Genomic DNA, 132566 nt, shown 5'->3' with positions numbered 1-132566 from the left:
AACTGGTGCGGGAATTTCAAGATGGCGCCTGCACCTGTCTATCGTTATATATATATTTTTTCTGGCTCACCAAGCTTCCACTCACCGTAAGAAGGATCTGTTTGGTATATTAAAAGTGTATTATAAAATCGTAACTTAGACATCTAGGTTAAATTAAAATTGCTCTTTCGTGCCGCTGAAGCCAGCATATGCGGCTGACAAAGAGGTCGCCTGCTTATGTTACGCTCAGTGCTCGAATGCAAACATCTGGACTCCTGAAACACATCAACTGAGCAAATAAATAATTTTAGCACTCATGTTTGACGCAGCTTGTGACATTCATTGGACTAGCTGAAGTTTTACTTAAAACAATCTACCTCTCGATATACGCAGATGACATCTGCCTTTGGACGTCTGCGGTGACTCGCCTTCAGGTTCACGCGCGATTGCAGCGGGCAGCAACTTTGACATCGGCATACCTTTAAACACAAGGCTTGACAGTATCGACCGAGAAATGTGCATTGATTGCATTCACACGTGAACCTGCGACACCATACCTATGAACACACTATCACCTATGGAAGGACCCATCGATTCTTGGGTGTAATAATCGATCGAAACCTTTCCTGGAGCCCTCATTGCACATACCTGAAGAAAAAACTGTTGTCGATTGCTCAGGTACTGAGATTCATGTGCGGAAAAACGTGGGGCACATCTGTAGGCTTCATGCTTCAGTTGTACAGAGCTCAATTCTTTGGCTATTTACGGTGCAGCCTTCCAGTGTTGTCCAGTACGTGCGAGTCAAATATTCGCTTATTGGAGAGCTTACAGGGCCAAGCATTGCGCACGTGTTTAGGACTTCCTCGCTGTGCGTCAACAGCTGCAACAATTGTGCTCGCCAAAGATCATTCCATCCAAACATGCGTTGCTGTGGATTGTCTCGGGACACATATCCGTCATCTTTACCACGTTCCTGGTCATTCCTTGGCGTTCTGGTCATCGCAGAGACCACGTGCAATGTTTTCTGAAGTTATAGTCACCCATACAGATTGGGTTCTGTTAGGATGCACACCAGCAGCAAGGCCTTCATTACTCTTGTGGTGTCTCCAACAGCCTTAGGTGCGCCTAAGCATTCCGGGTGTAAAGAAGAAGGCCAATAACCCAACAACAGCTCTGAAACAGATGACGCTGCTATTAATCAATGAGACATACGGGGACCGAATATACTGATGGTTCGGTCTCACCTACCAGCTCTTCATGTGCCGTTGTCATTCCTGCTACGAAAACCACAATCAAATTCAAACTGCCCCACGTGACATCAATGGCGGCAGAGCTTGCTGCCCTGCGTGCTGCTGTCAAATATCTCCTGCAAGAGACACCTTAGAAATGGGTCATTTTTCGCGATTCTAAGGCAGCACATCAGAGTCAGCCTTTTGTCGTATATCACAGGATTCATGAGCAGCTGACATATGAAATAAGAGAAGATAACCATCAAGCGATCATTAGAGGGCATGAAATTATATTCCAATGGCTACCTGGACCCACCGGCATTGCTGGTAATGACGTCGTCGACGAAGCCGCCCGGTCTGCCCATTTGGACGCCCGACCAGTTCCAATCCCCATATCAAGAACCGACGCTGCAAGAAAGCTTCATATTGTGGCTAAAGCTATGACACACAAATACTGGTCTTCTCCCAACCTCCCTCAGTGTCATCTTCGTAGGCTGGGTCCATCCTTTAAGCTACAAGTGCCATAAAAAAATTCCCGCTCTGAGGCGACAGTATTGTGCCGCCTCTGGCTCGGGGTGGCATTTACGAAGGCCTACTCATTCCGGATTGGGATGGGGGATACGCCCATGTGCGACTATTGCGAAACCACAGAAACAGTTGAACACATCCCATGTATCTGTCCTCAATACGACGTCGAGCGCGAAGTTCTCCGGACAGCACTGAACCAGCTGGACTCTAGACCATTTTCCGTAATGAAGATCCTTGGACCATGGCCGTACGCTTCGATGGCACAGAAAGCCACGAAAGCGTTCTTGAAATATCTCAAGTCGACAGGTCTTGGGAACCATGTGTAGACTCGGTGCGAACCTTCAACTGTGCGCGAAACTATGTTCTCTCTCTCTCTCCGCTCTCTCCCCCATCATCACCATACCCCTTTCCCCCAGTGCAGGGTAGCAAACCGGACGTTCGTCTGGTCAACCTCCCTGCCTTTCCTGTCCCTTCTATTTCTCTCTCTCTCTCTTCTCTCTATAAATTTAACTGATGTATAAGGTGGGGAGTTTGAAAGCACGTGCTTCTTGCTACCTAATTTCATAGTAAAAACATAAAGAAAATAAAATTATAGCTGAAACGTATACACATTCAAATTTTTTGTTCTGGTTCTAGGAAAAGAATAAAGGGACTCTGCAGCATATAGCACGTAAGCATGTAAATATCCTGTGTTCATTGGAAGGCACGTTGAAGTTTACACATTGAAGGAGACGGGGACTATATACGTATACAGCTTGTTACCAATCGCACAGCAAGAACACACATATACCGGTAGTTTTCTTTCTTTTCTTTCTTTTTAATCAGAAAAGAACTCGCTTGGAGCAGCCCGGTTTTAACTATTCATATGGATCACCTGAAGATGCGGACGTTAGTTGTGCGATCAATCGCAATGCCAAGTGAATAATTAAAAAGATTTACTATTAACTTCTTAATTCTGTTTAGGACACACGTTCTTATTGCAAAATTGAAGCCGAGCATTAGTGGCGTCTGCTTAGCAGAAATAATAACACTAGTTTCACTTACAAAATGTCCACACCCAGAGTCTGCTAAAAAATGCATAGGCGTTTCAGTCAAAATCGTCCTGAATTGCTTGACGCAGGCTTTTTCGGGAAACTAAGGTGGATCGTCAATTCATTTCTTAGCACATTTTAAGTATGGATATTTCGGTAGGGGTGCTAGTCTTCCTATCTCTGCTAAGGGAACACTACTGAGCTTCAACTTTGCGATTGGAGCATGAGCTCTAACGTTAATAAATAAATACTCATCCAGATAATCATTTTATTGTTACCTGACCATTGCGATTTCTCGTACAGGTAATTTCAGACTCTTCCATAAATTGACCGAGAGACCCGACGTGGTGGCAAAGTCACTGTAGGTTGCGCTCCTAAGCGAAAATACAGCCACCGTTGCGTAAGGGCGCGGCCACCAATCTAATTCTGGCCATGGCGGTTGCATTTCGATGGGGGATAAATGCGAAAACACCCGTGCATTGGGAGTACGTTAAAGAAACCCTCGTGGTCAGAATTAATCCGGAGTTCCCCACCATGGCGTGCCTCATAAGCATATCGTGGTTTTGGCTCGTAAAAAAAAAGATATTTTTATTAAGTCACCGAGAAAGTCGGACGGGAACAGCTTCTCACAGGTGACTTAAAATCAATATCAGTTCGGAAAGCGAAACAACCTAACAACAGGTGGCATACAGCGGTGAATAGAGGAACAGCGCTAGACTCATGCTACCGCGTCAAATGTGAACCTGACCCTAGGCGCCAACTACGGAGGGGCTCCGGGGCCCGAGCCCTCCTCCCCTCCCCCCCTCCCCGGTGAAGGCGAAGCCTACCCTTACCCCCCTCCCCCCCCCCCCCCCCGAAATGACATTACCAGGATTCTGCTGCCCACATCATTTGAGGGTTCTTTTGAAATGCCTCCAGCTTTTCACTTACATTTTTATTGTGGCTGCAAGCCTGCTGCATAATTAACGTTGCGGACGTGGACGGCTCTTAATTCATACTTTCGCTTTATTTCTGCAAACCCTGACAATAAGATGGCAAGCGCATTAGAAGCACCAACGGCGGCTGGCTTAGCCATATTTTTTAACTTCAAGAATTAAAAAACATTCCACTGTGGGCTCTACGCACAAACGCAATATACTTCAATATATACACAGGACAAACTCTATTATCTTGATTCAAGAAGAGAGCTAGCCAACTTAAAGTTATTGCTAATGTTATGGACAGTCTATGCCTCGAGAAGGAATATATTCATGTATGTATGTGCGCTTCAATTTGTTTTGCGTGCTTTTTTATCTTGAAAGAAGACTGCAGACTTCTGTGACCACTTCGGCAGAGTATTTTATCAACGGCGTGTGAAATGCACGCGAATGACATACGTCTCAATGTTGTTTTTCTTTCCAGTCGGCAATACTAAGGACTTATGAAAAAAAAAAGAGAAATACTCTGCTAATAATTTACAACATTTATTAGGGATGTAACATCGCCACTTGCATACAGAGGTCATAAATACCCATATAATTCACTCAGTAACTGAGATGAGGCCAAGCCGGATTCACTCGAAATTGTATTCAATGCCGGTCATACGCAGCAGCGCTTATACTTACCCAGCCCTCACACAGAAAAAAAGAAGAGGCTGCAGTTTCGCCGGATAGGCGAAGCAGCGACAGTAATAGCACAGTATAAAACTACTACAAGAAGGAAAATTCTTACCGCGTAAATGCGTGGAAGGGCTGCACCCACTGTAAGGGCCGCACCCTCAACTTGACAGCCCATATCTAAAAAGTATCCAACCGATAGGAAATCGCGTTCGGTGCGCTGATTCCGATCACGCTCGACAGCGAATTTTCTCGCGCAGCGTACTTGCGCACGTCGCTACTAGATGCCGACAGGAGGCGGTCGTGGTGGTTTACGTCGGATTTCATACCCGTAGTTGAAAAAAATAGCTAAATTCAATTCATTTTATTTATTATGAAGACATAGTTTCCAAAACTGGAGGCGCACGGACAGCCGAGTGTAGTCACTACAAACTACAGGATAAAACGCGCGCTTAACTGACTGATTCGAAAAATTCTTCGCGCTCGCTCTAATAAGAAGAGTGCGCCTTCATAAATGTTGCTTGGTGATCAGTCTTGATAAAATAAAGAAGTTGGGAGCTATCACATAGCTCAGACCCGTTCTGTACCAGGGCGCTAGTTTGTATTACAGAGAGTGCTCCTTCTACTGCAAGACACACATGAGGTATTCAGTTGGCAAAAGTTATCAGGTGCTAATACGAGGCGAGGAGGCAGTGAGAAAGCTTCAGGGAAGTGAGATAAGCTTCAAGCAAACCGTCTCGCTTAAAAAACAACGCATCAAGTTATACAAAGGAAAGAAAATGGGGGGAGGAGGAGAAAAGAGAAAAGAAGAAGGCAGGGAGGTTAGCCAGAATAACGTCCGGTTGGCTACCCTACACCGGGGGAATGGGAAAGGGGAAAGCAAAGATCACAGGGAGAGAGAGGAGGGAAGGAAAGAAGGAAATTGCGGCGAGTTCGCTGACGCGTGTGGTCTTACAGAAATTGCATTAAAAGTCACAGATGGTCGCACAAACCCGTCGTCCTTAAGACACACAAAAGCGCCTTCACCGCTTTATGGGCCGACGGGCGATGGGGGCGGTGTTCCAGCAGCACCTGCACAGAAAGCGGCCGAAAGAATATGGGTTACATAACAGTACAAGTAGGGTGAGGCCTTTTTGGCGCGCAAAGATGCTTGGTTCCGCTGTTTGTAAACTCCCTCTTCTATGCTGTGCATTTCCCTTATTAACTTTTGTTCGTCATATGCTTTATCAGGTGCTCAATAACATAATTGTTGGGTGACCCCCAACCAAAATGTTGGAAATAATATCATTTGACCGGGGTTGTTGGAGAAGTACGGGAGAGGCCTTTGCCCTGCAGTGGGCGTAACCAGGCTGATGATGATGATGATGAATATCATTTGACTGATTGATTGATAATACACGCTGTTCCTACTTGCTCTCGTGTCCTTTCGCGCTTTTGAGACATCGCTGTCTCTTAATAAATATTTATTTATTTGTTATTATAATTGTTAATTTGTGCACCTGATAATTCATTACCCTATATAATCATTTATTTTGCCGCCAGGAAATGAATGAAACCAATGGCATAAGGCGTGTTTTGACATGTAATTAAACTATTGCATTGTGGAGTCACATTTGCTTTGTGCTACTAATTATAGTCATAAGTCATGTTCAGAAATTGTTATATGTTGTGCGATTTCTTTACACGCTACGTCCTATATTCTCAAATGACCTTTCGTTAGGAAAATATTCCTTTATTGTATCTATGTGTATTAAAGCTTTCGGAAAGCGCTACGTGATTTTTTCATTGATGCGTATTTGCGCTACCCAATACGCACAAAACACATATACTTTCCTAACAGTGGCGTAGCCAGAAATTTCGTTCGTGGGGGGCTCACTTTGCAGCTGGGCCTCCCCTTATAATGTAGTCGATCGATAAAAAAAGATATATATATATATATATATATATATATATATATATATATATATATATATATATATATATATATATATATATATATATATATATATATATATATATATATATATATCCGTCATTCAACAACCTTGTTTACATTTTCGTACATATGCAACGACCAGGAGAAAATCTCAATGACGCTTTCCTTTGTTAGAATGTATTGAGCAGGAGCAGCTGTCACCGGTTGTGTATTGCGAGTAATAGTCGCAACAGAGAGCACATATAAAAAGCAGGAGTTCTGCAAAATATACGAGGGCGAGTCAAATGAAATGAATACATGACAAACGGGGTACTTTATTACTTTAAAAGTATAGTCACAATGAGTATTTAGACACTTGTCCTACTAACCAGTCGCGTGATTCCCGTCTCATAAAACTCCTTGAGTTGCTGCCTCAAAAATCTGTAAATGACTACACGTCATCTTCCGACACGTGTGTGGTTCCCTTGAGCAGTTTTTTTCAAATTTTACCAAATGTGGAAGACGCAAGGCAACAGGTCTGGGCTGCATGAGGGATGTTGCAGCGTTTCCCACTTGAACTTTGCCAGTTTTGTATTAACCACATCAGCGACGTGGGAACGGGCAATGTCGTGAAGCAAGATATTCCCAATACTCAATTTTCCACGTCGTTTGTTCTTGATAGCGACACGCAGCCGATACGACCTTTCAGAATATCTGAAACGATTTAGAGTTTCTCCAGGTTTAGAAAATTCGATGAATAATGGCTCCTAACGATCTAAAAAGAAGTCAACACTTTTCCGGCAGAAATGACGGCCTTTGTTTTCCTTGGGAATGGTGAATTCAAATGTTTCCACTGTAAGCTTTGCCGTAGTGTTTCAGGCTAGTAGTAGCGACACCACGAGTCATACCCGGTCACAATCGCAGACAAAAAGTCGTCACCCTCATCTGGGGTTCTTTTACGTGCACTTAAATCTAAGTACACCGGTGTTTTCGCATTTGGCCTCCATCGAAATGCAGCCGCCGTGACCGGGATTCGATCCCGCGAACTCGTGCTCAGCAGCCCAACACAATAGCCACTGAGCAACCACGGCCTTTTCAATTGTGTTGGGGGTGATTGCACGGTGGCTTTGGTCCTGCCATGGATCTTCTTTGTAACTTTCATGTCCTTCTTTGAACAGTTGGCTATAACGCCTCGCAGTGGCCAATGAAACGCAATGTTTAACGTATACGGCAGCCATACGGCGAATAATTTCTTTTTGGGAAACATCTTCATTTGTCAAAAACCTCACGACACCAAGCTGTTAAACTTTTGGAGTATCCATTATGCCACGCAACCATGTTCAACCCAGTGTATGAGAGCATTAAAGAATATTTAACCTCACCTCTGTATGTAACTTGTAAATGAGATGCGTATGTGCTACGCGCATGCCTCGAAAATAATGAACCGAACCATTATTGCGCGGGGTGAAGATACAGCTTGATACAGGGCAAAAAATTGTCACTGGAAACAAAGTTCACTGCGCATATACACAAAACCCCGCAACAAGATATTTAAATATACGTATAAGTCTCCAATAAATCTACGTACCTAAGAAAAAGTAACTATATATAATGCGTCAAACAAGGCAAATAAACAGGTTGCGCAACCACAGATTCACAGATCACACCTCCCCCCTCCCTTCACTCCCAAAATGTATCGCGTTCGACGGATGGCGGCGCGCTGCCTCCCGCTTTTCTCCCTTGCGCACACAAGACTCATCGTCGGCTCCCCCCCCCCCCCCCCACGCTTTCATTCGCACATAGAGCATGCGGCGCGTGGTCACGATGTTATCGCCCTTGGCCTTTATTTATACGGAACATGCGGGCAACAGCAGGAATGCGCCTGGAGTCATCATATAGCTGCTATCGCAATAATATAATAGTATCCGGCAACTGAATCATCCCGTGGCCAATTACTTTCCGCAAAAGAAGTAACAAAATCGAGCTTTCACCATGCGACAATTCGCTGCGCCGCAACAATGTCTTCCTTTCTTTTTTTATGGGGTGGGGCGCGGCGAAATATAATAACGCAAAGGAACGCATGTTGGCTACAATCGAATGCCTACTTTGGGTACCTAGTGCGGCTACCGAAGGAATATCGAAGAAAACGTGTGACGCTTGGTCCGCAGAAAACCATACGCACACTGCTCGGTATCCTACACAGGCGAGACAAAATTTTCTGGCGAGGTAGCGCTCAAGCGAACGCGTTGCAATCCGTCGAGTCCCCGCAGTGCTGGCGGGGAGCGACTATGCATTGTTTCTTTTTCTCGTCTGCTAGCCAGGAAGCGTCCAGATAGATAGATAGAATAAACTTTAATGTCCAACGGAAAAGGTGATCTACCCACCCCCCGACACGCAGGGCAGGGGGCGAGTGCCGCCGCCTCAGATGCAGGCTGGGAGGTCTTGGGTCCCAGCAGCCTCTTCAGCCAGTTGGACGAGGCGGAGCTGGAGATAAGAGTCTGAGCTGCGCAGCAGGGTCTCCCAGGTGTGTCTACTATTTATTTTGTGCGTTCCCCCGGGAGAGTACGGGCATTCCCATATTATGTGGTCGAGGGTCCCTCTCGCCCCACAAAGATTACATTTATCGCTCCTGGCCTCGGGGAACATGTGGGTCGCCATAACCGGGTGCGGATATGTATAAGTTTGTAGTCGTCTCCACGCGACTGCTTGTTTGTTGTTTTATTTTGGGTCTGGCGGGGATACCAGTCTACGAGCCAATCTATAATGCTGCGTGATCTCCCCATATTTTAGCATGCGCTCTCCGCTCCCTCGGTCATCGAGGGGCCCCGTAGCGGCTCGGCGGTAGAGGTCTCGAGCCAGCTCGTGGGCCGCCTCGTTGCCGGGGACGGCTTCGTGCGCCGGAGTCCAAATTATTTGAATTTTTCTATCTAGCTTTCTCTGGCCTAGGATTCTGGCCGCTAAGGGCGAGATCCTTCCCTTGCTAAAATTTTGTATGGCAGTTTTGCAGTCACTGATCACAAATTTCGCGTCCGTTCCAGCGCAAGCTAATGCGATCGCAATTTCCTCGGCAACTTCTATATTGCGTCCGCGCAGAGTGACAGTGGTCACGGGAATACCCCGGCCGTTGACGGCCGTTGCCACCGTAAAACTGCCGCTACCTCCCGCTGCGTCTACGTAGGCCACCTCATGTTCCGAAATATTACCGAATCTAATTTTTAATGCTTCGGCTCGTTTATGCCTCCTGTCTTTGCTATGTTCCGGGTGCATGTTTTTTGGCAGGGGGGGAATAGTCAGATTTTTTCTAACTTCCCTATCTACTTCCACCTTTTGGGTGGGGCCTCTGTCCGGATTTATTCCAACTTTGGCCAATATGGCTCTTCCTGTCCTCGTGGTGCTAAGTCTCTCAATTTGAGAGGTTCGCACCGCTTCCGCCAGTTCCGCCCATGTGTTGTGCACTCCTAAAGCCATCAATCTCTCTGTTGATGTACACATGGGCAGTCCCAGCGCTCGTTTTACGCATTTTCTCATTAGAGAATCAATCTTTTCTTTTTCCACCACTTTCAAATCGAGATATGGCGTTGCATAGCTCACCCGGCTGAATATGTACGCCTGTATTAGTTTAATTAAATTTTTCTCCTTTAGCCCTCGGCCTTTGCTGGCCACCCGCCTAATTAGACTCATGGTCTGCATTGCGTGATTCTGCAGCCTCTTCACGGTCTCGCCATTGCGGCCGTGTGACTGGAGAATCAGGCCCAAGATTCTAATTTGCTCTACTATTGGTACCTCTTTACCCGCCACTTTAATTTTAATCTCCGACGGTGCCTTGCACCTTAAGTGTTTCGGATTGTATATAAACAATTCTGATTTCTGCGGTGAGCATGCTAGGCCTCTCTCGGCCGCGTAATCGACTATGATGTCGGTGGCGGCCTGGAGCAGGCTTTCGATGGCTGAATCACTTCCCCGGTTGACCCAGAGGGTGATATCATCCGCATATATACTAAATTTTAATCCCTCGAGCTTTGCCAATTGGTCGGGGAGTTCTCTCATAGCCACGTTGAAGAGTAGGGGAGACAGCACTGATCCTTGGGGCGTACCCTTACTCCCTAGCTCAATTGTGGGGGATTCCAGCGTTTGGAACCTCATGCAAGCAGTTCTTCCCGTCAGGAAGTCTCTGAGGTATCGATATGTCCTGGTACCTACATTAATCTTGCTCAGCCCTTCCAGGACTGCCTCATGCTTTACGTTGTCAAAAGCCTTCGTGAGGTCCAGTCCCAGAATTGCTTTTGCATCTTTAGACCTTGAGTCTATTATATCATGTTTGATTTGTTTGTTTGTCATGTTTGTTTGAGGAAGCGTCCAAAACTCTGCCAGGCGAAAATGCAGTCGGCCAGAGAAAAAGGAACGCGCATCCAAGTGCGTAGCGCGGTTGTCGATGCAGCACGAGAAAAACGCATGCGCTATGGCTTAATCGGCAGCCCGCCGGTTACGAGAACAAAAGAAAAAAAAGAAGACGAAGAGGGCTCCGTGTATCCTCGCAAATAAAAGTCTAGGTAGAAAAATAAATAAGAACTTAGTTACAATGGTGGATTTAGTGTCTTGACATGGATGCTTTGGCGCAGGTGGAAAAAAAAATCTTCATATTCTTTTCTGTGACCTGACGGCACAAATGAACCACCACAACGCTTTGTCTCATCGAACCTCGCTGCGTGCTTTGTCAACTTGTCTGTTAGTATGTTGATTTGGCTTGTCTCGTTGTATAGCCCGATGTACGACTTTAGAAAAGTCGATGCACCTTTGGCGTCAAGTGTTTACAACAGCATTAAACCCACAAAGTTCCGTAATTGAAAATCTAAAGCACGACTTCGGAAATGTCAATACATATTTCGCATCAAAATGTTATGAGAACTTTATACGCACAAATTTTCAGAATTTAAATCCAAGCGCTCCGTAGATTCCGCGGCCTCCTCGAGATGCCGAGACGAGCCCGCTCGCCATCAAAACGCCCTTGAAATTGTGTGATCGGTGGGGCTCCTTGCGTTACGATATGTGACTCCCGATGCATGGGCGTTGCCGCGAAATACAGCCTGATTTCGCAATGTTCGCGCTTAAATGTCTTTTCGAGCGTGAATTAAAGACATTCTAGACAAAATTGAGCATGATTTCCGGCGCCGGGAGTTGTTTTGGTCGGCGGCACATGAGAGCACGAAAAAATTTCGGGGGGGATTCATCTCTCCGCCTATGAATCTCACTCATACATCTCGACACCCATACATGCACGCCAGCATGTATGGGTGTCGGTGCGCAGTTTGGTGGCACGTCACACAGCGTTATCGTGGACTCCGCACTATAGGTGTCATTTCTCCCTCGCTATCAATACAGAAAACGCACAGGAAGCATCCTTATACAGGCCGGAGTGCAGAAGTGTCATGAGACATTAGGAGATGTTTATGCCAGCTCGTATATTTTCCATTTCTCATGCGATTAAGGAGCAACCAAGCGGTCCTGTCGCGCGCTACGAGACTGAATATTGCGAGATGCAAGTGCCCTTGAGACCGTGTGTCACATTCTGGGAAACACGTATAGCGGGAACGCAGGCTCCGCATGCAGCAGGGACGCACAGGGAGGTCAGGTATAGGGTCTTCTATCAGCACGAAAAGACCAGCTAGGACGTTTTCTGGTAAATAAAGGAAGGTTTAGAGACACATAATCCTGGCTGTCACGAAGAGTGCAATAGCGGAGTGGGGGGTCTGTATTTTCCTCTTGTACATTACGTAAACTGGACATCCGTGCCACAAGCAATCAACCACATTCTGTTGGTTATGCGCCAAGTCATGCAATCCTGCGTTCCGAACAAGAGTCATTACGATTATAGTTTTGCGTGCGCAGGCCTCTGCTGTGCGCCAAAATGTTACGAGGTGCTCAGGGACTGTAATGCAATAATTTAGTGGGCATATTGTGTACCAAAGATACACCTTGGCTTTCAGGGAGAGTATGGAGACCTTTGGGTTAATGTCGACGAGCTAGGGTCCTTTATTTTTAATTTCACAATATTATAGGCCCGATTAGCACAATCCGTAGTGGAATATCAGAAAAAAAGAGAAAAAAAAAATGAAGGTAACAGGCTTTGAGAAATACTAAATAAAACTTAATTAATATAATTATTAACACTAAGAAATGAACAGGGTTGTATTCTCGCACCTGTAAAATAAAACGCAGACTAATGTAACAACATATGTTCAAGTGCCTTGCAACAATCAATGACATCAAAAACAATTTTAGGAATGGTGTTAGAGTCCGTGGAAGAAAAAATAAACTCTGCTTAAATGCGCTTGTTTTTCCAAAAATCAGTTTCAGCGTGCGATCATATGTGCGTCGAGTCCTTCGGGTACTTAAGGGTTGGACATGTGAAGGTATGGACTTGTCTAGATTACCTTTTAAAAGAGTGTGCAAATATACTATGTGAGCATATCTTCAACGCATTCGTAATGCTGGAATGTCATTATTACGCGTAAGCTTTGCAAGAGATCCATCCTTTTTATATTTCCCATAAATAAATCTGCCAGCTTTCCGTTGTGACATATCTAGCTTTTGTATATCCTGTCTTATCTGGGAATCCCAAATCACAGAAGCATATTCTGTTTTAGACCTCAAGTATGTATTGTATAGCAATAATCTGAGCATTATTGGAGTTTTTCCGATGTTACTTCTAAGAAAAAAAAAACAGAGCTTCCTAAAGGACGACGCACGAATGTCAGAAAAAAATGTGCCGACCAGGACAACCTTGAAGTTAGTGGGACGGGTAAATATTTCAAGCTATGCCATGCAAACGTCGCTTTGGCGCTGGCTTTGACACTCGCGGGGTCATAGGGATTTGAATTGAATTCAAGGGTTTTACGTACAAAACCAATATTTGATTATGAGGAACGCTGTAGCAGGGAGGGGGGGGGGGGGGCTCCGACTTAATTTTAACCACCAGGGGGTTTTATTGCACCCCCTGTGCATGGAACACAGGCGTTCTTTGCATTTCCCCCCCAGCGAAATGCGGCCGATGCGGCAAGGATTTGCTCCTGCAAGCTCGTGCTTAGCAGCTCAACACCACAGCCGCTAAGCCATCGTGGCGGGTGGTAATTGCGCGCGCAACTTTGTGTATGCTGTCACTGATAGGGTACTGGACCATTTCGATAAATGCTTCGCTGACGACAGACATCTGGAAGCTGCCGGTGGCGAAGAACCGCAGCTTGCAAGGGACCTTTCTCTGTGGGATGGTGACGGAGACTCCTTCATTGGTCGCGTAGCCAGCGGACGCATTACTTGTAAAGCGGATAGTGACAATTCAATTAATCTTTCACCATCTCTTCGAACGCATCTCGGAGCTCGAGCTGTTATCGACAACTGGACCACGGTCATGTGACGATGCCTACCGCTCGATTCTATGCAAACTTTATTATCCACCGTTCAGTGCCGGCAGATCCCATTGATAACATCGGCAGAGCGTCGCTCTGACCACTGACGAAACGCGAAAAGGAATAGCATAAAAAAACACCGTTACAGAATCGCGGCCCTGCACGGCCACCCTAAGCAGACAAAGCACAGCCTTGTCTTCAAACCAAATTCCAATATGATCAACCTGCGCGGCCATAGTCGCAACCGCGATCGCGATCGCGAAGCAACAGCGATCGAACACAAAGCGAACCACGCCTCCATCTGTACCGCTTCTAGCCACCGACGAGTTCAGTTTGAAAATGATTGACAGAATTACTACCTTTAATATATACCTCTTATTAAGTTTGATTACGACTACAGCTACCCTCTCATTAATGCTGTCGAATTCTTTAATGTTGCCCGCTATGTCCTTATGGATTAGGAATCCTACCCCGTATTGCTTCTTATCTAGGAGACCTCTATAGCAGAGGACATGTTCGTTATTCAGCAATGTATAAGGCTCACCAGTTCTAATCTCACTAAGGCCGATGATGTCCCAAACAATGTCTGATAGTTCCTCAAAGAGTCCTGCTCAGCTATAGCCTCACTCGAGAGGGATGGCTGTTAAACGTTGCAAGGGTCAGTTTCCATTAGCGGCCTGTCCGGACTCAGAGATTCGTAGCACCCTCTACTGCGTTACAGGTCTGACTGTCGCCTTGGTCATGTGCTCCGCAGCTGCTTGGGACTGAGGGCCATTGGGTAATTGAGTGAGCCAGTTGGGGAGGGGGTGGTCGAATACTGCACCAGGGAGGCCAATTCTTGTTCTGGTCAGGGAGTGTCTCGTTGAAGCTTAGTGGGCCTTCCTAATTTGGTTGTACCTGGATTAGTATAGCCCCACTGGTCACCACTGGCCCCACTGGTCACCATACATTCTCGGCATCGTTTACCAGCGACAGGCGTCACTGCAAGCCTGCAGATGTTGTGCACCGGAGGAGGTGAATTTCAAGCTCACCATTCTAAAAAAAACTCTTACAGCGGGATTCGATTTCCGACTATGGCAAACGGGCATTCGACATGGCTCAGTCAGATAATCTCATAGGCGGTGAGGCTACCTTATCGCCGACAAGTACAGCCTCGAGGGCCCTACATACCTAAAAACTTCTTTGATTTATCCGGGATAGAAGTGTTTTCCATATGGGTAACTCAATATAGAATGATTCCTAAACGGTTCTGGCCTCGTAGGTCGGGAATCGGACGTGCGCAGACGGCCGTGAACTCGGCTAGGTAAACCTTACAGGCGTACCTGCACATACGCAGGCGGTCGTGAATTCGGCTAGGCAAAAACTATACAGCCGACTCCGACTCCCGTTAAAAATAATAATATCGTGCACGATGCGCTCACTTCGAGTCAGTCAAAGTCAATTTCGTATATCTCAAATGCTCGAAAACATGCTTGAAAATTTCCGCGCAATAGGGGCTTTGCTGATCGCAGCAGGTGACACGGCATAGTATTCCTCAATGCTTCTAACATCGTGGTTTTGGAGTCACCCGTACGCAAGCGGCCATGAATGCGGCTAGATATACGATACATTTTCGGCGAATTTGAACGATACTGAAATTTAGTGTGAAAAAAAAAGAAAATGAAAAAAAAATTCAGCGCTTACCGGGAATTTAATAGTAGCTTGTTGACGGCGGTACACCAAACAAATCACGGTCTCGGCTGCCTGTCTCACGCATCGGAGAAGTCATTCCTAACGAGGGGGAACTGATGGAGAGTCTGGAATTACACGGATGATCTTCTTTTGCAATAAAATAGGAATGTTGTTGGTATAGCTGGGGATGTTGACCCATACGAGATGCGAATTGTTAACATGAGATAAAAAAAGAGAAGTATAAAGTAGGAGCATCGGTCTTAACGTTAACAGGGAGCCTATAGTCTTATTAGTATCCAAACAACTAGAGCAAGCTTGTTAGCAATTATGCTAACATGGCCATTCCACACAATGTTCTCTTGGGAAATTACACTTAAGCTTTTAACTGATGGTACTTTCTCTACCATAAAAAAATCCTATTTTTCAATGTCCATAGATGCTCTGCTTCTTGTTTCTTGACTGAAAAAACACACCTTTTGTTTTGTTAGAATTATCGGTTAATGAGTTTAATGAGCCCTACTTGTTTATTTGTTATGGTGTAGCATCAAAACTATTTAGCAGGTGTTTTGCGTCTTTAAAAGTTACAAAAGAATTAGTTGAACAGTGTTTACCTACAACCATGGTCTCATGTCTAGAGTGTAGATAATTTATAACTAGGAATACAAATGTGTGCCTGAAACCATAAATGTCAAGTTTTGTCTGTGGGGTATTGTGATTAATCGCGTCGAAAATCTTTGGACGATAGATCAAGGCACGAAGTGTAACTGAATTTTCGTCAAAGCCTCGCGAAATTATCTTTTTGCATCAGCAACGCTATATACTTCTGTGGAGTTCTGTGGAGCGACCTTTTCTAAACCCAAACTGGTATAATCTGTATTCACATTGCGTTTGTTACAAAATGAGGCTATTCTTGTATTGACCAACCTGTCAAGACGATTAGAAAATATAGACAAGATTGATATTGGCCTATAATTAGAGAGCTCGTTTCTGTCGCCAGATAGGAAAAGTGTCGTTACTTTCGCGATTTGCTTGCGCCGCGGAAGAATATTCCGTTCGCTAACAAAAGATTGCACGCGTGCTTCAAGACAGGACAGATCAGGTCTAACACATTCTTTGGCATTGCGAAGTCTATAAGACGTGCTGTAGATTTCATGACTGTTAGTGGAGCTTAGGACACACACACACACACACACACACACACACACACACACACACACACAAAAAAAAAAAAAAGTTGATGTATGCGTTGTCACAGTCTTTGCAGCTATACGAGTACTCATCTTGCGAGTTTGTTTGTAATACTTAAGTGCGAAAATACTCAAATGTGAATGGATTAATATGTTGAAATATGAAGCATTCATCTTTATAAAAGACACGAGGGCAGCACTGAAGAATTAACGAGTAAAAAAATACGCATGTTATCGCTGGCGGCAGCAGTGATTTACGCCTGACTGTTTGTGCGTCGCAATTCGGAATAAAAACACCGAGTAAAGACTCGCAGTCTGAGTAGGGCTAGTAATTGCAATATTACATGCATTTGATTGAAGTACCCGCACTGTGTCCCTGCGAAGTTGCCTGTCATGCAAAATCTTAATGTTTATATCGCCATCGAAAACTAAACTGTAGTCGTTATTGTTAGCCCCGGATAACATATTAGAGATATATTTAACGAAACCTACTCATACTCTCCCGGTGGGTGATATAAGACAGAAAAAATGCTATGATCATGAAGAATAGCCAGAATTCAGCATAGTTTGAGCAATCTTTGAACAATTCGCACTGCAAGCCATTCCTAATCAACTATAGAACACCACCGCCCTTCCTATCGCATGGATTCAGATAATGAGAGACACAGCCTGGTATTTGCAATATTTCCTCTTTTTTTCGGTACCGTATTTCGCACAGCCCATGAAGATGTCTAATAAAAAAAAAAGGAAGACAGAAACGCGTTCAGGTCATTGTCCTTATTGTGTTCAGATTGTTTGTTTGAATGTAAGATGGATGTGCGCTCTGTCTTAGAAAATATATTACCATGGTGTGAACAATTTCCCCTACATATTTAACTGTTGCAACAATTAAGGATGACGCCCGATGCACATGTGGGAGCGCTTATTCCATTTTATCAATATCTTGAATGGCAAACATGCGCAGTGCCCGCGAAGCGTCATTTTTCCGCACGAGAATTTATTCATTCCAAGTCCACGAGTACTACTTTTATTTATTTCGCTCAACGACACGGCCGAGTAGGGTTCTTAGTATTGGGCACAGATGCTCGTTTACCAAAACGAAGGTGTGACCAGAGTGGCAGATATGCGCTTTTTTTGTGCCTTTTCAATGAGCCCATCATGCTTCGTGTACGAAGGAAACTGAACGGCAATATTCGGGTACCCGCCGTCCTTCGGCGGTACACGGTTACAAACGTCGACGTCAGCGTCACATATAGGCACATTATTATGACCGGCCAGCTTTGTTATGACTGCAGAAAGACTTACATTTTCGGTAAATGGCATACCTTTAATCTCAACGTGCCTGTTTCTTGAGTGCTGTTCCTGGGTTGTCACAATTTCCGGAAGGCGAGACATATTTTTTGTGGAAGTTCCCGACACTTGGCTGTCAAAGCAGTGTTTTGTTTTCTTTTTCAATTGCAGAACATCGTGTCACCAGGGCATCAAGATGAGTGCTGAATAAATCAAGAGAGTGCTTGATATCTTTGAATTTCTTCCTAAGTTCCGTTTCGATCGGGCTTCACATGCTGCGCATTTCTTGCCGAAAATATTTTAGGAACATTGAGGCTTCAGGCAGTATCTTAGTACGGGACAATTTACACTTATCGTTCTGCGGCAGCGACGGAGCAGGTACGAGAACGGAACTTACAAGATTCTGCACGAACCTGTGGGTAAGGCGGTCAGAGCAAATAAATATGTGGGCGCCACCACTCGCTGCTGCCGAAATGCCGGTCTGGTAGAAGAGGCACCTCCTTTAAAGCCAGGGGCACGAGCTTCAAGCCACCAAAAATTGATGGATTGAAGGTGCCGCTCCTTCTATGGCACTTCACTACATACGATATTTTATGGCATCCTAGTTTAAACTAGCACGCATATCATAGCACGATTGCATGACAACGACTGTTTGACGATGACCCAATGTCAACGATGACATGACAACGCCGGCATAATTGCGATTGGACGACGACGGCGTGATTAGAATAAAATGACGAGCAAGAAATGACGTCGGTGGAACGACGAAGGCGTTATGACGATGACTGTTGACGATGATGTCGTGACGACGATGTCGTGACAACAACAGTTTGACGATGATGATGAGACGACAACGGCGCATACCCAAGAGTATTATACTCACGGATACTGTAGACTGCACTCTATCTCTGGGATCGGACCACCACTGCGGACGGCGTCACCGGCGCAAAACTGAGCAACGCGCCGAGTAAAGCTACCGCTTTAAACATACCACCAAAGTTTCCTTTCTTTTTCATGACTGTCGCTTCATTTTGTTGGGGGGTGGTGAGCCATGACCTCGAAATTCGGCGCTTTGTCGTTTTTTTCGAGGTTCATACAACTTTCATCTTTGCAGGTGAATCATGGGGATCATCTGTGTTTCGCCATGTCGCAGCCATACAAAGCACTTTTTCTAGAATTTCTGCGTTAGACTCTTCCAGCCTTATCCAACACGTGCAAGACGAACAACCACACACTACAGAGCATACAAGCCCAAGCACTTCGAACATGTCTTGGCCTCCCGCGATGTGCTTCGACAGCTGCTACGATTGCCCCAGCGCGGAAGCACCCGGTCACCACATGCATAGCCATTGAGACCCTCAGAGCGCACATGCGACACCCTTCACGTACGGCTACCTTCAACCCGCTTAGCTTGTCTGCGCGCGTGGAGGTCACATGCTGCATTCTACGGTGTTGTGGCTAGACACCGAGACTCGCTGCCAGCTGGCTTCAAGCCTGCGAACACCCGACATCTGCGTTGTGGTGTCTTCGGCAACCTCACGTGTGCCTCTCAGTTCCTGGAATCACCAAAAAGGCTGACATGTCGCCACTAGCCTTGAAGCGGTCATCTCTTTTTCTGAAAAATGAGTCCTATTTATACCACGTGCTTATCTACCACACATGGTTATACCAGTTCCAACAGTTTTACCGGACCTGTGATTGTCCCATCAAACTCCGTCTCTATACAGCTAAAGTTTTCAAATGTTATGACATCGAAAGCAGCGGAACTTGATGCGCTCCAAGCTGCCGTAGGTTCTGTGATTCAACAGCCGCCTATTCCACGCGCAGTATTTTTTGATTCAAAACCGCCCTATACAAGCGCTGTAGTTTGCCTTGCATCATGGCACTCATGAACAGATGACATATGAAATTAGGCGTACGCACCAGCAAGATTTCGAGAACGGCCATGATATTATATTTGAGTGGCTGCCGAGCAATTTCGAAATTGCAGGCAAAGACAGGGCCGATGAAGCAGCCCGCTCGACTCACCGGCGAGTTCAATGCGTACCAATGTAAACACTGTCGGGAACCGATGCAGCACGGCAACTTAACTCACTTGCACGTAGCATTACACTTTGACAATGGAATTAGCCGGATTTTAAGAACGCTCGATTGTATTCACATGACACTGACATGCTACTTCACCTGCCACCCGGATGCTCCCGTCGTGGCACAACTGTGCCGCTTCCTCATTCCTCATCAGAGTGACCAACAGTGCCGTAAGCAATTCTTGTGCATGGTATGAGACCAAAAGAACACGTTCTGTGGCATTATCCAACCTAAAACCAAATCACTAGTGCGCTTGGTGGCCGGACTAGATGAGCGTTTGTGAGCGAATATTCGTCATGAGTGAACATCTACGTAAGTGAACATTCATCTGCAGTACGAGTGCACGCGCACAATAACTCTACCTAGTCTCCTTTCCTTTTGTCCCTCTTATCTTTCTTTCCCCTACCCCACGGGTAGGGTAACCAACCGGGCGAAACATTGGCTAACTTCCCTGCTGTTCCTTCTTGTCTCCCCCATACCTCTCTCTCTCTCTTATCTTCGCAATGACGCTTGACACGAATGTGAGATCACTCGTGGCCCTTTCGAAAATTTAACAGCAATTTTTCGTTTTCTTTCTGTTTGTCTGTCAATACCTGAGGGAGCATTTTTCTATTTAGTTGCTATTTCCATAAATCGTTGCGTAAGATCTGAGGCGATGAGGGGATGTAACGATTCTATTCCAACGCTATTCCTTTTCGTGCTTCATCAGCAGTGCCGCGCTCCGCCCACAGTATCACCGGCATCGGCCGGCCGTGAATGGTGGCAAAAAAAAAAAAAAGAATCGGGCTATGTGAAACCAACTCTAGTGACACTTAATCGTGTTCAAATTCAGATTTTCTGATATTACTCTTACAATTACATGGCGATATTCATGCACTTACTGCCTCGTACTTTTCATATTTGCAGCTCTATGTGACGTTTACGCGTGGACGACTCTGGAATCGTCTTGCACCGATTTCCTACTCCCCGCTCACCTCCCTTTTAAAACCGTTGGTACAGTTTGCTCCATAATGTTTCGATCATCAACATACGTACTTTAAAAGAAATTATGGGATTTTGCGTGCCGAAACTATGATTTTATTATGAGGTACGCCATAGCGGATCTCCGCAATAATTTGGACCACCTGGGGTTCGTTAACGTGCATAGAAATCTAAGCACGAGGGTATTTTCGCCCCCATTGAAATGCGACCACCTTGGCCTGGATTCGATCCCGCGACCTCGCACTTAGCAGCCAAACATCATAGCCACTAAGCAACCACGGCGCCTACCATTCATAGCTGATGTCATCATCATCATCATATCAGTCTGGCTACGCCCACTGCAGGGCAAAGCCCTCTCCCATACTTCTCCACCTACCCCAATCATGCGCTATTTGTGGCCCATGTTGTCCCTGCAACCTTCTTAATCTCATCCGCCCACCTAACTTTCTGCCGCCCTCTGCTACGCTTCCTTTCTCTTGGAATCCAGTCCGTAACCCTTGATGACCATCGGTTATCTTCCCTCCTCATTACATGCCCTGCCCATGCCCATTTCTTTTTCTTGATTTCAACTAAAATGTCATTAAATCGCGTTTGGTCCCTCACCCAATCTGCTCTCTTCTTATCCCCCCTCCCCCCCTTACCGTTACAACCATCATTCTTTCCATAGCTCCTTGCGTCGTCCTCACTTTAAGTAGAACCCTTTTCGTAAGCCTTCACGTTTCTGCCCCGTAGGTGAGTACTAGTAAGAAACAGCTGTTGTACACTTTTCTCTTGAGGGATAATGGCAACCTGCTGTTCATGATCTGAGAAAGCCTGCCAAACGCACCCCAGCCCATTCTTATTTTTCTGATTATTTCAGTCTCATTATCCGGATCCGCGGTCACTACCTGCCCTAAGTAGATGTATTCCCTTATCACTTCCAGTGTCTCGCTACCTATCGTAAACTGCTGTTCTCTTCCGAGACAGTTAAAAATTTCTTTAGTTTTCTGCAGATTAATGTTTAGACCCACCCTTCTGCTTTTACTCTCCAGGTCAGTGAGCATGCATTGCAATTGGTCTCCTGAGTTACTAAGCAAGGCAATATTATCAGCGATTCGCGAGTTACTAAGGTATTCTCTGTTAACTCTAATCCCCAATTCTTCCCAATCCAGGTCTCTAAATACCTACTGTAAAGACGCTGTGAATCGCATTGGAGAGATCCTATCTCCCTGCCTGACGCCATTTTTTATTGGGATTTAGTTGCTTTCTTTATGGAGGACTGCGATGACTGTGGAGCCACTATAGATATCTTTCAGTATTTTTCCATGCGGCTCGTCTACACCCTGATTCCGTAATGCCTGCATGACTGCTGAGGTTTCGATTGAATCAAACGCGTTATCGTAATCAATGAAAGCTATATATAACCAACCCTTATGGTATGGTATACCTTACCATACCATACCATACCGTACCATACCACACCATACCATACCATACCATACCATACCATACCATACCATACCATACCATACCATACCATACCATACCATACCATACCATACCATAAGGGTTGGTTATATTCCGCACATTTCTCTATCACCTGATTGATAGTGTGAATATAGTCTATTGTTGAGTAGACTACGAAATCCTGCCTGGTGCTTTGGTTGACAGAAGTCTAAGGTGGTCCTGATTCTATATGCGATTACGTCAGTAAATATTTTGCAGGGAACGGACAGTAAGCTGATCGGTCTATAATTTATCAAGTCTTTGGCGTCCCCTTTCTTATGGATTAAGGTTATGTTGGCGTACTTCCAAGATTACGGTACGCTCGAGGTCATGAGGCATTGCGTATACAGGGTGGCCAGTTTTTCTAGAACAATCTGCCCACCACCCTTCAACAAATTTGCTTACACAAGTAATACACAGGGAATCTAGAAACTGGGGTCGAATTTCAATGCCTTGTGCGAAGAAGCACAGTTCGTTATTGACCGGCAATTTCCGCTAATACTTTCTTCGTCATCACTATTGGCCGGCGCCTCTTCGTACAAATCGCGCTCGCGTACGAGCTGCTATGTGAACACGTGCCCTGCTCCTGTTGCACTGCTGCGCTGCCACAAAGAGTTCATACCGCAAGGGTACTTGGCCTCTACATAAAGGCAAATTAGGAGTTGAAAAACTTGCTATGCAACCGTAGCCATCGTTGCTGAAATGAACGCTGCGACGAACAGAGGTCGGACACGTGCAGTGTGGCAGTCGGAGATAACTACTAAATAACAAAATAAAGAAAAAAAGCACCTATACATAAACAACAGTGCGTATGCTGAGGCCTTCTGGATTCACCTAGCGAGAAAAAGAGAGCGATGGTGTGAACAAAGGAAGAGAAGAAAATGCACAGATTAGACTCTTTTGCGCGAGAAAGTCATCGCCACTCAAGCTGCGTTGAAAGATGAAAATAAAATAATGTTCTTTTTTTTACTACGAATAACATCAGAAGCCTTACTGCATCGTCAGTGTTCAGGAACTGATAAAGCAGGACGAATGATGCACAAATAATTGCACGCGCATTATGCAGTGTTCGTGTGAATAACGATAAAAATATAAAGGCGTGCAGACCGAAAACACAACCCCACCGAGGACCGGTTCTTGAGACAGTTCGCCGTCCGATAGAGGACAAAAAATCCTATCGAGCCGATGGCACCTCTGCATAAGGCTTTGTCTCATCGCCACCGTGTCTCATCCCGTAATCAGGAAAAATGCTCAGCACCTTGCGAGAGGCCTTCCTCTTGGTTTAAGCCGACAGCAGTGTAGGCTGTGTGTGCTGGCTGTTCCTTTCGTTTCTTTATGTTTTTCTTTCCCGTCCCAGTGGGGCAGGGAGATTCTTTCCGACGGCGACGAATGATTTTTGGTGCTGCCTGCTCCGGCCTGGTCCTTTCTTCAGCAAACCGCCGCCATTATGTTCGTCGCGTACCACGCTCTAATTTTCTTGCTACTTGTGGTCCCCGCCATGAGTTCTCAAATTGAACCGGTATCCATAACAGGAGCAGGTAACAAGAACTTCATGGACGACGTGGAGCGGCTGTTGAACTCGCTGGTGCGAAGCGCGATGCCGTCGATCTCCGATCTGATGGGCAATAGCAACGTGAGCACCGCCTGCACCGCGAGCATCTTCAAAGGATTCCTGGCACTTAGGAACCACGAGTCCTGGGTCCTCAGAAGTGAGTGGTGCATGTCGGGAGACGCTGCGGCGGGCAAAGGCTAGGTGTTGTAGGACTTTCACGAGGCCAACACTAATGTCTTAAAAGAACTCAAACATTTCATTTGTTTGACTGCCGTTTTAGCGCTAAATGAAAGCGGCAAGTACGAGATGCGTTTTGCTTTTTCTGCATGTGATCTAATTTCGCCTGCCTTTTGCACAGGGTGCCATGGGCTTTACTGTCATGGTGTTGCTTACTGCTACAAGAGACAGTGCGTCCAAGTCGCTATCCTTATCACGAAACACTGTGGAGGTCACGAATCTGAAGAGCGATATCTTGGCCACCGCTATGATTTGCCGCCATCAAATTAAAATTATGTTAACCACAAGCAGAACTCTTCGTTCGGGCGTTCATTGATGCTGCTATGAGAAGTGGCTCGCCCGTACGCTCCAACAGTGTTATCACAGAAATGAATGCCAGTATGTCGAGGTTATATCCTGGGGAAGCATTTTCTTTCTATAAATTATCACCCCATGGATGCCTCGATTGATAGCTAGCAAAATATATTAAAGAGTAAATGCACTGTTCATTTGTAGGAGCTGCCCAATGAACATATACATTTTTTTTCAGCTCCGTCCAATCACCTCGTCCGAGCGAGGTCATTTGGAGCTTGCGGTCTTCTCTGCAACCTTACATCCCACCACTTTTCCGTGATGAAAAAAAAAGCAAAAATATATATATAATTCCGCGAGAATTAACTTATATTAGCAGCAGACCTCCAATTTTACAAACCATGTTAACGTAACAGGGACACGGACTAATTTGTTTTTGGCAGCAGACCAAGCAAACTAAAGGGTGTGCCGATGCCTATATAGCTTTCTTGCTCACTTTTGCAACCTTAGTGTGCTTTACGCTTTTAGTTAGTAACAACAACACGAAGAAACCGACAATAAAGCCAGTGAAATTTCACAATAGAGGTTCATTGTTATGTTCAATTTCAATGTAGAACTAACCAGGTAAAGGAAAATGAAAGTGGCCTTAAAAAGGGCGGGAGCTTGCCTCCGTCGGGAGCCAAATCCAACCCTTCCGTGTAACACGTGGGGTATACCAAATTAGACAGCCGCGGCGGCCATTTCCCCTTCAGCCAGAGCCACGCATGGTCAAAGCTTCCGTTGTCTTTTCGTGGAGTTTAATTTCCGTTTACCTTTTGATTTCCATATTTAAGTTAAACGTGACAGTAGACGGCACATATGCTTTCTCTGGCGTCATTCTCTGTTAATTCGTGGGGCTGTGACTAACAAAAAATCGACCCCAGCTCGGACACCTTTATGTTTTTGCCCAGACCGCAACTAAATATGATTAGCCTCCCTGCCTTTCTATGCATCCCATTCTCTCTCTCTTTCTTGATCATTGTGCTTTTACGGTCATTGCGCTTCTGGAGTCTCAGTGTCTGGTAACGACAAGAACTTAGTAGCGTGCCCTCCTTTTGAAACGTGAAGAGGAAACGTGGAAAAGCTTGCTACGTCGAAGCCATTTTACCACCCGCGCGCAAACGTAGGCGTCATGATAGCTTTCTTCCGCAGTCCCTAGATGGCGCCGCTATGCTGTATTGATCCAGTAGTAAATAGAAATGGGGTCAGTCTTTCAGGTACGTAGCCCTGGGGTTTAAAGACTGTATTGAAGGGATAAACATTGGCGCAATAAACGTAAGTAAACGACGATTGGAGGATTCGTGGCGCATCAGTAGAGGAAAGAATGGGGAATAAAAACATGTATGTAACCGCAGAATAGGACAATTATATGCAGAAAAAGGTAGAAAGTAAAAACATTTGACATTAAAATGACATAAGCACTTAAACAGTACGCGAGAGTGTGGTGGCACAAGCCATCATCCCGTTTCAAAGGAGATTGCACTCATAACCATCATCACCATGCTGGGTGACACACATGGAGGAATTTCTAACAACGTAGAGGGGGAGTAGGGTTAGCCTGATACCCAAGGAGAAATGAGCAGAGGGAATGAGAGCATCAGTCTTCGATGGTTACGTCATTGTTTTATGAGGCAATACTGAAAGCGGTGAAGTTCAAGCTGCAGGGGCGTAGGCAAGGTTCGTTTTTTCGGGGAAATGCACAATAGCTTCATACAAGATCAATGAGGGGAGAACCTAACGCAGTGCATTGACCTTCTTTTGACCTTCTGCTTATTAGGACCAGTCAAGTTGCTTTTGTGGCAACTTTTTTCCTAATGCCTTGGCACTTTGTACCACTTGTTCTTATGAGTAAAGGTATATTATTATTATTATTATTATTATTATTATTATTATTATTATTATTATTATTATTATTATTATTATTATTATTATTATTATTAAAGGTATATAAACTGCTGAAAAAGAGACGCGACATGTGTGGGTAGCATTCCTGAATATTCGAGGCGCATACGATAACATGAACCATTCACAAATTATGGTTTATATTGGAACGTGAAGATATGAGAAGCAAGCAGATCTGGGTAGTAGAAACATACATGCGTCGGAGGCCTCGTACCCCGCAGCTTAAATGCTGAGTTCTGCTGCTGAGCCATGGGTTGGCTGCCGCATTCCGATGGGGGCGGAATGCTAAAAGGGCGGCGCAACGAATTTCGGTTGCGTATTCAAGAGCCGGGTGGTGCAAATTGATCCGGAGTCCCACACTACGGCATCTCACGTAGTCCCAGTGTTTCTTTGTGACAGGAAACCCAATTAGTCAATCGCTGTGTCAGTATTGTAAAGGCCAACAATACTAATTGCTAGTAATACTTATACTGCTATGAGGCGACGACAGAATGTGTATACGCTCGTGAACACCACGTAGTGCTACAGAAAACGGAAAGAAAATTATGATTGAGCTCGTCATAGGACACGAAGTAGACGGAGCTGTGGAGGTGAATTCCAAACTGCAAAGAAAGGGTGCTGACGAATGAAGTACAGCTCCATCATGTCGGTGTAAGGTAGCGAACCAACAAGCGAAGCTAGTCTAGTGCGTCTGTTATGGAGGGTGGCTGTTGGAATAGAGCTGGCACTATAACACCCAGGTCTGGCTGCCTTGCCACTACTATTGTCATTAAGTAGTGACGGTCCTCGTTCACCGTTGATGGGGTGGTGCCAGCGACATAGAACTTGTAACCGGGCTAGTTGGTAATTTATCTTAGTAAGTTGCTTCAGAGCGATAAAGAACACCACTAACACACACAAACATCCCCCCTTAAGAAAAAAAAAAGAAAACAGGTGCCCCTCCCCCTCCCCTCTCAACCCACCCTCCCACTAAATTTTTCACAGAAGCGTTTTGTGTGTAAAAGCGAGTCTGTGTGTGTCTCTGTGTGTGTGAGGGGCGGGGGTCTTGTATTGGGTTGTTTGTTTGTGTGAGTGCGCGTTCTTTTGCGCTCTGAAGCAACTCATTATACCAGTGACCATTTACGCATTTCAGGGCTTTTACGCATTTCATCATTCAGGGCTTAATGATGAAACCAGATCCGAAGGGCTAGGCTGGAGTCACACAAAATGGACCGCAAGAGTAGCGTTACATCAATAATCAATTCTAGAACTGAATTCTGGGGTTTTACGAGCCAGAACCACGATTTGATTATAAGGCACGCTGAAGTGGGGACTCCGGATTAATTTTGACCATCGGGGGATATTTAACGTGCCCCAGTGCACGAGACCACGGGCGTTTTTGCATTTCGCACCCATCGAAATGCGGACGCCATGGGCGAGATTTGATCCCGCGTTCTCGCGCTTAGCAGTGCAACACCATAGCCGCTAAGGCACCGCTGCGGGTAATCAATTCTAGATAGAAACGTGGACTGCAATTTTTGTACACTTTGACGAAACGGCAATAAAGAGGTATTGAATTTGACAATGACGGACTATGCCCATCGTGAAAACAATTGCTTGAAGACTGAATTGACCACAATCGTGTTCCACAATTATTTGCGCCAAGTTTCAGTGCCTCATTATTAAATGTCTTTCTGTCGCTCAGTATGCAAGAACCGTGGGTGGATTTTACAAGCTGATAATTTTCCTAATTAAATTGATGCTAAAAGAAGGCCGGCGATTACGATACTCCTTAATACGAAATTTTAGCGCACTTGCATACGTGTTTTCCTTTCGCGATATATTGAGGCAGGGAATTTGAGACCGAAATCACCACACCGACTGGCAGTGGGCTAGTGCCGTCAGTACCTTGGCAGAGGGAGGGGCAGTATGGGAACGCTGGCACGATGAGCGGCATCGGAGCCAGCTGGGGAAGAAGACGACGACGAACGCGCCAGCAGAGGCACGAGCGCGTTCGCGCGGATAGTGTTTGCGCGTGGAAGTGTTCTACCGAAAATTCATGCCACGGATGATGGCGGGTGCCGAGTCACTTCAGCGCATTTTGTAGGCACTAGTGTTCGGTCGCGAAGCTTTGCCATCGGTGGAGAGGTGCTCTGTGATGTTTTGGGACACAGTGGTCGCACATGGGTGAATTGGTTATTTCAGTCAAGAACAAATATGAACTGTCCCAGGATACCGCAAGCCACATGCAGAAAAATAAACGGGATAGGAAAGAGAGGAAAGCAACTTATGGTAAACCCCTTTTATGCCACTCCTGCACTGGTGGAACAGGAGTCGAAACTTCAGAAGATACGGAAAATCCTGACAGCGAATTTGCACGCCTATGTGAAGAGCTACGATCCGTTCATAACCACACGTGAGCGTTTGTTGACAGTGTCGTTCATACTTAAACGGGATATAGCTGGACAGTCCAGCTTTGTTCAAGAACCTACGCAGCATTCGAATAGTTTGCTACGTTGGAGACCAGACGCCCAACAGCCTCTTTTTTTCTGTGAATATAGTCTGTCGCCTGAGTGGCTTTTGCTATAGAGATAAGTCTGTGCCTTCGCAGAACGGAAGAAATATAACTGCTAAATAGTGCATTCACAATGAACTGTTGCAGGTATTCATGCACATAATTTATGATCAAGTTATGTGCACACATACCGGCGCCTAATTTTACTTTAGGCTGATGTTGTATGTCGTTCTGCGTGCCATTTCGATCAGGAATTGTGTCATGTATTTTTTTTGTTTTTTTCCACGTGAAATCTATACCATGTATTTTCTCACGAAAGTTCTTAGCAGGTAAATAATCATAAACAAAAGATACCGGTGATTTCGTCGCAGAACTGTACTAATCTTTCAATTTACGTATCACGTAGTGGCGCGCGTTTTTGTATCAAATCAGCGTAGCGTTCCGTGCTTCTGCGGGAGCGACTGTGTGCATGTTCGCGAAGCGAAGAGAGCAGCTTTGTTGCTTTGGCGTTCACTTAGCAGCACCATGCTGAAAATGCGGAGCAGGGCCTTCAAGGAACGAGGAGCGCGCCGTTGAAAACGGTGTCCTCCGGCTATTTGCTATCTGGCAGGGGCAGGGGATCCTGGCGGCTTTCGGGGCAACACGCATTTGCCGCAGACACTTTCCTCGACGGGTATAGAAGCGTAGCGTGTCTTGCATTTCTTGCGTTTGTTTTCACTTGTCTTGGACAAGCTTCGATGTTCTGTCCTTTCCGTCTTTGTATTGCTCCACACCGCACCTCCGCGAACATCCGTGAAGCGATCGAAACACGTGCACCGACGCTGTGCGCCTTCGGGCAATCGACACATGGACGGGTTAGATAGGTTGCAAGCCTTAGTATGACATGCCATCGGACCTAATAATTTACGCCGATTGCGTGGACGCCCAAACATGTGTGCACGGTCCAGAATTGAATGACTCCGAACTCGCTTTCAGAAAATAATAGCTTCAAGTACAGCCGACATCAGACGTTACGCGTCCGGGAAGAAATCGCCAGCTCCTCTTTATTTGCACGGCGGTTCGCTGGGCCGCGAACCGCTCGAGGCACAAGCCGGTGACTTGTTGGGGACGCGTTGCGTGGTTATAGCGCGTGTACATGAGCTGTATGATTGTATGCTCCAGATTCAACGCACTGATTGATTCGCGATTGCAAGTGATAGATAAAAATTGGCGCTGCATCCATCCTTCACAGATGATTGGTGACTTTAATGTTATTAGCAACATATATTACGGTTGATGGATAATTGTCGATGACATATATTTTTTTATAATGATTCTTATGAAAGACATGCCCCTTGAAGCAAGTTGGCATCAAGCAGGTTTATGGGAGTGTGGCGCATATCCAGTGGCCAATATCGTGTGACTCAAGTTTGCGTCAAAGAAATTCATTGAAGAGCACCACATACACAAGGTTGCATACCCAGTGACACAAGTTGGTTCGACGGTCGGTTTTGAGCCCAGTTCCCTCAGCACAGCCCAATGTTCAACCCCTTTGACGATGGACTACCCAGTGACTCAAATTGGCGGCAAAAGAGGTTAGGCGTGTACATAAACACATAAAGACATACTGCAAACTGGGTGAAATTACCGAAGAATAATAATAGAATCAGTATGCTTCACTACAAACGAAGCCGGGTACAAGATGGAAATATCAAGCAGTAGCGTGTATTGGCACGCTCCGGCTGATACACTGACGTATTGGTTTTCTATCTGTGCCAAACTCCAACGCCGACCTCTACCTGCTGAATAAGACAGATGATAAGCTGATGCCTCTACACCTTTCTCAACATTGTGTTCTGTAAGTGAGATAGTATGATGCGCGCGAAGAGTCGAGCAGGTAGAGGTCTGCGTCTGAGTTTGGCCCAGATGAAGTTGCTAGTGAAAAGCACCGAGCCTATATATACCGTCCTATATTAGTGGTTACCTTTTGCTTGGTGAGTGCGAATTTAATATGCAAACTCCGTGGCCATTTGTCGAAGTACGTTGTTTGTGAGAAGCGAGCGGAATAGCTGACGCCGTTTCGGGGATGGCGGCATTCTCTTCGTGCAGTGCTCCTCTCCAATGGTCTGCTGCCGGCCAACATCTTGGAAGGCAGCCTGGTGAGCGTCGGCTCCTACTCTCAGTGCCTCAAGGCGCGCGTACTGGATGACCAGGGCCGTGTCAAATTCAAGGGCCAGTATTGCTCCCTCTTCATCAAGCCTGCCAGACTCTTGCTCAGGAATGTCGTCGAGAGATTCCACATGGCCAGCGAACTTACGGTGAGATCAGTCTGCGGACGCGCGTTGTCCAGAATGATACACGGTGCACAAGTCGCTCTATGCTGTAAACTATGGTAAACTATGTAAACTATGGCGGCTAATGCTCTAGAGGTCGCTTATTGTCTTGCCGGGTGCAGTATACCGGATGTTGCGTGCGAACATTTCCGTAGCGTGATGCGGACATTGACATTACCGCAAAGAGAGATTTTTCGGGAAGCAGTTTATTTGTGGTAGTGGGCGTCATCATGAGGGGCGATGAAGGGGATGGGGGGAGAGAGACATGAATAAACTTATGATTGTGTAGTTTTCAACAAGTTAATATTTTAAATAATAATTGCAATACGGACTTTACAATTCCGGTACTGAAGTCAGCCACGCGTGAAGAGGATCTTGTCTGCGAGCGGGTCCACCTTGAAAGAATTGGCGGCAATCGCTCTATTCTAGCGCCAACTTAAGCCATTAATAAGCAACTCGCCATGGGAAGATCCAACAACAAAGAAAAGCGACAGCAGACAATAGTCATCGTGGTCTTATAATTGGCTGTAGGGGCTTATTCTAAGCTCCAGAATAAGATCAGTCCTGGGCGAAATGACGTCACTCTCATCTTTCAATCACTTCGTGCGATATTATTTGTATATTTTCCTCCTCTCACTTAAGAAAGCCTTCAAAGCGTTCGTTAAGTCGGTGCAAGAATGTTCTTCCGGCTGGTGATGACCTCGCGGTGCTCCGCGCATGCTGCGCAGTAGTCAGGTCAACATGACGACATGAAAAATCTGGTCACAGTGGCCTGGTATCGCGAAGTGAACAATGTGAAGCGTGCAGGACGCAAAGTGTATTCACTAAAGCGCGTCGTATCACCAAGGTCAGCATTTGCGTCACTCAAATTATGCTTTCATTTGTGCTCTATCCGCAGCGCACAGTTCGATCCCTTAATTCAGTGTGTTTGGCCGAAGCTACGACTTTTTTTTCTATTTAGCGATGTAAGTGCATATATGGTATGGATTGCACTGAAGGAATGAACGAACTTCAAATCAAGGCCATGGTGCTTGCAGCCGTTCGGGTGACAACTCAAAAATTATTTCATTTATGTGGAACTGCCATATCTACGTTCAGCCACATGCGTACCTGATACTGTTAAGATTCATTTCGACTCTGCCTTCGGTATATTTCCGGCTTTACATGTTTTAATTATCAAAAAGTAAAGGGTAGAAATAATTATCAAGACAGGAGTCATGCAAAAAGACACAATCTCCTCAATGATATTCACTGCATGCTTAGAAGAGAGAGAAAGGATACATAGAAAGGCAGGGAGGTTAACCAGAGATAGTCCCGGTTGGCCACCCTGCACAGTGGAAAGGATTAGGGGGTAGAAAAAGAGAGCAGAAGGGAGAGTGAGAGAAAGAGAGAACAGCACAAACAAACCGCATACACTATAGAGCTTACGTGTAGGGGGGGGGGGGGGCGTCTTTAAAGCCTATCGTGAAGTACCGTAGACCGCAGCAATCTCAGTAGCGCTAATTAGGCCTTCTGCGTGGATGTTCTTCGGGAGCACTGGCCTAGAGCTTTCAGTTCTGATAGTGGACGATCGTCCAATCGGTCTAGCACTCTGCACATCACTTACCTCTCTCCACTATGGCGAGGGCAGACGCAGATAATATGTGTGAACGTCTCTTCACAGCTGCATGTGTCGCGCGTGGTACGGTTGGCCATTTCAATAAGGAAGGCATAAGAGTTTGTGAATGCAACGCCTAGCCACGGTCGGTACAGTATGGTCTCTTCACGTCGTTGTAACCCAGGCGGTAGATGTATCTCTATATCCGGCGACAACGACGGCAAACGACACATGATGAAAACGTTCCAGTCCAACAGGGGCAATGTACATTCACGGGAAATCTATTGTAGACCAGCCGGAGCACCTGTTCGCGAAAGCGCAATCAAGACACGTAGACCACTTTCATGTGCAGATCGGGCGGCTTTCGTTGTGGTCATTCCCGCTGATGTTGCAACGTCCTGGAAGCCACTGAAAGATTATGTTGTGTCCCTTGTCATGGCTGTGATTATATATGTGTCGACTTTCTGAGGCCAGTTATTCATTGCGTCATTGGCGCATTGGGCTTTGTATGCACTGAAGGGCTCACTAAAAACTGTCCATTGCTGCGGTGGTTCCTGATTCACGAAATCAAGTGCAGCACGTAGTGCCGCAAGCTGTGCACCCGTCGATGTGGTCATACGTGAAGTTGTTAACTTGATTTATTCAGATTTTGCCGGGAATGTGACTGCAGCAGCAGAGCTGTTGAGCTTTACCGAACTATTTGTGTAGAAATGTTGCTGAAATCTGTAACCGTTGTAAATGTGTTCCAAAGTTGCTAGCTTCAAAGCTTGCAACGGTACTGTAGCCTTTATTTTGATTCCTGGAACTGTCGATTGTACTTGCGGCCGGTGCATACATCACAGTGGGGCTGAAAATTGTGCAGCAGGTGCGAATTGTGTCGGCAAGTGAGACTGATGTCGCACAATACTTTTGGCAAATTTTGAATGTGGCCTCTTAGATGGGAAGCAAGCAAGATTGTGTGAGGGAATCCGAGTCAGCTGTCGGATGTTGGCTCTGAGGACATCTGTGGCAATGTAGACTGTCATAGGAGAATCTCTGGAGCAATGGCCACTGTCGCAATCAATGATGTATCTTTTGGGAGAGCAAGACAAGTTCTGAGTGTGTGGGCTTGCATACTCTGAAACCTGCGAATAATTGTAGTGCAAGTATATCCTGCTAGAGGTAAGCTGTACCGCAGGAAGCCCAAAAATAGTGCTTTCATAGTTATAATGCTTTATAGTTGAGGGTACTGTAGCACCCCAGGACTTCCTGCCGAGAAACGCGAGAAAGTCCTCAATGGCGGCCAAGCGCTTTGTCATATACGAGACATGACGGCTCCAAGACAACCCTCTATCAAAGATGATGCAAGAAATCGGTGCGTTCGTCTGTATGGTATATCTTGGCCATTAATCCGCAAATCATAAGGGGTCATCACTTTGCGAGTAGAAGCAACGAGTGCACACTTCTCAGGTGAAAGCTCCAGGCCTTACCTTCTTATATATGTTGACACTGCCGTTGAAGCTTTCTGAAGTCGTGCGCGGACTTCTACACGTGTCACTCCTGAAGCCTATAGGCAAACGTCGTTCGCATATACGAAGCGCTGTGCGGTTTTCGGCAACGAATCGGCGAGACCAACGAGCAGCAGGTTGAACAGTGTAGGGCTAAGTACGCCTCTTGCGGTACACCACGACTGGTATAACTAGACGCCGCAGGTGCGTCTTCTGTCAAAATAAAGAGAGATATTCCATTCAAATTGCTGTGTAACCAGCGAAAAACGTGTCCACCAATCCCTACCGCTTCTAAGGCATCTAGAATTAAGCATGATGAGCTACATTGTCGTAGGTACCTTTAACATCAAGCATAATAAGGCCGCAGTGACTTGTTTCTGGTGCTTTTGGTGCTGTACATGCGTTACAACGTCAAGAACACTATCTATTGACGAGCGTCCACGTCGAAAGCCAGCCATTACCTCTGGATAGACGTTGCGAAATTCCGAGTGCCATTCTAAGCGTATAAAGATCCCTTCTCTCCATTACCTTGCCGACGTAGCTAGCCAGTGCTATTGGGCGTTTACATTAAGAAGTATTAGGCCTGAGGATCAACGCCAAATATTTCAACAACCTTTAGCTTGCCACTAACATTGCTGAGCAATGCTGGGGGCACATTGCAACAATTGATTGAGGACCTTAACCGAAAAAGTCTTAGCGTAGGTTGAAGATTATTATACAGAAGACAAAAGTAATGTTGAATAGTCCGTCAAGGAACAAGAATTCATGATCGGTAGCCAGCCTCTAGAATCTGCGCAGGAGTACGTTTATGTTGGTAAATTACTCAGAGGGGACCTGACTAAGCGAAGGAAATTTAGAGAAGAATGAAAATGAGCCGGAGGGCATACGGCCGGCATTACCAAATAATGACCGAGAGCTTACCGCTGTCGTTAAAAAGAAAAGGGTACAATCATTGCATTCTACCAGCACAAACATATTGGACAGAAGCTTGGAGGTCAAGAAAGAATCTCGAGAACAAGTTAAGGACTGCGCAAAGAATGATGGAACGAAAAATGTTAGGCGTAACTTTAAGAGACAGGAAGAGAGCGGTGTGGATCAGAGCGCAAACGAGGATAGCATTAGGAGAAAGCAAACGGAGCTGGGCAGGCCATGTAATGCGTAGGGTAGGTAAGCGGTGGACCATTGGAGTCACAGAATGGGCGCCAAGGGAAGGGAAGCGCAGTCGAGGACTGCAGTAAAGAAGGTCGGGCGATGAAATTATGAAATTTGCAGGCGCAAGTTGGAATCAGCTAGCGCAAGACGAGTATTTAAGTATCTCTAAGAGGCCTTCGTCCTTCAGTGCACACAAAAATACGCTGATGACGTTTTACAACACCCAACATTTGTCCAGAATCTTAACGCACTGTGCCCCCCCCCGCCTCCCTCTCTAGCCGTATTTCACTTAGTACTGCGAGGCCTCATTCGTAAGATTACGGATCAGTGTCTTTCGCTGCTTGGATACCACCACCCCCAGATTGCCTTCATACTATATGTGCAGTGAAGGTTCCCAACAAATTGCGTCAGCGAAGCGAGATCGGCTCATCATCATCATCATTAGCCTGGCTACGCCTTCTGCAGGGCAAAGGCCTCTCCCATACTTATCCAACTACCCCGGTCATGTGCTAATTGTGGCCATGTTGTCCCTGTAAACTGCTTAATCTCATCCGCCCACGTAACTTTCTGCCACCCCCTGCTACGCTTCTCTTCTCTTGGAATCCAGTCTGTAACCCTTAATGACCCTCGGTTATCTTGCCTCCTCATTACATCAATCAAGCAAAAGAAATGGGCATGGACAGGGCATGTAATGAGGAGGCAAGATAACCGATGGTCATTTATCTTGCCTCCTCATTACATGCCCTGCCCATGCCCATTTCTTTTTCTTGATTTCAACTAAGATGTCATGAACTCGCGTCTGTTCCCTCACCAAATCTGATCAGCTACTTGAACCAATTTGATCCGGAACGAGTTAGAATTTTGAACTGCCATGTGCATCGCGTATGGTGCTGCGCAGTATACTGACGTGCGGTTGAACTTGTGTTCTTATGAAGCTGGTAAACTTATGGAAACGTTGGCGCTGATCATTGTAGTGATGTTGACAGGTTAGCCTTGACTCCTGTGAGTTGCCACTTGGACTATGAGAGACAGCGTAGTTAGGGGCTCTGGGCTTTGACATCGCTAGCCTATGATTTATTACCACGGTGCAAAATTGTGCACGCGCCTTTGTGCATTTCGCCTCCGTCCGAATGCAGCCACCCTGAACCTGCAAAACGAACTCTTAACTTGGTGTGAGGCATCATAGTATGTTATCAGCCGAGGAGGAGCGATGAATGCTGATACGATGTCAAAGTGTGATAGGCAGCGAAGGTTTCGTGTGCAGATGTTTTGTAGTGAATTTTCCGTCACAATTTTGGGAGTGTTGGTAGCCACGGACTATTTCTGCATTTCTTTCTTAGGGCTGCTTTAATAGCCTAAATTAAAATTAGATTATGGGGTTTTACGTGTCAAAACCACGACCTGGCTATTAAAATTAAATTATGGGGTTTTACGTGTCAAAACCACTTTCTGATTATGAGGCATGCCGTAGTGGACGACTCCGGAAATTTCGACCACCTGGGGTTCTTTAACGTGCACCTAAATCTAAGTGCACGGGTGCTTTCGCATTTCGCTCCCATCGAAATGCGGCCGCCGTGGGCGGAATTTCTTCCCGCGACCTCGTGCTTAGCAGCCCAAGACCATAGCTACTGAGAAACCATGGTGGGTGCTTTAATAGCTCGCCACGCGCTCGACAGAGATCCTATGCGAAGGGAGCGCGCGACTCGTCGTCGGTTGGCGCTCGACGACATCGTCGACCAGCACCTTACAGACGGTACCCGCTGCCGAGGGAGCTGATATTGAGCCTGTGCGCGGCATTATAACCGCACCTGCGGCCGGCAAGCGTGATGGACTAATAAATAATATGTAATGCATATGTAATAGCTGCATATATAATAAATAGTCCATATGGCCTTGAGGCCGTATGGACTATTTATTATATTTGCAGCTTTCTTTTTTCCTTTCCAATATCAGTATCGAAGTAAATACATTTAGTCACTTTTTAATATTGTGGTAGTGGTTGTGGGCACGGCCCCCAACGGACAACACGTGTGGATGACTGGCACGACCGGCCACCATGCGCAGGCGCCGGGCACCAATGGCTATCTATAAAAGCAGCAGTGTACCACGCGACGGAGGAAGTCGGCGACCGGGCTACGGACGTGCGGGACACCAGGACGGTGAATGAATATGTTGTATTGAGATGTTCGTGCCAGTCTCTGCTCCCTGCCGGATAGCAGCAAGGCCGTAGATTGATTCATGGTGATGGTGGTAGTGGTGGTGTTGTTGGCGTTGCTACAGGTGGGTTTAGCCTGGCCGACCTGGCTGGCAATCGCTCCACCTGGCAATCGCTCCACCTTTTTGCGTCTCCATCAGTCCTGCCTCTTGCAGAAATGGTAGAATGCGTGAAAGTTCACAATGCGTTCTTTTGACGGCGATGCGGTGAATGAGCGAGAGCGGTTGCGCTTGTCGGCGCTGTAGCAGACGTCCGGAAAAGGAAGTTGTCGAATAGGGATGTGCAGTGATATTTCCCTAATAATATAGCTTCAAGTACAAATGCATGATGTGCGATCATGTTATCTGTTGACTGCGCTTCTTTCATTTAATTCCCATCGTTTATTCCGAGCTTCGCTTCGTCCTCGCTCTCATACAACGCCGTAAGTTAAACGCGCTGCACTTCGGTTGCACGCTTATCTTAGCGTAAGAACTTTTTGGATAAGAACGGCGCAGCTTAGTGAATTCCGCCCCAGTTTTTTGTTTTCGTCAACGGTGGCGCCCTCTTCCTGGTGCACTCTTAAAAACGTTTGTAACCTTTGGGGCTTATCTTGTACTACAACGATAATTGTCATCTGTCTTGCCCGCATTTCATTTCTTTAACGCTGCGAGCCCGGCACTTCCAAGCCAGTGTGACACAGCATTCTCGACAGGAAAGTAGCGAGCGCTGAATTTTCAAGAACGGAAGGGTTGATATAAGAGTTTATACTGGTCAGACCAAGTTTCATAACATTGATAATGGCAGCGGGCTGCCTGGAGATGAGCAAGTGGCACAATGCTTACATAAACAACTCCCAGAGGAGTTTCTGCGCGAATTTTTTTATTGTGCCAGCTCTGTAGTTTGCCCTTAATGACGAATAAAGACCGCTTCTTGCGGAGTATGTATATGTATGCGTGTGTATGTATGTGTATATGTATGAATTAGTATGAGTACTAATTTACTTTCTAGTACAGTTCTGTAATTTTGTTCCGTTCTTTGTTTTAAGACATTACTCGTGTACGAAGCAAGCTTTTCGACTGTTATGAAGTGCACTTAATTAAGCGAGCGCACCGAGTCCACCTGGCTGCACGAATTGTTGAGGTCTCTCTCGAAGCAATGAAGTTCGTGCGAGCTGAAAACATTGGATGAAGAGAATTCATGCCTTTCCCTTTTTCAGCTTCTCTTCCCCATCTCGGATCTGCATGTAGGCTAAGGAATGTCAAATAATCTTAATTCCTGCGTTTCTCTGTATTTTTTGCTTGAATATCTTTCAAGTGCACTGTGTAGTGCGTTCGAACCACTCTAGTGAGCAACTACACGATTTCATTTTGGTTGCTTATTTTACGAGTTCTTTAAGCCATTAGCATGGCATGCACAAAATTATTGATCCAGCCTGTACCTTCGCCGTCTGTGATGCTTTTCTCGATATCTCACAGCTACTCGTTTCGAGGCTGTTATGTTCGACTATGCTTCATGGAAACACTTCGCTCTATGTTCCAGGGTAGACGCGCTCTTCTCAACGGCTCGACAAATGAAAAAGTCAGCAACCCAAACATTAGGTTTGGGATTTGTGCTCCATCAACTTGCTCAGCGAACGACCTGCAGTTCATAACGCACAAAGGTAAGGTCTTTGGATTTGAATTGTTAATTATGTGAAGCTGCTTAGAACAATATATATGTGGAAGGAATATAGGTTAGCAGGTCATAATAGTATCGTTCTTTGTTATCTCAGAGCAATTAGAAATTTTGCTGTATTTATAAGAGCAGCATCATAAAAAAAAGAACATTAACAAGTTAATTATCCAACGCATGCTAATTCACGCAGAAGCGGTGCAAATAAACATGTTGAACGAAAAGAAAGCACTAGTGATATCTGGAATGCCAAGATAAGTTTCAGTTGACTTGCAGCGTAAAGAAATCGCAAGAAATAAATATTCGAAGCTATGACAAATTAATCGGCATTAGAATGTGTATTACCTCAGACTTACTATTTTGGCCACAGAAGAGGCATCTATTTAGCGATCATACCGCCACCGTAAGTGGTCAGCATACAGGCTAAGTACTCAAATTACTGTGGTGTCTACCAGTCTGGGAGCGCACAAAAAGGTATTTCTTCACGGCGTTGTGGATATGCTGCTAGCACTGAGGAGAAGTGATATATGAAAGACAGGTACCAAATAGCTCATCAGGCAAATGATGCTATAACATATAATGTTTTTGCAGCACTTTAGGATCAAAGTTCAGGCTCAAACAGCGAAACCATGTATTGTCCCTCAAGCTACATATAAAATGCGGCAACATATTTCTCGAGTGTAGACATATATATATATATATATATTCATCGTATACGATGAAAACACCAAAACTCTGCAAGTGAACATCTTATAGCACACCTCACAGGCGGAAAGTTTTAATTTTTCTAAGGGTGGGGGGGGGGGGAGATTGGGGCCCGACCAGCTTTCCGGACCTCAAATATATATAGAGTGACAGCCTTATAGGGCTATATACAAGAGACCTCATAATAGGTAGGAGATATTTCAGTTTCACTGCCTGAATCCTTTCGCACCACCAAGAATCTGGCGTCTCTCGTTGGTGTAATCTTCCTTCATGAAATTGTTTTATGTTTCGCTATCACTAATACTGCTTCGCCCTTCCGGACAAACTCTAGCATCTCTCTTTTTTTTCCTGTGTGTCCAAGTATAAGCGCTGCCGCGCATGACCGCTGTTGATTCTGATTTCGAGTGAATGCGGCTTGACCTCATTTCGTTTACTGAGTGAATTATACATGGTGTCCCAGCTATCATGCACCAAGACCTAAAAAAAGAGCAATTCCGTTACTCAAAGAAAACCTAGTGCATATTGTTTCCAGTACAGTGGAGTAGCCGCCAGTAATTTTTTTTGTACCTGAGATTTAATTAGGTACGTATAATTAATTATGTAACTCGTGAAGGACTGTCCTAATTATCGAAGTGTCAATGAGGTATTTGTAGGCAGCCCCAAATGACATCTAACTGTGGTATTTTCAGCGACGTACTAATTGCGTACAATTGTTTCGAACTGGTAAAGAAACCCCCCGAAAAATGAAAAATACCACGTGGCTTCGCTACCACCCCATCATAAAGCAGCGCCCTCATATAAGCTTATTGAAAGCAATAGAAGGTCCCGATACAGTCCTTGACTATGAAAACGCGCTCTGTGTACCAAATAATTGTAATGTGGCCCAACTTCTACTATTAAATTCTGATTCTGATTCTGAACAGCTTTGCCCGTGGCAAATCCGAAGAGACAGCGCATCACCTTGATAATGGTACGGAAGGAGCATCAACAGAAGGTTTCGCGGCTTCGCAGCTATTCCTTCCTCTCATTTCTACGTCACACTTATTATCCGTCTCTCAAGGCCGACTGATCCCATCGATAACAAAAGCTCCTTGATAACGTGTCCGAAGCGCCGCTCTGACCAAGCACGAAACGCAAGAAGCAATGGAATAGGGATGGAATGTTTCAAAATCCCGACTCCGCTCGCACCGCATCGAAAGAGTGCGCGCGGGTAGATTTCGCGCCAGAAACTTGCTTCGGACCAAAGCCAAATTAAAGTGACCATTTAATATTTATGAAAGTGCATACATGCAGCAAAAGCAGGTTTGTGGCCACAAATGAAAGTGAAATAAAGAGACCGAGAAGCGACTCACAGGTAGAGGAACGGCAGAACCGATGCGTTCAAGAAAGTAAATGTACCGCTTCTAAATAAGCCGAATTGGCAATCGGGACGTCTGCACAGAAAAAAAAAATATCGTCCACGCAGAACCTTCTCTGGGATTTATCTGAATGATGCGTAAGCATTTCGTAGTACTGACGTGGTGTTTCGTAGTAGTATATGCTTGTGTGTTTCGTATACGCGCCGTGCACGCCGACGGACGAGCCACTGGTGGCGGCCTTGCGCAGAACAAGCGGGAGAGGAGCCTGGCGCGCGCCGTAGTTAGTTGTGTCGTTGATCGTGCTTCTCTGTGTTATTCACGTTTTCAGAGCAAGATAGGCAACACCAATCGCACGTGTGCGATACGGTTCTAATCATTCCCGGCAAAGCCCCATCCGCGGGAGCAACGGTAGCAAAAATGCATCGTCGCTTCGAAGGGAAATTTCTTGTTGTCATCCTTTTCTTTGTCTCGTCGATGTTTTTTTCCACTCGATCATAGTTAGACGCGTAAGCAACGAAGTTCGTCTGCAGTGCAGCATGAGGTTCAAAGGCATTTAGTTAAAGTTCGGAATGCTGTTTGCCACTTATATTGTTTTCCGCTTCTTTACCGCGTTGCGCTAGCTAGGCAGCACGACTGCACGAGCGCGTTGCGTTGTATGTTAAAGCTACTGAAGTTTGCAAGAACTGAAATTGTTGGTTTTATGTGGCGCGGTAAATCTTCGCACCAGCTGTCGCGCAGTTCATGTTGTTGCACCTATTTTATGCGTGGCTTCGCACATGTTTAACTTTTGCTACTTGCTCTAGGCATAACTCTTGTCGATTCTTTTGAGCTGCGAAGTTTTCACCCTGCCTTGTTTGTAAAGGGTATAAATCACGCTGTGTCTTATCGGAATGATACCAAGGAAGTGCTTCTTTAACAGCTTTATTCTTTTCGCTCGAGGGCATCTTAGATATAGTTCGCTTTCTTGGAAATGTGTTTAGAAAATAGGTAGTTCAGGGCGAGAATTGCTAATAGCTGCTGCATATGGTATTTTTGTTCCATTTCTCGCTGAAAAGTTCGCGTCCCGTTTGGGAAGTCATCACACTTCGATGCTGCCTGAGCAAACTCAACACACCGAGTGATCTGTTTGTTTCACAACGTAGTCCCTTCTTGCATGTGATTTTGTCCTCAGCTGAATTCTTTCTTATACTTACGCTGCAGACGACTAAACCGGACCTTGCCGCCAGCGCTCATCTGCTTTGACTGGCGCTGCTCTGCCCTTAAATATATCATGTGGCACCTCTCTCTAGTAATATAAAAAAGTACTGAAAAGTTAGTCTGTCTTTAGCTTCGTACGTTTCCAAGCAGCTCCCTTGGGGAATTTAAAATTGCACAAACTGCACCGGGAACGGTAGTTCATCGGCGTATGCAGCAGAATTGCATCGGCGGTACAGCACTAACACGCGCTTTTATTAAGCCGTGTGTTTGGTGACTTCGTTGGCTAGTGTACGCGTTTCCATTAATAAATTGGCAATTACTCTTCTTGAGGCGACTTCGACTACAGCTATTCGGCGACGTCACATGTATTCATCGGCAGAAAAATCACAACGGCATATGAAGAGATTGTACCGTGCGGATTTGTTTGATATATATCTGCACTAACGACGTTTGCTTATTATTCAGGTACAGAAGCAGCATTGCGGCAAGGGTAGAATAAAAAAAAACCATCGAGAGATCGCATCTCTCAACAAAATTTATCGGCTAGTCAACATGAGCTCCACGTCATGTAAATGGGGTTCATGGCGTTTCTCTGCGGGACACACCTTGCACGTATGTGGACCATGTTGTCCCAAAAACCGGTAACATCGGGTTCATACCCGCTCGCACAGAGTTCAGCATCTTCCCTACAGCTGTCGCCGCAGAAGAAGCAGCCTGGCACCTGAACAAAGGAGAAATCGCAGCCGCGAACTTGAGCCATCCTTGCTGCAAATGGTTGTCGTCTGCTACTGCTCCCGCGTGTACTGTTGGAAGCGTCCGCTAGGTGGCTTTCAGTGGCGCCTCTATAGGCGGTGCACGAGGCGTATAGTTGCGAGAACAACCGCGAAATAACCATGAAACGGAGAAGCGCGGTTGCAGCACCGAACTGTTAAGTGAGACCAGCACGAGGCGACGCAGAAAAGGCGAGTAGAAGCAATGTTCACTGGTGGTATATATAGTCTGCAGCGGATGTGAACGAGGGATGAAATGACCAGGGAAGTGTTGCAAATGAAGGAAATATACGCTACATTTATTAGGTACAGTGAACCATTATGAACCGTGATCAACCGTGCCCCGGTGGCGGCTACGTCTGGCGCGGCGCTGCGGCCCGTGTCTCGAAAGCAATCTGCGAAAGCGGCAGAGTGCGGCACAAGCTGGGAGCTCCTCGAGTGCAGTGTTCTCGCCGCTTCGTTGGCGTTGAAGCGAGAGGCAGCACGCAGGTGAATTCACTCGCAGCTGCGGGTGCTATGTTGAAAGCGATCATCTTGCGGGACGGACGGAGGGACGGTTCTTCCATCGGGTAAGGATAGAATTGCTTGCGCATTTAAAACCAGCAGATGTCAGTGTGCCCTATTATCTATGAATTCGCAAGTGCCATTGAACGCCAGTTGTTGCCTAGAGGACGTGTTCGGATAGGTCTCCTTCTGCAGCTACGCAGTAATGACTCCGCTTTACCACATCTTCTGTGGCTTTCTTGATGACCAACGCTAGAATTCTACGGCAGACATTCGTCATCCTTGCCTCAAGCTCATCTGACGTCCGTCTCGATCATGTAAACACGATATTTCATATAGCCCTGACGAAAGAAATCGAGTGCATATAGGTCAGGTGATCTAGCTGCTCAATTTACAGGCCCATGCCTTCCAATCTATTGCGCATGAAGAATCGCATCCAGCCAGTGCTGGCGCCCCATCTTGCTGATACGACAGAAGTGGAAGACGTGACAGCGGGACGTGGCTGAAAAACTCATCCACCACTCCTTCAAGGGTTTCGCCCACGTAACGCTGTCCAGGCAGTATGTAATCGAAGATGGGACTGTTAATAGCACCGGCGTAAATTGTGCACCCCACATTGAACGACCACGGGTACTGGTGCCGATTCCGCTTTACTCAGTGGGGATTGGAGTCACTCTAGTAGTGTGCATTATGCAAATTTACCCGGGCCTTTCTGGGAAAATTGGCTTCATCTGTGCACATGATGTTGTTCAAAAAGTCCGGTGACTCACCGGCTTTTGTGAGTACCCAATTCGAAAAATCTAGACGATTATGCAGGTCCCTATCTTCCAAGCATTGGAGCAGGTTAAGGTAGTACGGGAGAAAGGCCGAGTCATTTAGAATCCAAACTGATCACTTGGAAATTGGTACCTGGACGGCCGCGTCTCACACGCTAGCATGAGGGTTTGATGCCATAAATGCTAGAACATCCGTGCGTAGGCTAAGACACAAAGATGGAGTCCCCTGCCGCTGTTTCTGGAAGCTGCCGTTTTGTCTCAGGTTTTCACAGTTTCTGATGATAGACGACGCGTTCGGTCTACCGCCATGACTGATGTACATATATTTGCGGCCTTCCTCTTGTTGCCATCTGCAGCTCCCAAGGCAAGGATCACGTTTTCCTTCTGCCCATTACCGAAAGACATGGCGACTGGGATGAAACAAAACCCACCTTTAAATCTTTGCACTGACGTTGACAATTCGCTTTTGTGGCAATGTGTCTTGTGGCAAAAAAAGAAAGAAAGAAAAAGAACTATCCGTGCACTTTATCTGCACTAAGACAATGGACATCACAGCTTGTTTCCGACACCAAACACAACGTGTTACGTCGGCCATGGCGCAGCAGATAAGGCACTAGCTCTATCACGATGTTTTTCTTTATTTACTTTATTTCGTTCTGGCTAACTCAGAGGGAGCCTGTTCGAAGGCGCTGCTTTATGATGTGGGTGGGAGCGCAGTCACATGGTATTTTTCATATTTTTCGAGGTTTATTTGTCAGTCGGAAAGATTAGTACGTAATTAGTTCGCCGCTGAAAATACCGCGGTTAGATGCCCCCTGGTTATGCCTACAAATGCCTAGTTGACACTTTGATAATGAGGGCAGTGCGTCTCAAGCTAGATAATTACAATTCCTAATTAAATCTCAGTAACGAAAAAATTACTGGCGGCTACCCCACTCTACTGGAAACAATATGGACTAGGCTTTCTTCGAGTAACACAACGCTCTTTTTTAACATCTTAGTCTATGACAGTCGGGACGCCCTGTATATATTTATGCAACTAGTGGTGTCTCCAGCCCCAATAAATGTTGTAAATTGTTAGAAGAGTTTTTTTTTCATGAGTCATTAGTATTGATTAATGGAAAGGGAAGCAATACTGAGAGATTTATGTGCATTTCACACGCCGTTGATAAACAAGCCTGCCGAAGGGATCAATGAAGTCTGCAGGTTTTTTTTTTCAGGGTAAAAAAAAAGCACGTAAAGCAATTTAGAGCGAGGTGAACATACAGCAACCGCATGATATTCATTCTGTAGGCATAAGCTATCCATGCCTTTAGAAATAACTTTTGATCGGCTATCTCCTTCTCTTTCAAAATATCATAAATTTTGTACTGTGTGTATATTTAAATATATTGTATATGTGCATGTAGCTTAACGAGGAAATTTAAAACAATGTTGAAGTGAGAAAATACGGACGAGGCAGCCGCCGCTAGTGCTTCTACTGGGCAGGAGCTCCTATTGACAGGATTTGCAGAAATAAAGCGAAATTATGAATTAAGAGCCGTACACGTCCGTGCCAACAATGATGCAGTAAGCTATTAGCCACAATAAAATTTGAAGTGAAGAGGTCCAGGCAAGTCAAAAGAAACCCCAAATGATGTGGGTGACAAAACTCTGGTAATGACATTTTAGGTGTGCGTGTGTGTGTGTGGGGGGGGGTTAGGCTTCGGCACCGCCGGGGGAGACTCTACCCCCTCCGGAATTTTCCGGAGGGGGCTCGGTACCCGGAGCCCCCCGTAGTCGGCGTACAGCTAGGCGCAGCCTGTACCGACATCGGGCCTATTAGATAGCAGTCGCGGCATACGTGATAGACAGTGCAAACGAAGCAATTTGTAAATCTTGTACAGGTTACAAACATTATCTTACCTAAGAGCACTTCCTTAATGGCAGCCAATCGGCTGCCCACCACTCATGGGTGTGACAGCGAGGTCATTATGAGCTCAGGTGACCGCGCTTTCTGGTTATATATATATATCTATATATATATATATATATATATATATATATATATATATACATTAAAATTTTGTTTACGTTTACCCTAAGTAACGCGTCGTATCATGCTTCTTTCGTACCTCTACTGGACGAAGCATGAACTCATATACCGGGTGTCCAAGTTAACTTGAACCAAGATTAAAAAATAAAAACCAAGAGCTCTAGTGAAATCGTACTGACTGTATAGTAGCGGAAGTCGTGTGTACTTACATTCAGTATTTATTTCATCACGAAGTATTAATTATTTATTTGCTTTTAAGCAGTTAAGTTTTTATTATTGCTTGAATCGCAAACGTGTCAATTACAAAGTTGTAGGGCACCTTAAATAACGTGCGAATCAAGATTTTATTTCGTGCTCAAGGGTGCCTGCTTGTTTTTTCCAAGAGAAAAACAGAAGCCCGCGAAATATGCGAAATACGAAATAGATGCGCGCTCGCGTGCCGATACTCAAGCCGCCTCCAAGCAACTTTCTCAAGATATACGGCTGCATTCGTTTATCGCCGTGTCGTAGAAGGCGCCTTCATGTACACTCTAAAAACTGTTTGCACCCTTTGGGGTGTATATTTGTCCCACAACAATAATCGTCATCTGCGTTGCTTGCGTTTCCTTTCATGAAGACTCGGCGCTCGCTACTTTCCTGTCGAGAATGCTGCATGCGTCACACTGATAACGCGCATGCCGTTCGTGACTGGGAAGTGCCGGGCTCGGAGCGTTAAAGAAAGGAAATACGGGCAAGACAGATGACGATTATCGGTGTGGGACAAGATAAACCCCAAAGGGTGTAAATGTTTCTAAGAGTGCACTCTTACAACGGTTGCACCCTTTGGTGTGTATATTTGTCCCACAACAATAATCGTCATCTGCCTTGCTTGCGTTTCCTTTCCTGAAAACTCGGCGCTCGCTACTTTCCTGTCGAGAATGCTGCGTCACATTGATAAGGCGCATGCCGTTCGTGACTGGAAAGTACCGGGCTCGCAGCGTTAATGAAAGGAAACGCGGGCAGCACGGATGACGATTATTGTTGTGGGACAAGATACGCTCCAAAGGGTGTAAATTTTACTAAGAGTGTGTAAGAAAAGTTTACACCCTTTGAGTCGTATCTTGCCACACAACAATAAACGTAATTTGCCTTTTCCGCATTTTCTTTCTAATGCTGCGAGCAGGGTACTTCCCAGTAACGAACGGCATGCGCGTTATCAGCACGGCATAGCATCGCCGACAGAAAAGTAGCGGGCGCGGCGTTTTCAAGAAAGGAAACGCAAGCAAGACAGTTGACGATTATTGTTGTGGAAGATATACACCCCAAAAGGTGTACTTTTGTCTGAGAGTGTGCAGAAAACAGCTACTCAGGAGTTTATTTCAATAAAAAATAAACGAAAAGCACGTAAGGCGATCTCAACCGCTCACAAAGAAACATCCAAAGGTGCAACTGGTTTAGCTATTTACTCTTTCTGTCTCTTGAACTTCGGAAAAGAGGCGAGACAAAATTGCCTTTTACCTATTTCTATCTTTGTCGCAAGCTTTCTTTTTATGTAAGGACAGGGTGAGATCATGAAGGTGGGTTAAACAGCCACGTTTTACACCAGTTTTGAGCAATTATTTTTCACTGCCACTTATAGCACCTGCTCAAACAGGTCCCCGTCTGAAACAATACAGTACTTGCTTTTTTCCATCATTTGTAGTGTTGCAGCTTTGACCAACGACTTTGAACTCTCGCGGCTTATTTTTGCTTTTAGGACATCCGGTGTTGTAGTTTCGGTGCTATACACGCGATCTTTCACGTAGACCCACAAGAAGTCCAGTGGTGTCATGTCCAGCGACCTTGCAGACCTGGGGTACAGGTCCGCGCGGAAGTGGAAGGTTGCCACAGACGTCGTTCACGGGACCTTCAAAGATGTGGTGGACGTAGCGTTGTTAAGTTATGGGGTTTTACGTGCGAAAACGACGATCTGATTATGAGGCACGCCGTAATGGGGGACTCCAGAAATGTGGACCACCTGGGTGTCTGTAACGTGCACCTAAATTTAAGTATACGGGTGTTTTCGCATTTTGCTCTCATCTATGAATGCGGCCGCCGTGGCTGGGATGGACGTTGGACGTTGTGAAGATTAACTTGTGCGTTTCTGGAGAAATTAGCCTCATCCGTCCAAAGCACCCAAGTGGGGAAGTCAGGATCCAATTGGCAAACTCAAGTCTGTTTACAAAATCTCGGTCGTCAAGTTTTTGATGAAGATTATTATGGCACAGTGCATATCCCCGTCTTTTTTAAGTCCTCAACGCTGGTGACCTTGAGGTTCCCGCCTCCACACGGGCGTCGCGCACACTATACTGTGAGGGTTAGCAGCAAAGAATGCCAAAACACCTGTTTCCGCTTCTTCAACTACCGTAGCCGTCCTGTGTCGCTTTCTTGTGAAGCTACCCGTCTCGCAAAGGACTTCGTACGTTCCAAGTATTGTTGACAGACTAGGGTGCCCTCCACAATGCCACATCAGTAATAGCTTGGCTGCCTTCCTCCTGTCGCCGTGCGCCGCCCGCAAAGCCAGGATCATTTCAGCCTTCTGATCATTCGTGAAGGGCGTGACTGTCTTCTTAAAGACCAGGTGACTGGCGTGGTACCGTTGAGCTCTCCCGTTATGGTATACGCACTGACACGTCAAGCAAAAATAATTTACGTAATCGACATCAGCATGTGCTGGCGGTACAGATCTGCCACAACGCATTAGATGGGCGTAGCCTGCGCAAGGTTTATTTCTATTGCCAAAAGGAACGAAAGGAACATACGTTCCGGGTGTGCCTATCTACAGAACAAGATGAGTCCGCAAAATTAGTCCCAAGGGCGCCGTCACGGTGTGCCAGCTTCGAAATGCTCCCCTACGGCTCCGCTACGCTTATCATTGCGTCAGTGGAGTATTCTCATGATGGCGCGACCATCAAATTGCGTGAAGCCGTGTACCCGTGGCTATTTGCTTGGGAGCGCCTGAGTAGCGGCGCGCGCGCGCATATCTAATTCGTATTTTGGATGTTTCGCGCGCGTTTGTTCTTTTTTCCAGAAAAACCAACGAGGAAAAGCTGAGCACAAGACATTTTGGAGGTTATTTGAGGGCCCCTACAACTTTGTATTTGACATGTTCTTGATTCAAGCAATAAGGACAATGTTCACGAATAAAAACATTTATTAATTAATACTTCGTGATGGAAAACATACCGGCTGTAAGCACACATGACTACGGCTACTATGCAGTTGGTACGATTTCACTAGAGCTCCCGTGTTTTCAAAAAATCTTGGTCCGAGTTAAATGGGACACCCGGTATACATCTGCGAAAGCATTGGAGATGCCGAACTTGAAAAGAAGCTGTAACCACGTTGAACTGAAAGTTTAGAAAATTCTTTACTTTACATAGGCGACCTATACCGGAGGACACATGTACAGTAGGGACTCGCAGACATCTAATCTCATGAAGATGCTAGTGCGTGCCCTAACTCGAGCCGCTAGACTTGTTGTAAGGGATTAATGCTTTCGCAGGAGTGTGTCCGGCATTAAGTCTCTTTTAGGTAGTCCTGTTCTGAAGAAAGCGCCGACTTCATGCGACGTTAGAGACAATGTACAACATATATTTTCACTAAAATCAGACAAAGCGAAATTAGTATATTCTGCCACCGTACTTTATATCTGCACGCAGTGACAATGACTGGAAAATACGTGCAATATTTTGCCATACATCTTCAATGAAACCGCTTCCCTCTATTGTAGTAGCATGGAACCAATAACCCCAGTGCATCACTGATTGTCAATGCCACGCTTCCTTCAAGGCCATGTCGCAGGGTGCATGCGATTTCTGAACAGAAACCGTATTCGTCTTTTCTCTAGCGATCGATTTTTGCACTTGTTGCATATTTATTATTTTAGACGATGTTATACAAAATTATAGCCTAGCTACCATCCTTTCTTCTTTCTTCCTCTTCTTTTTCTCTTTGTATTCCTTTTGTGTTGCTGTTTCTGGGGAGTTTTTACGTACATTTCTATGTGGTGATCTGTTATCCACCCAGATGTTTTTCTCTTCTGCGGCAATGCTTTACTGGCCCTGCAGTATATTATAAATAAATAAATAAATAAATAAATAAATAAATAAATAAATAAATAAATAAATAAATAAATAAATAAATAAATAAAAAATAAGTAACCTAATAAATAAATAAATAAATAAATAATACGCGGAGAGTGATAAATAGCGATGACAGGTGTATGCACAGAGAAGTACGGCGCATATCTAGCTGCATTTAAGGATTCTGTACCACTTGTGTCATAGCGTTACACTTCCATATTGACCAAGAATTGGAATACAGCAATGACACATACCGAATGGCTAGATGAAAGAAAATAAAGTTATTCAAAGAATCCATTAAACATAATGCGCTATTCCATTAAGAAGTTGGTTTTCTTTAGAGGAACATATGAGGGGACATCCTATTTTCAGGCTTCATGTAGGATTTCTTTCTATTGTGCGAAACGTGAGGTGCGCTTGGTGCACACACTATACGTGACAAAAATCACGACGACGCTTCAGACTGAATGGGGCGGCCAGTCGCTACAGTTACGGATACGGCACCTTTTGCCTGGCAAGCATCCGCCACGACGTGCCTTATATTTGTCGCGACATGAATTCATTCAAAATGCGTCATACATTTCGTCACTGCGATTATCCGTTTGACGCAGCAGGGGCCGCGCTCGATTTCGATATTTCCTGGATTCAGCTTTGAAACTCGATTCTTAATGTCACGAATTGAATGCAATTTTCAAGAATTAGAAAAAAGGGGCGGGGATGTTACAGGGCCTTTATTAACGCTATCGCGTAATAAAGGCCCTGCGGCGTCGGCGTCTGCGGTAAAAAAATTGCGATAAGGAACTTTCGAACCAGATTCCGAACCATGCATACACAACCACTCTTCTATCATCAAAGTTGCTCATACCTTGTCTTTCATTCTTTACAAAGCCATTCGGAATTTCCAGAAAGGCAGCCCACAAACAAATGTAATGAAAAAAAAAACGCAGACCGCACCGTATCAATTCATGTTAGCTCTTCTCAAACTGAAATATTAAAAACGCGAAACTAACAGGAGATCGACGTACGCAAGAGGCCGCGTTTCTACCAGAAAGCTTGCCTTCATGCACAGCGTTCGCCGCCAGCATTTCCTGGTAAACGTTACGGCTACATAAGCTGCAGTTGCCGGGAAGCATGAATAGCAGGGTCTTTGAATGTCATCGCGTTCCACTCTTAAAGGCTAACCTTAAGCATCCTAACAAATTTGTAATGTTCTCTTTATTCATAAGTAAACCCGGCGGGATACCGACCGACCTGAGTATCAATTTCGTGTGCTTGTTCGGCTTTCATGAGCTGATGTTCTCGTAATTTTGCTGGAAATCAATGCCCCGTTATTTCACCAGAATGGTACCTACAGAATCACAGATTTTTGTTCTCCTTTAATTTTTTTCTTGCGCTCACGGCTTTTATTGACGTGACAGCGAGTTAGCCAGGCCAGATAGTATGTAGCACCCGGTGCAAACGAATTCCAGAAAATAACGAGGTAATGTACCTTGTCAATAAATGACCTGCCTCTTGTTTTTAAGTGGTTTGAACGTCGGGCAGTTCGAACAAGCGCTTCGTTTCTTATAAGAGACACCGGATTGTGTGACTAATCGTGACACTGCACTCGGTGGCGTTTTACGTCTCAGTGCGACATTGACATAGTATAGAACTATTGTGGCGCCTTCACAGACTGTGGACAGCGTCCACACTCACAATTTCATATTAGTCATTGCTTCCTTCTTTTCCCTTGTTTCATTATCATTTCCCCTTCTCCAGTACAAGATCGCGAACGAGAGATATCCTGTGCTTAGCCTCCCCATCTTTGTTTTAATCTCTCTCTCTGTCTCTCTCGAAAAGGCGTACCGCCCTCTGCAGGCTTCGCTGCCCAAGCGAGGCCTTAAAGGCCTACGCATTGGAGCTCCGTTATGAAAGTATTCAGGCTGCGCCAGTGGGTGCACTTCTGCTCCTAATACACTGTCTTTTGATTTGGATGTGGAGGCGGCGACATGTGTTTTATGTCGCCAACGCTCGCAGCCGCGCAGCGACACGTGCTCCGTGTCGCCAGCGCGACGACACGACGAGGCGACATACACAACATGCGCCGCCCCGCCGGTTGCCGCAGCCGCGCCTAGACTTAAGCAGTTCTTCAGCCAACGAAACTGATGGTGTGCAGCCTACGAGTGTAGAAAACCCTGAGGCTGGAGCGGGCTCGTTGCACGTGGCTGTTGGCGCTGGCGCTGCACATAGCATGCATGTTTTCTTTTATTGGCACTTACCCACTAAGATGGGTTGGGCGTGCGGGTGAGGTGGGTGATAAATTATTGTAAAAAAAAAGTTCGCACATCCGACGCTACATGGGAGTCTATATGTGGATGCGAAACATCTTCCCGCACAACGCATGTGAATAAATGTTTAATTAATTTTGAAAACATAAATACCAAATAATGTGGGACCTCCGTAAGCTGTAGGAGTAGGGCAACGGTTGATCTAGTTAACACATGTTTAAGTAAAATCATTTGAAGCACTACATGATTGATCCATTGCAACATATTTTCTTAACTTGTCTACGCGTTTATGCTACGCGCTTGGCACGTTTATGTTGAAGCATTCCTGTCAAAGGGCGCTGCCTGGAGAAGTTAATGAGAGTGGTTTGTTGGGCTAGTTGGTATAGGCTGGCATTCTCCTAGCATCACCTGCAGAAGGGTGAGTAGCGGCCCGGGAAGGCTCAAATAGGAGACGGCGTGAATCTACAAATTGGGAAATCCCCTTGCGAACTCCTAAACAATGACACGCCCTGTTGGGTTCTGTTGCTAATCTGCCCAAGTTTACGAGGTCGAGTTCCAGCACCCCCTTCCTGAACGCTAGAAACGCCTGAAACCCATGTTCAAAACACCGCTAACGTTTTTATCTCTGGTATTGTCACCTGATGAATTAGTTATGCATAAACCTCTTCGTTTTTCGAAGCAACTGAATCCCGTTCCCGTGCTTGTCCTAATCTTAAACCTCAATGACGCTCTTCGCTTTTCGCAACAATATGACGAACTTTGGCATCAGCACGACGATGTTTACGCAATTAAATCTGTTGCGCTGTCAAAGCTCGTTTATATTAATCAAATACGAATAGTTTAGTAAAACGACCTCCGAATATTGAATAGCATATTGGATGTTTTACAGTTTCGAAACAAAAAGTGAGATATGAAGTTTGGATGGGCTCGTCTTTTGAGAAAAATGAGGGCTATTATACGTTATTCGACATATGTGCGTAATATAATTCGCAATTGAACGTCCAGACAATTATTAATATTATTTGTTCTGAAGACATATATGCACTTGAGAGAAAGGGGACACGAGGAGCAGGCTGGCTACGGCCACCGAAAGGGACACCTTCTCCAAAAGGAAGCAGAAGCATAGGAAGGGAAACTGAGGAGCCTGTAAATTAGCAACAACTGCTTCCAGTTATCTGTGGCAGCATGATGATGGCAGTAACGAAACAAGGAGAAAGCACCATCACCGGATGCTCGTACAGCGTTGTGTTCGTTGAAGGAGAATAGTGTGGTACTACAGAACCGCGCAAACCTGGTGAGATTGGCCACATAATTTTAAAGAGAAACAATAATCCAGCTACTATAGGCTGCCCAAAGGGCATTTTTATTGAATGACTTGAATTTATTGATCTGAAGTTATTCGCCCGATGTGTTAGCACAGGAACTGGTGTTTCAGGGCAGCAGCCACAGCTCTGTAAACAGCGGAATAATTCGGTACTGTCCTGACTTCCGTCGTTCTCCTTCCTTCGAGGCACCACCATACGAAAGAAACAACATTCGACACATGCGAATAGTAAATTTTCAAATAGAAAACGAGTCTAACAGCAGAGAAAATTTAATTCGTATTCGATATTTCGAATATTCGCACACCCCTAGCAATTTTACATACATGCCGCTGTTTCGAGGTCGCCCTCCTTAAGGCACCTTCTCAAGGTAAACTTTGCGCACCACAATTTCGACTTCTGCAATAGAACACGAGTGTACAAAATTCAATTCACTTCAATTCAATTCAATCTATTTTGATTCCAAGGAAAGTGAAGCGCTACTCATGAGAGCGCATGACACGTGTTGTTCTTGTCCATGTTGTGGAATAAACCACAAGTGAAGAAGTGCTTCGAGCTCCGTTTCTACGCATTGTCCTTCATTTTCCCTCATATAGTCACGTTAGTATGTACGGCAATAATAGCTATTAACTTTCATCTAAACGAATTACATTTTCAGTCCGACACCTTTACTGCGAGCGCGTCTTCGTCGTCGTCGACACTCAGCTCACTTCATCGTTCTCAGCTTCCGCAGAAGCGGCAAACTCACAAAACAAACACCTGTTATGCAAGTGGCAATATTCTATTCAACCATTCATCCATTCCATTAGGAGGCTCCTGTTTTTAGAGAAAAAAATGAATTTATATTACGGGTTTTACGCGCCCAAAACCCCGATCTGATTACAAGGCACGCCGTAGTGGGGACTTCGGAAATTTGAACCACCTGGGGTCATTTAACGCTTAGAGACAGTTTAACGTTTAATGTTTTTAGAGACAGCGATGATAGATTACACGTAAAAGCTTTAGTCTGTCATTTATTGCTTTATTGCTCAGAGCAGATGCGCACTTAATGGCATTGCCTTTGCAGGTAAGATAAACCATGCTACCCGGTTCACCATACAAATAGAGTTGCAGATTGGTCGCAATAATGCTGCGCATTAAAAAAAAGAAAAAAAAAACAGGTCAAAATTTGCTTTCAGTTGGAAACAGGGGTCGAATTCCCAATAATTTTCGTTCGTAAGAGCTATTTACAATTGTCCAGCCGCCTATGCTAACACTATGCCCGACATCACAATTGGGTGGCATTTGCTATTACGAACAGACTTCGCGATAACTTTTTGGTGAATACGGGTCCTGATTAATTTACGCCAATACACTGAAAAAAGGCATATTTTCACCGCTCTGTATCTCAGCAACAAAAAAAAAATCAACATTCTCAAAACGGCATCTATTCGGATATCTGAAGCCGACAAAATTGATATAAGTGCAGATATAGTATACCGGGTGTTCCAGTTGACTTGGACCAAGAGTTTAAAAAAACCCAAGAGCTCTAGAGAAATCGTACCGACTTCATAGTAGCCGTAGCCGTGTGTGCATACACCCAGTATTTTTTCATCGCGAAATATTATGGGTAAATTGCTTTTAATTAGTGAACTTTTCGATTATTGCTTGAATCGCAAACATATCAATTACAAAGTTGTAGGGCACCTCAAATAACCTCCGAATCAAGCATTTGTTTAGTGCTCAGCTTTGCCTGGTTGGTATTTCCGAGAAAAGAAGCAAAAGCGCGCGAAACTTCCGAAATACTAAATAGATACGCGCTCCTACGCCGCTACTCAAGCGCTCCCAAGCGAATAGCCACAGATACACGGTTTATTAGCGATGGCACCTCGATGCAGGGCTTCAGGCTATGCGTTGGTCGCGGCATCATATGAACACGCCGCTGATGCATTGTTAAGCGTAGCTACCAACGGTACCATGCCAGTGACCTGCTCTTCAAGAAGACAGTCATGTCCTTCACGAATGATCAGGAGGCTGAAATGATCCTGGCTCTGGGGGCGGCGAACGGTGAAAAGGCAGCCAAGCTATCCCGGATGTGGCATTGTGGAGGACACCCTAGTCTGTCAACAACACTTAGAACGTACGAAGTCCTTTGTGAGAAGAGTAGCTTCACAAGAAAGCGACAGAGGACTGCGACGGTAGTTCAAGAAGCTGAAACGGATGTTTTGGCATTGTTTGCTTCTAACCCTCACGGTATAGTGTGCGCGACGCCAGCGCAAAGGCCAGAACCTCAAGGTGATCAGTGTGGAGGATTTAAAAGAAACGTTCACATGCACCCGTATCATGTACATCTTTATCAAATACTTGAAGACCGAGATTTTGAAAACAGACTTGACTTTGTCAATTGGATTTTCACGAAATGTGAAGAAGAACTAGACTTTCTCACTCGCGTGCTTTGGACGGATGAGGCTAATTTTTCCAGAAACGCGCAAGTTAATGTTCACAACGCGCACTACTAGAGTGATTGGAATCCCCACAGGCTGGCCCAAACACGACACCAATACCAGTGGTCGTTTATTGTGGGGTTCGGTATTTTTGATGGCAACATCATCGGACCCATCTTCTTTGACAGCACACTAACGACGCAACGCTACGTCCACGACATCTTCGAGGGTCCCGTGAACGATGTCTGTGACATCGTTCGGAACATCTTGCTTCAACATGATGGTGCTCCGGCGCATAGTAGTAGTCAGTCTCGAGCGTGGCTCGACAAGCTTATTCCTGGACAGTGGATTGGCCGGCGCGGACCTGTACCCTGGCCTGCAATGTCGTCGGACATGACACCACTGAACTTCTTGTGGGGCAACGTGAAAATTGAGCGCATAGCAGCGAAACTACAACACCGGACGGCCTAAAGGCAAAAATAAGCAGTCTGCCGCGAGATTCCAACGTCGTTGGTCAAAGCTGCAACAGCATAAGTGTTGGAAAGAAGCAAATGCTGTATTACTTCAGACAGCGTCTTGTTTGAGCACGTGCTATAAGTGGCTCTGGAAAATAACTGCTCAAAACTGGTGTAAAACGTGACTCCTTAACGCACCTTCACGATGTTCATGCTATCTTTACATAGAAAAGCTTGCGACAAAGATGGAAATAGGTAAAAAAGTGCTTTGTTTTGCCTCTTTTTCGGTGTTTCAAGAGACAGAAAGAGTAAATGGCTGAACCAGTTGCACATTTGGATGTTTCTTTGTGGGCGGCTGAGAAACGCCTTACGTTGTTTTGGTTTATTTTTTGTTGAAGTAAACTCCTGAGTAGCTCTTTTTTGTTCTTCCGAGAGCTGCCCTTTTTCTTTTTTGTGCTTTTTTGAGCACTGTTTGTTTTTAACAATGGTTGAATTTCTCTTGTAGCTTTGTTTCATGATACGCGAAGGTGAAAGCTATCCCGAGTGCCTGATGATCGAGCACAACATTCTTGCGTCCGCTGAAGCTGACGCTCATCGCATCATGCTATTAGTTCGCGAAACCTGTCGAGCCATCCTACATGGCGAAGCCTTGTTCGATGTGGCGATAAGCGAATGCAATCATATATCTTTCAAAGGTTGCTTGGAGGCGCTTGAGTATCGACGCGCGAGCGTGCATCTATTTCACATTTCGCGTGTTTTGCTGTCTTTTTTTTAAAAAGAAAACAACCAGGCACACTTCAGCACGAAATAAATGCTTGATTCGCATGTTCTTTAGGTGTCCTAAAATCCTGAAATCTGCAAGAATCCTACGGCTACATAGCGACTGGCCAGTCACCAAAAGTAATAGCAGAGGCTTTTGCAGACTTTTTCATCTCTCATGCATCCAGTGACACCACAATTAGCGACCTTCCTTGTTTGACAAGTCACAGCACCGTAATCGCTTCCTACGGTCCAGCTTGCCAGATGGACGAGGCAGATTTCACTCTTGAGGAGCTGCGACACGTGCTGAGCCTCTCCAAACGCCGCACTGCTCCAGGCGCAGATGGTGTGACGTACCAAGCATTGCGGTACGTTGATAAGAGTTTCCATCACCGTATATTGGACGAGTATAACGAAGTATGGAGAACCGGTGTAATCCCTGCTGAGTGGAAATCGTCCGTGGTAATACCAATTTTAAAGCCCGGGCGTCCGGCAAGGCACCTGAAGTCCTACCGACCAACATCCCTAACTTCAAACATCATCAAGTTAATGGAGCGAATGGTCTTGTTTCGCTTAGATGTCAGGCTAGAGGAGCTCAATTTTTTCCCTGATGTCATGAGTGGCTTTCGTCGCCGCCGTTCGGCTCTGGACAGCATATCAGACCTCGTCTCAGCACTCGAATTTGCTAAAGAAAACAAGCATTCCGCCTACATGCTCTTCCTGGACATACAGCAAGCTTTCGATTCAGTTCCGCATAAGGCGATTATTTTCGCTCTTGCAACCGCGGGAATTTCGGCTTGTCTGCTCCAGTTTGTGCATAATTTTCTGTCGGAGCGCCGGATGAAAGTGCGTGTCGGAGGAGTAACTAGTGAATACCGAAATGTGAAGTGTGGTGTTCCACAGGGCAGCGTATTATCACCGCTTTTGTTTAACGCGGCACTCGCCGCGCTTCCAAGTCGTTTGCCTCGAGACACTGACTTCCCTGTGAACATAGCTGTCTACGCAGATGACATTGCTCTGTGGATAAGCGGCCCTTCGCACCTTGGTCCGCGACTTCGTGCAAGCTTGCAAAGAGCTCTCAACGCTACTTCGGAGTACTTGGGTGAAGTTGGCCTGCTCATATCACCTGCTAAGTCGGCTGCAATAGCCTATCACCCTAAACAACGCGCTCGTCGAACAATGAGCCGACTGTATCTTGACGAAACGCCTATAAACTGGGTGCGACAACACCGTTATTTGGGCCTGATTGTGGATGATCGCATCTCTTGGCGTCCTGCCGTTAAATCTGTACGACGCAAATCACACTCCCTTCTTAAGTATGTGGCCGCCTTAACTGCTCGAGGTGCTGGTTGCGACCAAACAATGGCTCTTCAGGTGTACCAGTCATCTGTACTCTCAGGCATGCTGTATGCATTACCAATTTTGAACATACCACCTAGTTTGATGGCCCAACTGGAGCGAGATCATCGCGTTGCCCTTCGACTAATGCTTGGATTACCTCGTGAGGCGCAATCTATTGCATTACTTACTGAAGCGCATCAGTTACCCCTGAGGCTGCAAGCAGATCAGAGAGCTCTGTATCACATTGAGCGTCTGCATCGCGCATCGAATGGTCAATCGCTCCTTGATCGTCTGATTCACCGCCCATTATCTCGCATGGGAAAAATGGCGGCATTATTTATGGATATCACTACCATTTCTGAACATGCAGCTTAAGATACGTCTCCGCCTCCAAAAGGTATCACGAAACACGTATTCCCCATTGATATGGGGAATACGTGTTTGTCTGATATGGCTGTTTGATATGATATGATGTGATGTGATATGATATGATATGATGTTTGATTTGATATGATTTGATATGATAGTCTGATATGGCTGTTTCGGCAATATTTCAATTGGCTCAGTCTCACTTGTTCGAAAAGTTTCCAGATTATCTTCAAGTTTTCACGGATGCATCTGTACACAACGACGGTCAAGGCGCCTCTGCAGCTTTTTACTGCCCTTCAACAGAAGTACGACGTATCTTTCAAATACCTCATCCAACTTCGTCAACAACTGCGGAACTAGCAGCGATTAATGTTGCACTGAAATACGTGCAAGAGGAGTTAATTACATCGAAGGTTGTCATCTTTACGGACTCCCGTGCTGCCCTTAGCAGGTTACAACGCAGTGAGCTTGATTGTCCACTTGTGCGCAGCATTAATGACTCTGCGAGCAAAATTACATCATGTGGGGTATGTATCGTTGCTCAATGGATACCTTCACACGTAGGAATCGCCGGAAATGAAGAGGCTGATCGGCTCGCTTCAAGTTGCGTTCATAACAACTGTGACTGCCCAGAAATTACGTGCAAGCTTGATGAAGCTCGTCTGCTGATTAGTCGCCACCTACTCAAGCAGCATCCAGATCAGCGCGTCGCAAATGGAACGTTCCCGCCCCATGTTCGTGGTCGAGGCTTGCCTCGTCGCGCTAGAGCACAACTGCTCAAGCTGAGGGTTGGTTGCGTGAACGTGCACGAACGTTTATACAGACAAGGGCGTGCGGAAAGTCCATTGTGTACGTCTTGTGGCTGTTATGAGACACTTCAGCACCTTATACTTGAGTGTCCCGCTTTCAGTGCGCAGCGCATGTCACTAGTGAGAAACTATCATCTCCTTGGCCTGCGTTGTGCGACACTCGAGGAATGTTTATACCCCAGTGGCTGTGCATCTAGACGTGATCAGGCCCATCGCGCCCTACTAACCTTTATAGACCTAACTAACTTAGGTTCCCGTTTGTAGCATGAACATTCGACATTTTGTTGTAGCGTGACCTTCAGTGACCGGCCCTACTGTGTGTGATCAGTGTTGTACCCTAACGCTTCTTCCTTCGAAGATGGGAGGTGGCGGGTTCAAACACCTTGTAGTGTATATTGTGAACCGGTGATTTAGTGCAGGTGTTTACGTGAAACGGTGATTACGTGCAGCTTTACTTGGCATCTCATCGTGGAGAACACAATCAGCCGCATAGCGGACTAGCCATGGACGTGGTTGATAATTGTGGAGGCTGTTCGACGCGGCGCCACTTTAATTCCGGCTGCAAAGTTGTACTTTAGTCTTTAGATTTGTCCTGTTGCAGTGTTCTACTTTGGTCTTTAGATTTGTCCTGTTGCTCTCCTTTCCTTTTTCCTTTTTCCTCCCCTCCTTCCTATCGTCCATTTCTGTGTTGCTGTCGCCTCCCTTCAGAAGAGCAGGCAGGCGTTGTGCCCCTTCCGGTGGCAGTTGCCAGCCTGCTCCTCGTTTTCCCTTTCCTGTTACCTGTGTATATGTGTATATGTGTGCAAAACAAATAATAATAATAATAATAATAATAGGTGTCCTATAACTTTCTAACGGACATGTTGGCTGTTCAACAAATAATTAACAAGTTCACTAATTGAAAGTAATTAATGAATTAATACTTCGTGATGAAAAAAAAAATACTGGATGTATGTTCACAGGGCTGCTGCTACTATGCAGTCGGTACGATTTCTTTAGAGCTCTTAGTTTTTTTTAAATCTTGGTCGAAGTTTACTGCGATACCCGGTATATAGTAACAATGCAATATGGAATATCTCCCTAATTTGGTTAGGTCTTTTCTAGAACTCGCGTAAACAATCTAGTAATTTCCCGCACGCCAGAATATAGCACAGCATATTTGTCCGGTGTTGGGCTGCTGAGCACGAGGTGGCAGGATTGAATCCCGGCCACGGCGGCCGCATTTCGGTGGGGGCGAAATGCGAAAACCCCCGTGTGCTTAGATTTAGGTGCACGTTAAAGAACCTCAGGTGGTCGAAATTTCCGGAGTCCTCCACTACGGCGTGCCTCATAATCTGAAAGTGGTTTTGGTAGGTAAAACCCTATAATTAATTTATTTTAAATATTTGTTCATTTTAGGCTATATAACATATGCAGCACAGAGAATCTGCTCTTTGTACGTAGTTATGAAATTTTAAACATTGTGCGCTGACTAAAAAAAAAGAATCATTTTTAAAAAGTTTTCTGCAAGAGAAACACAAGCGATAAATAAAAATTATGCTTTCAATAATCAATAGAACTTTGTTTCTTGAATGCAATACATTTAATCGCAATCGATATCATGTCGGTTATGTAATGAGAGTATTTATACTTTTTACATGCATTTCAATAGTAAAATTGGAATTTCCTCACAGCCAGGGGCCAAATTTGCAAAGCTTTTTGTTCGTAAGTAGTTTCCTGCCCTTGTTCGGATGGCTGAAATCACGGGTTCGCGCCACTGAAATATTTATATCTCGGCTATTATTGAGCCGATTTAAAGCATTTTTGCGGCATAACACTCCCTAAAGGACACGTAACAACTTCTAGCGTGTAACCAAAATTTGCTATGGGGCCTGGTGAGAGGCCCTTCAAGGAATGTTCTAAAATACGAGCCAGACGTTTCTGCTCCAACCCATAGATTGTCAACAGACCTGGGCTTGTATTTACAAAAACCGCTTATGCTAGAATTTTTCGTAAGAGAAAATTCTAGCCATTCATGATGACGGAGTTACCGTTGCGAAGGCGGCCAGCCAATGGCAAATATCACTTACGAAGGAAAGCTTTGTAAATTGTAAAAAAGCTAAGAACGCCAGTTCTAGTCAGTTAGCTATTTTAGCAGAAGAGCTTTCTTCTAACATTAATTCAGCAAAAAAAAACATTACTTTACAGAGAGTCTTCCACAATTTATACGAAACGATCCCCATAAATTTTGGGACCACCTTCGAACTTCCCACAAGCAAATAAATCAAATCACTGTGCATAACAACGTGATTACGTGTCCTCAATCAATTGCTACGCATTTCAATGCCCACTTTCATTCTGTATTTTCTGAAGAAAGTGCCAATGAACATGTGTTTGACCTTCCACCTGAAGAATCAATCACTGTATCCTACGAAGGCGTTGTTGAATCCCTACTCCGGCTAGATGCCAAAAGTTCGTATGGTCCAGATGACATACCAAACGCCTTCTTACGCCGTTATGCTGAATCATTAGCTCATTTCTTAACAAAAATTTTCTGTTTATCCTTATCGTCTTTTTCATTGCCCCTCGACTGGCTAACAGCCAGAGTTGTGCCTGTGCATAAAAAAGGGGACCGCGCGTGTTTAAGCAATTACCGTCCGATTTCTTTGACGAGTACCTGCTGCAAACTAATCGAACACATTATCGCTTAGCACGTACTTGAAATATTAAACTCTAGAGGATGTTTGTCTCCATTTCAACACGGCTTCAGGAAAGGTTTTTTAACTGTCACGCAGTTGGTTACTGCTATCCATAACTTTAGTTCCGTATTAGATAAATCTGGACAACTGGACATAATTTTTTTAGACTTCAGCAAAGCGTTTGATAAAGTTCCCCATAATAAACTTCTTGAAAAACTGAAATTAATAGGCGTGCCCTTGACTTTAGTACACTGGATTGCTTCCTAGCTACAAAATCGAACACAGTTTGTGGACATTGGTGGCATCTCTTCCACGTTACTCCCAGTGACATCTGGCGTGCCCCAAGGAAGTGTACTAGGCCCACTGTTGTTTTTGGTTTATATAAACGACATTGTGCGTTCCATTGATAGAAATGTTAAAATTGGTTTATTTGCCGATGACTGCATGCTGTACACCCCAATAAGTTCTGTGGCTGACCAAATATTACTGAATGATGCTTTCTGCGAAATTGTGGCCTGAAGTGACAGATCAGGAATGGTCTTCAATTCTGATAAGACTGTGCTTTTGCGCATGACAAGAAAGAAACGTCTTATCCCCTTTAGTTACTCTGCTTACGGCACTACTATTTCGGAAGTCGAAAAATACAAATATTTAGGCGTTTTAATAAATTCACAGCTTAACTGGAGCGACCATGTTGATTACATCTGTTCATCTGAGTTAAAAAAACTTGGATTTTTGAAACACAAGCTCAAAGGAGCACCCAGTCACGTTAAGCTATTAACCTATACCTCTCTTATTCGGCCCAAACTTGAGTATGCGGCTATAGTGTGGGACCCGTACACCAAAAAAGATATAGCAAAAATAGAAAACGTGCAAAGACGGGCTGTGCGCTTCATTTACAATAAATTCAAGAGAACTGATTCCCCATCTGCTTTAATGGCCTCCAACAAAATTAAACCTCTTCATATAAGACGGAAAATTGCTCGATTAACGTTTCTTCATTCACACATCCAGGGAAAGTTTGGAATTTCTTCTTCACCTTATGTTACACCTTCCACTACACGAAAAACCCGTCACCAACATACCCATGCCGTAACACCATATTTTGCGAAAACAAAATACTCGTACTTTCCGCGCATAATAAACGATTGGAATGCACTGCCTGAACAGACTGTCTCAAGTGACAGTTATGAAAGAAATCTTAGAAATGAATTTTGATGTGATTGATGTGCAATGTATTTCCTTTTGCTTGTTTCGCTCATTTGTATCATGTATCCAACCTTTTGTCTATGCAATAACTTCATGGCGTTTGTAAATATGCCTTGTTATCTGCCCTTCCTGCTTGGACCGCATGAGGTCTGCAGTATTATGTAAATAAAAAAAAATTCGGCCCCCGGTCTCTAACGCAAGCAGCCGTACTCGGACGTGAGGCGACACTGGGTTCTGGACACATTAGTAAGGGTGCACACGCTTAGAAACTGTTCGTGCATTGTGCGCGCTCTCAATTTGCTGCAGTATTCTACTACACGCAGCGTGTTCGCAGCATAACAGTGCCCCGAGACGCAAAGTTGGTCCGCCACTACGAGATGGCTCAAATATCTTGGCATGCTTCCGCGCTTGCATGCCACGTATGCCTCTCTGACTGCTACAATGTGGAAGCTGTGACAGGGAGAGGCTTTGATTGAAGCTACTTCTTTGTCCATTCTTACGTCATTCAGGATTCCATGAGAGCAAATTACGCGAAAAAGAAGGACTCGAACCCAGAAGCGGGGTGTGCTGCGATAAGTTGTTTATGTATACAGGTGTAGAGATCCCGCGTGGTCACATAACACGGCCGAAGTGCCGCCTCGCAAGCTCCATGGCACTCAGCCATAAAATCAGTTCAGCTTGTCGCAGCCACCGTCACCCGGCGTCTCATACTTGGCTCAAGGAATGTGACTTAGGTTGCCTGCACAGCTTTACGTGACTGATGCAGCTGACAACAGCGGTGCTCTCATGAGCACGAAAAACGAATAGCAAACCATATGTGAGCTGTACGCATTACTTTACGTACACTTTCTTAATTAGTGTGAAATAAGCGCAACAAAAAGCACGGCTACGCACTGCCCGAGTTCACAGGCTTTGTAAAAACATGTACCGTGCGCTAGCACTAACATATTATTTTATTATTATTATTATTATTATTATTATTATTATTATTATTATTATTATTATTATTATTATTATTATTATTATTATTATTATTATTATTATTATTGATTCACTGGTGCTTGCACAGTAGACTACCAGGGAACATAGGCCCTTCCACGTTCCAGCCTCTTTCAGTAGACGTTCACCTCTTCCACAGAATGCAAACACTTTACAACTGTGGTTTTCTCCATCCTGATATCTTTCAAATCGTGTTGCCTTCTTTCTGTTCCGAGTTTCGCCCTTCCTCTTGAGCCTTTTTCTAGCTGCGCTCCTCTCCTAACTTTTCCCACTTTCTCTCTGCTTTACACGTTCTCTGTCTCTCAATTTTGTGTTATTGATGTATTGTTGTTCATTATGTAGCTAATTATCCATTTCTTTTCGGCTATTCTTTTTCTTATTTCATTCTATCTTTTTTATCACAAGTTTTAATTACAGTTGTACTACATATTTAATTTTGTTGTTTTTGTATTTTTGTGCTGCAGCAACCAGACCTCAGTGTTGTTCTTGGGCTCATTAAGGAAAATATTGATTGATTCACTGATTGATTGAATGATTGTTAAAGTGGCTGTCGTTGTTTTGTTCCGAGCTTCGCATTGTTGGGTTTTAGTTATTTCTCTCCGCCTTTAGGTGCGAATTTACTTTGCGTTTTGTTTAATTATAGTTGTTCCTTCACATAAATGTCCTCTTACTTATTACGTAATTTTTTCTTGCGTTTTACCAAAGTGTTCTCTTCCATTTCTGTTTGTACCTGCATCTCTTTCATTAGTCTTTAGTTGCATTTCCTTGTACCCTTCCTTGTTTGTCTTTTTTTATTATGTACCTGCCCTTCAGTATTCGAACGTTAGTGTTGATTCTGGGTACATTAGGTAAACGATTATTAAGGCGAAAGCCTTATATGTCTCATCGTTCAATCGACTTTCAACGACCTTGAGCGAAAACAGGCCGTTAGCACTTATCGTATAAAACATATTAGTGAGGTCTCCAGCGAGTTAAAGGCACTTAATGCTGGCTAAAGCATGACTAGGCATGAGTGGATGACAAAATGAATTAAGAGGAATTAATGTAAATTAAGAGTGATCGAAGCAAATGAAAAAGAATCAAAGCGCATTAGGCAGGAGGACAAATCAATTAAAGAGGAATCAAGCTGAATTAAGATGACTCAATGTGATTTAAGTGTAATCATAGTGAATTAAGAGAAATCAAAATGAATTAAGAGTAATCAAAGCAAATTAAGAAAAATCGAGGGGAACTAGAGAGGACAAAGCGATTTAAGAGGAATCAAAGTGAATTAAGAGGAATCGTGCGATTTAGGGCGAATCAAGGCGAATTAAGCGGAATCAAAGTGAATTAAGCGTACTCAAAGCGAGGTAAAGTGGATTACTAAGCGAAATAAGATGAATCAAAGTGAATTAAGACGGATGACGAAGCAAATTACGATGAATTAAAGCGAATTAAGAAGGATAACAAGTGTCTTAGGAGGCATCAAAACGAATTAAAAGGGATGACAAAGCGATGAAAGTGCGTGACTCAGCGATTTAAGGTGGAAGACTTACTGAATTAAGATGGATGACTCAGCGAAATAAAGTGGCCGTTTAACGTGGCTAAATAAACTGGCCAATTAATGCATCGGCACTTGGGCTTTCGCCTTCAAGTCGTCTTCGGGATAACATAAGAGACCCTGTGACTTTTTATTACTATTCGGTGTGACAGACACAAATATATGAAAAGGAAGAAAATGAAGAAGTCTCAATGAGTTTTCTGGCTGCTAGCTCACAATCGTCTTTATTTATTTTACCTGAGTGTAAAAAAAAGAGAAAAGCTGGGTAATCAATATTTCTATGATCTGTGTCGCAAATTGTTATTATTTATGGGTTATTTTTCTTCCAGTTGTGAGTTCGTACGGCATCACGACGGAGGTAAACGGCTGTCGCACGGATGACCCGAAACAGATGACGAAGCTCCAAGCAGGCACAGTGTAAGCAGCGAATCAACACACGAATCAATACGTCTGGCTATGCTCAAGGGCAGAGCACGCGCTTACGTGCGCGGCGTCTTTTCTTTTCTTCTTTCTTCAAGGTTACGTGGTAGTCCCAACTAATAGTAGTTACTTGCGTAACTTTTCAAGAATTTTGCGTAGATATGCAGAAAGTCAAAATAACTTGGACTCTTACAACGTGGCGTTAGCGACTTTGCATTGTCGAAGTGCGTTCACAAGTGATACAAACAATAAAATCAGCTGTTTGTCTATGCAAATAAATGATAATTGCACCCCCCCTAAAGGAAAAGTAAATTTAAACACCCCCTCGAATAAGTCGAAGCTTATTTCACACCTAATCTTCTTGACTTTCCTTCTCCGTCTCTCAGTGATTCCGTGTACAATTATTTGGACGCAGGATAGTTCAGGCGCCTGCAAGACAGAGCGCCAGTTATTGTGCCCGTGGCCACACACCGTTGTCTTCTTCACGACCATAAACATTTTTCCTGCACTCACTTTTTTTGTACGCATTAATAAACAATCAGTGAGCTCAACTCATGGCGTTTTTCACTAATAAATATTACACTTACGTACAGTTTTCCATAGCTACAACGTTCCAAAGCAGCACAGGGGGTGGTTAGCTCCTGGGCCCATATTTACAAAAAAATATTATGCTAGAATTGCTCGTAAGAGCAAATTCCAGCCAATCCTGTTGCTGAACATATCGTTATCGAAGGATGCTGGCCAATGGCAACAGCACTTACGAATATCAAGCGTTTTGAATTCGACCGATGGTTATTTTGGCCGCATGTGGGCCCGTAGGCACAAATAACTTGTTACGCGAAAACTGTTAACTTAATCAGATGTCAGCCAATCGTGATATCGGACATATTATTAGCGTAGGCAGCCAGCCAATAGCAAATAATCATTACGAAAGGAAAGCTTTGTGAATTGAGCCCGTGGTTCTTTACCGCGCAACCAAAGCTTGGTACAGGAGTGCTTTTTGCATTCTTCGCCAGTCGGAATACCGCAAGCCGGCCAAGAATCGAACCCTCGACCTCGTGCTACTGAGCCATCGCACCGGGTCCCTGCTGCTCCGTGGTACGGCATTGTGCGGAGCTGATGCTAGTGTATCGTGGTAGATTTTATTTATTGAGGCATGGCAGTGCAAACAGGGTCCTCCTGCTCAACATCATAATCGTAACACTTCAATGTCCACTGCAGGCTCAAGTCCTCTCCCGGTGATCTCAACAGAACCCCGTTTTGTGTAAACAGAATCCCATCCTCATGCCTGACAATTTCCCTAATTTCATCACATCACCTCATCCTCTGCCGTCTTCGAGGGCACACATTCTATTACTGCAATCGACCATCGGTTCTACGCAAACATGGTGGTGTGGCCTGTGGTGCGTTTATAAAATTTCAACTGGGGCCGAATTTTCGAAGCTTTTTGTTCGTAGGTGTTGCGCCCCGTTTGCCGGTCGCCGCCGTTTTTTTTATGCTGACATTTATTTTCGTTTGGTTTAGCCAGCAGGCACATCATAGCCTGCAAATTTTTTTTTTGTATTGAAGAAGTGCGGCTGCTGTTCCGCGAGTGGGCAAAAAAGCACATTAGGTATACAATATTTGTCGGAGGATTTAGAGGATTTAATGGTAATTGTTATTTTTTCGCGCTATGCGCATGCCTTGTCTACATAATCGCGCCCGATCGCGATGTTTTTCAAGCATACTTTTGTATAATAATTATAAAAAAAGTGGCCCGCATTACTGATTGCATAGTGTTTGCGTAGCTGCGTTTGAAGGCTGCAATAATTTCTGACCACTTTATCTACAGGGCGTTTTTGTGCAGTCTTGCAGCTATCGTAGTCGTGGCTACGATAGTCGAATTGGCGCTCGAGAGAAGGACCCCGTCGCGCAAGAAGCACGAACGTGAGTACCCAGCTGCATTTCAAGGTGCTTCAGCTGTGGCCATTTAATTTAACTTATATTACATTTATTTCTGAAAGTGCTCAAGAAGAGCTCTACGCCTTAGTTTTGGTGCACTTATGTTACACAAAGAAGAGAAAAGAGAAAAACAAAACAGAAAACCTGACAGAGCAGCGGTATAAGATGTAAAAAAAAAATTGAACCAAAGCAAACACAAAAGTCAGATAAAGAGGAAATACGAGAGCTGAAAATATCGAAGGAAGGAAGGAAGGAAAAAGTGGAGAAGGAAAGGTAGGGAGGTTAACCAGTATGGCTTAACCGGTTTGCTACCCTACACATGGGAGAGGGATGGGGGCAAGCCATAAGGCAAGCCATAATAGACCTGATACACGTGCCTAGGGATTACATTAAACTTACATAGTGACAAATTTTATGGAGGATCTGAGTGCACTAGCCAGTTAAATAATAAATAAAACATGGTAGGTATGTCATAACGACCGCCTTCACGGGGCTCATCCTACAACTGGAATTTGCGGTAATAAGGTTGGTAATTTCATTATGGTTGACAGCTGAGGCGATAATTTCGGGCGGGGCTTGTTTTTTCTTCATACACTCGTCGTGCGAGACATGTTATTGTGCGTGGATTCCTGCAGGTGGCGTAAGCATGATTTCACATGAAATTCAAGCACGGCCTCTCGCGACAATGTAGTTCAGATTAATTTGACAGACGCAGTCCGCTCAAGACATCACGCCACGAGTTCTGTTCAGCAGGGAATTAGGAAACTCAGAAAAGGGAATTTTTAAAGCAAAGCTTTCTTTGTCTAGCGCCACGACGTTTGGTGTGGGGAGGTTTCTCGCCGAGTAGACAGGGCTGATCCCGGAAACAGTGTAATCAGAGGTGTTGACTTGGTGGGCCGACCCTCCTAACAGTATACGCGATATATGTCCTTGGAAAAGTTGTATTGTTGTTTGCAACACGAGACAATTCTGCAGGCAGTGCAATCGATTTTAATAATGCTATTGAAGTTTCAGTTTCTTAGGTGTAGCAACCAGGTTGCTTTGCCTCTTTCTCCAAATTTGGCGTCGGTGTCTCACCGAGCAATCATACAGTAGGGGATTTTCCACACAGCTGAGGTGCGAGGAAAAGGAAAGCACACAGGACGGTTGTGACATTACCCTGAAAGAGCTTGGAGAGGAACAATTTGCGCAGCGGCATTGCTTTATACGTCACAAATGATGCTCGTACAGTTCAATGTGACCATTAGGGACATTTATAGACGTTTGCATCGTCACCACTTGCGTCGAATACAAGCGGTGACGATCATTCACTTCATTCAAGGAATAAGGAAGCCAGCTCAATTAATGATCGTGTAATACTTAAACTCGAGATAGCTCATCACATGTAGGACATCAACATTACATCTCTGAATAGTGTAAGTGCGGCAGCTACCACGTAACGTTACATAGGATCTAAATTAACGCAAGGTGACATGACGTCAACACATTTAGCATTACATAAGCCTCTACATCAAATAGGCTTCGCGCCGTCCTATCTCCACAGAGCACGAGATCCGCATTTCTTTTTTCATCTATGAAGCCATAGCCTGCCGCCCTCGAAAACCATTGCGTCACATGCCTAAGTGTGTGAACTACATGTAGCCCTGCGTCCTCGCAAGTGCCCTTACATCTAGCGGCGTGCACCCGCACGGCGTAGCGAACTGCGCGCGCATAGAACGTCATCGACTGGTTCCACTTTCTTCTGTGATGCTGAAACAGTATAAGAGAAAGAAGCAGTTCGCCACGATGTAAATGACGAAGACTGAGTTTAAACAGCGAATTGACTGAACACCACCATTGTCTTATCAGTCGAAGACGTTCATGTCACCTAAGAGACTAAACTAACAGTGTAGTGCAATGGGATGGTGTATGTACCGCTGGTTCCAGATTACAGCAATGGATGAGAACAGTGATGGCGTTATAAGGTCGACAATGATGGAAACAGGGCTGCAACCACTCGTTAGCGAAGGCGTCACCATGACGCAGTGCGAGCGTTGAGTGTACGATTTCACCTCCATTAAAACTGTCGTCATGCTACGGAGATCTGTGCATTCCGTTTTTATCGTTGCATGCACCGAATTGCCTATTTCTGGTTCTATTCTGTACACCAAAAGGCGCCTCCGCAGTTTCTTCTTACATGGCTGAAGGCTACAGAATGCAGTAATCGTGTGGCTATAGTATTTCCAGAAGCTGTGTGATACGTTAAAATTACACCAATTATTGCAATTCTTATTTTCTTTGCAGTATATTAACACTGCGAGCAATGTATCCACCTCTTGGTAGTTTGTACGTGCAATAAAAGTAATCTGCCCATTAAATTAACAAGCAAGGAACCTGCATTTCTCACTGCCGTGTCTCTTTTTTTCACTTCATCCGCGCAGCAGAGGCGCCTCTGAGGATACTACTGATGTTCTCAGCGATCAACAATATGCGCGTGCTGCTCAGTACAACAACAGGTGGGAGGAAGGAAAACCCCCTGAACTTCGTCGGAGGAATTAAAGTATTCCTTATGATGTGGGTCGTTTACGGGCACTCTTACATCATCGGACAGATGGAGTTCGCAGGTACAACATCAATCTGTTCTCAGACTGGTTTTTGCAATGTAAGGGTGACAGTGCTGATTTTTGGAAGAGCAGTGTATGTAAAGTGTGTCGCGCGAAGCAACATCAGGTACATGTATAGCACGTCAATATTAGCTGCCAGAGCATGTGAAAAAGAGGCAAATGATGCCACATGCAGGTCAGAAGGGTGAGTACTTAATTTACGAGAGCCCAAAATTCTAAAAAAAAATATATATATTTGCTCGCACTGTAAGCTCGTAAGAGCAGTGCAAGCTCGTACTGTTGCAACGTTGGCACAATGACTGGCGGGTTCTGTGCGAAGAGGTTTATAACAAGGAGGGAACGTGGTCTCTGTATCAGGAATAAGGGAAAGAAAAAGAGCTTCGAATCTATTTTCTAAAGCTACAAAAGTGGTATGCGTATAACAGTTGAATAAGAGATTAGAGTATTGCCTTTAGCATGGAGACGTGCAGCATTCAGTTTTTCTGCTCCACCTTGCTGCCCAAGTTTAGGTCTAGGGTATGGCCGTTGCGTAACGCTGCTCAGCTTTCATACTGCCGTGTACGAAAGTGCACAAAACGATACTGTGCAATTACTTGCGTTAAAGGGACCATTTGAGGGAGAAGGCTAGGATTGTGACTAAGGCTATCTTCATGCGCGAAAGGTACAGGTGTTGTTATTCTTGAAGGTAAGAAATATTACCAACTCTCCTGTGTAAGTACAATATAATAACACGAAGGTAAACTTTAGCATTTAATAGTTGATTCAGCAACTAATATCTTCGAGTGTTAAGAAAAAAGATTCGAGGCAGAAATCACCCATACTCTCATGAAATAACAATGTATACCAACTAACCGTGAAGGAAAGAGTGCTGAACATGTTGTAAAACAGGTAGTAACACAGGGAAGCGTACTCAGCCATTTTCTTTTTAACTGCGTCATGACTGACAAGACTGGCATCACAGTTAAGATTTTCCCTGTATGCAGATATGTGTATTTGGACATCTGGGTCTAATGTTCAGTTACTTCAGATGACATTGCAAGACGGCATACGTATCATTGACCAACTTTGGAGGGAGTGTGAAATGGTTCTATCACACGCAACGACAGCTGTATTGCCCTTCACTCGGAGACAGTTAAAAAATTTCACTCTTAATCTGGAAGGACACCCTCTAATGATTGTCACACAGCATCGATTTCTTGGCATAATACTTGATAGTGTTGGAATCTCAGCGCTGACGCCCGTTGTTGCAATCGCACCGCTGGCACGAGTTGTTGCAAATGCGTCGCAAGCCCCAAGGGTAGCGTTGGCCTGGCGACCTGGAGCACAACTGGAAGCATCCGAAAGTCCTGGCAAAGCATGAGTCGACTGCTAACAGAACAACTTGTTTATTCTAGCATCGCAAAAGAGCGGCCGGTCAGGTCGACCGAAGAGGAGAGACGGGAGAGCACGTAACTCAACGGAAGAAATCGGAGCCTCTCTCCTGGCGTCCGGGGGCAGCTGCTTTTATACTCTCGGAGTTGAGGGCAAGAGGGAACGTCACGGGACGAGGCCACGTGACAGCGGGCACGGACACGCTGAGAGACATGTTGAGACGAGTGTAGTGACGCATCAGCCGGGCCGGCGCCGGTCAGACCTCCTCGCTTCACACTTGGGGAGCTCCTCTCCCCGGCTGCCGCGCTTTGACAAGCGTGGCACACACACGCACACACGAAGACACGTGGCACTGAAACATGCCTGGACGCGCTCGGCGGGGAGGCGTTGCGGCAGCTCCGAACGGGCCAAAATGTCCGCTGCTTTGAACGAAGGTCCGGCGTCCGTTGCATCCGCGCCGGCTATACCGCGCGTCGTAGGCGAAACGTAACAATAGGCAGGTAGCCTGGGCACCGCGAAAAAAAAAACCGAAAACGAGGTCAATGCGATGATGGCTGTACTTCGCAGACTGACAGGTACATTATGGGGTGGATCAGTATCATCCATGCTGACTGGTTACAATGCATTAATACGAAAAAAATTCCGTACTCCCCACCCATCTTACACGGACTTTCCCACACGTCAGAAGAGCAACTTCAAAGACATTTAGCTAGAGGACAACGCATATGTCTAGGAGTTCCACAAACGACTTCTAGCTGTCTTGTAATAGCTGAGGCTCGCCAGTCACCGTTTCCAGTTATGAGAACTACAGAAATATGCCGACATTATTTCCGTTTTCAAACGCAGCATAATGAAATGAATGAAATTCGAGAAAATCTTCATATATTGCCAAGAAATGAATATTGGAACTCAGTCGTCGAATATCTTCCATGGCGGCTTACACTTCCAAAAACTGAATTATCAATAGACAGGATATTCAGAAAAAGAGACATTTTCATTCAAGCTGCCCAATAACTAGTACTTTACCATATATGCGGTATTCAGGATACAGACACTTCTATACAGATGGCTCCCGTGCAGCAACCTATTCAACTTCAAATCATATTGACCGCAAAAAAGACGGGAACATAGGAAGAAAACACATAAACAGCACAGGCGGTAACTTTCAACTGTTTTATTCATAGCAGCTAGTGGGCATATATAGGCAAAAACAGTTGAAAGTTACCGCCTGTGCTGTTTATGTGTTTTCTTCCTATGTCCCCGTCTTTTTTGCGGTCAATATGATTTGCAGTAAATACCAACTAGGCCAAACTGAAGTTCTTCTATTCAACTTCAGCATTTATAATACCGCACCTCAACAAACCAGAATCATTTAAGTTATCTCGTGCGACTTCGTCCACAATGGCTAAACTATTCGCAATCCTATGGGCGACAAAATTTGTTACGTCAGTAAGAGATGCGCAAAAACGGGCAATTTTCAGCGATTCACAGGCGGCTCTAGCATCCCTACGCAGCACAAAAGGAAAAACAATCAGTGATAGCAAACTTAAACACTTGAAGACCTCACAAAGGCAAGTGAAGGGAAACATGAAATAAGGTTGCAGTGGATACCAAGGCATCGTAACATTCCTGGCAACACAGCAGCCGATGAAGCACCATGACAAGCACACCTCAAAGATGATGTGGTCCGCTCCAAAAATAATAAAAAAATGAATTACGCTGCATTATAAGGGCAACGTCTTTTAATATGTGTAGAAATGCTTGGTTTGACCATAATTCTAAGAGCTCTGATTTGCACCATATTGATCCGTTTATTGAATTCAAATTTCCATTTTTCATTTAACAGAAATATGGAAACCCTTATTCATCGATTAAGGCTAGGCACTGTCTACACAAAACATTTCTTACATAGAATTCGCCGTGCGGAAACCCCCGAATGGGATTGTGGATTTGTAGCTGAAGATATACATCACCTCCTTCTACATTGCCCACATTCCGCCACGCCAAGACGCCGACTTAAATCAACCCTAATTACATTAGACCACATACCTTTCAGTTTAAAGATACTTTTGGGTCCTTGGCCAACAACTGCCTTGCAGAAGAGCGCTTTAAAAGCATTAAAAACTTTTCTCGAAGACAGCGGCATCGTTGGCCGTTATAAACGCTGTTAATGTTCATTTCATTTAAATGATGCTGTATATATGTATGTGCTTGTAGATTATGTTATGTTGACTGTTCTGTTGTGACTATATGTGATAATGCATATACACGATGTATGCGGCACCCACTCACTAGAGACTGTATTATTAGACGACAGTATCGTTTATACTTTTGAGACGTTCTTCTACTGAAATGTGGAGTCATTTAACTTGTATATTGTATGTACCATGTATTTCTTACGTCATAGTATTACTGTGAAAACGTTGCTTGATAACTTCTGATGCTTGCACGAATGGTGCTTGTAAGGAGTAGCTGGAGCCTTAAATTGTGCGTCAACGTCTCCTTATATTGTATCAATAAAACTAAAGAAACTTTAAAAAAAGTTTATTTATTTACTTCAGTGCAAACTTTACCATGGGTAAAAAGTGTGCTAGTCCTGACGCCATGTCAGCTATGTAGGAATACTGAGGTTAGCACTACTTTCAGGGTGACTGCCCGCAACCTTGAAGCACATTCACTGGCCTCCTACTTACTTTTTTTTTCTACAGAGCTTTTCTTGGGAAGTTTATGGAGAAGCTACACGCAACATTAATTAATTTGCGCACCTACAGTTTGCGTGCCTGATTATTTGCGTACCTACATAACACTATGGCTTTGGCACAATCGTCGCTAATTTTGGTAACGATTTTGCTGAAATTAGGACAACTGTCGGTACTCTAAAGAATCATGCTTTGAGCATTGAACAGCTCCCATTCCGAAGTAGCAATATGTGAGTTGTTAACTACAGAAAAATGTAATATGTATAAGAATAATGCCATACTTGGTGATTGTCCCGCTAAGTTTGGTATTTGCAGCTTAAATTTTTAGCCGGCACTTTCTGCCGTTTCAGCACAAATAATCAATTTCTAGTAACTCTAGATAGTCGTCACTTGAAGATCTTGAAGGAAACTTCAACTCAGGGCTATGAGAGAACCACTTTTGATTTAGTTACCAGATTGTAGGACAAAACGAATCGAAAAGAACGAAACCATCACATTGCAGTAGTGTCAGACTGAAAACATTGTAGCTATGAATGAAGTAGTCACCAGCGCGAATGGCAGTATTCGATATAAGATAACCCAATAACCATAATGCTTCTGGGCAATCGTACAGAAACATTAAGCAGGACAAACACCACACTTTAAAATTTCGAGCTCCACGAGATTGCTCTTTCACACATAGAGAAAATTTTCTTGAAGATTGCGCAGAAATTTCCGTGCTGTATGACACAATTGTCCTTGCTGTAAGCACTCCAACAGATGAACACATTAGTGCTGCAAGACCAGTTCATGCTGGAAACAAAGTACTGTAGACACTGTTTCTGTTCAATCAATTCAAGATCTGTTCAATTCTGCGAGTTCAAGAAAAAGCTGCGGCGGCGCAAATAATTATTAAGTCTATAAAACGTTCGAACGAAGAAAGAAAGCAGCGCAAAGATGCCAGCGATTTACAGGACTAATTTTGACATTTAGCTGCCAACAAATCATATTAAATTAACACGTGATGGGCTTCCTTCAAGGTTAGGAATGAGCAGGCTTCCACTTTGCATGGCTTTTATTTGTAGCTGAATGGGAGGAGTTCGTTTAAGCAACAATAAACGTATGTTTAAGCCGAGATGTCAAGATATCGGTTCTATAATGTGTATTAGCTTCGCTAATTAGGCCCCCAACAGAATAACTACACATGCAATGTCTTAAATTTAGCCAGCAGACTTAATCTAAGCTTTTTGTGAGTATGTGAGTACAAAGGCGCTTTTACGTAATGTAAAAATGTTTTTTTAATCATATTATTCTAATCAGTAATCTCTTTCTCGCTTTTTACAGATGACTTATTTTCGCTTTTAGAAATTTTTGCCAAAGCTTCCTCTCAGGCACTGCCAAACGCTGTTCTGAGCGTCTCCACCTTCTTTTTTCTAAGGTAAGTACAAATTCCTAAGGTTTCTGCCAGCACTGAACGAAACCCAAACGAAACTTCCTAATTAGGCCTTCCACGACAGCCACCTGAATGTACAACGGGTATTCTACTTCCGAAAGGTGGGAAGATTGGCTGCAGAGACTTTCCATCATTGAGTGACCACATGATTTGTTCAGAGCGTTCTCAAGGCAGAGATCGCTGATGCGTGTAATAATATAATAATATTTGGGGTTTTACGTGCCAAAACCACTTTCTGATTATGAGGCACGCCGTAGTGGAGGACTCCGGAAATTTCGACCACCTGGGGTTCTTTAACGTGCACCTAAATCTAAGCACACGGGTGTTTTCGCATTTCGCCCCCATCGAAATGCGGCCGCCGTGGCCGGGATTCGATCCCGCGACCTCGTGCTCAGCAGCCTAACACCATAGCCACTGAGCAACCACGGCGGGTCGCTGATGCGTGTCTTCACTAGTTTGGAATGAGCTGTACTATGCCGCAACAGCTGTCTGTTTATTGCCACGAGGTTCATATCGCCAGCAGGTTCAGTTAGCATGGAACGTAAACATAATGTCAAGAAAGCGTAACTTTCTGTCGTGGTTAGGCAATTCACAGGATAGTGACAAGGGTTCCAGGAATTGCCGAAAGAGGTTATGTGCGTTATTCAGAAGGGGTTCAGAGGAACCGTTGTCACAATTTAAAATGATCAAAATATCATCGACATGTCTAAATGTCCTAAGGATTCCTGCGCCAGTAGTGAGCCTAGACAGCTCTCTCTCTCTCAAGTTTTGGTAGAAAAGGTCACTCAAAGTGGGAGCAATGCAGGACCCTGTACAGAGCCCTGGCTTCTGAATAAATGGTTTTCTGTCCCATAGGGTGGAAGTCGACTTGAAGTAATATGATGAAAGTAACAAAAAAAAATTCCTTGCTGGTACACTAGATGCATCTTTAAAATCAGGCGAACTGTTTATAGCTGTCAATAATACATGCTAGCAAATGGGCAGGTGGTAATGAATAATACAGATCTTTAATAATAATGGAAAGAGCATAAATACCTGTATGTCTGAGATAACTTACAACATTAACCCTTTGAGACGCTGCCTACACAATTGTGCACAGCAGGAGAGTGCATAAATAGCAAAAGCAGTGATGAAGGTACTGGTATTTAAAATGTGTCTCATACATCTTGAAACACTTATTATTGGAACTGTGCTGAATATTGAATAGCGTGCAGAATGTTTTAGAAAAATGAGTGGGAAGGTAGACGGCTGGCTGTTTTTACGCTGTGTCATATGTTGTATGTAGCGGGTTCACTTCTTTCATTGTTTTTTACAATGTCATGCACCAGGCATAATTTTCTAGTGACTGGATAAGTGCTTTTCAAGCTTTTGAGAACACGAAATAGTACATGTTCTCATGTTTTGTGTTCCTGTAGTGAGTTTTTGCATGGAGTCGAAGTTTTGTAAACTTGACAAAACTCGCTAAATAATTGAAAATTCTCAATATTTTCTGCAGCTGTACACTTTCTACGATTCTGAAGATGCAAGAGATGTGGTGAAAGCAACTTTTCAATCAATGGGATAAAGTGGCGTCTGAAAGGGTTGAGGACTTCTTCAGAGTTTTTCACTAAAAAGGATTGTCGATTTTCAGGAGCTTAAGCTTTTCGTGCAAGAATAAAGCAACCGATTTCTGCCACATTCCATTTCCTGAAACATCTACATGGAACAGAAATTCCGCCTTGTGTGTTTTTGTGCTAAACAAAACTTCAAGAAAATCTTTCTTGCTCTTGCAATTTTCGTCAGAACGCTGGAAAGTGTGAACTTCTCACAAAGACCTCTCGCACAGCCCTTAACTTTGGCCATGGATACAGGATCAAGGCATTCGAAAGCCGATGAACTGATATCACATGCTTTCAATTTGAAGATATCGCTGGAAAGAACTACAAACAGCCCCCTCTTTTCTACTGCTAAGCCTCCCGCCGCGCTAAGACTAAATAAATTTCGCCATTAGACTTTCTGGCACTCTGATTTTTTAGGGTAGTTTAGTTTTTCTTCTTTTCCGTTTCAGATATGCCATGTAAATTATTGTTTTTTATAGCCATTCTTAGAGCAGACAAGGGTAAATCTGTGGCCATGTGTGTTGTAGCATTTACTAGAGCATTGCTATCATTTCTTTTCACCCCTTTGTGCCCTTCCCACTGCGAAAGGTAGGCAAATCGGACATGCGTTTGGTTAACCCCCGGCCTTTACTTTATTCTCTCGTCTCCCTCTCTATCTTTGTACATTCAAGTCGTGCCAGCGGTGACAAACTCCGCTGCAGGTTCTGACAAGAAGTTGGCAGCAGACAGCTGAAAACCGTTTCTGCTTTAATAACTGCACAGGGGCTTTGCGTAAATAATAATAACGCAACCAGATATTTCATGAAGTTTGACGTTTCCTCAGTCAATTTCTTTTACAATCTTCTGGCTGCTCAATCAGCAACACGTAACCCATTCAGAACTTCTATAAACATACCAGATGTAGTATGCAGAAATACAGTGCGTCGGGATATACTGCAGAATTCTGCAATCTTTCTTTGGACGAATTCCTAAAGGACGCATTTCCTATTCGCAGCGGGTTCGTGCTGCCATTTATGGTGCCAAATCCAAAGACTTCAACAAGCAGAAGAAGCATAGGAACAGTATACCTGGTGGGAATCATAAAACGATACTTGAGGTACGTACGCGGGTATTTTATTGACTGCTTGGGAGAGAAGTGTGGTCGGCGTATCAGGGTATATCTCTTAAGGTCCATCTCAATATGAGTACGGACACAAGACAACAACTCCAGGATGCAACGACGTCCAGAGAGAGGGAGAGAGAGAAAACATTTATTTGGACCATCGAGGTCGTTGCACTTGAGGTCGAGTAGGTGGTGTCCTCATTCCAGGGTTCCACTGGCCATGGCTGCTCGACGTACTTGCTGGACGAGAGCTTCTTGTCCCGCCAGGGTATCGACGCGCACACATTAGTGAGCGCCTAATGATGAAAGCGAAATTTATAATCTTAAACCGGCAGGCGCTGGGGTATACTTGTCTAAGTCTCGAAAAAGGAACGTGCGTTCGCAATTTAATCATGACATGCTTTTTCTCTCGGGGGGGGGGGGGAGACCATCGTTCCTCACCAGTCTGTGCTTTTCCCACGTTAGCATTTGCAGCTAGATCCTGCGTGACTCTTGTGCTTACGGTGTTCTGAGTTTAAAATAAATGACTAAAGTGACGGAAAATTTGAAACCAATTTACTTAAGTTAGTGATATCGCCAACGCTTAGAAAGTATGCGGATTGCTATTACAAAACAATAAATCGGCACGTGTATGGTGGTAAAAAGTAATTACGGAAATGAAGCGCACAGTTGTTTTTCCGTTATCTTGCAGAATTCATGGCACCTTCAGAAAGTAATGAAGAATATGACTCATGAATGCGCAATCTAAAATGTATCATTGTATCATCCGAGATAACAAAAAGCTGAACCGCACAAGGGGCAGTCAAAAAGGACCCCTATTTTCTTCCGTCCGGTGATGATTTTTTAATGCAGATGTATTAACTCGTCGCAAATTATGTACTTGTAGCATTAATTAACTTAGGGCGTGACACGCGCTAAAGTATGAAAAAGAGCAACGCAGCGCGCATATATATTGTTCTCCTCCTCTCAGTGGCTTTTGCAGGACTGAATTTTCGATGTGAAATGGTATACAATGGGGAGAAAAGGCATTTTCTGCTTAAAGGATTAGGGCCATGGTCAAAAAACGCAGTGTAAAGAAGTCTTATCCATGTTCTGAACAGCTTTCCAGGAAATACCAACGCTATTTGGTGCTGTCCTAATGTCGACATTTGTGTAAACATCTGTCTTTCATGCATAAGCTTTTTGTTGGACCAATAAACTTTCAAGGTTCAGTATGAACGACGGGATTTTCTATTCTTGAAGTTGTTTTGTTTCTAATGAACCGATTAAGCAAATGATGTCTGCCGAACGGTATCACTGGGAACGTTGAATTTCGATTGGTAGTTACTGGAGTTGTACGCATTTGATTTGGTTCATTTTTTCACGACGCCAAATTTCTGGTAGTTAAAGAGCGCGCTAACATATGAATTCACCTAATGAAGTAAGAGAGGCAAACAAAGAAGAAAGGGTGCGCTGCTTTACGAGAGTCAAAATGTATTCATTTAACGACTCGTGATACGGTGACCTGCGCAATGTGGGAAAGCGTAAAAGAATATGCGTTTGCGTCTCCTGAAGTACTTGAGGCTTCTGACAACTATTTCTCATCATGCAGGGTCACGCTGCCTACAATGGCTCTGATCCTGTTCTTTTACCTGGTTCCTCTTGTGGTGGATGGGCCTGCCGATCAGGACAACTTAGCACTGCACGAGCGAAATTGCATACAGAGGCCCTGGGCCGTGCCAGCTCTCATGAACAACTTTCTGCCACTTCACATCATGGTGAGCACACGGAGTTGTTCTGAAAACGCGTAATGGTTGCTCAACCAAAGGTCACTGTAAAAAAAAAAGTCGATTTAGCTCGCCACCCCCTCGGGCGCCCGTCTTGTTTTATTTTCTAGTATTACACTTTAGTAGACATGGTTTTCTCTGATGAATGACAAGATTGGCCATGGTAGATAGGTTCATTCTTGTACTGTGAAAGTGCCTGCGCTATAGTTAGGGCCTATAAAAAGCACAAAAACAACATTTGAAGTTTTCGCGTCCCCACTGTTCTTTTATTAGTAATAGGGCCAAATCAAAACATTGCATATGAAAATATTTTTTCAACAATAAAAGGAGCTAATAAACAAAGTACTACAATGATACAATTAGGACGGCGTGACGTCACAGCTACTAGTTGGCTAAGTGATTGTGGAATAGAAATTTTCATAGTTGTTAGGACATGTAGATTTGTGAGATATTTATTGGGTTACTTCCTAAATTGGACTGAGGAAAAACTAGCAAACATTACTTCAATTTTCAATGACAGACATACGACGGCTATTATTATCATGAACTTGTTATTACGTACTAAAACCCAGTGCTGAACGATAACTGTTAAAAACTTCGTTAAAAATTAGTTTCGCTTGATATCGGCATTTGAAGGTACAACTCTTGCACCTTTCCTGCTTACTCTACAATGTGACTATGAGTGTCCAGTTTCTAAGACCTATAGCCGCTACAAAAGGCATTTTTTGTTGAAAAACCCACACATGCGGATTCCTCAGAAAGAATCGCAGTTAGAGACAACTTCATCGTGGTCTACAGGTCAAACCTAGCCCTACCACAGCTATTCCGGGCGAGCCACTCTGTCAGTTAGCATGTATGTTAGCAGATGATGGGGTTAGAATGAATTAACTGAAAACTCAAAGCAATGAATAGACGAATAAGTTAGGGGGAAATTCGAAACCCCGGGCTGGTTTTTTTTAAATATGAAACTTCCTTGCTGAGAAATTCGTACGGAGTTCCTTTAAAGCTTTGATTGAGCTACTTTCCTGTTGATGCGAAAGTTGTGGGATCGTTCCCCACCTGCGGCAAGTTCTTTTTTCGTCCACTTTCATTTCCATTAATTTGCCGTTTCTTTATTTCACTTATTAAGCACTAATAATTTACCCTATGTTGTCCTTGATATCAGTGTTTGTTGGCTTCTTATTATATGACTAACAATAATCGGGGCCCTCCGTTAACTCCCTTTCTTCCTGTTGATGACCACTTACCCTTTCCTGAAACTTCCACGCTGAAAATTTTCGCTAAAAGATAGAATTATTTTCTGGAACACAGTGCGTTACAAGATGAATGGAGAGAAAAGCCGTAACTCGAATCAAGTACTGCAGCAAATGACCTGGCAAAGAGAATCACGACGGCCGCATTATGACTCACTCGTCAGGAATCCGGCATCATACCCGAGTGAAGGGCAGTATTTTGAGTGCGTGTGTCCAAACTTGGACTGTAGATTTCGTTTACTACCATCCTTATACATCGCTTTGTGTCAGTCAGAGCCAGGCAACAGACCATAACATATAAGGCCAATCAAGGTCACAAAGCAACAGCTCGGCAACATGATCCGGTCAGTCGATCTAGCAACACAGCATTCCGCATTTGAGTGGCCTCCTGTCCCGAGTTGTCGTTGCTCTTAGCCTCCTCACAGGGGCCCGGGTTTACAAAACTTTCCTTACGTGAAAGTGTTTTCTGATTGGTCATAGATAATTTGTTCGCAACTGACGACGACAGCAGCCGTTATGAAGACACCATTGCCTTAGCGATGACCAATCAGGGAGTGCAATTACGTGAAATAAAAATGTGATGATGGGTCAGAATGTTGACCATGAAGTGTAAAAAGTGAAAATGGCAATATATAATATTTCGCAACCTTATTTTCGTGCTAAATGTTGAACCTAAATAGTACTCTATGGTAACGGCGACAAGGCAGTGCTCCCGACCGCACGGATGTTTGTCAAGCGTCCCCACCGCATGCGACAAATAGGAGAAGGCATAACAGTTGACTGTCGCCATGTTGCTCACTCACGAGTCTTTCGAAATTCTCTTCTGGTTTACCTAATAACTTTAATTGTGCTGACACACGCATATACTACCTACTACCGGCTACGAATCATTGAAGACAAAAAAAAGCTAAGGAAGAAATTGTCGTTCTTCCCTTCTTTCGCCTGTTATCGCAATTTCCGAACACTGCTCCATCTACCACAACAGGAGAATAATGTTTATTAATACAAACTTGGAAGTGTCATGGAATCACTTTACTTGTGCGCCTTGTAGCCTATTTATATACAGGGTACTTCACTAACTAGAACCAAACTCAATTTCCTACTGTACTTTTTTTCATAGTTCGCAGGGTTTCATGAACTGAAGAGCCCCGTAAAACGTAACTCCATAGAAAGAACTGAATTTGGCCGTTTTGGAAGGTCGTCTACTATATCCTCAAGTGCAACCAATGTCCTTGAAGAACTGTTTAAAATTTTGCTTAACTGACTTTATTTAGTTAGCTACTTCTCTGCACTACAAAAATGTTTTGAGTAGATGAACAAAACAGCGAAGACTATGTTGTTGGTCGTACATATTTTGTGAAAAACTCTGTATATTGTACTCTTCTCGCCGAGCATTTCGCATTATAGTTGAATTTCATGTGCTAATATACACCGTAAATATTGACATCCTATTAAAATATAGAATGTGTGTATCGCAATATTTCATCGCTCATGTTATACAGGTAAACTTTTACCAGCAGTACTGGATGTATGGCTGCACTCTTAGCGTAGTCCAACGAGATTAATGGATATTTCTTTCTCGGTATTTCCCGAAACGATGATAGCCCTTCAGTTGTGTTATATTCATGACCACCGCTATACTCGCTCCGCTGCACATTCAGTGGCTGTAAGGATATCACTCGGAATGCGCAATGCATCATAACTAGTGCACATTGAGTATACAAATGACGCTTAGCAAGAACAAAAAAGAAGAGAAAGATACCTATATGCCATAAAGTCTTGCACTCTCGTTTTCGGAAGCTGTAGTAGTTGCTAAGCGCAGGATGACCATTGAGCATTTGGACACTTCCAGCATTATATATATATATATATATATATATATATATATATATATATATATATATATATATATATATATATATATCCCGAGGAAAATGCACAGGAAAATCCACAGCACGTTTCCCATTACTACTACACAAAAATCGTTAGTAACAAGGAAAAACGTAGGGGCATATGAACGAACGCGAAGCTGTTAGTGCCAGCGAAGAATCTAGAAGAAATCTGTCGAAGTGAGCAGGTACCTACGACTGCAGCCCAGTCGTCTCATCCCTGACGACTAATTTCAAATGGCTAACTATGGCCAGGCAACACAATGGCATCAAAGCAAGATTTAGTTTTAAATCGAGAACCTACGCGAACAGAAACATCTGCTTGGAGCTTTTAGCCTGGAACGAATGGTTCGGTAGGGGGTCTTGACTTCGTGAGGGCAACAACTGTTTCATTAACAGGTTTTATACAGCTCCCGCTTCCTTGGAGATGTGGAACCTAATCGGGTGCCGAAGATAAAGGTCAGGGCTGTGTAAAGGAAGTGGAAATGTTCTAAAGGAGGGATTAGTTGTGAAAGAAAGGGAGGGTGGGAGTGGGGACGCTGCAGGTGTTTTCTTTATTGGAGGTGGCTCGTGACTATGAAGCTGCAAACACGTGAAGCGAAAAAGCGAAGAAGCGGCAGGAAGTGGACGGATAAGCAAACGAAGAGAATGTGAACGTCACAAGCAACCAGGCTGCGGATAATTATGCCAGAAAACAGAAATAAACCTAATTGGCTTGTAGATGGTTAAAAAGCTAGAAAACCTTTGCAGAGGCATCAAAATGGTGTTCTCTTAATGATATACTGACATGCTGAAGACGACACCCGAGGGGCTAACTTTCACATGCATTATGTCTAACACCTTAGACACATGTTAGTGTATGGGAATGTAATCCCTGAGATTACCGCTAACATAACAGCCTGTTCTCTCCCAAGGCAAAAGACGTGCAAGCACGTCCAAAATGACATACAAATTAAAGCACTACAAATGGTTATAACGTCATTTGTATGGTAGAATGCTTGTTTCTCCACAAATATATGTATACCAACAAACCATACATCCCTGAAACAGGACAGCCAGTGAACGTTCAGAATTAGCATGCATAGTAAAGATACGGCCAAGAAACTTCCCAAAGCACTGGGCGAACATTTCAAGCTGCCATACAATTTCGTTAAACAAAATTCTTAGTCTAAAGTCTAACTTTCGTCCTCGCAAAGAAAGAAAATATAGTCATATCTTGCCCTGAAGTAAAACATATTGGTTGGCCATGATATATCTAAGCTGGGATAGTTTATTTTCGTTTAATCATGCTATGTTCAACATCAAAACCAAAAGTGTCTAGATGCATGTTTCTTGTCTGTGTAAGATATGCAATTCTACGACGTTAAGATGTAACGCAAATGTACTTATTCAAGCGAAGTAATTTTAACGCGGCACTTAATTTCTGAGAGAACCATATTCTACCTGTTTCTTGCTCTGACGCTGGCACGCAGTCTCACCTGGCCAGATGTAGTGGAATGGTTCTGCTCTCATTCCATTTATTTTCGTTCTTCGCCTTTCCCACGAAGAGCACGCCGGGTACGTTATGAGTAAGGTCAGCCTGTGGGCACCCCGTGTGTGCAACGAATTGAATATAATCGAGGGAAACGCATAGTATTGTATGAGGTGCCAAAGAACTTACAAAAGCAAGCGCAATGAACCACGTAATTGCATTTCAGAGGATACCTGGGCACTGAAATCTTTCTGGTAATACTGCAGCGGACGCAGCTGCGAATCAGGCGCACAATAACGCAGATAAAACCAGTCTTCCCCTATTGCGTAGTGAAGTTCGTCTGATCCTGACACAGATTTCCTCTCACCTCAGCAAAACCACCTGGTTTGATCGGCAACCGAAAAACTCGGAATTATATTTTATAGACCCAGGTATAAACTTATCAATGCCGGAAAATCTAAGAGACAACAGAAAATTTGAAACATTGGTACACCGCCTGCTTCTTGGTACTGCATCTACGAAACACTTCTCGTACAGGGTAAAATGTGTCTCTAGTCCGCAGTATTCTTGTGGCCATCCAGACGAAGACGCGCATCATCTTTTCCTCGAGTGCACGAAATACGTTCCACAAAAGAAGGGTACTGCGAGCAAATTTGTTGATATTACACATAAGACGATCCACCTTAAAAAGGATACTTGGCCCATGGCCAACTACGGGCCTTCAGAAAAAAGCTATATTCATACTCTGAAAAATGTTTTTAGAGGACACCAACGTTTTGGGAAAATATTATGTTTCAGATGATCCGAATACGCTAAATGAGTAACATAAATGTTGTTCGTGGTTCATAACTGGTTTATGTGGTGATCACAACTTTTACGCAATATGTATAATTCTGTTCAGTACTTGCAGTGTATTACATGTGTTGTGTGTTTTGACTGTTCAGAATATCTGACTTTATAATGCGTACGTGTACTGAACTCATGCACAAAATTTTGCGATTCATGTTCTGTTGGACGGTATATTTTTTTTTTCATCCAGTGCTCTACTGAGTCTCATATTTTGTGTCGCCATTCTCCCTTTTTACGCAAATTTGTTTCCTTTGCCAAGGGACAAGGAGTAGCCGGTGCCACCATAAAGGCGCCAACCTCTCCTAATATTCATTTAAATAAAAAAAAAGTTTGTATTATGCCGTCGCACAGGCAAAATAAGAAATCAGCAAACTTAATGCTTGACACAGTGCAGTATTCTAAAATTGTATTGTTCTCCTTCGACACTTTCGCGTCTCTTGACCCTCTTGTTCTTCTAATTGGAGGAGGAGAACATATCAACTAATGGGCGCATGCCCAAAAGTTGTTACACTCACACAATGCTTTGTTGCGCTATAGGTTAAAGCAGTTGCTCATCAATTTGGGCGTAGCTAGAGCCTCCTCTACTACTCTTTCACATGCCAGTCACGTCGGCATGGAGGAGCCCGCCCCGCCAAGTTCGTTGTGCAGTGCGTCCTTCGCACCGCGACGCTGCCTTCTGACACTCTAGGAAGAGGTCAATAAAGAGGTCGAGAAAGTCGGCAATCAAGTGAACATAATTGAAACTGTAAATAGACAACCAGGAGCCATCAAAAAGAAAGTAAGCGAAACAGACAGCAAATTTGGTGCAAATAATGAAAACCAAAAAGACCATGGATAATGGCAAGGATAAGAGGAAAGAAATTAGAAGGAAACATCTGTGCGATAACACGAAGGGCAGTGCCTTGATAATTGACGCTCGACCTGTTTGCCTAAGGACAAAAACATAGCGGAGGAAACATTCGCAAGGAAATGAGGCATGTGCATGTTGCAGCGAAGATCCGGATAACACTCGGCATACCCTAATGGAATGCAAAGGCATTCACCCAGTGAGACCCGTAGGCAACGTAGACCTTCCAGAAGCGCTCGGATTTAAAGTGGATGGAAGCATCAACAGTCGACATAAGCAAAAGACATTTAGAGTATTAGTGGGAAAATGCGCTAACTAGATTGATACTGATGCATTCGTTAAAGGTATAAGTAGCGTTGCAAGGTAGATAACTTTTCAGCAACAAAAAAACCCATTCAGGACATGTATACAAAAATTGTGGAATGAAAAGCTGGGATGTATAGCACACCTGATTAATTCAAACACTCTAGGTGACTATTTGTCACCTAGCCTGCTTGAGTGAGTTAATAAGATTTTAAAGGGGATGCCAATAAATCATCATCATCCTCGTCTAGCAGACGACCCGCAAGTGGCACTGAGTGAAACGATCGCTCTTACGATGCACCAAACTGGCGTTTATTTGGACGATGTAGTCAAGTGTAATGGATCCTCAGTGAATAGTAGCTGTTTGAAGGCATTGGAGCGGAAATGTGCTGGTATTGTATACCTTTCTTCAAGTCCAGTCAGCGAAAGAATATAAAGCCTGACGTTTCTTTGTACGAGATTCCCACGACTTCCGCGTTGAGAAAACGTTGTTTAAAGGCAATTGCGAGGAAGAACAGACAACCAAACTTAATTTCCAACTACTTTGTCGTCTGCAGCTCCAGCAATAACAAGAAAAGAAAGTACATGTGAGCTCTCGGCTCGTCAAGAACACGTGTGCAGCTGTCGCGTACGTCAGCTCGACGAGGTGCTGAACCATCGAGTGCCGAGGACCGAAGCAGGAACTCATGCAAACGTATGCTATGGAGTGCGTTAATTCTAATAGTGTTAATGAACGTCAGAATTTGGCTTCATCCACGGGCTGTGTTAGGGGGAAACAGCAGCGAGATCGTGGCTGATCAAGAATTTCCTGGGACCTGGGTGGGGTATCCTGCTGCTCAGGGAAAAAGAAGTCGTGTAAGATATGACTCTTAATCGAATGAGTCATCTATTGTGGAACCCAGCTACGTCCGCATCAGGCTGCGCGTGTTTCGCATTCGTCGACACACAAACGGAGAAGGTGACCTCGGCAGCGGCCTTCCTGGAAAAGAAGTGGCGCAAGAGTAGAACGCACGAAATTAACTACTGAGATCGACGATCAGTCATAACGGTCGGTGCCGAACTTGGACGGCTCAAAGAGACATTTAAAGGGAACAAATTTATTCAAACTTTTTCAAACTCCGAAAAAAAATGGCGAGACTACCAATAATCAAGAGGAAGGCAGAGAAACCAGCAAGGGTGGAACGATTTCTGGCATTACATATTATTCTGCGCAGTGTGCCGCACATAATACTCCGAAAGGTTACAAAAACTATAACCTTACAGCTACTTCATCTTGCACCAAATTTTACAAAAGTATTGTGCGCGATGGAGACCAAGAAATTCGAGATACTCCTGCGGAAACAAAGCAACGGTATTATAAGCATGAATAAAATCCTCTTCCAACATTTTCGGCATAAATTTTTTTTCGGGTAGCATAGATTATCACCGGGACACTAACGAATGACCACTTACCATTTTTCTTCGTGCCTCGGTGTCACTATTTCTCGCCGTTCGCACTTGCTTATTCCTTGCAGTTCACTTCAGTGGTATGGTGCGTATGCAGCGATTCTATATATCGTTGGTCCAAGTTCGTGCTCGCAATTATGAATATCTGGAGCCTTTAAGAAGCTGCAAAATAATTCGTCAGTTTACTGCGGAAACACGGAGCCAGCTTGCAGCGTGCTTGAAACCTTCCGCCCTTGAGAACGGGCGGGAGCGTCAGAAGCTGGCGGCTGTGGCGGTCAGCGCATGAAGCGCAGCGGCAGAGGGCTGCCCATTTACATGCGCGTGACCTGGCCCGCACCGGAAAGAGCCGTAGAGCACGCTCTGGGGTCGCATGCATGTTCATCTAAATGACAGGTAGTTTTCTTTGAGATTTAGAGTTTCAGATTCAGATGTTTACTGTAGTAACTGTATACATTCGATCAAATACAATATAAGTAGCGTGATAGGGTAAACCGAAGTTAAAGAACAGTAAGGAGGACACCCTAAAAAAAATATAGAGCGTTACATTGTTACCCGCAGCAGTCAGTCACATAAACAAATATACATAATTTTCGACAACATATTATACAACGAACTATAGTGTAACTACAATAGACAAACAAAACAGTTAAGAAAAAGAAGCCAACAATTATGACATCGTACTAGAACAATACATGAGCTGCGCTTTAAAACTTAACCGAGTATCTTTTCTAACAAGCATTTTCTGATTATAAGAGAAAATGAATTTAATGATGAACATGATTTCTTTTCACATGAAATGCTATTCCGATTGCACATCTGGGTGAAATGTGTGGTTTGCTTCTCATAGTTCTTCCTTCTCCTCTTTCACTCCCCTTTCCCCCTTCCCGCGGGCAGGGTAGCCTACTGAGCTCAGCTTGGTTAACCTCCCCGCCTTTCCTTTATGACTTCTCTCTGTCTCTCTGGGTTTGACGGTTGTGAAACTTAGCAAACCTATCTTTGCTAGTATTGATAAGATTTGTGTAGAAGACAAAAAAAATGAAAATTGATAGCTTATGACAAAACAACCTTTAACACTGTGTGAACTAGTTAAGTAAATTTAGAGTGAGTTAATAACCCCATATACATATGCCGTTTAGAAAGTCATCTTCTGTATTGAGTGAGTTTGTATCACTCTTGCGGCATCACTATTCCATGTGAAGAATTTTGTTGCAGTGCCTCAACCACCTGTGGTACGTTTGTGCTGATCTGCAAATATTCATTGTGGTCGGGCTTCCAATGGCCCTGATGATTCTGAGGTAAGGTTCTCGTATTTGTATATACATGTTTTAGAATACAGCCGGTTGTGACACTTCTGTATGTTACTGTATTACAGCAGCTCTTCCGTACGTCAATCCTTTCACCCCTTAGAAGTGGTGTGCTGTGCAGGATAGATTCGCACAACCGCTGATAGGCAATACGTTTTGTGCGATCGGGCTACAGATATTGTGAAAGTGAACGCTACCGTAGCGAGGGGCTGTGGCCAGTGAGGCTATCTTTTCACGAATCGAAAATTGAATGATGCGACCCCAGAGCCTGTAAAATAACAAGAGCTCCCACAATCGTGCAGCTGAATAACAACAAGAGAGCGTAAAATACTAACATTGCTGCCAAGAAGCCGTAGTAATTAAGTGAAAGATACAGTCGTCTCTAAATTTACTCTTAAGACCGTGAGCTAGTTCATCTAGCTAGCTAAATTACATTCACTCAGTTCCCAACGCACAACACATACGACAAGTTACGCTCGGGTGGAGCAATTACTGGCACAATTTGCAAGGCTAGGCCTTCCAGCAGCTGGTAGCACCACTGCAGCTTCGATCAAACTACCCCGTCGCACTCAACGCGCATAGAGCCCTATTCCGCAGACCGGGATAGGAAGAATTACTGACGTTTGGTGACGTCTGGCAACATGTTCTTGCACTGACGTTTACTGTACGCCAATTTTGGGGCTTCACATTGCGACGCTCTTCAGCGACATGGTGTGTTGACACACAGTGCCGTTCTGACACCGGAGTTTGGGTGGATGGTTGGATATCTCACTTTACCTTCATTAATTACCTCTCTCCACCTGGCGGGTTTCCGCAGAACTATTACGTCAAACTCTTGCCTTTGCTTCCGAGTTGTTGATAAATTCGACTTCGCCTGCCATCTGCTAGCCGCCTGGTTAACTCAGGTGGTAGAACGGCGGCCCCGTAAAGACGGTGGGTGAACCGCCGTGCCGGTTCACTCAGCAGTAAAAGCCAGATTTATCGCTGGTGGGAATTTCACGGCCAACTTCTACTTGGCTGCTTTATCGTCTCAGCGGCAGCTCGCTCGGTCAAAATCAGTATGTGTTTATGCGCAGGTTGCTTGAGAGCACAGCCTTCATTGCACCGCCAGTGGTAGTTACGTGTGAAGGGGGGGGGGCGGTTTTTATTCTTTGTGACGCGAAACACTTGTACGTTAGCTTGAACTTAAAAACGTGCTGCATTGCAGGTTTTCTAGAACGCTCTGTAACCTCTTCACTGTAAGTTGCGCTCTAAATTTAACTGCTAAAAAGTGATCTGAAGTCATCTAATTCAGCATCTCTCTTTAGCACCTGTCATGTTTCTGAGCTTTAAATTTTCTTCAGATGATAATAAGCGACACTAAAATGTAACAATATATTTTTTATTTCACGCAAAATAAAGTAAGGCCGACATTTTTGTGGCTCTACAGATGTGCAGCTAGTCCACATATTATGAATGTATATTTACGACTTGCGCATGCGGTGTTACCAGGTACCCCAAGACTTCCTCCATGCTTTCATGCGGCGTGGCGCTTTTCTGCTGTGGCTTGACGTCGTACCAGATCTACAAATGGGGAGTCACATACTCCGTGACTGTAGGAACTGCTGACATTAGGTAAGCCTCTGCAGCTAAATACGCCCTGATGCAAAAAAAAAACGACCCAACAGGAACTGTGAGGCAATTTCTTTTGATTTCCCCACGTGATTTCCAGATATTTCATTTTTGCTTGTCTGGAACACCGTAGCAGCCTTGTTTTTTGTAGCCTATGTAATGTTACGCAACTTACTTTAACTATACGCACATTTTGTGTACCCACTCTGCAATCCCACGGCGCTCCATTTCTAGGCATGAAGTTCAGCACCGGCTGAACAGTTGTTATACTTCATGTTGGGATCTTCGAGGTGGCTTGTGGTTACCCAGGCTTGAAGGGCTGTGGGGCTTTCACCTTCGGACCCTTTGCTTCACTGTCTTGAACTGTGCCAGTGAAGATTAGCCAAATTGGAATCAATTGTATTGGCGCTGTGCTGGCTATAATGTGCCAACCAAATAACTTCTCAGAAAATCCGCAATATGGGGGATGATATATTATAAAAGAAAAACTTGATATTCAGCTGAGTGTTACACGCACCAACAAAGTAAACTCTTGTAGGAATTCCTGGGACATCACGCTTCGCATTAAAGACAAAGAGCTCATTTTTTCCCTCTCGCACAGCCAGCCTTCACGTCAATGAGATTGTAGGGTGACTGTCCCGGTGAGACGGTGGACCCCCTGCGAAGCTTTCGTTCCGAGAACTCCGGAGGAATCCGTGTTGCTTTCCTGTGCTTGTGCAATGTTCAAGTGGATGCCAACACTGACACTTGCGCAGTCAAGATCTACAATTGCTACTGACATCGTGTAGCTTAAATTGATGTTTTTTGAGTGCGTCACTCAAATATCGAGTAAAGTGGCTGCAGTGTAAGTCAATACCATGACAACGAAACGAAAAAAAAAAATATCAGTCTTGCATTCTTGACATATAACGGTAAATGCTTTATGGTTCTTGATATCGCTGATTATTAATGCTGGGAGGGGGGGAGGATGTGCTCTGTAGTCACTTTAGTAACTAGTTTCATATAAATATTTGGTGCATACCAAAGGTCACGTAATTCGAAGGTTAGATAACCGCTGGACAATTAGGGTTACAGAATGGGTACCAAGAGAAGGGAAACGCGATCGAGGACGACAAAATACTAGGTGGAGCGATGAAATTAGGAAATTCGAGGGTGTTAGTTGGAATCGGTTGGCGCAGGACAGGGGTCATTGGAGATCGCCGGGAGAGGCCTTCGTCGTGCAGTGGACATAAAACAGGATGATGATGATGATGATGATGATGATGATGATGATGAAAGTCGGCAAATTTATTGCTTCATTTTCTACTCAGCCAAGCAAATTACAATGTAGCACCACGGACGAACGTCGATAATTAGGTTCACAATTTCATTGACTCTACGAGCACCCCATAAGGACTATGTAACTAGACATCTAATGTACAGTGTAAACAGGCTGCAATTGTTACGTGAACAGGCATTAGAAATGCACATTTGCCGTACTATACAGTGTATATTCCGACAAGTTGGGTTGCTCATGATGGGAAAAAAACAACGCATAGAACAAACGACACGCAAATCTCACTTCTTCGCTAACTACGTTATTTTATTATATGTTTCCGCCTAACGCATATCGCAGATCACAAACCCATTTATCGCGTCTTCCTCGGCTTCAAAATAAGTGCCAGAAAATCGTCACGGCGGCATTCGGCACGTGCATTGCATTGACCGCATCCGGCACGTGCATTAGGCGGCTCTCTCATGATGGAGAAATCCAATCATTTGTTGCTATAGGAGGGCGCGTCGTTGGACAGTAACAACTTGTCATTGCGATGCCATGACCTGCACTTTTGTATCTGAGGTCGGTGTTCTTGCTCCGCTGTCACAAAATACACGAACAAATGCCACAGCTTGCCCCCATTTTTTAAGCGAGGTATTCCATGTACATCTGATGCGTGCCAGTGTGCTATTCTACGCTGCTATACTGAAGTGCTATTTTCAAAGTATATGTGCGCATTGTAGGGAAGCTGGCATAGAAGACCAAGAGTCTTGCAAGGTCGGCTTGTGGAGGCACGGCAGCGCCACCTAAAATATGTGGGGCCAACTTTTCGGTAAAAAAAAAAAATCAACATTTTCCGTTCGAGTCGTCTACGGCCCCAGCTTACATCACATCACATATAGAGAGCACACAACAGTAGAAATGAAGTGTACGTAAGTGAGAATCTTCGCCACAACATTACGTAACATCATCATCATCAGCCTGGTTACGCCCACTGCAGGGCAAAGGCCTCTCCCATATTTCTCCAACAACCCCGGTCATGTACTAATTGTGGCCCTGCCGTCCCTGCAAACTTCTTAATCTCATCCGCCCACCTAACTTTCTGCCGCCCCCTGCTACGCTTCCCTTCCCTTGGGATCCAGTCCGTAACCCTGTAACCCTGTAACAATGTAACCTGAATACACCCATCTGTATTTATAGCTCCCATTCTATAACGGCACGTATCGCACTGGTGAGCCTTGAGAGTTTTGCATGAATTCAGAGCAATGGGTTCACCGATATTTTGAACGAAGTACCTTATGTATGTGTCCTTAGCACCAACACACATCTGTTATTTCCGTGTCAAGATAAAATTAACATTATATTGAAGTAATGCACAAAAAGAACGCTTTAATTTTCGCTAAGACAGCGCGCGTGCCACCTGTAGTTTTTATCTGGTACTGAATACGTAGCTGAAACATAATGCAGTAAAAAAATAAAGTCACTGAACAAATCTTATGAGGTTAATACTATATTTATCGCTATGACTTTCTATGGCTGCCCATAAGAGAGTTTTGACGACATTGCAGTGTCAAATACGGCAATACAATCTCGGCATATCTCAGCAGCATCGCCATGAGCAATCTTCAGAAAGCTTATGACTTCAAAAATTCATGTGACAACAGTGACACTTGTGTGAATAAATGAATAGAGGAGTTGCGTCAGTGCCTGGTTTCACGTTCACCCTTGTTCACCAGAAAAAAAGATGGCGTGGACACCGCTTAATGTTGGTGCTATTGCAGAAAGAGAGGTTAGGCTTCCTTAAGTTGCTTTCGCTATTTGCTCTGCCTGAGAGAGCCTTACCACTGGCCAAGAAGGCTATTGTAATGTGAGAAATTTCAATGTTCCTCCGTCTATTCGGAGAAGCCTTGAAATATGCCTATTCGTCACAAACTTTGTCTATGTCTATTTGTGAGCCACCATGAAGCCTACTCGACCGACGCTTTCAACTGGGACGGCCCATTTTACCTGCTAACGCAGAAACTTGGCGCTCTACTACCCTTCAACGGCGGACGCTGTATACAATAGACGCATTACTAGCAAGCGGCCACACACATTTTGCGCGGCGCGAAAGGAACTGTTGGACAAACTTCATTATCTTATCCACAGCTTTTTCCACTGCGGAAGATAGGCGAATAATTGTCTGATCAGTGTTATCGAGCAGCCAACATCGTTAGAAACCAGCCCAACATGCGGTGTCTCGACCCGCGCAGCCACCACATCTTTACGTTGCCCCGGAGAAGTCCCAGTGCAGTGAAGCGAAATTACCACCCGCCGCCAGCGACGCGGTGGACGCTCATTATAAATAAATATATGTATGTTTAGCTAAAACAGAAAGTACTACGTTTAAACTTTCAGGAATACATACTTTTGCACATACTTTTGTACTTTTATGCTTTTTAATACAAACTTTTGTACATAGTTCCAAATGACGTCAAGCGTGCATATTTACTCGTTTGCGCATCACCAAGCTATATGTCCATGGACATGAGGCATTTCGCACATTTTTCAATGTTAAGGCCTTTTACGCTTCAAAAATACTCAGCTGTCGACTTAAGCACTGTTTGAACTCATTTATCGCTAACTAACCAACCAATCAATGCAGTTCTGCTGGCTTTGTAGAGCATGTAGAATTTAGTTAAAAAAATTCAAAGTCGGCCCAGAATCACTGTAATGCTGTACACGAAAACAGATTGTGGGACCAAGTAGCGATCCACTGCTTTACCAAACTTTTCTGTTCTAATTCGGCAATCAGCACTCCGCGATTGGTCAAAAACTTTTTTGGACCACCCCCACTTCGCCTGTATGTCACGCGACGTCACGAAATACGCGATGGCTCCCCATCTGATATGACGCGTACCCATTGATTATGCATGATTGGACCGAACAAAAGAAAAATAGTTATTTCTGATTCGAAGCCTTTCCGCAATTATCCCTCGGCTATTTCTCAACAGTTTTCGGGCTGCACCGACTTAAACTGCCTGTCACGTGACGTCACGTGACGTCACGAAACCGCAAAAACAGCGCGTCAAAGTGACGTGTAGGCGTTAAAGATGTATTAATATGCCGAACAAAACTGAGTTTCTTTCTGAAATAGCTGCAGACTGCCCGGTTCCGAAAGGAATATAAGATGGCTGCTGCCGATCGCTCAGGCACTGGCTACTCGCACCTGCCGGAGAGCATGCGTTTATTTGCATACACATAAAGCTTTTTGCGTGGCCATGTATCGCTTTCGAGCACTTTCGGCACGATTACGACCTCGTTCTGCCAACTTTTCTTTGCTGAAGATCCCTTATGGGCAACCAGCGCTGAAGCTTCGCGTGCCGACAGCAGCGCCGTAACACACAGCCTAGCGAGCGGTAGACACAGTTTCCAGTAGCACACGCAGTGATTTCGTGTCAGCAAATTCACCGATTGTCTTGAGTCACACTTTTCACGGCTCCTCAAACGGCAGGGAACCGACGTGCTAGGACGTAGCAGCGCATGCGCTCTAAGCGGCGCGCATGGCCATGGACAGAACTTGGCTGGCCGCATCGGGCTAGACAAACATTGATACAGGCGCACGTTTCTTATCGCTAAATATGTCGTGCCATCTTCGTAGCCTCCCTATCGGACGGTTTCAGCATATTTTAGTAACGCATGAAAAATGTCGTAGCGCCTCCTGGCCAGCGCTGGTTCCCCATAAACGAGGGGAGCGTTTGATTGGGCTGTTCAAGCAACGTTGTGGGTCACCGCCCGATGCTTGCGTCGGCGATTACGCAAATTTGACGTCAGGAGATTGGAATAAAACATATTGGAATGGAAAAGTTATAGGGCCCCTACTTGCTTCGGCTACGCGAATTGTATAGAACATTCTGGAAGACACGAGGGCACCAGTGATTACTCTTGAACCTTCGATGGATCATTATAAAAGCCGACGCACTTGACCGGCAGCACCGATTTCCATGATCGCCAACTGTATTCGAAGCCATTGCTGTGCTTTGAGTGCAACTTGCTTTGTGGGCACAAGTTCGCCCAATAAAGTCAGTTTCGTCATTCACAGTTTTGCAGCTGTATTATTCACCGGCACTACTACATGACGATATTTAATATTCGTAAGGCACGGTATATTCATGAGGCTAGTAAATGGTAAGAAGCAATACCTGGGACACCTTTCGGCAGAGTGGACATTCAAGTTCACCTAAAGGGCCTCTGACATCTGACGCACACGCAAACTTCTGTAGACGGTAATGAAGAGTAGCGTTTTGTAAATATGTTTGAAACTATTTTCATTTTCATACGCTTCGTACCTGCCGTACATACGATAAATTTACCTACCGAATATTTGAAATCTGTACCATAATGACAACCTACTATGATTTGCAATTGTGTCTGTTTGCTTGAGCACTAGATGGGCTGTAATATAGCGAATCCGGATTTCTGACGCGTGCGAGAGTGACCTCGGTTTTACAATGTTTTCGTGAGCACTTAGAAGACAACTTGAAAAAAAAAAAACTGCGTCTACATTTGGGCCAGTGAAGGCGTCCGGGACAAAATAAACACCACAATAAAAATGAACAACGTGTTTTCCTCAGTCTTTCTGTGTATGCATTAACAAATGCTTCGCAATATTCCATCCAGACCTGCAACATCCTTCGGCATGCAGGCAAATCTGCTACCCTTGCATGCTGTCAGGCAGTTACGAAGTTTCCTCTTGCGTCGATGACAGCTACACGAAGACTTCAATGATTAATGGATAGTTGCAATATCCTTTGCTTTCGCGATCAGTCACTATAGCCAAGAAAAAAAAAATGTGAAAGCTGCAGTAGAGGTAGTTTCGATACCAACATAAAAGAAGGAAACGAAAAAAAATAGAAAAAGAGAAAACGCCATCAGCCACACGGCTCGGCTCACTTTCTGCGTAAAACTGTACGTGTCGCACCTCAGCCTTGAAAAAGACAAGTCCACTTGTCGAAACGTTGGCTCACGCTTTTACCTTATTCTCGTTTTGCTTATTATCCATGCCGAGAGGCTTGCGTGCGCCGATTAAGAAAGGCGCACTGTTACTTCAATCGGTGGAACTATGTATACTCCTGGTCCTGTGGACGAAAGCGCAACTCGTAACTGTATGCGCTCCTAGACATCTGCACCTTTTATGTTCATCTTTGCCCTCAATCATATAAGTTGCCAGTAAAACAAGCAATATTCCAAATTGCGCATCTTGTCGTGACAAGGGAGCTTGGCGCCCGCTACGTAGGTCTCCACCCGCAGCGCTCGGGAACAACTGACGCCGTATGATGTAATGTACCATACGTAATTGGTGAAGTAAATGTTCACCCTATTGAGCAAACACTTAAAGACCACCTGTTTTCTGTTCTACGAACTACATGACACCTGTAGTACCAGTTGTTCCTCTTAATGACAAGTAGAATATAAACTAGCTGCGTTTGATATCTGCTGCAAATAATTTCTCGATCCATTCCTTGTTGTGCTGTCCAAAAGCTTCCCGTTCGAGATTATTCACTCTCAATGTTTAGGCTCCATTGGTCGCTACTTGGATAATGTATTAATTACAAGCTTTTCTTTTTAATGATGTCGGTAACAACCCTTCATGACGTCAGCGTGCATGCCAAATGTGCTCCAACTCATTTTTATTTGTGTGTACATTGCCTTCCCCAGAGCTGAGTTTCAATTAGTGAAGATAGGTTCGGTCATAATTAGGGATGCATCAGTTGTTGAATTCTGCAATGATAAATGAGACGAATGACTCTGGCACTATTACAATGCTTAAAGAGGCAACGCGAAAGCCACCGGCATGTGAGGAAGACGTTGCCAGGAAACAGGAAAAACGTCCCGATAAATCAGCTTGGCACTAAAACCTTTTATCAAGAGGACATAAAGATGCGTGTGTAGAAGAAGGAAGAAATCTTTATACCAGCAAAGTGTAATGCAATATGGTTGACAGGATCATCTGGATCCTTGGCCTATGTGGCTAGTTTTGGATCGATACTATAAAATTCCGCATAAATTGCAATCTAAAGCAAAAAAAGGCAACATACATATGATTTAAAGTGATGTTTTAATGATGGAATGACATTTGGAAGTTTTCTAATGAGGCTGGGTATTTCATTCCCGACAAAAGACGGGGAACGTTGACCGTATACATTATGACTTTTCGACAAGTCGAATCTGTTATGCTCAGCTTGTCAAGAATCCCTTGTAGGCGTGAGAAATATTGATAAGAGATCTGGCTCGTTTGTGGTTAGTATTCTGTGGATTTGTATAGCTGTGTTATAGTCCCGAGCTTGGACAAGGGGCATTATATTTAACTGTGCAAAAAGCTGTGCAGAGGGCGCGTCCTTAGAGGCCGATGCAACTATTCTCACCGCACGTTTCTCAATACTGATTAAAGGATCAACGTACGAGGTGTAGGTGAAACGCCAACATTCTGTGAAATATGTTAAATGCCAATGAAAATTGCGGAAATAAATGAGACGTAGTGTTTAAAGATGGAAATGTTTGCGCACCTTTAACAAGGTATAACACCCAAAAGCTATGTTTTACTTACTTGTTCATCACGTGGAGCCCAGTGTAGTGACGAATCATGACTTATTCCTGGATATATATGACTAATAATTTGTCGGATCCGTGTGTTTCCGAGGTACAAGTTGCACTTAGTAGTAGTTTTTCGGTTATAAGCAAATATTACATACTTGGCCTTTTTGGAGTTCAAAACAAGTTTGTTAGTATCAAACCATGCTACAGCATTCTGCACCTAAATTTGAGTGATTTCTTCTGCTTCCTGTAGTGACTATCGTGCAGTTATTAGAGCTATATCATCCGGCTATAAGATAGAATGAGGAAATCTGAGTGGTCTAGGATAATCGTTAATGAAGGGACAGAAGAGTATTGGACCCAGCACCGACCTTTGCGGAACACCCGTTTTCACTGTCATTAGTGAAGATTCGTTGCCTCGAACTACTACGCATTGCTTATAATTTGTTAAATAGCGGCTAAAAAGCCAAGTGCTAGTCCCTTAAAACCATAATGTTCTAATTGTCTTAATAATATACTTTGATCCAACGACTCAATCGCTTCAACAATATCTAAGAATACGCCGAGTAAGACGTAGTTCATGTTAAGTGCTTAGTTTATGATTTCTGTGAAGGAGCTTACGGTACTTGTAAAAAAGCAGTCAGTTCGAAAACCATGTTGCACGTTTTAAAGTACGCGGTATTTTTAAAGATCGCTTGTGATGCGCTTTGCAATAATTTTTTTTCTAAGTGCGTATAAAATAAAATAGTAACTGGATGATAGTTCGCTAAGTCATTTGGGTTATCTGCTTTGTATATGTACCCGATAGAGGGAACTCATCGGAAAACTTTGCAAGCACTGGACCCAAGATGCCATGTTGCTTTCCAGTAGGCTTACAAGTAAACCATAGTGACCCGTGGCCTTATTTGGTGGCATAAGTTTTATAGTATTTATAATTTCCGCTGTTCTTATTTCTGAGAAAACAAATATGTGTTTATCTGAGAAGGAGGTAAAAATGAAACAAGATCTGTACCATGGGCACCCAGGTTTCATGGTGTAGTGCTGCCTGTATTAATAAAAGTAATCATTAAATGATTCGGCAATATCTAGGTCAGTAGCGCCTAATGCGTCGCTATCTGGGGTATATTGTAGTGTATTGTTGACTTTATTACAGGATTCACTATTTGCCAAATTTCTTTAGAATGTCCTTTTGCTTTTATTATTAAAGTAAAATTATAATATTCTTTCTTACACTTACGCATTAATGAAAGAGAGAGGTTGCACGCTGTATTATATCGAGAACGGTAATAATCACTGCTTCTGTATTGTTTCCTTTTATTTATCTAGTGTTCTTATCGTTCATTCGCTAATGGTATTGCGTCCCTCATTCAGGGACAGATAGTTATCGAGGAGTACCTGGTTCTACGTGAGCTTGCATTTTGGTTAACGCAGCTGGACAGTAATAGACTAGAGAATTTTTCATATGCCTGCTTGACATCGGCGTAGTTAATCTCATCGAAGTTCATTTCTTCTAAACGCTTCCTAGTTTTCAGGCAGTCCCACCTTTCTGCCAAGCGATTTGTTTGAATTTGATGCTAGAGTTATTTAAGGGTACATGATTATAGGCCGGCAAATGGCCCGGTATACGTTCGGGAATGACTCCCAATATAATGCAATTTATGTGACAGAAAGTACGAAATTAATTTTAGAAGACGTGATTGCTGTGACTCTTGTGGGGAAGGTAATGTGGTTCTCAAGGACAGAGCACTATATGGGATTTTGTTATTGAATGTTGTTGTGATAGGCAACGTTGATATTGAAAATCTCCACATAAAATTACCTGGTTACATGTGGAGAATCTACTTCAAGGGCATCTTTTGCGGCGACATTAGTTAAAAGCTCGAAGCTGGTTTTGTTGCGCATCATCATCAGGTCCTCTTCTAAACTTCAGCTGCAGCGTTTATGGACAAGATAAATAAAAATTCTCTCTCCAACACCACCACGGGAATTGAACTCATGCCCCTACGGCGATGTGCAGTCAGGAGCCGGGCATGCTGACCACTGAGCTATCGCGCAAACTTTTCTTTTGCTGCAGCAGATACTTCCGCCAGCGTAGGGCGAATATTTTTTGCCTTACAGTTGCACAAAGCGAGCATGCGCTACAACGCACACTGTAGAGTATACTAAGAACTCACGCAAGCAGACACAAGCGTCTAGCAGCGGAAGCCGTTCAGGGAATGCGTCCATAGGGGGTAAAAAATTCGCTTGAGCAGCTTCTTCTCGAAAGACAGATTTTGTCGAAGAAGGTGGCTCAGCATGTCTGTCGATAATGCGACTTCTCCACGATGAGTTTAACCCCAGTGACCTAAATAAATCAAACGACACACTGCTGCTGATCTTTTTCAACGGGAAGGGCAGGTAACCAAAAGACGTGATAGGTAATTCTTTTCTGACATTTCACTGCAACATATTCCGAAAATAAAATGCACTATAGCAAGGAATTTAGATTAACATTTATTGTTTCATTAGTGGTACATATATACAGTACATGTTATGCAGAAAGAGGCCCAACAGTTTTAAAGTGCAGTGGGACCTCTTGGTCTTAGTTACATAATAATATTTAAATAAAAAGACGTCAATTGCGGGTAGGCAAAAAGAAAGAATGGCTACACAAAAGCAATAAAATCCATCTCAACACACCATAGCATAAGATGTACATAACAAGCAACAACAAAAATATATACCGAAGAAGAGATGTAGTTTACAAGGGAGCAATATAAGCCCTCAGTAAATGCTCAGTAAATCCAGTTAATCCCACTGGCAAAACCAAGAGTTAGTTTGCCCTAGTTGCTGCGTGATGTTGGAAAGGCTATTTTGCAAATAGAACGTAATATTGTTAGGGTTTGCAAGACTATTTCTGCCAATGGCATATCGTTTCGGCGGCTTTTTAAGCAGGCGGTAAATAACGATGCTGAAGCAGTTCTTATAGTTTCGAATTAGTTGCATATTCTACAGTTCACAGTCAGCGGCAGAAAAATTTTTTTCCCATTAAGCCATACTCTCACTGTCAAGGTGGAAGAGTGCGGAATGAATAATTCTTTTTTTTTGTTGGCGACGCATACATGATAGAAACATATGCAATCACATTTTAAGAAAGGTAAATCGGGCTTTCCATACATACCGCACCGGGATAAGGCTATACCCAAGTGCAGCGCTCTGTGTTGCCTGAAACATTCACATTCGGCATGTGTGCGGAGTTGTGTGCGCCACCCAGATCACGAAAGTGGTGGCGTCTGCACATGTATTTTAGATAGTACAGCAAGCGAATGAATACGACAGTTTGCGCATCACACAGGAGAAGTATTAAGTTTTTTTTTGTTTTTCAGAAGATAGGGGCGTCATTATTTAAGGAGCAAGCAAGGAACAAATCAAGCAAGCAACCAAGGAAGATGGCGGTGTACACTGTCAGAGCCTGCTGTGGTTGAAGAAATAAGTTTGTCCGGAGATGATGGTGATGAAAACATTTTTTATTGATAGGTAAAGGTAAATTTGGAAGGAGCCCCTAGTCTGGGGCTCCTACGACATCTTCGGCAAGGGCCCATGCCCATCAGATCAGTGCCCGGCGGACCTCGGAGGTGCCGTCGCGAAGGACGCCTTCCCGCTGCTCTGTGGTACTGGATGTACGGGAAGCGAGGAACGGTGCATTGTGCCGCAACGTGCAAGGTCATGGGGGAAGCGCCTGCTTATTTGTCTTGCAAGAATTATGCCAGTTTACTTTTTGCACATTTAAATTACCGACCTGCATGTAGTATACCTTCAGTAGTATTCAGACCTAGCGTACATAGGTGCCTATGAAGGAGTGATAGAGTTCTTTTAAAATAGATTGAGATACTGCAGCAACCGGCCTTTTTTATTGCGAACAGTTTTCTTGTCACTGGGAGACCAGTTTTCTTCCGGCTACCTAGCTATGTAGCTATGCCACCAAAAATGTCGGCCTATCCCGAAGATAGTGCAGTCTAAAAATGTGGGTCTATCCCAAATGTATTGCAGCCTAAAATGTGGACCACTGATGTAGTTATATGTCACTGGGCATGTGCCGCTACTTCTACTTGGGTTACTGTGTATGCGTCACTGGGCGTGCGTGTATTTAACGGCCACGCCGCCAGAAGGCGCAGCGAGTCCAGAGGTGAGCGCGAGAGAGGAGCCCGGATGCGCTTGATAAATGATGCGTTTTGGCTATTCGCATACTTGGATAGTCATCGTATAGATGACGTCTGCCGGAATAATTTTCAGTACAGATTTTCGAGCGCATGCGCGCCAGTTTTTCCATTTTTCAGGCAAGGACAGCAGGTTGCGCCTTTGAACGGGCTAGCGTAAAGATAAGATAATGGTGGCATATAACATTTTCAGCAAGCTGGCACGCATCAGCATAGAAGGTTCCGTTCATATACAAATAAGACCGAAATGGCGCAGCACCAACATTGCCGGCATTCTGTATGATGACTCGCCGCTATTGCAGTCTCTTTAAACTTAACGTACGGTTTTTTATACCCTCTTGATATTCCCCCTATTTTGCCCCCATGGTCTAGAAAACGGCCTCTAAGCTGTACTTGGACAATGCGTCCAGCGCAATCATAACACGCATTGCAGTTCTTATATAGTTCTTATACATTATACAGTTCCTATGTATAGCGTTTTTTTTCATGAAAAATAAAGGTATTTCTTAAGTGATCAGAATAATTTCTTCTTTTCTTTTTTTATTTCTTTTCGTACCAAACTGCAGCGTTTTGCGCGATCTATGAGCAATAATATACAATAAAGTTATGCAAGTATGCACGTCTTTACGCTTGCTCAGTAATTTTGTTGCCACCTAGGCGTAAATTATAACTGCAGTATGCTTATGTGTATTTGTGTGCCCAAAGCATCTAAATGCGGCACTTCGAAGAGCTTTTACGATGTTGTAAAGAATGCATAAGAGAACAAAAAGAGCTCAATTTGTTTTATCGACCCCTTTGATGCAGGCGGTAAATGAGATATACATATATATAGCCCATTGCGTACCTGAGATATTGCTGACTTTATAACAGGCAAACCTTGATATGCAAATAACGCCTTCCCCTGAAGGCCATCGCGTTACCGATATAAGCAGCTATCAGAGCAGAACTTTTGATTTTCCTGTCACGGGACCGGAAAACAAGGGGCTGCCCGTGGCTCTAAAGCAGAGCCGTATTATTAGAGTGATCACTAATGTGCAGCTTCATTCGCTGCTTTTCGGTGTTGTAATTATGTGCAACTATTTCGCTCGTAAGATCACTGTGCGACGTAATGCTTGTCACACAGCAACGTCATGATGACTTCCTCGTGTCAGTGTCATTTTCTGCGATTTGGGGTGATGCTATTTCTTTATCTCAATTTACTGCTACGATTAATTTTTCGCATTAGCAACCTTCTATGTGCTTTCTCGTGAGATCAGCTTTTCAGCTTGATTCGGCGCTACTCTTGTTTGTCAAAAGTCACGTGCTGGCTCTACATTAGGCATGGTATGAAACTATTTTCAAGTCCTGCTCTTAGTGAATGCTTGTTTTCTTCTAAGAAACGGAAAGAAGATGGTCAATATTTCGTTTTGTTTACATTCACATTTCTCTCTTTTGCGGCGTTTTTGTTAGCTATAATTTTGGTACATCGGGTGCTACTGTTAGGCAAATTTCCCCCCAATTTGCCGCACTTAACAAACCGAAACAAAGACAACAACAACAATGACGACGACAATGACGACGACGACGGTGCGGCATTTTAGTGACACAGAGAGAGCAGGTAGGGACAGAACTCGTTCTTCGAATATATTTTTTCCATTTTCCCTTCCAAAGACTGGAAGACTATTAATAGGACTCTTATTAGCAGCCCTGACAATTTCACGGTTCAGATAAAATGGGGCCTTTCATTTTGTATGGCTGTCCTGACAGGGTCTCAAACGATGCAGTCTTCCTTTGAAAATACGTTTATTACACATTGTTTCGTAGAGCTAACGTATTACCTGCACAATTTTCAAGCAATCGAGCGTGACTTACCAGTTAATAACCTAATAACATGGCCGTTAATAACGGAAGCAAAAGCAGGTGCTATCGCGCCCACACTCGTGTTTAAAGAAGTAACGGAAAGAGTTCAACTATGGAACGCGACATCAATGTGCAAGCGTTCAACGAATTTTTAATGACTGGCAGCGTTGTAATCTGCATTACAAGATTATCAATAAGGCTTACAGCAACAAGGGTAGTCAAATCAACCTTAAGGTTTCGTACGACTTGGCTTACACTCTGGTGCCTTGAGCGACAGTTTACACTGTTACTGAAAGGAAAATTATACGACTACTATATTTTTGAGGCAGGCATTTATAAGACGAAATGTTGGATGCTAACACAGAAATATGGCGGAAATCTTAAACAACACAAGTGATAGGAATTGATACGGCAAGCGTAACGATGATCTGAAGACAGCTATATTGGATACGGATCAAACGCCAGGTGGTTATCTCAAGATTAAGAGGAAGTAGTACAACTGTGAATGTCACGCATTGCATAATCTTTAAATAATCTATACAACGGGCGTCGAGAGAAGAGACGAGCTATCAAGAGTGGCAGAGAACTGGATGGACTGAAGAGATCATGAAATTCGCAATCGTAGGGTGGGCTCGATTGACGCAAGACAAGGGTAATTGGAGATCTACGAAAGAAGTTCCCTTGAAATGAACCCAATTTGCTGATGAAATTACGTGGAAGCACTTGAAGAGGAAGCGCATTAAACATACGCACTCAAGTACTGCTATCAGAAGTGTGTGATGTCGAGAGGGCAATTTAACAGCGCGAATTAAGGCGCCAACTCATAGCGCTCACATTGCACCATCATAACACGCTCACGGCGCAGTAGCTCGGTCAGCGCAGTGACGGCTCTTTCTTCGCAAAAATAGGTTGCATTCTTTAACAACTGAGCTACAATGTTGCCTGCCCCGGTTTTTATGAGTTCATTGTCATTTTTTGTGGAAGATCGTCTCCCTACCATTACTAGCGGTAAAGGGGCACTCTGGAATACTTTAAACTAGATGGAATACAATTAAAGTATATGCTCCTTTTTGCCTGCAGCGTTCCTTATTTTCTCATAACAAAATACTACACAAATTCTAGCGCATCACTGTCAACACAGATAGGTTTTGTGAATTATTGCTTCAGGCTGCTGCAACTTAAAAAAAATCACTGTTGTTCCCGATGCACCTATGAATGCGCTTGGACACATACTTATGAAAACTTTACACTAATGATGCATTTTATTGCTACTCTTTTGGGTAGCCGGATGCAAATGCCTGAAAGGAGGATTATGGATGGCTGGAGTGAATAGATGCGCAAGCAATATTGTTGTAGGGCCTCTTAAGCAGCCGAACTCAACTCAGGGGCATGATGAACGGCTGCATGCGTTTGTTTACTAAATCTCGTTTACTCTACTCCGCAGCCTCAGCCTGTCCCACCTGGAGTACATCTACGTGAGGCCGTTCTGCCACGTTGTCTCCTACGTGGTTGGCGTCTTTGCTGGATACCTGTCTGTCTGCCATGCGTCAGTGCCTCTTGGCCGGGTAAGATATTTTTTCCAGCCTGTCCACTACTACTCCTATTCTAAAATGCAGCTCTACATTTCTCTACATTTCTGCTCTTTTGGTCAATGCTAACGTTTTTAGTTGGGGTGTGCGAATATCGAAAATTTTGAATACGAATCGAATATTCGTAGTCTCTAATATTCGATGAGTATTCTCTTAGAGAATTCACTTCTGGAAATTGTCTAATATTTGTTTATTTTGAATATTGTAGCAGTGAGGGTGGAGAGCGATGGAAGTGAGGACCATTACATATGATTCCACTATATAGAAGAACTGCATGCAGTTGTTGCGCAGAGACGCCACTTACTGGGGGAACGCACAGTCCAGATTTCTTATAATTTAGTCCATCTTAAACGCCCATGTGCATTACATAAGGGGGAGGGGGGCGTAGAGCGGTACATATATATACGTACTACATAAATAGAAATATGCAACACTATAGAATGTGTCAAAATACACACGTAACTCTGGCAGAAAAGCAATTGGTGTAAAAACAGTTTGGAAATTCACAAGTAACTAAGTATTACGTTAAACACACGAAAGAAAATATAATAATGAAATGAAAAGAAAGGAAAACATATTGACGATGTGGCGAAGGCGTTTTGATAAGAAGATGGCTTGTGAGTATATCACAAAATTTTGAGCGGTCCATGCAAGATGCTATGTTATCAGGGAGTGAATACCACGGTATAATAGCGGGGGAGGGGGGAGGATGAGCTGTTCATCACTATTGTTCGACCTTTAAGGTATGCTATGTGTTGACTGTGAGATAAACGGGAAGATGTTCTGCGGGTAGGGTTTAGGAGCACGTATCGTGATATCACCTGTGGGATAATAAAATGAGTGAAGAAGGCAGAAACGTGAACTTATTCGGCGGGATTCAAGTGGTGATAGAAGGAGAGTGCGGCTTTCAGCGGTAGTACTGTCTTGCATAGACTATTGTGATGAGATATGGGCGCAGTCGGAGATCGTTGTTGGGGAGGCGCGTTCAGTTTGCGTTCAGTTTCACCTCAGGCGACTGGCCTCGGCCGCGCCGACGTCGTCAGCCGCGCCCGTCGGCGTGGCCTAGGCGAATCGCGCGAGGCGAAACTGAATGCGCGTTTTGAACAACGATCTGCGACCGCGCCCATAATCCGCGCCCCGCGATTTTGCGCGGCTTCTAAGTAAGCAGACAGATAGACCTGCATGGGGGCGAAATGCGAAAGCACCCGTGTACTTAGATTTAGGTGCACGTTAAAGAACCCCAGGTGGTCGAAATTTCCGGAGTCCTCCTCTACGGCGTGCCTCATAATCAGAGAGTGGTTTTGGCACGTAACACCCAATAATTTAAGATAGACCTGTGAAGGATGCCACATGGATGCTGCGTATTCGAGCTTGGGCCGAACGTATATTATGTAGGCTAGCACTTTTTTATTTCAGGAGATGCTGTTTTAAGATTCCGGCGTGTATAGCAAAGTGTGCGCGATGCATTTGAGCAGAGCAGGTGGTTTGCATATGAGTGGTCCATGATAGTAACTGCGCCAGGTGAACCTGTAGGTACTTGAATCATTCAGTTGATTCAATTGGCACGAAATCAATGTCATACACGTTATGGTTGATAGTCTGTTTACGTGAGAAGGACATGAATTTGTAGTTTGAAAGGTTTAGCGGCAAGAGACATTTATCGCACCATGTGGCGATTGTTTCGATGTCGCGTTGGAGGGCTATTGACGCTATAAATACCTAAGTCATCAGAAAAAAGTCCCAATTGTGCATTAGCGTTTCTTGAGAGGTCATTGATGTATATCAGAAATAGGAGTGGTGATAAGCCGGCGCCATGTGGAACACCCGACGCCACGTCAGTAAAAAAGCGGGTTCGTGTTATTGGCAGTAGTAAACTGGACGCGACCTTTTTGGAAATGTTCAGGTTATCTTAATAAATTTGTGCCGATACGAATGGAGCGTAAGTTCGTTAGTAGGTGACTGTGGGAAACGCGATCGAAGGCTTTAAAAAAGTAATAAAAAATGTCAGTTTGGTAGTGGTGATCCATGTACTGCAGACGGTCGTGAGTAAATTAATCTAGTTGGCTTTCAGACGGAAGCCGTGTTGTAGCGGGTACAATAAGTGATTACATTCAAGATGTTTCATGATGTGGGATGCTATGACCTGTAGAATTTCGGACGGCAATCTAGTCAAGGAATTTGGATGGTAGTTAGCAATAGAATCGTGGTTTCCTGATTTAAAAATGGGCATAACCTTAGCTTTTTTTCAGTCATTGGGAACAATACCTAATTGTAGTGAATGTTTAAAAATTCGACATAGAATCCTGCTGGACCATGTGAGCGTGTTCTTTAGTAGTTTGCTACAGAAATCATCGCAGCTAACTGAAGCCGATAACTTGAGCCCTCTTATTACTTTTGATCGGCATTTTAAGCTAGTTTCAATGTCTGGCATTGATGTAAAGCTGAAGCTTTGAAGTCGTTCAGTTGGGGAATCACTCATATATGATAACTTCATATAAATAATTTGCAGTCATTGAATAATTATACCTAAATGTTAGGTAGTCTATATACGAATTCATTGTTTCGCTTTATTATTTGACCAACCTCATCATATTTGCATCTCTTTGAAACAACGTGCCCCTTGCAGCATCACACTTCTCAACTTCAAAGAACACATAGCAATGTACGCCTAGTGACGTTGTGTTCACTTGTTCTATTAGTGAATTTGTTGTGTTTGAAAGTTGAAAACAGTATTACACATATATGTAAAATAAATGTATATAATCCTTATTTTTGCATCAAGCAGGCCCCTCGCAAAACTGTATCTTACATTTGCTCAGAAATAACAAAATATTCAATATTCAATTCAATATTCGTATGTCGCATTTCTCGAACATTGGTACTCGATTCGATTCAAAAATTTAACTATTCGAACACCCCTATTTTATAGCTAACTGACTTCAGAGAGGTGCGCACTTATGCTATCATGTCACTCTACACCGCTTAACATGTCAAATAAGAAACTCTTTCAGTGTTGTCCTCGATACAGAGCTTTCGTAAAGGCACTGCCTGTGACACTTCGTGCCGTAATGAAACTCGCAGTGAATTTTCATTTCAATTTCCCTCTTTCCCTAGTGTGCTAGAAATATACGGTGTGTACGCTGTGAGCATTGCGACTTTTCTTAATCACCCATTACTCATGGAGAGTATACTGAAACATGATATGTGATTAAAAACCAAGTAGCTTTCCCATTATACGTACCGTATCGTGGAGCACTCACGGGCGGCAGGAATGTTGAGCCAATATTGCCCCTTGAATGTAAGTTATAGTGTGCCTTTCATATTGCTCTAAGGGATATAGTCGACGCTGCGTTTCTTCCCAGTGCGTTTCCTGGTTCTCCAATAAATCACACCTTGTCTGAGTCAATGTTAGACTGCTCGTAACCTAGGCCACACTACCAGTTTTCCTACTGCAAACTTTCTTGAGCGTTCTATTTTTCGTGCGGCTGTCGTTGCCAGTGGTTCCAGGCTGCCCAGTGGATGCTGTCCTTGGCTCTAATCTTGTTCGTGATGTTCGTGACGGTTCCGTGGAACGGAGGCAAGCTGCCCAGCGCCCCCGTGAACGCTATCTACGGCGGGTTCCACCGGCTACTCTGGAGTGTGGGCTTGCTCTGGCCATGCTACGCCTGCGCCACAAAACGCGGAGGTGCGTTACAATACTTGCGGCTGTCCGCATCGAAAGTGCCGCAGCAATCGCAATGTTGCAAACATTCAAGAAAAAACAAGTTCCGGCAGAACGCATCTCACGATGAATGTAGACTTTAATGTGATTGGCAGTGAAGCAATGTAGCACGTCATATTACCACCACAGAAACGCGTCATGTATGGGGCGTCTACGCAGACGGGGTACTCTGTCTTGCATCCTTTTGGACACGCTGCGCCACCATGTATTACTGGGTGACCCAACTTGGCGGGTAAATGATTACGGACGTAGACAGCAACAAAATACCGGAAACTGCGTGAAGTACCCTAAGGAAGCTAATCCTAATAAAGGAATGCATTCGTTAAAATTTCACAGTTGAGTCTGACCCAATTAAGAGATTTATTCACGGTGGCCGCATTTCGATGGGGGCGAAATGCGAAAACACCCGTGTGCTTAGATTTAGGCGCACGTTAAAGAACCCCAGGCTGTCCAAATTATTCCGGAGTCCCCATTACGACGTTTCGATTGTGGTTTCGGCACGTGAACCCCACAATTTATTTAAGTTAGAGATTTCTTGCTGGGATGTGTATTTAGTACGTGCAGCACCCAGGAAAGGTGCAAAGCCATTTTAATACGATTAGCTTTCTTAGGGTACTTAACGCACTTCGACAGCCAGAATGTGTATCTCGCTATGTACCTGCCAATATATGTCTCTATTTTCCCGCCAACCTCGGTCGCTGGATAGCCCAGGGTCAAACGGGTAGTGCGTCAAGCTGCTGGGAACTATTTCCGAAACTAACCGTTGGATCACTTTAGTCACTGGGTCACTGTGTACCCATGTGCCCGCTCTTCTACAAGTATTGACGCTGACGTGGGTTACTGTGGACGCGACACTGAGCATGTGGCACTGGGTGAACTTCAATGAACCTTTTTGACGGCGACTTGGCGCCCTGAGAATTTTCCATTCGGTTGTGCCAATCGCTCTGTGCTGCTCTTCAGCGAACATCTTTGATACCAACTTGCGTCACTGTGTATGTGTCATTAGGTGTGTGCCGCTCTTTAATGAACCTGTTTGACGTTAACCTATGTAACTAGGTGTGTGCCACTGCGTACGTGCTGCCCCATGTTGGCGAAAATGACCCTTTAAATTTATCCGATGCTCGGCGGAGTGGAACTCGCGCCACGCGCGCACTTTACGGCGGCGCGGCCAGGTGGCGCAGCGTGTGCGGTAAGAAGCGCAAGAGGCCGGCTGCATACATGTTTCGGCATTGGCAATACGGTGTTCCGCGGCATTGCTTCAGTGCTAATCATACTAACGTCGGCGTTTATATTGAGAAGGGTTCTTCCATATTTTTTCATCTGTTTTTTTTATGCTGTCATGCCATCGACACGGCAGAGCTGAAAACAGCAATGTGAAATAGGTTGCGTTGACAAAATGGCTAACTTGTCGTTGTGTGCTTTCAGTTAGAGCTATGGCGTCCTCCATTGTTACAGTCAGTGCGTTCGCTGTCAGCGAACCCAGATATTAGGCACGCCCGATATCTTGCTGTCATAGATAATTATTATCATTTCGTTTGCAAGGATCAAAACGATCGTAGAAGTAAGATGGAAGAGCTGGCTGGCAACTGCCACTACAACAGAGCCCAGCGCTTCCCTTTTCTTGAAATAAAAAGGCTAAATACAACAGGAAGCCTGAGTGCATCGTCTTTAGAACAGAAGATCCCTGCGAAGTTTGGTTACATATAGACGCATCACAAGGAGAAATGGGATATCCGCCCTAGTAAACAGGAGTTTGTATAAAGTGAAGACCGTTGCGAACTCGGTGAAAGCTGCACACTTTAACGCGGGAATTATGTCTCGACAAGTGCAGCCAAGCATCTAAGAGGGCAAGCTCACCTCATTATGTTCACTAAGCTCAATCTCATACCATGCCGGAATTAATCATGCTAAAACCATCAATCAATCGATAGCAAGCACGATTCCTCAATCAGCCGGGTCCGACAGCTAAATGCAGAGAAACCTGTGAGAGAACCAGTTCTTAACTATAGCATATAGACCAAAACTGGCTTGGCTTCGTTGGTGACCACTTATGATGAATGTTGATGGCATGATCCTCGATACGTTTGATATGGGGTCATAACTTTGTCCGAGAAGCATGTTTGTTTCGGCTGAGTAGCTATAAGAAATTTTTTACCTTACATTTTGCCTAAAACGAAGAAGCTTTATTAAAAGCTTTCTTGCATTTGAGTGCATGACAACTATCATATAAACAGGGAATTACTTCCGAACTTCATTACAACAACTAGCAGAAACCCTGTGCCTGACACGTTAAACTGATCAGGAAAAACTACTGGCACCGTCACATATGCCTTATGGTTTCGTTTGGTCTCGTGAAAACTATTGCCATAAATAGGAAGAGCCGTTGACGAGATTAAAAGTGAGAAGACATAGAGAAAGAAAGGTAGGGAGGTCAACCAGACGCCCATCTAGTTTGCTGTCATACACAGGAGTAAAGAGGTTAAGGAGATAACTAGAAAGTAATATAATGTTTTAGCAGAGTGGCTGTAACGCGATAGCATTATGAGATCCTATAGTTTGGTGATTATATATCGACGTCTGCATGACGTGTTCTCCTACCTCAAACTTATTTGTCAGTTATGTCATTATAGCTGCTGTCTAGTGTTGTATATTTGCTGCTGCTTACGACGGTACAACGTCCTAGTTGGTCAACTGGAACATAATAGCAAAATGACCACGTTTAGTTTGTTGCTATTAAGTCACGACACATGTACATCACCACTTCATTACGACCACCTCTAAGGAGTGTTGTGTGGCGAATAGTATTGCGATATCCAACATGCCAAGCGCAAGCTGCGAAACTGCCGCCGTTCCTCCTGCAGCACGCGTCTATATCTCACACCAACTCCGCTTCTGCATCCCTGCTCCGTTGCCCTTACCCGTCACTTGCTCTGCCGAGGACATACCTCCCTACAGTGACGAAGGCCAGGCATCAATGCGCATGATGATATCGCATTAAACCCTTGCAACCCAACCGAAAAAGCCCTGTATACCCTATGCACACCTTATTAATTCTATGTAGGATCATACTGGTCCTATATGAAAATCTTTAGGTTCCCGCAGACACGCATATGACCATATTATATTATGGTACGAGGCATATAATTGCTTCTCAATATTAGAGAACACACTTCGCACACTGGTATTAGGATCAGCCCACTCTAGTCTTAAACTGAATAGAGCGCCTACTGGATAGGCCAAGTTGCGAAACTGGACACAACGCCGACGTCGCAGGTTTCAACTGTAAAATTATATTCATTTAACAGATGTGAATGAGAGAAAAAGGAAATGGAGTCCAAGCAGTGCCCTCGCGCAAGGTTGCTCATCATACCCACAATCGATATCTGAGGATAGTGAATTTCAAGAACTGTGCAGTCGCTGGATTACTTTGGGACCGTACGAGGCATGAGGTCCAGGGCCTAGAACCTTCATCTCTGGAAATGATCTAGAATCCAATAGGTTTAACACAGACCAAAGCAAGTCGCGCTCGACATCGTAATGAGGACGAAAATACAAAGCGTGTTCCAATTGTTACTGCGGATCTAATAATGTGTCTGTCTATATAATGGGAAATATCTAGTATTCGAGTAAAGCGTAAAACTCAGTAAAACGAGCTTTAATGCTTGACACTTAAAGTTTAGACAAAAATAATAAATAAGAAAATTCCTCACATTTAGTACAGGAGATAGATGACTTCCCATGTATATCGCTGTTATGAGTAACATGTTATACAATGAAATGGAATCGGACATCTCTGCTCGCCTACACTTACGCCGAAAACCTGCTTGTACCACGTAACCGAACGTATGAAGGAGCCCGAAAAATTGCGCACTCCTCGTCGCACTCCTCGCTGTGCAGGGCCCAGGCAGTCACTCTCAGACTTCTACAAACAAGCACTTACCCGAGCCCCGCGGCGCTGCACACAATGTACCCCGAACGGTTCCCAAGCCCGGACTGCCCTCTGTGTGGTGATTATGCGGACTTCGAACATGTCCTGTGGGGCTGCGCTTCTGCCGGTCCCCCTTTCACTCACGAGGAAATGATGAGGCTAATTAGGGCCCAGGATCCGACCTCTCAAATCCTGGCAGTCCAGAGGGCTCGCGACAGGGCCGTCAGGTTCCACCTGATGGTCCCCGAGAGGGCCTAGCCAGGTGGCGTGGAGTTTACTTACGTCTATAGTGGACAAAATAAAGTTGTTTCACTCACTCACTCACTCACTCACCCAACAGGCAGACATGCTGTGTCCGAAACTCACTGCTAAGTGAAGAAACTCCTCTTCTTCGAAGAGTTAGCAAAGTTTCTTTGAAGGGTGTGATGCATTCGCTTCCATTTTTCGTATTTGAAAACATTGATGCGGTGATTCTGCTCACAGGATGGTTCAACGGCTTCTTCTCGTGGACGGCGTTCCGGCCCCTGTCAAGGTTGACTTTCTGCATCTACCTTACTCATGTACCCGTGTTCTACATTCGCACAGGAAACATGAGGACCAATTTTGAGCTGAGCGAGTTCTTTCAGGTATACCCTTTGTTTAATGCCCATTGTTGCAATGTAGGGCATCCTTAACGTTTGAACTCTTACGCATGCTATGGCTTACATATTTTTTTATCTGAATTTCGTCCATGGTTGATAAATTCAGCCACTGAGTTTTAAACAGCTTCCGTGGGAATGCAGTGACAAGAAAAAAATATTTAGCAGTGGTTTGCTTCAGCGGACGTTAACCCACTTGTGGAGAATAAATTATGAATTCGACGAAAAGTATACAGTCCGAAGAAATGAATTTACATGCTGTAGCTGTCAGCAAACAGTGCATCCATGTTGGTGGCTACTAGAGCTAGTTTATGGCCTGCAAGCGGAAGAGGACACAAATTCTGCAGCAAATAACAATTTTTTTATATTTTATGTGTACCTGTTGCGCACTCAGAGCATAAACTACTGACATGCCAAATTGTAGCCAAGTCGAATGTTTAGCTGGCTTAGTTCAAATATGTGTGCTATACTCATTAGTGGGAGTATAACCTGCCCCTGAAAGCGATGTGTTTCTTGTATTACGCCATTGTTTGAAAACACTGCTTACAAAATTAAGGCTGCAGAGCTGTACATAAAGTACGCCTTTTGACCTTTCTTAGTGATGTTTCTTATCACTTTGCACATTCGTGCATCTCGAACCACATTTGAACTTCACGCACCCTTATGTTACTTTCGTGCTGACTATACTAAAGTTGTGACCTTCCTTTATATCTTACGTCATTATTTTCATTCATTCCACAGTGGAAAAGTTTCCGTCATCAAACCACGTTCCTTTACTGCAATTTCGATATTAATAAAGAACTGCGGCATATCTATGCAAACTTGATCAGTACCCGTAGGTGAAAAAAAAGAAAACGCCAGCCGAGAATGAACCGCTAAAGGCTCGCAAAGATTATCAAACTATGTCTTCAGAAGGCCCTGGCGGCTTCGCAGCGATCACTTAAATTTGCAGAAGTTTACAAAAAGTCTTGAAGCTTCAGAACAGCCGCGGTCATGTAGTGGCTATGGCGTTGCGCTACTAAGCCCGAGGGCGCGGTTTTGAATGCCGGTCGTGGCGGCCGCATTCCGATGGGGTTCAAATGCAAAAGAATCGCGTGTACCGTGAATTCGATGCTTGTTAAAAAACCCCAGGAGTCTTACTGGTTTTACCAACTTACCAGGTGGTAAAAAATTATTCTGGAATCCCTCACTACGGTGTCCCTCATAATCAAGTCATGATTTTGGCGCGCAAAATCTCAGAAATAATTCTTTTTTCAAGTTTCACAATCTCAACCTTATGTAACGGCGCCGACCAAGTGTACCAAGGTTCATTTGAACTTTGTGAATTACTCTGCAAAGTTTCACCTTGATGCCTCTACTGCCGTGCTTGTGAGGATACTTTGTTGATAGGTTGATGGACATAACTTGCAGTCCAGCCCAGAGGGCACGTCAACGACGATTATATTCCCACAAGTACCCCCGTCCGCATTTACATGGTCTGTTGCAACTCTGTTGATTATTTACCGGCTGCCGAATTTCACTAGGCACACCACAAGGGATTCAACAGTGCGTATATGTACACGCTCAGCTTGCAATATAAAAATTTCGAACAACTGCATCCATTCGCCTGCCTGCGTGGATTCTTTCAACATAACCGTTACCCGCGCCGAAGAGCTGAGGAAACGAATCACGGACGCAAAAAAGCGTCGATGTGCTTTTAACAGCTGACGTTGTCGAAAAGGCTGGTCTTGCGTGGCTCTCGTTGGTCTGACAAGCATAAAGTGGCTATTTGAACAATGCCCCGTTGGCATTACTTATAGAGAGGACGAATACTGAGGCCCAATGCGGAATTAAGTTGTGAATGTGCACCGGGCGCGATGAATCAACATAAAAGAACGAGTGGTAATGTTGTTCTGGCTCACCCAGAGCCGTGGTTAACTATGTACGTTTAGAGATGTAGAATCCCTGTTGAAGAAAGGGCGCGACGAGAATTAATCAAACATAAACTACGTTGATAGCGTAGGCATTGCAGAGCCTTGCCTTGCAGGCCTTGCCGGGACCTTGGCTGCTGATCGCTTAGCATATATGCTAATCTGCCTTCGCCTAGCTTTTAATCACTTACGTGCTGTCACTATCTATCAGTTCACAGTCAAACCTGTCCTCATCTTATTCCTTGCTCGCCGTTTCTTTCGGGTAGATTTTATCACGCATACAAAATCCGCGAACTTCACATATATATCATTTATGATGAGGGTGATGAGACTTTGGCATTCTTTGGCTCTCGGCAGCTGGAATTCCACTCCGACACTAAAGCTCCTGGAGAAAAGATACTTCGTTCAACATCTCCTCTGTCTAGGGCTTCGCTGTACTTTCACGTGTTCCACGGCATGCGACATTGAATTGAGGTTGTGTGTATGCGCTGCGAAATGAACGAGCCACTGATACTCGTGTTTTTCGCCTTAACTTGCAATGAAGGCTGTCGCAATGCTCTATTGAAATGGATGTGGACGAGTCCTTGGCATGGGAGCACACCATGAGAAGTTGGATATGTGAGTTGTAGGGAATTACCCGCACAACAATGCATGTTCGCAAGCGAGAGAAGCACTCAGTCTCAAATAAGCGCTGAGACCGGTAGATGCTGTGCTTCGTAGTTGGACAACATCATACAGCTCATCGGACAGCGGTAGTAAAGCAGCACTTGGGAAATACAGTACGTGTGTTAGACGCGACTATAACATCACATATATAGTCTAGGCAGAAGCCATTAAGTAATCAGTGCCGTCCACCAGCCCTTCAGACAGACTAATTGGTATAGCCACAGTCAACCGTCCTCGCAATGCAAAGTTTGATGCTGAATTACGGGACACCCTAACAAGAGTTACTATTGTTTCAGTTTTTTTTTCCATATACATAAAGGTTCGCAGTAACTTAGAGCATGTACATTGCCTGTTGCTCACAACATGTAGGCTGCAAAAATATGAAGAAAAATGTTCTTGGCTTGCTAACTTGGCACAGAAGGAAATGAACCTGCATAATTTAGCAGAATGAGATGGGAAAGAAGAGAAACAGGAAAAGAGACTTGGCACTCATCCTTTTCTCTTCTATCTGGTGCCGTGTTTCGCTCCCTTCCTTACAATGATTCCACAACTTGACCATCTGTGAACATTTTGGGCAGTGTGCAACTAGAATTATTTAAAATTTTAACCGATACAACTCATCCGCATCTCAATATCAAATACTTTTATATACTAAGAACGACCAATCCATCTAGGAAGGCCTACAGAGTCGCAATGAAAGAGTCACAATGAATATTATGTGGTGTATCTTGCGTTGTAAAACGTCCTATTTAGAAATTTATTTTAGGCGTGTTCACAACAAATTTTGAATGCCTAGTTCTACGAGGCATGACTTGCGCATGACTTGCGAAGAACGGCTAGATTTATGGAGTCAAACTGGAGTGAACACCTAGCTTCTCCTAAGGCGAAGAAGAAGTACAGCTTCGGCTATTCTAAGTCTTTTATGGGTATGAATTACGCAAAATGTGCTGAAGTTGCTTGACATGGGACATCTGAGCCTACGCTAAACCTTTAGTTCCATCCCAGTCTCTATCACCTCTTGTATGCGCCGTGATAGCCTTATGAACGAAGTCGTCAGTTTCGTTATTACCTTGTGTGTGGAAGTATGACGTTATCCATTGAGCTGCCAAGCATCCCATTGCGTAAGCCTCGGGCTAACCGAGAGGCTGCTGAGCAAACTAAATGTTTGCGCACCAGCCTGCTCTAAAGTGTTCTAGAGCTGATCTTGAGTGACTGGTGAGTTGCCCTACCAGCTACTTAATGACTTGACACTTCTCTGAGATGCATTAATGGCTGCAGACTCAGCAAGAAAACTGGAGCTAACAGGATCTAAACAGCCGAATTAGTGCAAATAGAAGAGAAAAAGAAGGCTGCACCGATGGCACATGGTTCTCCATTGGAGGAGCCATCTCGAAGACTTGTCGACAGTTCGTATACTGAGGATGGAGATGTTCTTAGAGTTCTTAGATCGATGGTCTCGTTTCCACTTTTGGTGTTGTTCTCGTCAGTGGACAAGTGAATAATATAAGCCGAGAAGATAGACAAAATGATTCCTTTGACGGTAAATCCTTGTGTCGACGATATCCGAGAGCTTCAAGCGTCATAATGGGTGCCCTAAACTAGCGCCTTAATAAGTGCCCTCATAAGTTGATGAAAGAAGGCATTGCCCAGTGTAGGTTTCGCCCAAATGGGGCGCTTTCAGCAGGGGTACAACTTAAGCTAAGCCATGCTCCATCTTTGCTATGTGACAAATTGTGCAATGCTTCAATTCTATGTGCATGTTGCATGAAATAATCAAGTTCTTGTGTTGGTGTTATGACTGAATGCACTCGAAAACAACATAAATAACAACATGAGCATAAATAACATTTTGAGAATATACCGTTGAGGAATAAGTTTCCGCTAGGAATCAACGCGTGATTCATATGGTAAGGAGAAGATAATAACGAGTGCTTGAAATGTGCCTAAAACACGTGCGCCGCTCTTTATTAGCATTCTTATGCATGAGTCACAACATTAACTCTGCAAGCGATATCCCAACCATAGTAATGTCAGCACGAACAAGTTTCCCTTGTCCCTAAAGCTGTGCGACCATAAAGACTAATTCCCAAATTACGCATCTCTTAAGCCATAACATGAGGGATCCGTAACAGTGAGTGATTTCTGCAACAAATTACCCACACTTGTAGGCATTATAACTACTAATGAGCACAGGTTTGAGCTTGATGAATTACACCTACTATTGTGAGTTTTTTAAGCACGACCACTCCCACTCAGATCGACAAATATAGCCGAGCTACGCCTTTCTGGGAGCCAAGAAAGAAGCTAAATTTAGCTTTTATAGCGTCATGCGTAGTTAGACAACGGCGCTATTTGTGAAAGCGACAGATACGAGATCGAGTGGAAGCTTCTTATTTCTCTACAATGACATGAAAGTAAGGCATGTGGGTACTACTGTTGCAAATATATAAGCGATATTAGTATTACAAGTTTTCGTAAAATTTCGTTACATGCATCTAATGTTACGTGCGGTAAACCTGCACTCTTGAACAGCTCAGCACAGGACTGCCAGTTTAAAATATCTTTATAACCTGACCTGTTGTCTCCCCTCCACCACCTTTTCAACATTGCAGCTCAGCACCTCTTTGGGAATCTACTGCTTCAGCGTTGTGTTCGGCTTAGCTCTGCACTTGTGCGTGGAAGCACCCGTCTCGCACATCCAGAAGTTCCTCTTCGAACGTGACTCTGAGAAGAGCAAGGCGTCTGCTGTTGCCAAGCCATCGCCAGTCGAGAACGGGGAACAACGGTCAAAGCTATAAGAATCGCCTTGGTGTATAAGGAAGGGAGTCGTTTTTTCTTCCTCTTTAAAACCACTTCAGAAGACATTCTGGGCACCATAATTAGTACTTCAGCTCTAATAACTGAAGCTAGCACATCACTAGTTTAAAGTAAAGCTTCGGTTATATTGTTTCGGTGACGGAAAATCATGAACATGGTGCTCGGCGGACGACACGCATAAATTATTTACTGTGACACTGTACTTTATTACCATCCCTTGTTTGTTACTCTTCATGTGACACGTGGACACAATAAAGACGTTTGCATAATCAAAGCATCTCTGGACTTCAAATCGCTTCATATGGAGGTCGTAAAACCTTGAGTGTGTTCCAAATCAACATTTTCCGACTTAAATGAAAATAATTAAGCTTGCATACATCTGTGTGGCCTGTACGGGGCCAAAAGCGGCGAGCGCACGAGAGTGAGGTGAGCCATAAAAGACTCCAACTCCACCCGGTAAACACCTCCAAGAAAAGTAACAATCACTACCCCAAACATGCATTCACGTAGGGCAATGTCACTTTTGTCCATTTCACTGAACTCGGACAAAGCTCTGAGGGTCAGTGTAGGCACGAAACGAACAGTTCGTGAAGTTGTTATATGACACAAGTGCTTGCGGTTGATCGGTGCCTTCACTGCCGCGCTTCTGGATCTATGGGCGCTGACCACTCACCGCTGTTGTCTTGACAGCTTCGTGAACACCTCCCCAGGATTCATATTCTCAATAGCAGTTCATGCGGTTCGCTACAACAGGCACCGGCCACACTGCAGAATTACATAAAGATGTGTGCAAGTTGGTGCGGATTCATATCTATGCCTGATCAGCACGATGTAACACAGACAGAAAAAATACAAATGAAATAGGCAGCGAATGTCTTGTCTATTTCCCTTGTCTCTATTATTGTGTCTGTGTTACATTGCGGTGCCCAGACACCTCTATGGCGCCGGTCAGTCGAGATAGTCAATAGTACGTTAGTGAACGTGACTGGCCGGTGACGTGTGCTTCTTACGGAAAAAAAGAACTTCTGAATTCGACCCCTGGAGCCCTATAACGTAAAGCTATCCCAATCTGTTTCCCAATTTCTGGATCTCAGTTTCAGTGCCTACCCAACGAAGAAACCCGTCCGTCCGTCCGTCCGTCCGTCCGTCCGTCCGTCCCTCCATCCGTCCGTCCGTCCATCCGTCCGTCACGTAAGACGATCGTTTTCAAGGTAGGTCCCGCAGCAGCGAGCGAATTGATCTTCCTGCTGCCTCTCGCTCCAACACGAATTAAGCGACGAGAACACAGCGCAAACGAAGCTATCAGCACTCGGCGCAATGTGTCCCCATCGCAGATCGCTTTCAGGATGCGGCCCGCACGGCCACGCCATACACAACCATCGCCGGCGTATGGTTGAACACAGTTGATAACGGTTTGGGTCGAGAGTAGGCAGCGTCATCGACCACGTGTACGTACGAGGTCTGCCAAACATGACGCTGTTCAATTACGTCACCTAATACAGCACGCATCAGCCAGTGCTCATCTTCCGCGAAGCAACTACATCCTCGAAACTCACCATCACCGAATTTGAAGATAAAAAAGAAACCAAACAAGAGACGTTGCACATAATGAATGCTGTGTATATATTCGCTTCGTTTACAAAATCCCTCTCACTATTACATTCCACGTCCACATTACCCGGGAGTTACCTATAACATGAGTGAATATCGTTACTACTCGCCTCTTCATCGTCTCATGCTGGTCTCAGTTAACATTTCGGGATTGCGATCGCGCGTCTCCGTTTCACGATTCCTTCGCGGTGTTTCTCGAAATTATACCAAACACACCAGCATATGAGGACGAAACAGCAGGTTATTAGTAGATAATGCTTGCGCATAATTTAGATAACTCCCACAGGAGAATCTACATGTAATTTTTTTTATTCCAATCACCTGCAGGTAAATTTACGCAAACACTGATGCAAGCATTGTGCGGTAAGAAGCAGCGTTGTTTGAAGAGCCCAGTCAAACACTCTTATCGTTTATACGGGATCTATTTTTTTTTTGCTTTCAAAGCGAATAGCATTCCCTACATTAAGCGATATTTCTTATCTAGTTGACTGACAAGAGGCGAGGAGCACATTGAAGTGGAGAGGGTTTCAGTGGGCCGAGCCAGCCCACTGAAAGTAGAAAACTGGATGAGGAAGTGGTTCACTTTCCCTTAGCTTGTGGTGGACGGTCGAAAATCACGGCGGCGTGCAACGGAAGGTTAAAAGTGCCGCCAGAACGGATGCTCAGCGAAGAAGAGTTGGCAGAGCGATGTTGTATGTGCCAAAAGGGATTGGTAACGTTATGCTGCCACGCAAAAAGTTTTATTATCCGCAAATAAACCTATGTTCCGCGGCAGCTTCGAGTAGCCAATCCCAGAACGATAGGCGAGGAGCCATCTTCTATTCCTTTAGGCGGATAGGCGGATCATTTTATTTCGCTGTTATCGTCGTCGTCGTCCTGTTTTTCAAGGCTACCGAATGCGGTGATAAATTCCCCACCGACATCGTGCGTCTGGACATCGTGCGTCGGACGTTCGCAAGAGCTATTTGTCATTGGTAGGGCGTCCGGTTTAATGACATGTTCGCATTCACGACACGCAGTTTTAAATTCATGAATATATTCATATTCATTCATATTCACGCACGTCGGTCACTTGCGATAGCAAGCGATATGATAGCAAAGACGTGTAGTCAACGATAAATGGTTCTTCAGACAAAAGAAACAAACAAATGGGCAAATGCTTTTCGAATATCGCGCAAAAATGGTGTTTTATAGTGGGACACAAAATAGCATTATCAACAAGTTGTCGCATTTGTAAACCAGAGTTCTTAGAGTTGGAGAGAGTTGTTGCTGCAGTTAGTGTACTCACTGCAGATTTTTTAAAAATTTGGACAAGCGTTGTGTCGTGGCTGCTTTAGCATTCAACAGAGCCAGCTCGTGCATACAAAGAAGTGGCGTGCGGGATGCCATTCTGCAAGAAGACGAACTTGTTAGTATAGTTCTTAAGCATGGGACGCAGGCTTCATTGGTAGGTGTTTGCCAGTGTTACTTCAGCAGTTTCATACGGCGATGTTCAACTGCCTCGCGTGTCGAAAACAATCAGCACAGATTCACAAAAGTCGCACGAGTGATGTTTGTGAAACAAGGCTTTATTTGACTAGTTATTTCTTCGCTAACCTGCGACTGACCCCATCCACGTAGCTACATCAGCCAGACTAGGTGCCGCTCTCTGCGACGACTTTTATAATTTACCATTCTTTCCGTTACTTGAGCTTGGTGGAATGAAGGAACTCCTTCGGGTGAAGACCACAGAGCGCTATGGGGATGCAATAAGCACCAGGTGCTCCAGGGTATGTGGAAAAGCGTAATGGTTCCAGGGCTTACATTCAGAAATGCGGTTGTTGGCTTCAAGCCAGGGGTTGAATCAGGACTCGATGGCAGCCAAAGGTCAGTGGGGTACTCATGGTCGCATTGTCGCAACGTCGCATTGGGCGCTCCCGGGAAGACTACAAATGACGCTGTACAAGGTTATACGGGATGTACAAGTTTTGACGTAAGAGAAGCTCAGAGCAAAATTGATTTCGAAGAGCAACTGAGCAATATCGAAGAAAGTAAATGGGTTGCGAGAGTGCTTAGGTATTTGTACAGGAAAAACGCTACAAAAATTCTGAGAATTGTCTGAAAATGCGTAAGCATTCTTTGGCTCGGCTGCTACTTCCCGTTTGCTTACTTGCTTTTCCTAGCCTATGTATGTCTACTTATCGCTTTTCCGGTGCCAAAGAAACGAAATCCGTGTATTGAACGGTGTGGAGATAAGTTGCCAGGAAGATGCATCGTATCAACTGAGCTGGAACGCCGTCACAACCGGTTTCACCACAGCTGTTGTTTCCCTTTCTTATTTTATTTTCTCTTTTTCCTTATTTTACGACCTTGACGCGGCGATGTCAGCAGTTTTCTTTAACGCCACCAATCACCTATTATTATTATTATTATTATTATTATTATTATTATTATTATTATTATTATTATTGGGCTATTCTCACATGTGCCAATCAGTTATTCTTATTTTTATGCTCAGTAGACCCACAGCAGGCTTCTCTGCGCACACAGCTATAAAGCGGCAAAGTAAGCTTTCAAAGTGAACTGACGAGAACTGTTTTCTCTCTGATCCATTTTGTTGTTTTTCAATTCTTTCTTATTGCTTATAAAGCTGCCAATCATCTACATTTATACTATCATAGCGAGTAAATGCTTCAACTTCGCAAATTACGCATTTTTGTGAATATGCAAGGTATTAAATTTTTCACATGACAGACAAATTTACTGGGGTACCCGCCAAAGAATGTAAAACATTGCCTCACAGTGAAGGAAGAGAACTAAGAAGCTTACCAGCAAGTATTCGATTGGTATAGTAAGCGACATAGCAAAAATGGACGTTAAACGCAAATACCCCTCTAACGACGAGGTGGTTAGAGGGGTATGGAAAGGGGTGTAAGAGTTGTCGGACGATCCCACCGCTGGCATACAATTGTAGGGGTTGTCAGACGATCTCGCCACTGCCACCATTTGTAAGGGTTGAAGGTCGCAGAGAGGAACTAGAGAGGAACTAGGTGAACAGGGTTTATTTACAGTATTTACATTTTAAACTAGTGATACATTTGCACAGTCTAGCGGTACTCCCAAATGGAGCCCGCAAGACGAAGCATACAGCAAACGAGCACACAGCTCACGAGTACGATCACAGAGCACGACGACGAGCACACCTAGCAGCCGACAAATAGCCATTTTTAAACACTTCGTGTTCCCTAGATCCCTAGGTGAGGCAAAACGTTCGACGTCATTGTAAACAAGCCGCCTCTCTGCGGGACGGTTTACACACACACACACTCACACACACACACTTCCTTGAGCGAGGTCCACGGTCCGGAGCTGATGTCAGATGGACTTCGTAGAACTCGGGGCTTGTGTCAGGAACGGTGCCTTTTATTCCCCGAGCTGACCCCTGCAGCGTGGCCGGGTGCCCATTGTCTTGCGTCTTGGACGGCGCGTGGGTTCCCCGAGCTGACCCCCGAAGCGTGGCCGTTGTTAAGAACGGCCAGCTGCAGCGCAAGTTTGCCAGCCATTTAAGCCAGCGGTGGCAACCTTATCTTGGAATTCCGCCGCCAACCTCTAGCCACGACGTGACTAAATCGACTTTGTGTCGGGAACAATACGCGCACCTCCACTCTCCGTCGCTTCAGCTAGGATGCGTTCGACGAAGCAGGCTTTGTGCTGAAACCGCCGCCGTTACGGTCTAGCCTCGTCGCCGTTGTGACTGCAGGAGGTCGACGAAGCAGGCTTTCTGCGCAACACGACAACGCCGCCCTGTTCTACTATGAGTGGGGGAGTTGCCGCGGGAACGCCGATGAAGGCTCCTTCCCACGCGCCAACCAAGACGCCAGACAATGTGCTACCCGGGCGCGCTACCCGGGATGGCTATGAGTTCTACGAAGCCCCTCTGACGTCGGCTCCGGACCATTGCACCTGCGTGTGTGTGTGTGTGGGCGTGTGTGTGTGTGAGTGTGTGTCTAACCCGTCCCGGGGAGAGGCGGCCTGTTTACAATGCCTGGACGAACGTTTTCCGTCCCCTTGGAATCAAGGGGGGACCGAGTGCTTATAAGCCGCTGTTGTGCGGATGCTCGACACACTTTCTTAAGCAGTCATGTTAGACTGAGACACTCTCTCAAGCAGTCGTGTTAGACTGACGTACTTTCTCTCGCAGTCATGCTAGACTGATGAACTGCATGTAAATACTGTAAATAAACCCACATTCCTCGTTCTCGATGAGAAGCAGTCCTTCCCTTCATCAACATCCTCAGCGTGGATAAGTTGGACGACGGCATGGGCCAGCTACCTTCGAATTCATGGCGGACTCCAATCTTGACAACGGATCACGAGCGATGGGATTGAGCCCCCAATCCTGACACCATCATGGTGTCCATTGTCTTGCGTCCCCGTAGCCACGTGGTCACGCCCGACCCCAGCCGGCGCCTCTAAATTCCAGAGCTGCCGCAGTCCGCAGTTCACTGAAGTAAGTTCATGGTTCGTTAGTGCTGTCCTCGCTGGTTCTTTGTAGAGCGCCCCCACCGCGGATTGATCGACGCACCTGCCGCGGGCTGAAATAGCTTTGCAGAGCAGAACCCCTGCAGGCCGATCCTAACAGGAGTTATGGTACCTGGCCTCACATTCGGAAATTCAGTAGTGTGCATGAAATTGGAAGTTCAGGCATGCATAGAAACAAGGCAGAGAAGTGTAGGCAGGTTGGCAGTGGAAAAGAAACCTGCTATGAGTAACTGCCTAGGAGCTAAAAACGAAATCAGGAAAGAAACAATTTATTATAACTGGAAGGGAAGGCCTTTACTTTTCCAAGCGAGATCAGGATGCCTTAGAATGCGTAAATCTAAAGCGAGATACACCAAGAAGAAGAAGCATGTACTTGCTGCGGTAAAGCTAGAGGAACGATGGACCATGTTTTGTTAGCATATGAAGATGTAAACTCAGCGGTCGCTTTAAGCTCCTCTGGTGTTCTTGAAGTCTTTGGATTCAGGAATTTAGCAGTGGGAAAGTACACATGTCCGCAATCGAGATTAGTAAAAGGCAATTTCAGGTTTCGTGGTAGAAAAGTAGGAAGACGACAAGCAACTGAGACGTACTAAAAAGGAATCCGAGGACACCTAAGCCCTTCTTGGCAGTTGTCGATGCGAAAGCATTAACATCCTATTGAACGCCGCTGAGTCATCCTTCGAGTTTTGAGCTGAGAGTAATGTACCATAGCGGTAAGAAGTGCTGCCCGAGCGAGCAAGCAGCAGCAGCCTGCGGTGCCAATGCCGCATGCCACCGACGTCCTGCACGAGGAGACCAGGAAGCAGCAGAGGCCACCAAGGCCGGCAGACACGCTCAGCAGCAAAGGCCAGTGGTGGTTAGAGAGAGAGATACGGACCGCGCGCCGGCTTCTGAGAGCGAACAGGCGGCACCCACACGCCCGCGTCACACGACTACCTCGCCGACGAAAATCCCCTCGCCCCTCGATGCGCGATGCTGACGTGGCGACGTGGCGACGTGGCGACGCGGTGATGCCCTCTACCTTCAACGCAACAGAGTTTCGTCCGCTCTGCTCCGTCGAGGCGCGCTCGTGACATGGCCTCGCAGCCAATGGGAATTTAGGGGCTGTTTCGCTGCTACAGACGCCAGCTTTCTGGCTCAATGGCATTTTGCCGCTATCGCATCAAAACAAAGTTCCCAGTAGTGGTTCAGAAAGTTTGATGCTAGTAATTCTTTGCATGTTTGTGCTTAATAAATATAGGTACGACATTAGGCAAAATAAGAACAAGAGCTTGTTGGCCCAACCCGCCACCCTGTTTCGAAGGGGACCCTCATAGCATCTATCCATGCATCCGGGATAAAACAAAATAAGGAGGAGGATGCAGAAGATTACGAGTGTAGGGAATAGCAGGGGCTAACATACAAGAGCAGTACTTCAGGTGCGGAAGCGAGAAAGAGTCACTATGCATGCAGCTTCCAAAGCTTGTAGCTTAGTGAACGTTGACACAACGAACTATTGGCAGCACTATATTGGGCGCAAGCACGTGCACTGGCACAACCAAGCGGGTCAGCAGGTGGAACGAAAATTATGTGCTATATCACTTCGAAAAAGAGAGCGAGAGCAGGGTGCTAGCATTAACTCACACATAGCCTCCGAGAGTGTCAGCTTTTAGCAGGGCCGAGTAACATGAAGGTTATTGCCAGCTGGTGTTTGTCCATATATTAATCCATTTGTGGATCTTAACGCGATAATGTAGACGAACAACTCACGAAAGAAACACGAGCACAAGCGCTACCTGTTTCACAGAGAATAATATAATTACCAGTCAAAATATTATGATATGCTGAGTGCGGATTGTGCTTCAAACACAAATCACTTCTCAGTGCTCCTTGATAGAACGGCATCATCTACAATGAGCACAAGGCCACATGTTGGTATGAAGTACCTCGCTCCAACCGTGTAAGCGCAGTGGACAGCCAACATTGTGTGTTTTTTTCTAAGTAAAACAACTGCAAGACTTGCTGTCTATTCACTTATATCACTTTTGGCATTTAATCTAAATGAGGCTTTTCACAGAGCTTTCTAGCTTCCGACATAATCTGATCTAATTTTCAAGAGAAGCTTAACCTGCTCAAAGTATAAGACAATTAACTTTGGAATCAGGGATGATCAGACGGTGATTAGATTATTTATACAGAATTGCCACCAAATGGAGAGTTACGACTTGGTCTGGTTGACACGGCATTTTGGAAAGAGAATTAGCAGAGCGCTATTTACGTGACAATAAAATGTTACGTAAACAGCGGTGTGCACATACACATATATAATGCCATGTATGTGCCCCCTTATTGGGTCCTGTTGCTGTTGTGCTCTGTTGATACCATCAAATAGGGTTTTCTCAATGGCTCCGCTTGTTATGACTGTAACACGAGTTACAAACAGTGGGCTGTGTGATCAACCTGACTGTGTGCAGTAATGAAATATAGTAACACTTTTATGTGGCAAATTTGATAAGGCTCAATACATTTTTTAGTCACCTTTCATCTTGCCACTTCAACTAGATTCAGGTCCGTCAACTTTCTAATATTAACTAGTAGGGCGTTGGGAGATACGAGAACCACTCTCACGAATAACTATAGATAGAGTCCTTCGTTTTCAGGTTTTATATTTTTTAAAGGTAGGTGGGGGGGAGTGGTTAGGGGGTTATATTTAAGGAGAAAAACTTCGGAGAAATTGTAATTTTTGTTTGTTGGTAGCCCAAGCTTCAGGATTTTTCTGCTAACTTTCAGAAACTATTACCAGAAGTAATCGCCTCCCTTTCAACATAAAAGTTTTGTTTAAACAAGCAAAATTGCTCACAGAAACACAGATTGACAAAGGCAGCTTCTCACAAGGATGAACTTATTACGCAAGTATTCGTATTCGTTGGCCGGCCTTATTAGCACTTTTTTAAACAAACCACGTAAACAATAACACATGGAGGCGTGCTTGACCATTATTTGCCTAATTTGTTCTCAAACAAATAGAGGAAAAAAGAAACAGCAGCCGATACTATACACACGAGCGCATTTCGCAAAAGTATGATGCTTGTATTTACAAGCCCCTGTCGAAATACATTATCATTCGCCATTTTATTGTTTCCATATCTATCCTAGACATGTCGGGGCTTTGAACGTACCTCAGTCGGGAAAACGTCATCTCAACATCGCAACTGCAGTTGGCAATGCAGAGAAACGTCAGTACTACGTTGGCTAGGTTGGGGTAACGTGCAGTAGCGTCCTGCCAGTAGGCCAGCGTGTGAGTTCTATTGCCGGACTTCATTCTAGCAGGTATTCTTTAAACTCATCGTTTCTAGAATGCCCTTCGGAGTGAACTTCGGGAAGAAATTGGACTTGCCATATTTTCAGAGAACTTATTTGGAGTACGAAATTAGTAATTAACCACCCGAGAACGAAGGACCCTAAGTATAGCAGGTACGTAACTGAAGATGCTTTAGTAGTACATTCACACAGAAAAAAAAGAAACATTTATTAAGCCTGTAGCACGCTTTGTTTACACATTGTGAAAAAAAACTGTCTTACGTTCGATGAAATACATGCTGCATTCGAGAGTCGTATTCACTATACGCAACAAAATGGTTGTTGACCTGGTCAACAAGGGCGCGGTGTTATCTTTTCTTATTTTACATACAATAGCAGCCAAACAAAAACAAACCAGTAAGCAAAGTGCCTATTTTTTTTTTAACAATTAAGACTACGCTTTCGCTCGGGTTTTCATGTTTACAACAGGGGGGATGAAAATTCATTTCGTAAATGCTTTCAATGGCGTTAATGGCAGAATTTAACTACAATACCAAGTTTCTAGAAAAAGAGTGCTATATTGTGCGGGATATTGTTTTACCATGAAATTACTTTCATGGGCGTAGCAGTCACGTGTCATCGGAGTCCTCATGGGCTTGCTCAGATGCAGTAATCGAGGCGGTAATCAGCGTCAGCCTTCAGTCTGTTCTTTTTTTTTCTCTACATTTGTCATCCGCGTCCCTCGCAATCGTTTTTTCTCTTCTCGGTGGGGGTAGGTAATGCGACTAACGCGTTTTCTGCACTTAAGTCAGAGACTCGGTATACAACCTCAAGTAAAGCAAACAGCTGAACTTAGATGAATCAGGCCAAATTACTAGCACAAACAGTGATTTTGTCGCATTTAGTTCAAGGGCTTCGTCTTTCTTTTGTTTTTTTAGTCTACGCATTGGAAGCCTAACAATATTTAGACATGGTATATTGACGTTTTCATTAGAAGCAACAAGACCTCCTTCAAGACGCGAAAAGCAAAACAATATATCCATTGAAGGTCACTGGAGGTATACTATAAAACATGAAATTGGTCGCGGAAACGCATTATGGAACGCAAGACTACGTACAGCGTTCCGTACAGCGTTACGTACAGCCACAAGTCAGCGGACGCGCGGCGCGTCTCACCCCATGGTCATTT

At 44.4% G+C, this 132566-nt stretch overlaps 1 protein-coding gene across 5 annotated transcripts; it reads left to right on the top strand.

Moving 5' to 3' along the window:
* Positions 1–37576: 37576 nt before the first annotated feature.
* On the top strand, positions 37577–121998 carry LOC135912004 (nose resistant to fluoxetine protein 6-like). Of its 5 annotated transcripts, none has more exons than XM_065444387.1 (14): positions 37577–37725; positions 39179–39299; positions 67259–67346; positions 69181–69275; positions 71714–71893; positions 77287–77380; positions 79988–80089; positions 81687–81852; positions 91132–91214; positions 92715–92837; positions 108142–108262; positions 111785–111971; positions 116419–116561; positions 121762–121998. In XM_065444387.1, the coding sequence occupies exons 1-14, from the start codon at positions 37684–37686 to the stop codon at positions 121945–121947; spliced, it is 1731 nt and encodes a 576-aa protein (XP_065300459.1). In that variant the 5' UTR covers positions 37577–37683; the 3' UTR covers positions 121948–121998. The 5 variants fall into 5 exon arrangements, with proteins under 5 accessions (XP_065300459.1, XP_065300458.1, XP_070388774.1 ...); XM_065444386.1 differs by having other exon boundaries at positions 71711–71893; XM_070532676.1 differs by having other exon boundaries at positions 37589–37725; positions 39184–39299; positions 71711–71893.
* Positions 121999–132566: the final 10568 nt, after the last annotated feature.

This window comes from Dermacentor albipictus, chromosome 1 (genome assembly GCF_038994185.2).
Source record: "Dermacentor albipictus isolate Rhodes 1998 colony chromosome 1, USDA_Dalb.pri_finalv2, whole genome shotgun sequence".
Classification (NCBI taxonomy): Eukaryota; Metazoa; Arthropoda; class Arachnida; order Ixodida; family Ixodidae; genus Dermacentor; species Dermacentor albipictus.
This window is presented reverse-complemented; position numbering and strand designations above follow the sequence as displayed.

Bases quoted from the DNA above. Each gene is read 5' to 3' on its own strand.
- LOC135912004 (XM_065444386.1), top strand. From the start codon at position 37,684: ATGGTGATGGTGGTAGTGGTGGTGTTGTTGGCGTTGCTACAG. The intron at 81,853-91,131 runs GTGAGCACACGG...ATTTTGTTGCAG, and splicing joins TTCTGCCACTTCACATCATG to TGCCTCAACCACCTGTGGTA. The intron at 116,562-121,761 runs GTATACCCTTTG...TCAACATTGCAG, and splicing joins AGCTGAGCGAGTTCTTTCAG to CTCAGCACCTCTTTGGGAAT.